Genomic DNA, 144179 nt, shown 5'->3' on the forward strand with positions numbered 1-144179 from the left:
GTCCTTCGGGTATTTGTAACTCAGTAACAAGTGCCACTAGGCAATAATGCTAAGAAGTAAGTCACTGCCAGCCTCACTAAGACTGAATATGTTGCTAATAAACAAAAAATGCATATATAGGATTTAGATTTACAGTAATATTGATAACTAGGTTTGGAGTAATGCTTTATAAGTGTATATAGGTCCAATCGGATTAAGGCCACGTTCACACCTTCAGTAGTTGATCAGTATTTTACACGAGTATTTGGAAGTGAAATCCAGGATTAAGTGAAAAAGACAGAAGTGGTGCATATGTTTCTATTATACTTTTCCTCTGATTGTTCCACTCCTGGTTTTGGCTTACAAATACTGATGTAAAATACTGACTGAATACTGAATGTGTGAACGTGGCCTTACAGGTCATTTAAAATTTGCTCTTGATACTAATTTCGATTCCAGGCCGCCAGGAAGCACTGTGGTCCATCCACAGAATGAGAAAGTTAACATTACACAATTATCAGAATTGTTCATAAAAACGCTTGTTTCCCAATAATTGGGCAGTATAACCAGGCTGCCAATCACCTGACAAATGAGCAAACACTTAATTGTCTGGTGAAATTATTTTTAAGCTTTCTTTACAATCTTTATTTCTGGTAGTGCGCTGTCTTGTGTGCAGAGTTGAGCAGAGAAGGAAAGTCCCACTCTGACTGCTTGAATATAATGTAGGGATCAGCAGCAGATGAAAGCAGCTTCTAAAGTATCTTGAACTGAGATTGAAGCAGCACAGTTTTTGGGAGAGGAGAAGGCAAAATAAGGGAATTAAGTATATTACAAATGTTATATACATACATTTGCAAATAATGATCAATAATTGTATAAAAAGCCTTTAGTTACTCTTTAATGAACATTACTTTTAGTAATACATTGGATTTTACTTGCCCGGTGTTATCGAACATGTGCGGTCACTCTAAGAATACAGCAGATGGCGCTTTCATATACAGAGGACCACTGTGGTTTACATTTCTTTACAATGGGTCTCTAGGGTGGACAGATGCCATGCTATCCATCCTGACTGTGGTCACTTTCGGGCACATGTCTCCTGAGTGCCTGAGCCCAACTTTGGACACAATAGTAATGTGCACCTAGAATAACCAATATCTAGTGGTAAAACTCTGTAGCATCAGCTCATCGTAACCTATGCTTCTGAGACCACCTAGTTGACATCTAAGTGTGCCCTCTACCCTCTCTTTATGGTATCTGTTTTCTTTCACATACATTCATGTACAGTAAGTATAAAAAGAACTTTGTTACATCAGAGATTTCTTCCTTATTAACAAATAGAAATGAGATTACAGCAAAACAAGAAATACACTTCTTCCGTGGCTCTACGCTCCTTTAACTTGCAAATTGCTGAGCTTGAAAAGCTTGAAAGTCCTCGGGGATTGTGTCTGGAAATAAAGAGGAAAAACACATTATCTCGGAGCCTGCGTGTTGTTCCTCTTCTGGCAGGAGGAAACAATAGCAATTATATTTCTGAAAAGTTAAATATTTAGTATCATTAGATATGCGTCTGAAATGACATGCTTTTTGTGGTTTGTGAAAATTTGCCAAATAATGAGCCAGATCCACATACAAATTCATTAATTAATGTAATGGGTCTATGGTCTTGGACAGGAAGATTTATACCTCTGCTATCTTACACATTAGTGCATCTAATGTAGGCCATCATTTACTATTAGTGAGATCATAGATTTGGTGAATATCAGCACCATCTTTCCTTTTCAACAAGTGTTTATGATCTTAGTGGGGGGTTTTGTGGTAGGCTGTGTTCTCTGAAGCATATACAATATTGTCTATTTTTCATCCAGAAAACAGACCATTTTTCACCCACCTGCCACCCGTAGATCTATTTTTTACATTATGTGCATCTCTAACGCAGCTTCTACCACTTATAACAGCATCAACAATTCAGGCACAACGTCAAATTAGTTGTACAGAAAATATTAAAGATTGAGAATTGATTTTTTAATTAGCTAAAATTCAGTGATTCCCCAGGCGTCCACCTATAATAACTAACCTCATACATGGCCCAGCTATGACTCCTATTATTTAGGTAAGGACATTTATAGTAGAGCTCCTGCTCTCGCAGTAGTTTGCTCCTTTTGCAGAATCCCATATAACTACACTTTCCAACTTCTCTCTAAAGCCATAGTCCCTATTTCACATCATGCCACCATTCTCCACATCTTGGCATCAAGCACAATGACCCTTTCAGAAGGGCTGTTTTACGGGAAGATATAGGTGTCTTCAGTGGTGCCCAAGAAATTTGCCAATTATTTGACGTAACGTGAATTATTTTTCAGATGTTTTGGGAAGAGTAGACATGTATGAACTTTACCATACTATTACATTTTTGAAATACATGACCATATTTACCATTACAACGATATTTCAGATTAGACCAGATGATATTTTCCTGTGAGAAGCAGAATACTCCAAGTCTTCCTCCACGCATCGTGGTGTCCACGGTGACTCCCGAATCTGCTACCAGCTCCGTGCCTTCATAAAACCTTGCCCTGAAATTGTATCATAATTTCACTTCATTATATATATAAATTGATGCATACAGACAGGCGGTAAATCCATCTTATATGGTTTTTGTAGTACGGACAGCTCTCGGACCAAAAATACAGTTCATCCTGCTGGATAGAGCAGGGGGTTGGATATGGTGACCCGGTTGGATATGGTGACCTGCTTGGATATGGTGACCCTTGAAGTCCCTTCCAATTCTAACATTCTATGATATACTGACCTGATATATCCGACTTGAGGTCTGTGTTGTAGGAACCAGCGATAAGATACCTTGTCTTTCCAGCCGACATTTCTGGGGTCTTTCCACAGCAGCCTCACTTGGTCATTGGTGTCGCCAGTGTGCCACAGTGAGTTCCGAAGATGTTCTCCAGGCCCGGTCTTTGATTTGACTGCCTAACAGGGGAAAGATTGCAGAACTAGTCAGCGAGAGTCTGTCATCCTAGCACAATCTAAGCTTCAACACAAGATTGTCAAATAACAATTCTCAATTTATTTTTCAAAACGTGTGGAAATAAACAGGAAGTTTGTGAAAAGTTTTCTCTGGCCTGATTTGCTTATTATTTTCATCAATGTACAGTTTAATTTTCCCGGAAGTTAAAGCTGAGCGGCTGTCATAGCTAACAAGGATGGATTGTCTGTTAGGATACTTTAACAATAGAGAATTAAAAAAAAGTGTTCAGTTTCATCCAGAAAAGTGGGACCATTTTTTTCTCACTTGTCATCCATGGGCTGTCCATTTTTTTTTTATAGCAGCTATTAATCTCTTAGAGGACCACTTACATTTTCCTGTGTGGTAGACTTGCAATGCATCTGTAAAAATGGGATTCTATACTGTGGCACTGTATGACATCCATTTTTTTTTTCTCACACCCATAAACTAATGGGCAAGTCTCATCCTATTTACAGAAGAAATTAGAGCATGCGAGATTTTTAGCACACGCAGATTCTGTCAGGGAAATGATAGCTCATTTGCCCTGTGTCACTGAATAACATTGGTCCGAGCGCTGTGCAGCACTCAGACAAATAGTACGGTCGTGTGAACAAAACCTTAGAGGGAGTTGAAGACATCCAGTGTGAGATATATATAACACAGCTATTTTGAACCTTAAGAACATAGATTTTTTGTTAGTTTTCTCTTTTCATCATGATGTTCGAAGGGACAAAACTTTTCAATGTTTCCACTGATGTAGCCGTATAACAGATGTATAGTTATGTAGGATGTGCTGGATTCAAAATCTTGCTGCAATTTTGATTATGCATATTCTCTTTTCATTATATATATATATATATATATATATATATATATATATATATATATACTGTATATATATATATATATATATATATCTACTATATAATTGTCTGAGGGTCACTTCTGTCTTTCTGTCCTTCTGTCTGTCTGTCACGGATATTCATTGGTCGCGGCCTCTGTCATGGAAATCCAAGTCGCTGATAAGTTGTGGCAAAACGCCCATGACCATTGCCACGACAAATCAGCGACGGCCATAGTCTGGCAGCGAAATGGTTGCTGCTTTACTGCCCTGCAATCAGCACTGAGCGCTCACTCAGGGTTAATGCCAGCGTTAATGGACCGCGGTGTAACGCACTCCGTTAACGCAGTTATTAACCCTGTGTAACCAACTTTTTACTATTGATGCTGCGTATGCAGCATCAATAGTAAAAAGATCTAATGTTACAAATAATAATAATAATAAAAAAAAAAAGGTTATTCTCACCTTCCGACGTCGCGCACTGTCCTCGGCAGTGCAAGCGGCAGGTTCCGGTGCGAAGGATGCTATGCGAGAAGGACCTGACATGACGTCACGGTCATGTGACCGCAACATCATCACAGGTCCTGCGCTCATACCAACCCTGGGACCAGAAGCTGCCGCGTGCACCACACACAGGCGCCAGGACTTCAAGGGGCCTTCGGAAGGTGAGTATATGTTTATTTTTTATTTTAAGTCTTTTTTAACCACGCATATGCAGCGCCCCAGAGTCCTGGTCGTTGCAGTACTGTCGCTCCGCCACTAAGGGGAGTGATGGTACGTCTGATTGCACTAAAAGAGTTCACCTTGCAGGTATCACAGACACACATGACACTTCACACTCCGGCCGCCAGGGGGAGCAAAAGGTCCTATCTACTAGGCCACTCCTCACACATGGGTAAAACTGGGGGTTGGATAGGAAGTCAGAAAGAAAGTAGCTGGGGAGAGCTTGAGAGAAGACCTGTCAGGGGTGGGATCCTGACAGAAGCCTAGAAAAGGAGAGATCGTTACGGAGCCGTGCCTGTGCCTTATAGCGGCAGACTCCTAAGAAAGAACACGAAGCGAAGTATATTGTGGAGAAGTGAGAAACGGGATCACAGCACAAAGGAGATAGAACCAGAAGGAGTCGTGCCTCAAGATCAGCAACATCCTTCTGAGGTGCGTAGCCGGCGGCCGGAACGCTGAGGAAGTAATAGACTCTACGCATTACCTTGAACTACGGCAGGGCAGTTAACTCTAGGTTGGCTGTCTCACCTTAATCACCTAATGAAGACAACGGAGGCAATTGTGGGAGAGGGTCGTCTCTAGGGTCCCTATAAACTAACTCCAGGCCTACCCCGTCATACGGGTGCGTCCTATCCATATCATCTGGGGGACAGAGAGAAAGAACAGAAACATACACGACAGTTGTGAGGACTATCCCGTGGTGCTCAGCAGGGAAGTACTACAACACCCAGGCGCTAGTAGGTAGGCACTGATTTCCACCTGCCAAGGAAACTCTGGATGTGCCTTTGGACTGGCCGGTCTCAGCCAGCCCTGTTAGCAGTGCTCTGGATTGTGGATGCCGAAGCCTTCAGTAAAGATGTAAAGAGACTGCAACCCTGTGTCCTCGTTATTCACTGCGACCTACACCACCACCTACACCTTTTATTGGGCGCCCCTTAGCAGGACCACGGACCGGGTCGGGACACCGTGACATCCTCAGAACCGAGAGACCCGGTACCGAGTACCCCGCTGCCCTGCGTTTGGGGGCCGCTCCAACTTGGCGTCACGAACAGGATCTACTTAAGCCTGAAGAATCAGGTCATGTGTGCCTTGGAACTGTGACTGAATTGTGCTTGAATCGTGATTTATTGCAAAGACTGTGTATTGCTATTTGCCGCCAAAATCCGCCATTGCCGCTCCGTGTGGAGCATGAGGGGAGGAGCTATAGCTTCGTGGGCGGAGCTGGCCAAAAAAAGCGCGGAGCAAGAAGACGCGGTGAGGTGCCGATCCCGGAAGAGGAACCCCGACTTCCACCAGGTTAGCAGAGGGGAGGAGCGGCCATGTCTGATCCAGGAGGAGCGGAGGCGGCGGTCGCAGCCGCAGACTCAGAGGCACCTCCGGGCCCCGCAGTAGGCGTAGCCGCAGGCCTTGTACCACCGCCGGGTTCCGCAGAGCTTGCCACCCCCAGCAGCCAGCCAGATACTGCCGCGGCTACAGCAGCCATAATGCCCTTCTCCATGCCGTACCTACCCGGAGCAGCCTGGCTCCCACGATACTCTGTAGAATCACATACATTAACTGACTTTAATGAGGGGATCTGCAGCCTGCTTGAGTTTTATCCCCTGACAGAGCCTCAGAAAGTTCATATGATAACAGGCCAACTCTTTGGAGCGGCTCTGAGGGAAGTGAAGTCCTGGCCCGCCGCGGATAAGAGAACTGCGCAGCAGGTCTTTGCAAAGCTTGAAACCACCTTTGACACCCGCACCGCTACAGAAATTAAATTGACGTTCTATGGGTGCAAGCAGAGGGCGCAGGATAGCTTACGGGACTATGCCCTTAATCTCCAGAAGGCACTGCGGGCCATCAAGCAGAGCGACCCAAACAGCCTGCAAGATGAGGATAAACTCCTGAAAGAGCGGTTCATCGAGGGGCTCCTGTGCAGTCATCAAAGGGCCCAACTGCACTTCCTGGCCATGCAGAATCCAGACCTGACTTTCGTGCAATCCAAGGATAAAGCCATCCAGGCGCTACAGGAGCGACAGCCCAGCCGTGCAGTACTTCCCAGGCGTCAAGCTCTCACGTACCACCAGGAGGTGGCGCCAGATGCTCCAGTTTCCGCTGAGGCCGATGCCCAGATCCTGGAAGACGATTCCCCTGCAGGACTACGCCTCCAGATGCAGGAGCTGACCAAGAGCGTCGCTGCCCTAGCCCGGACCGTACAGTCCCTACAGGAGGCCCCCAAGGAGAAGATCCAGCTGGCTTCCAGACCGGAGGATGTCCCCTGGCAGCGACAGAGGAGGATTCCGCCGACCAGAGGCAGGGACGACGATCGCTTTCATCGGGACGGACGACCTATCTGTCGCCGCTGCCACCAGGTGGGCCACCTTGCAAGGTACTGTCATTTAAAACGAGCAACCCCTGGGGCAGGGGGCCAACCACCAGGAGTAGGACGATCAGGCCCGCAAAATTGGAGAGCCAAATACATTGGAGGGAGACCAGTTCTTCCCATCGTGATCGACGGTATCCCCATGAACGCATTGCTGGACACCGGTTCTCAGGTGACGACTATGCCTTACATCCTTTATAAACGTTATTGGGAGGACACCAACCTTACTCGTGGCCCCGATGATGATTTCACCATAATAGCCAGTAATGGTCAGCCATTGCCACAAGTGGGGTATAAAGAGGTCACCATTAAAGTGGGGCGGGTAGAATTGGAGGCCCAAGGGATTGTAATTGTTGATATTGACCGACGTGAATGTAATCCCATGATGACCATTGGTACTAATGTCATAGAAAATTGTCTTGCAGAAGTTATTGTCTTGTTACAGCAGGTAGCAGAAACAGCTGGTTACAGTGAACAACATGCCCTGCAGAAAGAAATCAGGGCTCTGATGCAGAGACAGCAGGTGGAGCTGACTGGTGGTGAAATTGGTCGTGTCACTGTGAGTGATTCAAACCCCATTGCGATACCCCCCAGGAGTGAAATGTTAATATGGTGTCGGGCAGCCATAAGCCTCAGGGGTAAAGACTATCAAGCCCTGGTAGAGCATGTATATTCAGATAATAGGCCTACCCTCCTGACAGCCAGAGGGGTGGTTGACGTCTGCAAGGGGAGGGTGCCAGTACGTGTTCTTAACTGTGGGGAGGAAGAAGTCCACCTCATCAAATATGCCACACTTGCCAAACTGTTTACTGTTAATAATAGTGTGATACAGGCACCCGGGCCCTTGGTCCCGTCCAATCCGGCGGAGGACAACGGCTCTGCAGGGCAACCGAAAGATTGGTGTCGGGAATTACACATGGGCACTGACTCTACCCCATCTCACCAGAAACAGGGAGCCTACAGGGTGGTTCATGAGTATGAGCGGGTATTCAGCAAGCACCCCCTAGATTTTGAGCAGGTAAAAGGGATTCAACATCATATCCCCACAGGAGATCATCCACCCATAAAAGAGAAATACCGTCCTGTACCCCCAGCTCATTATCAGTGTGCTAAGGACATGTTGCGAGAGATGAAGGAGGCTGGGGTAGTGAGAGACAGTTGTAGCCCCTGGGCAGCTCCATTGGTCCTCGTTAGGAAGAAAGATGGCACCATGAGGATGTGTGTTGATTATAGGCAGCTAAATCGCATTACACATAAGGATGCATACCCACTGCCCAGGATAGAGGAGTCCTTGGCTGCTTTGAAATCTGCTAACTACTTCTCTACCTTGGATCTCACCAGTGGGTACTGGCAGGTTCCCGTGGCAGAGGCGGACAAGGAAAAGACGGCCTTCCCGACGCCGATGGGTCTCTGCGAATTCAACTACATGCCCTTCGGACTGTGCAACGCCCCGAGAACGTTCCAGAGGATGATGGAGTGCTGTCTGGGACACAAGAACTTTGAAACCATGCTGCTATATTTGGACGATGTCATTGTCTTCTCCAAGACCTATGAAGACCATTTGAAGCACCTGGCCGAGGTGTTTGAAGCCCTGTCCAACTTTGGCTTAAAGGTAAAACCGTCCAAATGCCATCTGCTAAAACCCAAAGTGCAGTACCTGGGTCATGTGGTGAGTGCTGAAGGAGTGGCCCCAGACCCCGACAAGGTTACTGTGATCAAGGGCTGGCCGAAGCCCGGTAACCTCCATGAAGTCCGGCAGTTCCTCGGGTTGGTAGGCTACTACAGGAGGTTTATCAAGGACTTCACCAAAAAGGCCGCGCCATTGCAAGACCTGTTGGTGGGCCAATCCAAGAAGACCAAGGGTAAGAATACCCCATTTGATTGGAACGAGGGACTGGAAGAATCATTCACTTGCTTAAAGTTGGCGCTGACGGGAGAAGAGGTACAGGCCTACCCTGAATATGATCAACCGTTTGTGCTGTATACGGATGCCAGCAACGTGGGACTGGGAGCCAAGTTGTCCCAGGTCCAGAAAGGCAAGGAGAGGGTAATCGCTTACGCCAGCAGAAAACTTCGTCCCACTGAAAGGAACCCGGACAACTACAGTTCCTTTAAGCTGGAATTCCTCGCCATCGTTTGGGCAGTGACGGAGAGGTTCAAGCACTACCTGGCCTCAGCAAAATTCACCGTCTTCACGGATAACAATCCACTAACGCATCTGGACACAGCAAAACTCAGTGCCTTGGAGCAGCGGTGGATGGCCCGGTTGTCCAATTACGACTTCACCATCAAGTACCGGGCAGGGCACAAGAATGCGAATGCCGATGCATTGTCCCGGATGCCCAACTTGCCAGAAACGGGAGAAGACCCTGAGGCACTTGAAGAGGTAGAGCTGCCCGCTTTCCATCGCCCCAAGGCCACCCAGTGTTCCCATCAGGTGGAGAACAGGCGCAAGAATAAGCAGGGCGCCACGCTGAATCCCCTGCCCCATCACGGGTGGGCAGAGACCCAGGATGGTGACCCCGCGGTCCGTCGGGTGAAAGAGCTTCTGACGCAGGCAGGTTTGCATCCCGGCCCAGATGATCCACAAGAGACACAACAGTTGTGGAAGGGGAGAGGCAAATTGTTTATTCACGATGGTAAGCTGTGCCGGAGAAGCATCGACCCACGCACTCATGAATTGGTATGGCAGATCGTGGTCCCAAGACAAGATGTGCCAATGGTTCTGGGAGCATACCACGATGGGGCAGGACACTTTGGATAGAGGAAGCTGGAGAGGCTACTCCGTGGGATGTTCTACTGGATTGGCATGAAGAAAGCCATCGAGAAGTGGTGTCGAGAGTGTGGCCCATGTAGCCTACGCAGGAAGGACCGTGACAGCCAACGGGCTCCCCTGCAGCCCATCATCACCAAACGGCCGCTCGAACTGGTCGCACTAGATCATGTGAAGCTAACACCTAGCCGGTCAGGCTATATCTACGCTCTCACCATCGTGGATCACTACTCTAGATTCCTGGTAGTCATGTGGAGCGCCCCCACTGCCGCAGGGCCGAGGGGTACCCAGTATCGGGCCTCTGAGACTCTACTCTGGGGTTGTCGCGGTGGCTAGGCCCGATCCGTGACCCTGCCGAGGGGCGCACAGTGAATGATGTGACGGATGTAGATGGTGCAGTGCAGTAAATAACGAGGACACCAAGTTGCAGTCTCTTTACCTCTTTACTGAAGGTTTTAGAGTCCTCAGTCCAGAGCGCTGTTACCAGGGCTGTCAGAGACCGGCCGGTCTAAAGACACATCAGGAGTTCTCTTTACAGGTGGGAATCAGTGTCTACCTTCTAGCGCTGGGTGTTGTATTTCTTCCCTGCTGAGCTCCCGGGATAGTCCTCACAACTGGTTCTGTCTATCTCTGATGTTCGTTCTCTCCGTCCTCCAGGTGATATGGTAGGACGCACCCGTATGACGGGGTAGGCCTGGAGTTCTTCCGGGACCCTAGAGTCGCCCCTCTCCCACAGCTGCCTCCGTTGTCTGCTTAGGTGTTAAGTGAGACAGCCAACCTATAATTGGCTGCCCTGCCGTGGTTTGCAGTAGTACTTAAAGTCTCTTACTTGCTCGGCGTTCCGGCCACCGACTGTTGGCGCCTCAGAAGGATGTTGCCTCGGTCTAACAGCACGACTCCTTCTGGTCCCAATTCCTCTTTACTGTATTCCCGTTGTGCACTGGTTAGTTCTGCTCTGAGGAGTCTGCCAGGATCCCATCCCTGACAGGTCCTCTCCCTAGCTCTTCCCAGCTACTTCTCTCTGTCTTCCTGTCCAACCCCCAGTTTTACCAGAGTGTGAGGAGTGGCCTACTAGATAGGACCACCCCCCCTGGTGGCCGGAGTGTGAAGTGTAGTGAGGTGTTACCTGATCAGAGAAACTCCTTTAGTGCAATCAGACGTACCATAGCTCCCCATAGTGGCGGAGCCACAGTACTGCAACGACCAGGACTCTGGGGCGCTGCACTCCCCCCCGGTTAAATCCAGTACTCCGGGACTGGGAAAACAAGAACAACAATACATGTTAACAGGGAACACACAAAATTTTGAAATAGCATAAACAATTAAACATAACAGTGCTTCCCTTTATGGGAGGTGAGAACTCTTGAACGTTGCGAAAATTAGGTCATGCACAGTTTATGACTCTCAGTTCAGTGGTTGAAACAGCGGGGACCCCGGGTAAACAAAGGGGTCCCCCTTTTTGAAAGTTTTTGAGCAATTCACCGTCCATTACTCTATTGTCCATTTTAAAACCTGTAACAAAAGATATGCACACAAACAATTTCAACTGAATAGCAGCCCTTATTAATACCTCCAAGTTTTGTAGCGGAGGGGAGTTTGATTTTGAGTGCTGCGTGTGGACCTTCGCAGCGCAGGGGTTGCTATTGGCCTAACAGGGCCCGCTATGCTTGCTACCACTGGTGTAGTGCACTGTCTTCTAGCTACACTTCTAGTGAGTCTGGGTAGCACTTGCAGGTTGGGGCTCTCAGAGCTGCTGCTATCAACAGTGGGTACAGCAGGTTCACTGACAGCAGAGGGAGGATTTGCCGGTTCAACGGTCGGCATGGCATCTTCAGGTAAGGCTTGTTGAGGTTGCGGGACCGGATGATCTGGTACCACCATTGTTTCTGGTGGGTCCGGCTGTTGAAACATTAGAACAGGTACCACGATGGCTTGATTTATCTGAGTCCAGGACTGGGGAAAGTCACCAAGGACGGTATGGATCATCTTCTCCTTTTCCACTGGCGGGGAGATTTCCGGGGCCATGTCCCTCTCTCTCAACTTATCGGGGCAGACCTTAAGGTGATCCCTGGATACCGCTGTCGAAGTCTCCCCTCTGTCCTTGCTGATGAGACAGACCTTCGTGTTATCGAAGTCGGATGGCAGGATGGTATACGGTTCCGCTTCCCATTGGTCATCGAGCTTGTGTAATCTCCTCTTTCGTTTAAGTACTTGTTCACCAGGGGACAGGGGAATCGCAGGAGCGTGTTGGTTGTAGTCCCTTTCTTGTTTTTGCCTAGCCTGGGCGAGACTTCTTTCTACACACTCTTGTACCTCGCGGTACCTTCGCTGCCTTTCTGCATCCCAGTCGGCATCCGGCGAGGTATCTTCGGGTACTAGGACCCCCATGTCCAAATCAACGGGTAACCGACTAGATCTTCCTCGCATCAGGTACGCTGGGGTACAGTTGGTGGAACTTACTGGGATGTTATTGTACATATCCACCAAGTCAGGCAACTTTATTGGCCACAGGTTCCGTTCCTCCACAGGCAAGGTCTTCAATAAATCGATTACCACTTGGTTCATCTTCTCACACATCCCGTTGGTTTGAGGATGGTACGGTGTGGTTCTGATCTTCTTACACCCGTACAGTTGACAGAATTCTTGGAACACTTCCGCTTCGAATGCAGGTCCCTGATCAGTCAGTACCTTCTCTGGGTAGCCATGGGGCCTACAAAAGTGCTGCTGGAAGGCCCTGGCTGCAGTCCTGGCCGTTAGATCCTTGACAGGTACAACCACCAAAAACCTGGAGTAGTGGTCCACGATGGTAAGGGCGTAGATATAGCCCGACCGGCTAGGTGTCAGCTTCACATGATCCAGCGCGACCAGTTCGAGCGGCCGTTTGGTGATGATAGGCCGCAGGGGAGCCCGTTGACTGTCACGGTCCTTCCTGCGCAGACTACATGGACCACACTCCCGACACCACTTCTCAATGGTTCTCTTCATGCCAATCCAATAGAACCTCCCTCGGAGTAGCCTTTCTAGCTTCCTCCATCCGAAGTGTCCGGCTCCATCATGGTAGGCTCCCAGAACCATGAGCGCATCTCGCCTTTGCACCACTATCTGCCACACCAATTCATGAGTACGTGGGTCGATGCTCCTCCTGCACAACTTGCCATCATGGACAAACAGTTTGCTTCTCCCCTTCCACAGCTGTTCGGTCTCTTGTGGGTCATCTGGGCCAGGGTGCGACCCTGCCTGCGTCAAGAGCTCTTTCACCCGACGGACCGCGGGGTCACCATCCTGGGTTTCCGCCCACCCGTGATGGGGCAGGGGATTCAGCGTGTCATCCGGTTGGTTCTTGTGCCTGTTCTTCACACGATGAGAGCTCTGAGTGGCTTTGGGGCGATGGAATGCAGGCAGCTCCACCTCTTCAAGTGCCTCCGGGTCTTCTCCCGCTTCTGGCAAATTGGGCATTCGGGACAAGGCATCGGCATTGGCATTCTCGTGTCCTGCCCGGTACTTGATGGTGTAATCGTAGTTGGACAGCCGGGCCATCCATCGCTGTTCCAAAGCCCCGAGTTTGGCAGTATCCAGATGCGTTAGCGGATTGTTGTCCGTGAAGATGGTGAATTTCGCGGAGGCCAGGTAGTGTTTGAACCTCTCTGTCACTGCCCAGACAATGGCAAGGAATTCCAGCTTAAAGGAACTGTAGTTGTCAGGGTTCCTTTCCGTGGGACGGAGTTTCCTGCTGGCGTAAGCGATCACCCTTTCTTTGCCTTTCTGGACCTGAGACAGCACGGCTCCTAATCCCACATTGCTGGCATCTGTGTACAGCACAAACGGTTGGTCGTATTCGGGGTAAGCCAGTACCTCTTCTCCCGTCAGTGCCGACTTCAAACAGGTGAAGGATTCCTCCAGCTCCTTGTTCCAATCAAAGGGGGTGTTCCTCCCCTTGGTCTTCTTTGGTTGGCCCACCAACAGGTTTTGCAAGGGTGCGGCCTTCTTGGTGAAGTCCTTAATGAACCTTCGGTAATAGCCTACCAGCCCGAGGAACTGCCGGACTTCGTGGAGGTCACTGGGCTTTGGCCAGTCTTTGATCACTGTGACCTTGTCGGGGTCTGGGGCCACTCCTTCAGCGCTCACCACATGGCCCAGGTACTGCACTTTAGGTTTCAGCAGATGACACTTGGACGGTTTCACCTTTAAGCCGAAGTTGGACAGGGCTTCAAACACCTCGGCCAGGTGCTTCAGATGGTCTTCGTAGGTCTTAGAGAAGACAATGACATCATCCAAATACAGCAGCACAGTTTCAAAGTTCATGTGTCCTAGGCAGCATTCCATCATCCTCTGGAACGTCCCGGGGGCATTGCACAATCCGAAGGGCATGTAGTTGAACTCGCAGAGACCCATTGGTGTCGTGAAGGCCGTCTTCTCTTTGTCCGCCTCCGCTACAGGAACCTGCCAGTACCCACTGGTGAGATCTAAGGTAGAGAAGTAGTTAGCAGATTTTAAGGCAGCCAGAGACTCCTCTATCCTGGGCAGTGGGTATGCGTCCTTATGTGTAATGTGATTCAACTGCCTGTAATCAACACACATCCTCATGGTACCATCTTTCTTTTTAACAAGGACTAACGGAGCTGCCCAGGGGCTACAGCTGTCTCTCACCACCCCAGCCTCCTTCATTTCCCGCAGCATGTCCTTGGCACACTGGTAATGAGCTGGGGGTACAGGGCGATATCTCTCTTTTATGGGTCGGTGATCTCCCGTGGGGATGTGATGTTGGATCCCTTTCACCTGCCCAAAATCTAAGGGGTGTTTGCTGAATACCTGCTCGTACTCGTGTACCACCCTGTAGGCCCCCTGTTTTTGATGGGATGGGGTAGAGTCAGTGCCCACATGCAATTCCCGACACCAGTCTTTCAAGTGCTCTGCAGAACCTTTGTTCTCCGCCACGTTTGACGGGACCAAGGGTTCAGGTGTCTGTATCACACTATTATTGACAGTGAACAGTTTGGCGAGCGTGGTATACTTGGTGAGGTGAACCTCTTCCTCCAAACAATTGAGGAGACGTACGGGCACTCTCCCCTGGCGGACATCGACCACCCCCCGGGCTGTCAGAACAGTAGGCCTATTGTCTGAATATACGGGTTCTACCAAGGCCTGGTAGTCCTTACCCCTGAGGCCTATGGCTGCCCGACACCATATTAACATCTCACTCCTGGGGGGTATCGCGATGGGGTTTGAATCACTCACAGTGACACGACCAATCTCACCACCAGTCAGCTCTACCTGCTGTCTCTGCATCAGAGCTCTGATTTCCTTCTGCAGGGCACGTTGCTCGCTGTGGCCAGCGGTTTCTGCCACCTGTTGCAACAAAACAATAACTTCTGCAAGACAATTTTCTATAACATTAGTACCAAGAGTCATCATGGGATTACATTCTCGACGATCAATATCAACAATCACAATCCCTTGGGCTTTCAATTCCACCTGCCCCACCTTGATGGTGACCTCCTTATACCCCACTTGTGGCAACGGCTGACCATTACTGGCTATTATGGTGAAATCGTCGTCAGGGCCACGAGTAATATCAGCGTCCTCCCAATACCGTTTATAAAGCACGTAAGGTATAGTCGTCACCTGAGAACCGGTGTCCAGCAAAGCGTTCAAGGGGATTCCATCAACCACTACAGGGAGAACTGGTCGTCCTCCAATATACTTGGTTCTCCAATGCTGCGGGCCTGACCGTCCTACTCCTGGGGGTTGGCCCTTTGCCCCAGGGGTTGCTCGTTTAAAGGACAGTACCTTGCAAGGTGGCCCACCTGGTGACATCGGCGGCAGATGGGTCGTCCGTCCTGATGGAAGCGATCGCTGTCCCGGCCTCTGGTCGGTGGGGTCCTCTTCTGTCGCGTCCAGGGGACATCTTCTGGTCCGGAGGCTAGCTGGATCTTTTCCTTGGGGGCCTCCTGTAGGGACTGCACCGTCCGGGCTAGGGCAGCAACGCTCTTGGTTAGCTCTTGCATCTGGAGGCGAAGTCCTGCAGGGGAGTCGTCCTCGAAGCTCTGGGCGTCGGCCTCCGCGGCAACTGGGGTATCCGATGCCACCTCCTGGTGGTACGTGAGAGCGGGGCGCCTGGGTGGTATTGCGCGGCTGTGCTGTCGCTCCTGCAATGCCTGGATAGCCTTATCTTTGAATTGCGCAAAAGTCAAGTCTGGATTTTGCATGGCCAGGAAGTGCAATTGGCCCCGCTGGTGACTGCACAGGAGCCCCTCAATGAACCGCTCCTTCAGAAGTTTATCCTCATCTTGCATGCTGCCGGGGTCACTCTGCTTAATGGCCCGCATCGCCTCCTGGAGATTAAGGGCATAGTCCCGTAAGCTATCCTGCGGTCTCTGTTTGCATCCATAGAAAGTCAGTTTAATTTCTGTAGCAGTGCGAGTATCGAAGGTGGCTTTAAGCTTTGCAAAAATCTGCTGTGCAGTTCCCTTATCCTCGGCGGGCCAGGACTTCACTTCTCTCAGAGCTGCCCCAAAGAGTTGGCCGGTTATCATATGAACCTTCTGAGGCTCTGTCAGGGGATAGAACTCGAGCAGGCTGCAGAGCCCTTCTTTAAAGTCAGTGAATGTATGCGACTCCCCAGAGTATCGTGGGAGCCAGGCCACTCCGGGCAGGTACGGCATGGAGAAGGGCATTATGGCTTTTGTGTTAGCGGCAGTGTCCGACTGGCTGAGGGGGACAGCGGGTTCTGCGGCAACCGGTGGTGGTATTAGGGCCGCGGCTTCACTCGCTGCGGGGACCGGAGCTGCCCCTGCGTCCGCGGCTGCGGCCGCCACCTCCTCTCCTCCCGACTCGGACATGGCTGTCCCTTCCTCCCACTAACCTGCTGGAGGTCGGAGTTCCTCTTCCGGGATTGGCGCCTTACTGCGCTTTCCGTTCCGCGCTTCTTTTGGCTGGTTCCGCCCACGAAACTAAGGCTCCTCCCTCCGTGTGCGGCAATGGCGAATTTTGGCGGTAAATGGCAATACACAGTCCAAGCACAATAAATCACAGTTCCAAGGCACACATGACCTGATTCTTCAGGCTTAAGTAGATCCTGTTCGTGACGCCAAGTTGGAGCGCCCCCACTGCCGCAGGGCCGAGGGGTACCCGGTACCGGGCCTCTGAGTCTCTACTCTGGGGTTGTCGCGGTGGCTAGGCCCGATCCGTGACCCTGCCGAGGGGCGCACAGTGAATGATGTGACGGATGTAGATGGTGCAGTGCAGTAAATAACGAGGACACCAAGTTGCAGTCTCTTTACCTCTTTACTGAAGGTTTTAGAGTCCCCTCAGTCCAGAGCGCTGTTACCAGGGCTGTCAGAGACCGGCCGGTCTAAAGACACATCAGGAGTTCTCTTTACAGGTGGGAATCAGTGTCTACCTTCTAGCGCTGGGTGTTGTATTTCTTCCCTGCTGAGCTCCCGGGATAGTCCTCACAACTGGTTCTGTCTATCTCTGATGTTCGTTCTCTCCGTCCTCCAGGTGATATGGTAGGACGCACCCGTATGACGGGGTAGGCCTGGAGTTCTTCCGGGACCCTAGAGTCGCCCCTCTCCTACAGCTGCCTCCGTTGTCTGCTTAGGTGTTAAGTGAGACAGCCAACCTATAATTGGCTGCCCTGCCGTGGTTTGCAGTAGTACTTAAAGTCTCTTACTTGCTCGGCGTTCCGGCCACCGACTGTTGGCGCCTCAGAAGGATGTTGCCTCGGTCTAACAGCACGACTCCTTCTGGTCCCAATTCCTCTTTACTGTATTCCCGTTGTGCACTGGTTAGTTCTGCTCTGAGGAGTCTGCCAGGATCTCATCCCTGACAGGTCCTCTCACTAGCTCTTCCCAGCTACTTCTCTCTGTCTTCCTGTCCAACCCCCAGTTTTACCAGAGTGTGAGGAGTGGCCTACTAGATAGGACCACCCCCCCTGGTGGCCGGAGTGTGAAGTGTAGTGAGGTGTTACCTGATCAGAGAAACTCCTTTAGTGCAATCAGACGTACCATAGCTCCCCATAGTGGCGGAGCCACAGTACTGCAACGACCAGGACTCTGGGGCGCTGCACATGCGTGTCAAAGATCTAACGGCCAGGACGGCCGCCAAAACCTTCCAGCAGTACTTCTGTAGACCCCATGGGTACCCGGAAAAGGTACTGACCGATCAGGGGCCAGCATTTGAAGCGGAGGTGTTCCAGGAGTTCTGCAATCTGTATGGGTGTAAGAAGATCAGAACCACACCATACCATCCACAAACCAACGGGATGTGTGAGAAGATGAACCAAGTGGTAATCGACTTACTGAAGACCTTACCTATGGAGGAACGGAACTTGTGGCCAACAAAGTTGCCTGACTTGGTAGACATGTACAACCACATCCCAGTGAATTCCACCAACTGCACTCCAGCGTACCTGATGCGAGGAAGATCTAGCAAGTTACCTGTTGATATGGACATGGGGGTCCTAACCCCCGAAGATACCTCGCCAGATGCGGATTGGGATACAGAAAGGCAGCAAAGGTACCGCAAAATACAGGAATGCGTGGAAAGAAGTCTCGCCCAAGCCAGACAAAAACAAGAAAGGGACTACAACCAGCATGCTCCTGTGATTCCCTTGTCACCCGGTGAGCAAGTACTCAAACGGAAGAGGAGACTACACAAGCTTGACGACCAATGGGAAGCGGAACCATATACCATCCTGCCATCCGATTTCGACAATACGAAGGTCTGTCTCATCAGCAAAGATGAAGGGGAAACCTCAACGGCAATATCCAGAGACCACCTTAAAATATGCCCTGATAAGTTGAGAGAGAGGGGAACAGATCCAGGAACCTCTCCACCTGTAGAAGGGGAGAAGATGATACACACTGTTCTTGGCGATTTTCCCCAGTCGTGGACCCAAATAAATCAGGCCATCGTGGTACCTGTCCTAACGTTTTATCAATTGAAACCGCCAGAACTAGATGTGGTGCCAGATCATCCGGACGTGCAATCACAGCAGACCCCACCAGAGGATGCCATGCCAACCATTGAACCGGCAAGTCCTCCCTCTGCTATCGGTGAATCTGCCATGCCCACCATTAGTAGCAGCAGCCCTGAGAGCTCCAGCATGCCAGTGCTACCCAGACTCACTAGAAGTGTAGCTAGAAGACAGTGCACTACACCAGCGATAGCAAGCATAGCGGGCCCTGTTAGGCCAATAGCAACCCCTGCACTGCGGAGGTCTACATGTAGCACCAAGAATCAAACTCCACTTCGCTACAAAACTTGGAGATATTAACGATAGTTGCTATTTGGTTGAAAATGTTTGTGTAAATATCTTTGTTACAAGTTTAAAAATGGACAATGGAGTAATGGACAGTGAATTGCTCCAAAACTTTCACAGGGACCCCTTTGTTTACCCGGGGTCCCTGCTGTTTCAAGGTTGCACCCACTGAACTGGGAGTCATGAACTGTGCATGACCAAACTTTCGCAACGTTCAAGTGTCCTCACCTCCCATAAAGGGAAGCACTGTTATATTTACTTGTTCCTAGCATTTACTTGTTCATAGCATTTCAAAATTTTGTATGTCTTTTGCTAACATGTATTGTTGTTCTTCTTTTCCCAGTCCGGGAGTACTGGATTTAACCAGGGGGGAGTGCAGCGCCCCAGAGTCCTGGTCGTTGCAGTACTGTCGCTCCGCCACTAAGGGGAGTGATGGTACATCTGATTGCACTAAAAGAGTTCACCTTGCAGGTATCACAGACACACATGACACTTCACACTCCGGCCGCCAGGGGGAGCAAAAGGTCCTATCTACTAGGCCACTCCTCACACATGGGTAAAACTGGGGGTTGGATAGGAAGTCAGAAAGAAAGTAGCTGGGGAGAGCTTGAGAGAGGACCTGTCAGGGGTGGGATCCTGACAGAGGCCTAGAAAAGGAGAGATCGTTACGGAGCCGTGCCTGTGCCTTATAGTGGCAGACTCCTAAGAAAGGACACGAAGCGAAGTATATTGTGGAGAAGTGAGAAACGGGATCACAGCACAAAGGAGATAGAACCAGAAGGAGTCGTGCCTCAAGATCAGCAACATCCTTCTGAGGTGCGTAGCCGGCGGTCGGAACACCGAGGAAGTAATAGACTCTACGCATTACTTTGAACTACGGCAGGGCAGCTAACTCTAGGTTGGCTGTCTCACCTTAATCACCTAATGAAGACAACGGAGGCAATTGTGGGAGAGGGTCGTCTCTAGGGTCCCTATAAACTAACTCCAGGCCTACCCCGTCATACGGGTGCGTCCTATCCATATCATCTGGGGGACGGAGAGAAAGAACAGAAACATACACGACAGTTGTGAGGACTATCCCGTGGTGCTCAGCAGGGAAGTACTACAACACCCAGGCGCTAGTAGGTAGGCACTGATTTCCACCTGCCAAGGGAACTCTGGATGTGCCTTTGGACCGGCCAGTCTCAGCCAGCCCTGTTAGCAGTGCTCTGGATTGCGGATGCCGAAGCCTTCAGTAAAGAGGTAAAGAGACTGCAACCCTGTGTCCTCGTTATTTACTGCGACCTACACCACCACCTACACCTTTTATTGGACGCCCCTTAGCAGGACCACGGACCGGGTCGGGCCACCGTGACATCCTCAAAACCGAGAGACCCGGTACCGAGTACTCCGCTGCCCTGCGTTTGGGGGCCCCTCCAAATATAGTACCCATATTGCTATATACTACGTGAGCTGTGTTACATACAGCGTGGGCTCTGCTATATACTACATCTCTGTGCTATATACTATGTAGCTGGGCAATATACAATGTGACTGTGCAATATACAACGTGACTGTCCAATATACTACATGCTCTGTGTTATATACTGCGTAGCTCTGCAATATACTATGTGGCTGTGTCGGTTCTGTTATATACTACGTCGACTGTGCAATATACTATGTGGCTCTGTTATATACTATGTGGCTGTGCAATATACTACGTAGCTATGCAATATACTATGTGCCTCTACAATATACTGTGTGGCTATGTTATATACTACGTGGCTCTGCTATATACTACATCGCTGACCAATATACTACATAGCTGTGCAATACACTACGTGACTGTGTTATATACTATGTGACTGTGTTATATACTACGTGGCTGTGCAATATACTTCGTCGCTGACCAATATACTACATAGCTGTGCAATACACTACGTGACTGTGTTATATACTACGTGGCTGTGCAATATACTACGTGCCTGTGCAATATACTACGTGCCTCTACAATATACTACGTGGCTATGTTATATACTACGTAGCTGTGCAATACACTATGTGGCTATGTTATATACTATGTGGCTGGGTTACATACTACATAGCTCTGTTGTATACTACGTAGCTGTGTTATATACTACGTCAATTGTGTTATATACTACGTCGCTGTGCAATATAGTACGTAGCCTGTGCTATATACTACCTACATATTCTAGAATACCGATACGTTAGAATCGGGCCACCATCTAGTATATATACAGTATATATATATATATATATATATATATATATATATATATATATATATATATATGAAAATATACAGATAATGAGACAGTCTGTAAACTGAAAAAAAGTTTGCATTTTGTTTTATACTTTATGTATTTTTTTTTTACTTTTCTCCATTTTTTTCAAGTTTCACTAGGGCTATGTTCTCAAAATGAGCATTGAAGATAATCAGCAACAAAAAAAATCATCAAAAGCTCATTGTGTGAACTTAACCTCAAGATGTATACAGTCATGGCTGAAAGTTTTAGCACTCTTGAAATTGTTCAAGAAAATTATTGCAATCACACATGTTTTGTTATATTCTTGTTTATTTCCTTTGTGTGCATTGGAACAACACAAAAACACAGAAATAAAGACAAATTGGACATCATTGCATACAAAACCCCACAAGTGAGCTGGACAAAATTGTTGGCACCCTCATCTTAATATTTGGTTGCACAATCTTTGGAAGGAATAACTTCGATCAATCGCTTTCTATAACCATCAACAACTTATTACAACTGTCAGTTGGAATTTTGAACCACTCTTCTTTTGCAAACTGTTCCAAGGCTCTCATATTTGAAGGGGGCCTTCCCCCCAAAGCAATTTTAATATTTCTCCATAGGTGTCCAATGGGATTGATATCCAGATTCATTGCTGGCCACTTCAGAAGTCTCCAGCACTTTGTTTCCATTCATTTCTGAGTGCTTCTTGAAATATGTTTGGGGTCATTGTACTGCTGGAAGACACATGACACATGACACAACCAAACTTTCTGACACTGGGCACTACATTGCGACCCTAAATCCTTTGGTAATCTTCAGATATCAAGATGACTTCTACCACAGTCAATGCAATCAGTGCCAGAGGCAGCAAAACAACCCCAAAACATCTTTGAACCTCCACCATATTTGACTGTAGTTACTGTGTTCTTTTCTTTGTAGGCCTCGTTTAATTTTCTGTAAACAGTAGAATGGTGTGCTTTGCTAAAAAGCTCTATCTTAGTCTCATCTGTCGCAGGTGGCTTTCACAAGGAAAATATTTACGGTTTTTAATTAATTTGTGGCAATTTCCCCCTTATTACTCTTTTATGTATCTTCATATTCAATAAAGATTATTTGTAAGATATTGATTAAAACAGTTTTTGTCATGTATTTTTTTGCAGCTCATAGAGTCTGACTTTATGTCCCAATTTGTTGAAGTTGCTTTCAGAAAGCAGCAAAAACAGACCATCGTTTTTATCCATATTTATCATCTAAAGGAAGGAAGTAGCCTCATTTTAGTGACAGAGACCTTCTCCACTAGGTAATCATCTCTGTCCCCAGATTCATGGGACCGTAACTGCACCCCCCCCCCCAGCCCATGATAAAATAATGCACAAAGCAGAGTTTGGCAGTAAAAGGTTGCGGTGCTTATTTTGGGTTGACCATTAAAATAAACATTACTTTAAGACCTTCAATTCCTCTCAATCCCAATAAATAACATATTAAAATCACATTAAGAGCAATGTCCACCTAGCGTTAGCTAGACGACCACACACAATTCGACTCCAGTTTCAAATGGAGAGGCCCCCCAACAACACCGTCTTCACAACCAAATTCTGCAGGCCAACATTAAAAATATCAAGCCCTATGCCCGACTAATGCACATTATCCAATCTGTATAATCCTGATGAAAAACCCTCTAAATCCACATGCCTATATGACAAACCTCCAACAAAACTGACGATTTTCACCATAACCCTGTTTAAAGGTTTTCTGATCTTTTCCATAAAGCAAAGCGGACGTGACGACCACCCAAGCACGGGACCATTTCTGAAAAACCCAAAACACAACAGGGAAACAACCATCTTATATTAAAGATCATAAATTTCATTTGAGACAGCAATACTAAAGTGTTAAACCTCATACATCTCAACACTCCAAACCAGAACAACGACACTTAATCCTTATCAAATGACAAATTGACAGAATACAAACTAGAGGCAGCTCTAAAATGAGCCCAGGGAATGAACAAATGGCCCACTATCCACACTATGGTCCTCCGAACCTCTAAAAAACATACAATTAGTACAGAATTAGGTTAGGCCTTCCATAAATCTTAAATCTATCTGATGTCCATCTATCCAATCCCTCTATGACTGGATCATCTAAACCTAAGACAGCGGCCTCCATTGCTGCCCCAATCTGAAAAGAATGGGAAAAGAACTTAAAACCATCCAAGCCTATAAAACCAAGACAACGCTGTAAAACTGTCGAAAACTGAAACCTCGTTAACTGGGATAAATTTTTGTAAATAAAAACCCTGAAACCAATAGTCTGAGCCTATTTTACTCCTTCAAAAAAAAGACAGGACAACACTTACTATACTGAAGGCTATTTACTCTGATGCAAGAACCTCTTGCAAATTGGTCAGTCTTAGACCTTCTAATAGTAACAAAAACTCACTTATAACAAAACCTCAAAACCAAAAATAACAAGCTAGTAAACCCTCCCAAAGTAAGAGGTGCAAAAAAGGCTATAGCAAAAACAGCCAGAAACAGGTAACCCTCATATAGTGATGAACAAACAGTCATGCATGATGCAATCAATTTCTGAAGCAGGCTAAAACTGATCGGCCTCCTGTCGTCCAGAGCAGCCCTATCCTTTCTAAAACCCTTCAAAGCTTGTTTAACTGAAACCAGCTAAGAATTGGTTAAACGATAAACCATTTTTGAAGAAATGCAACTCCAGCTAGCAACTAACTGATACATTTTTCCTAAAAAGATTACCTAGAAATGCCAAAGCAACATTCAGCTCATCATTATTCCTCTACTTGCAAAACTGGCACCAGCAAACCCACACACTACATTAACTTTCCCATGTCTTGCTGGATACCGAATGCAGAAAATGTTGAGCTGTTAACTTCATATTAACCTCCATAGATGAATGGGACAGTCTATGCCAGTGTTTCCCAACTCCAATCCTCAAGAGCCACCAACAGGTAATGTTTTCAAAATTTCCTTAGTATTTCACAGGTGATGGAATTCCTGCCTGTGCAGGTGATGCTATTATCACCTGGGCAATACTAAGGAAATCCTGAAAACATGATCTGTTGGTGGCTCTTGAGGACTGGAGTTGGCGAACACTGGTCTATACCTTCTTCGTTCTCGGTCAGAACCAACCTCCAGAATCTCTCCATCTGACAACTGGAAAGAGAGTCGGCAATTACATTCTTGAACGAGCTAAATACCTATCCTTTATCCAGATGTTTGCTTTAAGACAACAAAAGAACTAGATATCTTAAAAGGCTTACCACTACGAATCATTTTGAAGATAGACAATTACGGTAACTGCATAAACAACCCCATTGTTGTCAGTATTTTAAATAATTCTCCTATCCATAAATGACTCACCCCAAATCACCAAAGCCACGACAATTGGGAACAATTACAACAAAACTAAACTTTTTGTTAACCCTGCAAAGATCCAGTACTGATCCCAGCACTCTGCACGCCAATGGCCGTTCCAAAAGGCTCCAAACCCCCTACCACAGGCTGAATCAGTAAACAAATCCAGGGCAACTGCTTCAATAAACTCTAACTGTCAAAGAGATTGACCATTAAATTTGCTAAGAACTCACGCCATATCCTCAAATCCTCCTTCAGAGGCTGAGAAAGACGAATGTGAGACTAAGGAGAAACCAGACCTTTTGTAGCAAAGTAGTGTCTCCTACCAAAAATTCAACCCATGGGAATTACTCGAGCTGCAAAAACTAACATCCGCAGTAACGACTGTAGCTCCTTTAATAAAATGTTCCTCACTTAAAGAAATTTATCAAGCAAACCAAGTATCCTAATCAATTTTTCTTCTGGTAAATGAAACTCCATTAAATGGTGTTAATCGTAATGCCTAAAAAATCCAACCGATCGCATGGCTGTACTGTTTTCTTCATAACCAAATGGACACCAAATTAATTCATTAGCCTGGAAAACGTATCCAATAACCTAGAACAATTGTCAGAGCCCTTCCTACCAACAAACAAAAAATGATCAAGGTAATGCAATATACCACCATGTCCATTGGACTACTTAGCAACAACCCATTTCAGAAAAGTCGAAAACGACTCAAAATAAAAACACAACAACGTGAAACCCATAGGTAATGACTTAACAAAATAAAAACTTTTGTTAAACTAAAATCCTAACTAATTACATCCAATGGCCAAAACTGGTAACAATCTAAGCCGATTTAATACCTGCCTTTGCTAACAAAGCCCCATGACCAAATTTTCTCAACAAAATAAGTGCTATATCAATTGAAGAATAACACAGTGATGCCTTTGACTTATCCACTGAGTCATTTAATGCCATCTTCAATGAATAAGACAAATTATGTATTAATCTATAATTGTATGGTTCCAAACCAAAGGGAGATAACTGAAAATTTTTAAATGGTGGTGAAGAAAATTCACCTTCCACCCTACTCTCCTCCACCTCCTTGCAAACACCTCTTCATTCAAGTTGACAGATTTTACATTATCAACCCATGAGCAACCAACACCATCAAATTCTGATGCAAAAAATGCATTGGTAAACCTGTTATCTAGTAGCTCAGTCTTCATGCAGTCTGGGTAAACCTGTAATTACAGAAGAATTTTTTTCAATATCATCGGTGTAGGTGCCTTTCACCACTGCCTCCTGTGAGCTAAGCTGCTACTGTGAAGACTGATTAGCCTTTTTTGAAGCAATAGACCATGTCGTTTGCTCCTCCGCAAAATAAGCACTTGTGCTTGTAGTGGCAGTTTGACAGCCACTTACAATGTGCCTCATTAAAGGCAAAGCATATTCCCCTCCGAAAATTAGATGTGTTAGGCTACTTTCACACTTGCGTTTTTATCTGCATGCGTTTTTTAAAAAACGCATGTGTGAAAAAACGCATGTAAACGCGGTAAAACGCATGCGTTTTTTAGACGCATGCGTTTTTATAGAAAAACACAAGAAAACAAGAAAAAAACAAAAAACCCTAACCCTAACCCTACCCCTAACCCTACCCCTAACCCTAACCCTAATCTGTGGCCACGCATTTAAGTGCCACGTATTTACGTGCCACGATATTTCAGTGCCATGTATAACCACGTAGTTATAGTAATTTTAATACGTGGCAATGAAATACGTGGCACTTAAATACGTGGCACGTGGCATAAGTGGCACTGAAATACGTGGCACGTGGCACTTAAATACGTGGCACGTGGCATAAGTGGCACTGAAATACGTGGCACGTGGCACTGAAATACGTGGCACGTGGCACTGAAATACGTGGCACGTGGCATAAGTGGCACTGAAATACGTGGCACGTGGCACTTAAATACGTGGCACGTGGCACTGAAATACGTGGCACGTGGCACTTTAATACGTGGCACGTGGCACTGAAATACGTGGCACGTGGCACTTAAATACGTGGCACGTGGCACTGAAATACGTGGCACGTGGCACTTAAATACGTGGCACGTGGCATAAGTGGCACTTAAATACGTGGCACGTGGCATAAGTGGCACTTAAATACGTGGCACGTGGCATAAGTGGCACTGAAATACGTGATACGTGGCACTTAAATACATGGCAATATGACTGTCAGAAAATGTTTATTAAATGGCTAGGGGTGAGGTTAGGGGTAGAGTTAGGGTTAGGGTTTGGATCCCGTTATCACCTTGATGGTGGTGGGTGGCTTTTTAGTGTGTTTTCTGTGTTTTTTCTATAAAAACGCATGCGTTTTTAGCGCAAACAAACGCATGTGCTTAAAAACGCATGCGTTTACATAGACAGCAATGCATTTTTTTGCCGCGAAAAAACGCATGCGTTTTTTCGCGGCAAAAAAACGCGCAAGAAAATACTACAGGTAGCATTTTTGAAAATGAACGCATGCAGACAAAAAACGCATGCGTTTGAAAACGCGAACAAACGCATGTGCAAAAAAACGCATGCGTTTTCAATGTTAAATATAGGAAAAAAAAACGCATGCGTTTTTTGTGCAAAAAACGCTGCAGACAAAAACGCAAGTGTGAAACCACCCTTAGTCTCCGAGGCCGATCTGCCAGACCTTTGCGGTAGCATTTAGGTAAGTTAATCCAAAGATCGGCATCCTTTTGACCCCATTTTATTGAAGGGTGCACAGCCAACTTTTGCTTACACATGTCATCATATAATAAGCAGGCACTCCCACCAAAATTCCTCTATGCTTCCACTATAATGTCAATATATTGGAAAAGACCTGGACACCAGAGTCAACACTTCTAGCTGGCACATTCACGTCACCAACATTAAGTTAATTAAATTCAACAACATCCCTACCACAGTTAATGGCAGGATTAACCTATGCAGCTGCAGCCGTGCTGCCCACACCACCTATGTTATCATTGTTAGGTTTTGTGGCAGGGCTACCTTGCGCAGATTTAACTATGTCGGCATGGCTTTCGAAAAACATGTTATTTAGCAGAGCCGCAGACGGCCCATTACGAGTGATGAGCGAGTGTGCTCGTTACTCGGATGTTCTCCGAGTATTTTGGGTGTGCTCGTAGATCATTTTGTGTCTCCGCAGCTGCATGATTTGCGGCTGTTAGAAAACCTGAACACATGTAGGGATTGCCTGTTTGTTAGGGAAGCCTCACATGTATTCAGGCTGGCTAGTAGCATGCTGGGAAAACTCGAGTAACGAGCACACTCGCACATCACTACTCATTACTAGCCCCACTATTAATAAGACTACTACCCCCAGCTGCGCTGATAAAGAAAAAACTTCAGCATGCTGTGCTCCCGACATCTCACCCGCTGGTGGGTCCTGCTCCACTCTCTGCAACTCCTGGACCCTTTGCGTCACGACCTCGTACCTCAGGTGATGAATTGGATCTTCAGTGGCCTTCTCTGCTTTTCCGGTGCTTAAATAGCAATTGTGCTGCTTCTGGGTCCACTTCATTAACTTCTGACCCGCAGCAGCCGCGTCATCATCTCCTCACGCCGCCTCTTCTGTTCTTCTTTGTGATGTTGCAGTGACAACTTCCCCATGCGACGCACTGGGATCGGAGCACTGGGCTTCATATTCCTGCAAGCATCTTCGGAGCCACTCCTCGTCCCCATTCTCTGGCGCTTTCCTCAACAGCTGATTCAAAAGGTCTTCCATCAGGATGATGATGTTCTTCTTTCAGGACCTGCCCTGAAAAAAGTCTTAATCTCCTAATTTTTCCTGAAGTTATATAAAACTCAGATCGTTTGTAGAGTTAAAAAAGTGAAGTGGTTATCTAGTTTCTGCTTTGAGGTGAATGGTACAGTAGATAGTGTAATGCATACTTATACTATCCAGGTGAGTAATAAGGTTTTGTTCATTTCAGCATGTGCTGCATATTCTCTATATCTCATGTTTATGACGCCCTATTAGAGCGGGGGAAGATGCCATCTTGCTCTCATGAGCTATGCTAGAAGACTGACTTGAGTATGACTTAATTCCTGTGTTTTGCAGGGAGAGTTGCCATATAAGACTCATGGCTCTGGAATGAGTACTGTACACACCTTCCATCCGCTGATCACGTTATATGGAAGCTTACCAAGAGCTGACCTCACACTTCCCACTGCAACGGGAATATTTACCAGGCTGGAGCCAAGAAATATTCCAGCAGTCTAATGGTAAAAGAGGTCTGTGCTGATCTCTTATGGAAACTAGCCATAGGGAAGATCATAGAAAACCTGATTTTGTTTTATTTTAGATTACAGATATACTGTATATTAGTGCTGTATACTGTATGTAATATAAAAATATCAATATAAAGGTAGAAATATACTGTAGGTATGTTCATAGATAGTTAGTGAGATTACCTTGAGTTGAATTCCAGGTTCGGCAACAGCTCGGAAAGGAGTGGCCTGCCAATATGTCTGCTCCGTTTGCTTCCACATAACCACATAGAAACTAGAACTATCCTGGTAGCCAAATATGAAACCGGCGTAGTCGTCGTCTGTGACTGTGTTCACATGGAAAGTGCCTTCAAAGTCAACGCCATTAAAAGCTGTATAGCCTGAGGAAAACAAAAAGAAGACATCAATGAATCCCATACTCCACTGACCTGATGGTACAATCTGTTAGTACAGCAGTGGTGGTTGAAGACATGCTGGATTTACAGATCTTCTGGATGGCTTAGGTGTAATAAAGGGAGTCTGTCAGACCCAAAATTCAATTCTAACTACTTATACATTTCTATAGGGAACTTAGCTCCTATAAAACTCATATGTTCAGAATAGATTTTATTATCTTATTACATATGCAATTGAGGATTCCTCAGTGCACTTGTGGTTTGGCCAAGAGCTCGGTGCATCATTCCACCTGCTCAAGAAACATGTTGCACCCTTTCCCTTGGCTGGATTGATGGCCCTTGCTTGCCCAGAACAAGCGATGCCTCAGAAAAATCCCAAGCCCTACACATTCGCAATGTCTGAAACACACATAAGCATAAAAACAAGTATGGTCCACATCCCTGTATTGGAATATTTTGACAGTGGTAAAAATTTTAGTAACAATAGCACAATTATATTCTAACACAAACCATATAGCCGGGCCTTATGACCAAAGTTACAAAACAGTATAGTATACTTAGAGATGAGCTAGCGTAGTGCATATTAGATATAGAAAATACAAAGGAACAACCTCACCAATTTCTTGTGGAAATTTGTAGTTCTCAAGAAAAGGTGCAGTGTTCAGATAGTTACTTTTGCCAGTACAAGAGTACTCCTGGTTTAAACCCTATCAGTCATTGATTAGACAGACTGACCCTGGTAACCCCAGACTCCTGCCCTAACAAGGGCTGTCCACAGCTAACCCTCACAGAATGAGTAGCACTTGACTGTCCCTGTGTGCCTCCAATTCCTCTGCCTTGCCTGCAGCGCCTGCTCACTACACACAGGATCACAGAGTAACAAGCAGCCACTGTGTGATCCTATGTGCAGCAAGCAGGTGATACACATAGGAAAGAGGGATCAGAGCACGCTCGCACATTGACACTTTTTGTGAGTATAGGTGCGCTCCTGTTTGGCTCTTGCAGTGTTATGTAGGGGGTCAGCCCCTTCCAAGAACTGAATTACACTGTGACTATAAGATACGATGCTCTCCTGATTTGTGTGCACTTTGACTAGTCATATTCCCCCTGCAGCTTGCGGTGTGTTGGTTTGTGCAAGAAGCAGGAAGTTTCAGTTCATGAAAAAAAGGTAAAGACAAGGGCCCGTGGAAAAAAAGACAGGACAATAAGTGTGTCCAAACACTGATAGACTGGAAAATTAACTATTGGCTTCAAGGGAGAAGATAGTGCCCGGTTACCGCAGGATCGATCACCAGGACCTTATCAGAAGGAAAAAGTCGCATTACATAGCAAAGCTAGTTTTTCCTGGGCACCTGTAACCTGAGAGAGAAAATAAGGCCGTGGTACCAGTTGGTCTTATTTTACGGCATATAACTCTCAGTCTTTCAATAAAGTCAGTGTTTTGTTTCTGCCTCCTCGTCTACTGTACCGTATTTGAGTCCTGCCTGGCAGTGTCATTCAGGCACCGTTGCACAGTGTCAGTGTGAACATGCAGGGCTCTCTCCTTAAGTCTCATGTGCACAGTATGAATATTGCATAGCGGCACATGAAGCCTTGAACAGCTTCTTACTTTGTATCTGTACTCAACTCCATGTGCCCGGTGTACAGAGCTGTTCTTCCCTAGGAGATATATATATATATATATAGTCATTTACATCAGGCCTTATAGATCTGATATGTCATTTTAGTCTATAGTTCCTAGTAATGACAAATGCAAGACAGCACTAGTGATAACGCACCGACAGCAAGTCCTGGGTCACTGTTCATTGTTTGCACGATCTCCATTCCCTGTAAATAGAAGAAAAAAGGAAAAATAATAATTATTAATGCAAAAGTTATATTAATCATCTGCACCGCCATGATGTACCAGTACGAAGAAGAGCGCAACGTGACATGGCCAGTCTACAGAGCGGTGGCATCCCAGAGAAGAACGGGGCAGGACACCGGAGAGAGCAGCGGTAGATGAGTGTATTAATACACTCACACTTTACTACATGCACATATACACATTTAATGAATACAAAAGTTAGTGATTGCTTCTGGCACGGTCAAGTGGTGACAGCGGCATTTACATGATTCCAATAAGGGCTTTGCTCTGGCGCCCATCACTCCGACTGGGTTTCCAAGGCAGTTGGGGACCTGCTGAAGGACTCTGTCACCACCATCTTGGTACTTATGTGGTACACCATATTACCTTGTTTGTAAAAGTAGGATCTATCAAAATATAAAATTATTAAACCAGTCTATAAACAGCCTAGAGAGAAAAAACACCACAACTGCAATGTTCAGTTGCTGCAACCCTCCAAAATGTGCATGAATGTACTGTACCATTAAAAATTTTGTCTCAGCATGCAAAAGAACAAGCCCTAACACAGCTTCATAGTCATGGGTCTTGGATAATGGTGACAACACCAAACTTTTTTTTTTTAAGAAAATTCAGAATTTTTTAAGTCACTAAAATCATAATAATAAAAAAATGGACACACTTGGCATCACTGCAATGATACTAATCAGGAGAATCATGTTTCCAGGTCTTTTTTACTGCACAATTAAAACCATAAAACGAAAGACAAAAAAAATGCTGGAACTGAGTTCTATTTTTCACCTTTCACCAGAATTGTTTCTTATTTTCAGTACATTAAAGTGAATGGTGTCATTCAAAACTAAAACTCATCCTGTAAGAAACAAGTCCTCATATATTTATGTCAATAGAGAAAAATAAAAAATCTTGGAAAAATTGGGGGACAAAATTAAAGCACAAAAATGAAATTTGTCCACGTCCTTAAGGGGGTTAAAGATGAGATTTTCCTATTACAAAACACTTTTCTATATGGCCCTTTGTTTTAATACTAAATTAATACATAATATAAAGTATTAATTGTTGGATGCGGGGTTCATATGTTGCCAAAAGAATCGTTAAAACTCTTTCATTCTGAGATCGGACAGCAGTGCACAGACTGGTCGCGTCCCTCCTGAACCGAGCGTGACAGCCTCATAGAAATACATGACGTTGTCACTCTTGGGTTGGGAGACCCGCGGTCAGTTCATTAGTGGTCTGTGCTTGGACAGATTTACACGAACGTTTCATTAAGCCCTTATGCAAGGCCCATGTGACGCATCCCACTCTAATACCCCGATATCAGTTTTGCCTGGAGTGGTCCTATAAAAACACAATAGTGCTGTGTGACTATAAAGAATGTAAAGGTACAGTATTTCATGGGATTCCCTAAAAACAAATGTGCAAATAATCTATCGATGAGCTGTGCCACTCAGCGCCATCCAGCTGATCCTCAATGCCTCGTATCTCACCTGGTTCAGAACAATCCAGTTGGGATCTATTTGGGCATCACCCTCAGGGTCAAGAACCACAGTTTGATAGGCTCTAAAGTCAGTCAGAGTGATCTCAGCATTTTCTGGGCAGACATCAATGCGGTCAATAATTGTGTCCTGGTCAAAGTCAGACTCGCAGATGTCTCCAACTCCATCATCTAGGCAAAGCACATGACATGTCAAACATTAGGTTTAAGTCTGTCTGATTACGAAAATCCATTTTCAATTACTCTAATAGGAATTCTGAATTAATAAAGAAGTGCCAAAAATTCAAGATCTCATATATCAGAGTGTAGAGTAGATAAAAAAATCGTAAATAACTCTGGAGGACCAGGGTCAATCTTACATTATACAAACAGGTCATTAAAGTGGTTGTCCACTTCAGAACTATGGTTAGATATGTTCCTAATATAAATACAACTCAGTATTTTTTTTAGATTCACAAAGATCCCCCGATCTCCGGGATCAGCAATGGCCTCAGGTCCAGTTAGCTCTACTTCCTATTTGTGCTCGGTACTCGCTTCTTCCGTCATTGGGCTAAGTAGCTGGTTTCCATATATGATGACCTCTATATATATTTATGTACATTTTTAGTTAATTACCATTTTCTACTAATCTTTTGCCTAATGTTGGATCTCCCAATTGAATAGCAGTACATTCCTGGGGGGCCCATACTGGGCACCCTGTTTCTACATTTTATCTATTCGTTTTTATCTATTTCCTAATAAAGCAGTTATGGGTTTTACTGTAATTATATGAATCTCTTTTTTTCTCTGGATCTTTATGATTTGGGCAGAGTATGTGTTTGTTGTGTTTCAACTGACTGAAAATACTGCTTTTTCTTCGACATTTTATGATGATTTCATAGGGTGAACATCATGAAGGGTTCTGTTTCATCCAACAGAAAATCAGAATGAGAAATGTCCATTACTGATATTAGAGACATCACTGGCTAACGAGCTACTATCATAAAGCTTTCATACCGTTGTCATCTTCTTGCCCTGGGTTGGGGACTAGTCTGCAATTGTCTGGGCCTGGAGGGATGGTATCTGGTATTCCATCATTATCATCGTCATCATCACACTCATCTCCCAGGCCGTCCTTGTCTGTGTCCAACTGGGAACTATTAATGACTGTGGGGCAATTGTCTGAGCTGTCCTGGTGACCATCTCCATCACTGTGGAGAAGAAATGAAGAGACATGATGTAGCATGTAGGCAGCAGACAGGGCATAAAATGGAAATAAAACCTGACATGTAAACGTACCCGAAATGTATTTTATGTCGGTTCCACTGAAACCCAATGATTGAAAGCAAATAATGACAGTAAATGTAATGATTAATCCCTTCCAAACCAGGTAAATTTCAATTTTTGCGCGTTCATTTTTTTTTGTTCCCCAAGTTTCAAGAGTGATAACCTACTATTTTTCTGCCTGCTTGTTTTTTGGGGGGCTGAGTTGTAGTTTTCAATGGCACCATATATGGTGAAATTGAGCATAAAACGCAATTTTGTAATTTTTTTTAGTTTTGTTTTGCATTACGTTCATTGTGCTGTAAAAATTACCTGACAATATGATTCTACAGGTCATATATATTTTATTTAAGTGGTGTCACCATTTTTGAGATCCGCAACCTCTTCATTTTTCCGCCAATGGAGCTGCGTGAGGGCTTGTTTTTGGCATGGCAAGGTGATGTTTGTATTCATACCGTATTGGGTTAGATACGATAAATTGATTGCTTCTTATTGCAGTTTTTTTTGCAATTCCAGCATTTCGATTCTTTTTCTCATTATGCCGTTGCGTGACAATACCAAAATGTTTATTTTTTGCAATTTCTTTATTTTTAACAGGTGAAATGGTGATGATTTGAAATGTTATATTTTGAAAATATTTCAACTTTTTTTTTATATTTATACAAAAAAATATTATTTTTACATTGTTTCAATCCCTTAATCCCAACTGACCCTGAGAACATTCAGTCACTTGCATTATATATTGCAATACTACATTATTGCAGAATATAGTATAAAATACATTCACCTATAAAGTCCGCTCAATTGATGGGCTTTACAGGAGGACAAAATGGTGGTTACGGGAACCTTCAGCAGGCCAACGGCTGCCATGAAAACCCATTAGTTTCCCACATGTTGTGGGGAGCCATTGTAAGCCGTGACTGTTCACATCGGCCATTGCACCATCTAATTACAACTATGGAAGACTGACATTGGCATCTGAAAGGGGATCAGCAGTTAATAATCAAGCTGGAGCCATTTAGGATATAAATGTGAGCAAACAAGGTGAAATAACCTGTGACTGCCGTACCATCAAGTTGATTGTGAGTGGAGAGGGGCTGTAGTAATTGGCCGATCTTGTTTTTTTTCCACTTTAGCTTGGAGATTTGGCAGAATGGCTGTGAATGCAATCCTTAAAAACCATCTATAAACTTTGGTCAATCTTCATCACTATATAAAGGGAGTTTTTTACTGATCACTTTACTCCATCTACTGGCCATTGCAAGATAAACATTTTTTAGAGATTTCTATGATTAATTCTTATTCTTATTATGCTTGCTTATATAACAAGAATAATTTCACAGCGTTTTACACGCATCATTATCACTGCCCCTACTGGGGCTCACAATCTAAGTTCCCTATCAGTACGTCATGTGACATACACCAATGTATTTTAGCATTTCTTAATGATGGGAGAGTCCTATATTCCCAATGCTTCAGACACACATGGAGAATACAAAAGTGTCATGTATGTGTGTTACAAGACACACATAGAGTAAAGATTCTCCTTCTACAGAGTTACCACTTGGATCCCGGTCATAAACCTGTCAGTTAGCCAAATCAGATCTCACACTTTGCACTGATGACAGGCAGCACCCTGAAACACCGTGTCTGCAAAATGAGATTCTGGTATGGCTTTTATATTAAGTCATGTAGCAAGGGTCAATATTATCTTTTAGGATTGCTTCTTCCAATAGGTAGCACTAGAGTTCTAGTCCTCTTCTTCCATGAAGAGACAATTTGCATATTTAATTTCCAAGAGAAGTACTGCAAGGCTTAAAAGCCTGCTCACATTGGCATGCCAGTCATGGCATGTCACTCTCCACAAGGAGAAATGTTACCCATTGGATCAAGGTCCGAAGACTCTCACCTTGCTAAACCAGATTTCTTACTTTGCACTGATGAGGGGCAGCATCTACTAACATCGTGTCTACAAATTTAGATTCTGATATGGCAAGGCTCATTAAAGGGTGGATATTGACTTTAAGGATTGCTACTTCCAATAAGTGGCCCTAAAGTTCTAGTCTTTTTCCTCTCTGAAGAGGCAATTTGCATATTTAAGACATACATAGTAACACCGATGATAAATATACTATACCTGTCTTGGTTAGTGTCACAGGAATCTCCCACCAGGTCATTATCAATGTCGGACTATTAAGACAAGAGGAGATATGTGAATATCATATACTGGCATTGTGATAGTCATGTAGGCTGGATAATGATTATATGGCCATTGGGCAGCATGCTGACATCATCTGTGTCCATGCTGTAGACTGTGCCATTAGGTGCTCCTCCGCTCTCTGATCACTGTATGTTCTGAGTTGTAATGGTTGCGGGGTACACAGTGTCGCCACATGCCCTGCCAGAGTTACTGGGCTGCACCAAAGTGAATTTCCCTTGCTGTCAGCTTTAATGAGGCGGTGCGAGCATCGAGATAGGCCAATGAAGAGGACATAGATCGGAGAGTGGTGGCGCTGAAACGCCGGCAGGAGTTTGTGATTTATACATATGCACACTCACTACTGGAGGTGATTGACATTGTGATCATACGAAAACCCAGAGACACTTGGCAGAACAATAAGAAGTTTGTGGTGCCACCCCACAAATACCATCTTATATGGACAGGTTGAGAGTTGGAGGCAGCACTGCTGAAGGACAAGTAAAAGTCAGAAGTCAATCCGGGTACAAACCGACCCACGGTGTACCAGTGTCCACAACCTCCACGAAGAACTGCTCCAAAAGAGAACCGTTAAGGTAAAGGGGTTAATTCATAAACAGAACTAATCATGAAAATATATGTCCTGTGTGCCCATTGTGATTGTATCGGAACTTCCTATGCTTGACCACTGTTCTATTCAGTTGTATGGGGCTATGGAAGCGCTAATGTGTGGCCATCAATCTCATAGCAACCTTGAAGCTTAGTGTGCCTCTCTGTAGTGTCTCCAACCATCATGCATGTGTGCCTCATTGTGAAAAAAGGCTACTCTTAATTAGAGATGGGGGAATCAATTCGCAAGACTGGTTTATTGGCCAGGTCAGTACTCTATGACCACTGGTCCTCCTGCGAATCTCCTTACCACACCACCTAACATTCCCAGTATTTCTTTTGATTTGCCGGGATGCTGAATTTTTTGTGTGGCTGGCTAATCAAACTAAGAGATGGAAATCCCAAGAGGCAAGGAGATTTGCAGGCCTCCCCTCCAGCGGTCACAGATTACTGACTTGGCCGATGGACATGAGTCCTGCGAATTAATTCTCTTATATCTACTGTTGATCTTCACATTCAGCAACCAATCAATAAGGAGAACTGTGTAAGAACATCTTACAAATGAACACCAAGGGGGAAAAATATAACCCAGTAGGCACACGTTGAACCTGAATGGGCACTTACCACTGTTCATGGGTACTAGGACATAAAAGTACTTGATGCATCTCTAGGAGCTGCAGGTCAAAAGACAAATTTGCAAGCCATTATCCTCCCGCTCAAGCCCACCACCACTAACCTGATTTGGATTAATGATATCAGGGCAGCTGTCACAGGCATCACCAACGCCATCTCCATCCTTGTCCTTCTGGTCTATGTTAGGGACACGCTGACAGTTGTCCAAGAAGTTCTTGATACCTTTTTATAAAAATGAATCAGATTAATGGGGTAATTTTCCATTTTCACCATAGCAAAGTGTGTTCACGTGATTGGAAATACAAGTTTTAGTAAGAGAAATGTCATCATCTATTTACCATCGCCATCCATATCATCATCGCAGGCGTCACCTTCGCCGTCATTGTCTGTGTCTCTCTGGTCATTGTTCAGTTTAAATCGGCAATTATCACAAGCGTCCCCAAATATGTCTTGATCACTATTTTTTTGATTAATATTAGCTACAAGCACACAGTTATCCTTTAAAAAAAGAAAAATTAGTTATCTCAGTGCCAATATTAATAAGACAAGGAGCAAAAAAAAGAACAGATTTCGAAGTTTCGCAAATACATTGGTTGTAAATGTATGTGTGATATTTGGATATGGCACAAATGAGTACGATCTATCAATGAAAGATGTGTTTGACAGAGACTGCTGCCCTGGTGCAGCATTAGGCCTCATTCACACATCAGTTTTTCACGTAAGTGTTCTTTCCATGTTTTTCACAAATAAAACAGATAACTATTATCTATCTCTATTAACTATTGTCTGTGTTTTTTGAGGAACAACTGTGCACAAAAAATCTGACAAGGTCCAGTTTTGATCCGATTTGTGGATCAAACTCATGAATGGAAATCAACAACACGCTGATGAAAACTGATGAATTCCCAAAAAAATGGAAAAAAATGGTTGTCTGAATTATGCCTTAGTCTGTGATCACATCTGCATCAAAGGCTCATCAAATTTGATGGAAAAAATAATGCTACAGCATGCATATATTTTCAGGTCCAAAGTGGGCCTCAGTGGTGGAATCCAAAGGAGCCCATCACTTATCAGTGGGGTTTGTTGGAAGCCAATGTGTGGTGGATCCATCTGCTTTGATTCTGCTTTTATGCAGAACAGAAAAAACAGAGTTCACAACACAGATGTGATCTCAGCCTTACCTTGACAAAGCGGGGCAAATTTACTATCACTTTCCCAAATTAAGACAGGGTAAAACTACACCAGATAGACACAAATTGCCCAAATGTTTACAACCATTGATGACATATTTGGTGCATCTTGCTTGACATGAGGGAAACGTTTCTCCATCTGACACCACATCTCGGCTATCATACGTGTTGCAGTAAAAAAATTAGAGCCCACGATTAGCAGGTAAGCATAAAAACACGGAGCAAATACAACCCTTTATAGGAAAATATCAAAGTATTCAACACATAATAAATCTGGTCCACAATATGTATTCTACTATTTTTGGTGCCATTTGTGCCAAAACTTTGACTCACTTTGCTTAGTAAATCTCCTCCACTATCTAATCCTAAAGTATTAAAGGGGTATTATAATGTACTAACTTCTGGAGCGCATCGCTCCTCTGCCTCCTGCTTGCTGAGGGCAACATGCTACTGAAGACTGACAGTTCATACCTGTTGCATGATTGTGCTGCTCAGCAGAACTCTGCGCTTTCTCATGTTTCATGGGATAAGCGTTGGGAGGACTGAATCTGGTCGGATCCAGTGATCTGGTCAGCTTCAGATTGCCGCTAGGAGGCTCTAATATGCGTAGAGTCGGCAAGTGCTGCACACTCCTAACCAGCCTCTCAGAGATTGCAGGCTGGCCGATAACCTAGACAATAAACTGCACACTAGGGAATGAAATATCCCTCTATTCTTGAGAACAGAGCGATTTTTAAAGGGAGGTAAATTTTTTTAATTTATGTAATTTCTGGTTATCCATTTGTCTTCTCGCCCATTAAAGACTTTTTTATGGACAGTATGTTTTTTATACCTGTGTCCAGCTATCAACTTTTTTGGTACTATGTATTTGGATGTAGATGCCAACTTTTTTCTGTACACATTTAAATAAACTTTGTTATATTGGATTGCGGACTATATTGCTCCATGTCATTTGTGGATGAAGATCCCCTTTACCACACTAGGATTAGGATATGGAAACACATTTTTCTTTCCCCACAGCATTCAATAAGGCTTAAAAGTACAAATGACCTGCTCGTTCAGAATACCGTCTCCATCTGCATCATCATCACAGGCATTTCCCATACCGTCCTTGTCAGTGTCTTCCTGGCCAGAGTTGGGAACATACATACAATTGTCCTGAGAGAGCAAAGCACATAACACACATTATATACTGTATATACTGTGTATGTATATATACAATATATATACATATATATATATACACACACATCTATCAGATGCACAACAATAATCCATGGTGACAGTTTTAGGCTTAGTCCAGATGAACGCTGATTTCTGCGGACCATTCACGTCTGCATTCTGAAGACAAGGGCCGACTACTTATATGCACTAATATGGTCTGTAATTCTTGAGATTTTTTTCCTCTAAGGCCCGTGTGGAAATTCGCCCATGGGCACTGCCATGTATACAAATATTGGTCCATGCGCTGTCTGTGAGTGATCAGCACTCAGACCGATAATACGCTTGTGTGAACCTAACTTCATTCTGGGCTCTCGTTTATTTTTTAATTTATTTAGCAACAGATTAAAAATATAAATTTTACCTTCTTGCACTTTATATCACTGCACAAAAGAGCTGCATCAGGATATCCATCAATATCAGTGTCTTTACCACAGATGTAGCCATTGCCTGCCCAGCCAACTGCACACTGTAAGACAAAAAGGAGACCATTCTGGTGTTTTTCATGTACAATTACAGTTTTCACCACCAGGTGGCAGAAGATTAATTCATAAGCCATATGAATATTTCACACATTTTCCCAAGGTTCTAATGTTAGGAATGAGACCGCTGTCATCAGATTGTGATCTATGGGCAGTGTACACTTCCCTTTTCTAGTCATTCAGAAATTCTTGTCCTTTTGAACCATGGCTGATGTTGTGCGCTTTGGGGTATATTTTGCTGCTACATACGGTATATTAAAGTTATTATTGACATGCATATTATCTTTGGGAGTAAAATATTATCAGGGGAATTTTAAGTGCTCTTTTTTTATATACAGGTCCTTCTCAAAAAATTAGCATATAGTGTTAAATTTCATTATTTACCATAATGTAATGATTACAATTAAACTTTCATATATTATAGATTCATTATCCACCAACTGAAATTTGTCAGGTCTTTTATTGTTTTAATACTGATGATTTTGGCATACAACTCCTGATAACCCAAAAAACCTGTCTCAATAAATTAGCATATCAAGAAAAGGTTCTCTAAATGACCTATTACCCTAATCTTCTGAATCAACTAATTAACTCTAAACACATGCAAAAGATACCTGAGGCTTTTAAAAACTCCCTGCCTGGTTCATTACTCAAAACCCCCATCATGGGTAAGACTAGCGACCTGACAGATGTCAAGAAGGCCATCATTGACACCCTCAAGCAAGAGGGTAAGACCCAGAAAGAAATTTCTCAACAAATAGGCTGTTCCCAGAGTGCTGTATCCAGGCACCTCAATGGTAAGTCTGTTGGAAGGAAACAATGTGGCAGAAAACGCTGTACAACGAGAAGAGGTGACCGGACCCTGAGGAAGATTGTGGAGAAGGACCGATTCCAGACCTTGGGGAACCTGAGGAAGCAGTGGACTGAGTCTGGTGTGGAAACATCCAGAGCCACCGTGCACAGGCGTGTGCAGGAAATGGGCTACAGGTGCCGCATTCCCCAGGTAAAGCCACTTTTGAACCATAAACAGCGGCAGAAGCGCCTGACCTGGGCTACAGAGAAGCAGCACTGGACTGTTGCTAAGTGGTCCCAAGTACTTTTTTCTGATGAAAGCAAATTTTGCATGTCATTCGGAAATCAAGGTGCCAGAGTCTGGAGGAAGACTGGGGAGAAGGAAATGCCAAAATGCCTGAAGTCCAGTGTCAAGTACCCACAGTCAGTGATGGTGTGGGGTGCCATGTCAGCTGCTGGTGTTGGTCCACTGTGTTTCATCAAGGGCAGGGTCAATGCAGCTAGCTATCAGGAGATTTTGGAGCACTTCATGCTTCCCTCGGCTGAAATGCTTTATGGAGATGAAGATTTCATTTTTCAGCACGACCTGGCACCTGCTCACAGTGCCAAAACCACTGGTAAATGGTTTACTGACCATGGTATTACTGTGCTCAATTGGCCTGCCAACTCTCCTGACCTGAACCCCATAGAGAATCTGTGGGATATTGTGAAGAGAAAGTTGAGAGACGCAAGACCCAACACTCTGGATGAGCTTAAGGCCGCTATTGAAGCATCCTGGGCCTCCATAACATCTCAGCAGTGTCACAGGCTGATTGCCTCCATGCCACGCCGCATTGAAGCAGTCATTTCTGCCAAAGGATTCCCGACCAAGTATTGAGTGCATAACTGAACATTATTATTTGATGGTTTTTTTGTTTGGTATTAAAAAACACTTTTATTTGATTGGTCGGGTGAAATATGCTAATTTATTGAGACAGGTTTTTTGGGTTATCAGGAGTTGTATGCCAAAATCATCAGTATTAAAACAATAAAAGACCTGACAAATTTCAGTTGGTGGATAATGAATCTATAATATATGAAAGTTTAATTGTAATCATTACATTATGGTAAATAATGAAATTTAACACTATATGCTAATTTTTTGAGAAGGACCTGTATGTCAACAGACACTGTGCCAAATTTAGCAAAATGTCACACATTTGCAAATTCCCCAAAAATGTTTTTAAGGATATAGAGAAAAAAATAAAATGTGCACAAAAGTAAACAAAACTCTTGAACAAAAATCTGATGAGATCTTTTCAATATCAAATTTCATAAAAGTATAAAAGAATGTCTTTTATCAGACCTGAGACACCAAAGCATCTGTGTGTTAATCACGTGATCTATCAAAGGAGATCATGTCACGTCACAAGATACATCAGGTGCCGGGGGTCCACGCCTTCTAAACTGCCTGGGGCCCTGGCTACTCTTAATCCACCCCTGATGCAGTGGATTTACCATTGTAGATTTGCAGGCATAAAATACATTGTGTTTAACAGAACCAGGATTGTAGACGAGATTTTACGAATTATTAACCACATGATACAGACAAAATCTGTGGCAAAATTTGCCTTGGGTTGCAGATTTGAAATGCCATGTCAATTTTATGGTGCAACTAAATCTGTAGAGACTTTTGCTGCCTCGTGATTTATCCCTGCAGCAAGTCTAAAGTACCATTACAGATCTTTTCTGTAATTCAGTGTCGGTATTTCCCATTACTCACAACGCAGGTTATGTCTCCACCCTTCTCCTCAATACACTGCGCGTTGGCATGGCAGGGGTACTGCCCTCTGTTCCAGCAGGTCTTCCTCTCTGCATTGCAGCCATTGCTCTGGTCACCGACAAAGCCTTCTTTACAAGGTCCACAGCGGAAAGAACCCTGTGTAACAAAATATTGCTTCTATTATCCTGGTTTATAGCTACATGTTCACACAACGACAGGGCAGAGACCTAATCACACATCATATTTGGTAGTGATATGCGCACACGTGAGCGTGGTCAGTATGGGCATGTTACTGGGGGTAGCAAAGCTGGTAAGTGAACCACTGCCCATCTGTCAACCATCAAGGACCGGGGATGGAAGCCCTGGGGAATTCTAGAACAGCAGCAGCCGGTATAGTCCACCTGTCCACATCTTACATACTTGTAAACTACAGAACACATGGCATCACTATGAGTGAAGGTTGGGTGGCAGCTGTGGACACTGACCCCATGACATCTACGTAACCAGACACCCTGAAGGCTCAACCTCATGCACCAGCTGTGTTTTGTACTGCACATTTAGGATGACTACATGTGTCTTCATGCCAGGGTGTAGAAGGAGTAGGTCAAGCAAATGGCTAAAAACATTAGGGGTGAACATATCAAAGTTGGTGCAAGTGGAGCAGATGCCTATGGCCACCGATTCATGCACTTGAGAAATGAGAGATGGGATGTATTTGGTTGCCATGGTCAACTGGTCTACATTTGCTACAAACTATGGGTGATTAATATACCACATACCACATGCAGCATACCATTTTTTTCAGCGTTTTTGTAGAGTTTTTTTCACCCATAAAACAATTTCACCCATTTTTCACTTATTTTTCACCAATGAAAATGTGCGAAAGATGAAACAAACGTTTTGGTGGCATTTTTGGCGAAAAAAAACGCAGGTACAGCAGGATGTGAAACCCATTTATTTTCGTGATGTTCCCAAGTATGAATGTCCGGGGCTCCTCAGATGAGCATGGATGTATTTTTTTTTATAGTAATGTAATTTGCACTTTATTTTTGTAAAGCAATCATTTTATATCTCCTGAGTCCAAGTACAATTTAATTGAATTAGTAATGATTACATTAATGATATGTGTTAAGTAGACAATGCCCGATCAATTCAATTTCCCCGTTTTTTTATATTTACATTTGTTTATTTTTTCATTAACTCATATAACCTTAGTTCATATATGATCCAGCTTTTTTCTTCAGAACAGTCACTATTTTTTCAGACATTCAAATGTTTTTCCTCTAAATAATTTGATCAAATTGACCTTTTTTCCCCAAAAATGTTTTATGGTTTCACACACGTCTTTCATTAGTGGCCTAACCCCGTGTATTGTTCATGTTTGCAAGGTGGAAGCAAAGCTGAATTTTGAGATCCTGAAAAATGCAGCAAAAAAAAAAAAAAAACAGCAGAAAAAGTAGCAAAAAAGGCAGAAAAACCTGCATTTTGGCTGCAGCTTTTTTTTTTTTTTTACTGCCAAGAGATAATGTTTTGGCTGCATAAAAAAGCAGCAAAAAAGCAATGTAAGGACGTAGCCTAATGCTTTCCCAATGTGGCGTAAAACGCATTAGGTTGTAATTTTTGGACAAGTTCTCCTGAAAAAATATATAATCGACTTAGCTACCCTGATTGTTCCTATGGGCAAAACCCAGACTTTTTCTTTTAGAGAGTTTTCATAAATCTCCCCATCATCTATAAGTGCAGATATCGATCACGGTGAGGAGGTGACTTACCATGGTATTTGTGCAAATGGAGTTAGCAACACATCCGCCATTTCTTCCTCCATTTTCGCATTCATTGATATCAAGGCAGATCTTTATGGAAGCATGAAAAATTTCACATCAACTCAGAGGAATTAAATATGTTGTAATATGCTAAAATGATAAAGCTACAGAAGGAAAACAAGTGAACCAAATGGAAGATTTTTTTTTTTATCATGGCAGCTTTTTCCATCAGATTTCACAGTGTTGTACACACATTGTCATCACTGTCCCCATTGGGGCTCACAATCTAAATCCCCTATCAGTATGTACAGGGGTGAACCTAGCCTCCTAGCCTCTCTGCTGCTTGAGGCGAACCTCAAAATGGCGCCCCTCCCTCCCCCCAAACACACATCGCCATCACACACACATACAAGAACCACACAGAAGAATCCAGAACAAGGATCATTAACGGCAATGGCAGGCCTGGCACAAGCATACAGATACACAGTGATGGCTGGCAGAGCTGTGGTCCTGTAGGCATACACAGTCCTGCATCCTTAGAGCACAGGAGGCAGCACTGATTGCCAACCTATTATCTCTGGCACACACCTACAAAACTCTGGACAGCTCCAATGTGGCCGCTGCCTGGCAATGACCAGTCAGACATGTCCACCATGCAGCATCATCCACACACCACACGGAACAACCTGCAGTCTGAGCATCAACAAGCCGCCACTGCACTAACCTGGTAAAATGGCGCGTCTTCCCCAACAGACCACTCCTCCTTCTCCCAAAACGCTTAGCCAATCACAAGCGCCACACACAGGGCTGTCCGGAGCTAAGAGCAGGGGCCTTCCAATGGGGTTTACCAAGGGATGTGGGAGCGGGAAGAGGGACGAGCTCCATCGACCAACCGCCACTCAGGAGGAACACGGCTGGAATGACTGTATGTACCAAGGGGCAGCATTGGACGTGGTGTGTAAGTTATAGGCAATCAGTCCTGCAGGAGAGGTGCATGTGAAAGGGACAATGCATCCTGCATCAGGGGCGTACATAGAAATTATGGGGTCCCATAGCAGAAATTCTAATTGGGCCCCCCCCATAAAAAGAATATTTGGCTGGGTCACATAATATCTCATGTCTTTGCTGTCGTTACAAAGCAATTTTCCTCCTATTGAAGCCCTAAGATTCCTCTTTCATTCTTTCATTGCCCCCATAAAGTGTGATGCCAACAAAAGTGTCCCAAAAGCACTGTGATCCCCCCACAGAGAATTGCTCCACAGGACCCTCCACACACTCAGCATGATGACCCTACTGTACTCCCCGTCAACTACTCCGGCACAGTATGATTCCTAACTGTGACCCCCACACAGCCCTCCATGTAGTATAATGGACCCACATATAGTATAATGGCCCCTACATCTCTTCACACTGTATAATGGCCCCCAACACAGCCCTCAAAATGCCCTCGGTAAAGTATAAAGGTTTCCTCATAGCTCTTATTATTAAACCACAGAAAAAAATCAAAAACCAACTTACCATGGCCATCTAATAATGGAGATGCAAGCAGTGCCCTCATAGCCCTCCAAGTATTATCATGCCCCCACAGAGCCCTACAAATATAATGGTTTCCATGTAGTATAATTGGCTCCATATACTATAACTAGATTGTGGCCCGATCCTAACGCATCGGGTATTCTAGAATATGCATGTCCCCGTAGTATATGGACAATGATGATTCCAGAATTCGCGGCAGACTGTGCCCGTCGCTGATTGGTCGAGGCAACCTTTATGACATCATCGTCGCCATGGCAACCATTATGACATCTACGTCGATACTGTGCCTGGCGGCCTTGACCAATCAGAGAGGCGGGATTCTAAAGCATCGGGTATTCTAGAATATGCATGTCCCCGTAGTATATGGACAATGATGATTCCAGAATTCGTGGCAGACTGTGCCCGTCGCTGATTGGTCGAGGCAACCTTTAGGACATCATCGTCGCCATGGCAACCATTATGACATCTACGTCGATACTGTGCCCGTCGCTGATTGGTCGAGGCCTCGACCAATCAGAGAGGCGGGATTTCCATTATGACATCATCGTCGCCATGCTGTGCCCGTCGCTGATTGGTCGAGGCCTGGCGGCCTCGACCAATCAGAGACGCGGGATTTCCAGGACAGACAGACAGACAGACAGACAGACAGACGGAAAAACCCTTAGACAATTATATATATAGATGCACCCCCATAGCCCTCCATATAGTATAATGCACCCCCATAGAAAATGCACCCTATAATTCTCCATATATTATAATGCACCCCCATAGTCCTCCATATATTACAATGCACCCCATAATCCTCCATATATTATAAGGCAACCCCAGAGTCCTCCATATATTTTAATGCACCATAAATAGCCCTCCAAATACTATAATGCATCCCCCATAGCTCTCCATATACTATAATGAATCCCCCATAGCCCTCCATATACTATACAGCACCCCCATGTACGATACAGCACCACCCCATATACAGCACACCACCCCTATATACAATACAGCACAGCACCCCTATATGCAGCACAGCACCCCCATTTACAACACAGCACCCCTATATACAGCACAGCACCCCCATATACAGCACAGCATTCCCATATACAGCACCTCTGTATACAATACAGCACAGAACCCCCACATACAGGACAGCACCCCCATATACAATACAGCACATTATCACCATATACAGCACCCCGATATACAGCACAGCACCGCCATATACAGCACAGCACAACCATATACAGCACAGCACTGCCATACACAGCATGACAGCACCCCTATATACAGCACAGCAGCCCCATATACAATACAGCACCGCCATATACAGCACAGCACCATCAAATACAGAACCCCCTATATACAGCACCCCTATATACAATACAGCACAGCACGGCCATATACAACACCACCATATACAGCACCCCACATATACAGCACCCCCCATATACAGCACAGAACCCCTATATACAGCACATAACCTATATACAGCACAGTGCCCCTTATATACAGCACAGCACCCCCCATATGCAGCACAGCATCCCATATACAGCACAGCACCCTCCATATACAGTACAGCACCCCTATATACAATACAGCACACCACCGCCATATACAGCACAGCACCCCCCATATACAGCACAGCACCCCCATATATAGCACAGCACCCCCATATACAGCACAACATCCCCATATACAATACAGCAGAGCACCGCCATATACAGCACAGCACACCTATATACAATACAGCACCCCCATATACAGCACAGCACCCAAATATACAGCGCAGCACCCCCAAACACAGCACAGCACCCCAATTTACAGCTTAGCACCCCCATTTACAATACAATACCCCCCATTAACAGCATCCCCCATTTACAGCACCCCCATATACAGCACAGCACCCCACATATACAGCACGGCACCCCCCATATACAGCACAGCACCCCCATATACAGCATCCCTATATACAATACAGCACAGCACACCTATATACAATACAGCACCCCCATATACAGCACAGCACCCAAATATACAGCGCAGCACCCCCAAACACAGCACAGCACCCCCATTTACAGCTTAGCACCCCCATTTACAATACAGTACCCCCCATTAACAGCATCCCCCATTTACAGCACCCCCATATACAGCACAGCACCCCACATATACAGCACAGCACCCCCACATACAGCACAGCACCACCCACATACAGAAACCACCCATAGTGAAAGTGCAACCAGGCAGTCTCCTCCCTCCCAAGTCCCAACCGCAGCTTGCTGTTCTGACTCACCGACAACACAGGACTGCACGCAGGAGCAGGGCACCAAGTTATCTGACTGCAGGGGGTGGTACTGCGCTTGCACCCCATTTTCACAGACTTTACTGCCGCCTGAGGCAAAGTGCTCAACTGGCCTCATTATAGGTGTGCCCCTGAGTATGTATTTGGAGTGTGGGAGGAAACCGGAGAACCTGGAGGAAACCCACTCAAACACGGGGAGAAGATACAAACTCCTTGCAAATGTTGTCCTTGGTGGGGCTGCAAAGCAACAGTGCTAACCACTGAGCCACCATACTCCCCATGCTGGATATGTCACCTTTTACTTCATATAGATGGGATAGTTAACAGGATAAAAGGGAACCTGACAGGTCCCCCCATGCCCCTAAATCGACGGTATGTCCTCGACTTCACTGCGCACTGACATGAAATGCTGGATGTCAACGGGCATGTACGAGACCTGCAGAGAGCCAACGGAGGCACCAACTCTAGCAAATCATGTTATCACACCCACAGGGGTGCGATAACCTGATTACTGGACCTATTAGTCTGGGAAAACAAATGCCCCCTTGGCTAGTTGGAAACGAATTAGCATATTGGAAACAGATTTTTTACATTATATTTTGCCATACACTTATACTGTAGAGACAGCATGTTAGGCAGGATGTTAATATAAGAATAAACACATGGTGGCCGTCTGGGGGAAAAGGGGGATCTGACAAGTTCCCTTTAAGGCTTCCTTGGGAGCAACAATGAGATGCAGATTTATTAGGGCAGTCTTATATTATTTTACAATATACACTAATATACAGTCAGCCAGGTTTACGTAAGTGGTAGTTTTTTTATGTAACTTTATCCCAACACAGGTGAAAAGAGGATTTGATTTGCCACTTTTATCTGGGAAATCCAGACACAATAAAACAACTCATAGTAAAGCTGGGCTTACACTGGCACATTTCTGCCCATACAAAGACCCAGTGACACAAGTCAATTGGTGCTTTTCTAAGGTCCTTTTATATGGATCAATAAAAAAAAGTATTTTATTGATCCTGGCCATCCAGTCTAAATATTGACTGGGCCAGTGGCCTACTGGCCGGGTGACAACCTTATACACAGGAGGCATATTATGCTGGCACCTATTACTACAAGTTCATGGGATGCAAGGACATAAAATGCAACCAGGGATCAGTCTGCAGAACCAGAAGAAGCCAAATGGCCCTTGTCAGTCTCCAGTTCTCATCTTTCAATCATACAAATGAACCCTTGCTTCCTCCTAAGTATGGCAGACAATTCTTCCTCAGTCTAGTCATTTTCAATTCAGGAAGCCAGCCTCAAGTAATGCAATCATATGATCGGCGTGTGTCATGTCTGCTTGCTTTCCTGCAAAGTTCTCAATGTGGCAACCACAAGTTCAGCTCCATGTCGTCAATGTATTAGTTTCCCCTCACAAATATTATAATATACTTTGGTTTTCCCATCAATTTAAAAATAATCGTTCACATTGTGTATTTTTCCTGTAGGAAGTCAAATATTTTTCAGTATGTATGTCTGCTACATTATAGATGGCAAAATGCTCATATACACTGACAGGCCTTGGTAGTGAGAAAAATAAGCTAAGCTTTATAAAATATAGATAATTTGTGAAATTTGTTCCACTGATAAAAAAATAAAATCTATCCATAATTTGGTTTTCCAGTCCTTATTCCTATTCCATTCTCTACAACTTCTAAGTCCTACTGAATTCCTGACTGTTTTGGGCTGTGTTCACATTACATTTTTACCACAAGTACACATATACTAGGATTCCATACACCTCTAGGGGGTATTGTTAAGTTTGGAATTTATTCCCTATTAATTGGATAAGGGATAGCTTCCCAATTACTAAAGGTATGACTGCCAGGGGCCCGGTGTAAATGAAGCAGAGGTCAATCATGCAAACTGCCCCTCCAATCATTCATAAGAGAAGACCAGTCAAGCACAGCGATAACTTCTAAACTTGAGAATACCCCTTTAAGAATGCAAATGGAGTGCCCTTTTGGGTTTTGTTAGTGCCGAAACCTTGACTCCTTACCTGTTTATGCCCCAGTATGTCACTTTGCCCCACAAGTTAGGCTATGTTCTCAGATGTCAGATTGGCATGTGTATGTGACCTAATACAGGGCAGGACCTACATTCCCAGTTTCCAAAGTTTGGCCGAGGGTTCACAATTTTTAGAAGAAGTTGTAGAGGAGTCACATACCAATAGTCTATACAGATACAAACGGAGTCACTTTGGCTTCTTACAGAACCATAATTACTCCAACCATTAAGACGCCTCCAAAAGGGGCCATAATACTGAACCCTCCCAAATTCATCTCCTCTGTTTGACAGTGATGGCTGATGCCACATCCATCACACAAAGTAGAGGAGGGGTTGAGGAGTGTTCAGCGCAGAGATTTCAGGACACCATTTATGAAGGACCCGCACACTAGGCCCTTACAACGGCAGCCTGAGGAGGAGTGAAAATTGGGGGCCTCGGTCATGCAAACTACACAACCATGCACACTACACAACCATGCACATACTGCAGCTATGCTTCATCCTCTGTCCCCATCACTGATATAGTCAGCAGGTATAAAGGGCAATAGTGAATACAGGCTCTCTATAAACTGGTGTCTACCTTACGTGTGTTGGGCGATGACTTACCTGTTTATTCTGCTTGGCATAAGCAACTCCAACACCTTGTATCACTGGCCCTTTGTACCCAGGGGGGCAGGCCTCACACCTAAAACCTGGCACAGTGTTTATGCATCGAACGCCAGGGAAGCAAGGGTTTTGTCGACACTGGAACAATAAGGGAAATAAATTAATCACAAGGGGCAATTACACAAAACACTGAAAGTTCACAAAAAAAAAATATGTCAGCAATTCCTCTTTAGTTTTCTTGTTTCTTCATTGCTTTGATCCTATTTTGTCTCATTTTACAAAATGATCAAATAATGGTAAGCCAAACCCTCGTGACCAAGGGGCAGAACCATTGTCTAATGAAATGTTCTAGACCTTTGTAATATATGGTGAAACCTCTTTGAGACAAGCATCAAACTTTTAATTAAAAACATAGAGAGGTGGTCTTCTCAATGGAGAGAGCCAGGAGACATAATATATGCTAGCACTGTATATTTGGTCTACACAAAAGCAGGGGTCTTCTCAAAATTTTTCAGTACCTTTATATTACAAGATCTCAGTTGGCTACCAGATGAACAAAATATTAAATTATATTAAATATTAAAAGGCTGAAAACGATAAATTCTGTATCAATATGTGAATTACTCAAGAAATATGGGTTTATTTTAGCAACAAGTTGTGTACCTGTGACAGCAGGACACAATCAGGACAGATGCTCTGCCCTTGAAGATAAGTAATATTGTTTTAATTTATTGGGAGCAGGCAAAAGTCTTGAAAATGATAAGCAATGTACATGCAACCATTTTTCTCTGTACAACAATTAAAGATTAAAGGGGTTGTCTGGGACTTTTACATTGATAGCCTAACGTTAGGATAGGTCATCAATGTCTGATCGGTGGGAATGCTACACCCGCACCAGACGGAAGAACTTATCTATGGAACGGTACAGCACAGCTCCATCAACAGTATAGAGGCCGCGGCCGGGTACTGCACATCCGCCACCTCTGTTGATTTTGAATAAAGCGTGACTATGCAGTACCTGGCCATGGCCACTATGCTGCTGACAGAGCTACGCAGTGTGTAACACCCCAGGGTCCTGGTTGTTACAGTGGCATTGCTTTCCTCACAGGGAGAGTGATGTCACGCTTGGAAGCAAAGGAAGATCTCTTTTACCAGGTAATCACAATGCACGCAACATGTTCACACTCCAGGCCAGAAGGGGGAGCTCGAAACCTGGTTTAGGGGGAACTGCCCTTTTGATACATTCTGGTCTGGAGGGAAAGGAAGTCAGTCAGGCTGTCAGAGGACAAAGGAGAGAGCAGTCAGACATTGAGTGTCGGAAGGACTGAAGGGGCTGTGCAGCCAGAGTGGCTGCAGCTCCTGGAGAAAGAGAGAGAATACGAAAGGAAGAATATTGTTTAGTGAGCGTGCAGGAGAAGGAAGCACAGGAGAGTGACACCAGGGGAGCATAGCAGCTATTTTGGCTACCTCCCTGGTCGAGTGCAGATTCCGAGGCTGTGTCAGACTCTAAGAGGCATAGCAGAAACCAGCAGGACGGCTGGATTATTACAAGTAACCTGTCCACTCTAATACCCAGGAGACACAGTGACATATAGAGCCCGGGTCGTGATAAAGACCCTGTAAAAAGGCTTGAGCCACCTGTCATATAGGTTTGTGTCCTAACCTTTATGGAGGACAGAGAGAACTGTGAGGACCTTGCCAGAAGCCATAGGCAGTAAGGGACTACAACATCACTGCGCCAATAGGAAGGCTTCTAACTCCACCTGGTAAAGAGGACTCTGAATTCGCTTCCAAGCCGGCCGGACCCTGCCTGTACCTGTGATCTGGTGCCCTGGACTGCAGTTGCCTGAAGTCATCAGTAAACCAGGTAAAGAGACTGCAAACCTCCGTTCTTTTCTGCACCACTCACCATCCTCATCTATACACCAGGAGCCCTGGGAACGAACCCAACTTCACCTGTGGGAAGTTATACCATATAGCTGCCATAACATCAATCACCCCAGAGGACCCCTTTAAGCAGCGTCGGTCCCCACTGACGAAACACCACAGGTGGCGTCACGAACACAAACTTTATTCATAAAACTCCTTAAAGACTTTCCCTTTAATTGGGGGCCCAGGGCCACGGATCGGGTCGCAGCCACCATGATATCCCCTTTAAGTACCGGACCTGGTACCGAGTACCCCACGGCCCTGGCTGGCATTCCACACTGCAGCTCCAAGACTGAGCACCGGGAACAGCTGATCGGTGAAGGTGCGGTGTGTTGCACCCCCACCAATCAGATAATCAGTGTAAAGGTTTTGGACAATCCCTTTTAGAAATCATTGCAGGACTTATCGCAGATTTCATACCTCATCTATATCAGTACAAATGACACCATTGCCAGTGTAACCTTCAGGACACGGTCCGCACTGAAACCCGCTTCCTGTCTCTGTGCATTTCACACCCCGAAAACAGGATGTTGCATCACATCGTGGCTTTGGAGGTACAGTAGGTTGAGGAGGTTTCGGAGCTGGTGTTGGATATGCATAGTCTGGAGATAAACCTTTATTGCAAGAAAAAAAACATAGTATAAAAAATAATAAAACTAGAAAAGACCACAAAAGTTTAAAAAAAATGTTTGTAGTGATAAATTAGAAAATCCCTCAGGGTGTGTGCACACAACGACTTTTTCAGACGGCCAAAAACATCCCTTTTCAAAGCACAAGGTCTCAGGAATCACCACTTTTCTCAGGAGTTTTGTAAACCTGAAGTATTTTTTTTTAGCATTTCCCAAGTGTTTTTACAACATTTTATTCCAATGACATTTTCTATTAATGGGCATCGTTTTCTGTGCTTTTTTTATTTCATGAAACAATGAAGAAGATGTCACAGTTTTTTTTTTTTAAAGTAAAAACACTTAGAAACCGCTCAAAAGAACACCTGGGAGTTTTTTGAGCATCTTATGAGCCTTCCCATTGGCCTCTGTTGTAAATTACTGAGTGTCTTACAAGAAGAAAATGCCTGAAGAATGGCCGGCTCTCTTTTTTCAAACCGCTTGAAGTGGTTAAAAGATACTGAAAAGTCTAAATATGCGCAAAGCAAGTTGTTTTCACGTAGCAATGATTCTCATGAGCGTTTTTCTGAGCGCTTTTTCAGACAGTTTAGGTAGAAGACCTACTCCAAACCTGCCTAAAAAATGTTGTGTGATCATATGCTACGGGCCTGTGCACGGGTTGCAGATTTGTCGCTTTTTTCTTCTGCGCACATTTGTCACAAAGCCTGAAGGGTTTCCTGATTCCAACATAATGAGTGAGAAGTCTGAACTCTGATGCACGCTGCTTATTTTTGACTTGCAGATTTGGTGCAGAAGAATATTCTTTCAGCGTTTTTTGCTGCAGATTTCACCCATAATAATGAGTGGGGAAAAATCTGCACCAAAAACGCGTGTCAAAAATGGCATGAAAAACACGGCAAAATCACACATTTTTGCCGCGGCGTTTTTTTCCACCAAGAGATGCAGAAATGGTGCAGAAATTTGGGCAACAAATACTTACTGTGTGTACATACCCTTAAGGTGAGCTTTTATGTTTTATTACTTCAAATGTACTTACCACAAGCCTGACATTCTGAGACTGTGTTCCTCAAAAACATGGTCTCTTTCACCTTTAAAATATAAAGAAAACATCTACAGTTTCCATTTTGCCAGTTCTATTCATATAGTACTATATAGGATTTATGTTATGTATGATATGCTTTTATAATTTCAGAATATCATCTTTATCACAGTTTTCATATTATCTTTAAAGGGGTTGCTCAGGTTTGGCACGAAAATCTGCAGTCACTCTATGTGACTGCAGACTTGTGAATTCTCACAGCGTGTATAAGTGGATTGACATATTGCCCAACATTCCCCCTTATTTACTTATTTTACTCACTTATATAGCGCCATAAATTACACAGCGCTTTACAGACATTATCATCACTGTCCCCATTGTGGCTCCAATTCTAGATTCCCTATCAGTATGTCTTTGGAGTGTGGGAGGAAACCGGAGAACCCGAAAGAAACCCACACAAACACGGGGAGAACATACAAACTCCTTGCAGATGTTGTCCTTGGTGGGATTTGAACCCAGGACCCCAGTGCTGCAAAGTAACAGTGCTAATCACTGAGCCACCGTGCTTCCCCCTTGAAGAACAAGTATGTTGTGATGTTGTGTAGTGTGAATGATGACTTGCATTAATGTTGTGTGCTGCCTGACAGTAGAGAAAGCGAGAGTTAATGGTTGGGATTAGCCCAGAGTGGGAGAGGCTAAGCTGAAGGCACAGAGGCAGTTCCTGTCAGGAAGTAAGACAGGGCCCAGTGTGCATAGAGAAAAGACCTAAGGCCTAATGTGAGAAGTGCCGCATGACGTGGGTGTCCCTGACGAGCGAGGAGACAGAGCCTCAGGAAAGAAAGATCCTAGCAGAGAACAAGACAGAGAAGTGACCAAAAGAACAGAGTGATCTATCGGAAACGGGTACTGGGTCAGGACACCTAGCAGTACAGCCCAGAGTTTATAACTCGCAGAGATAATGGGCCTGAGTCCGTGAGATAAAGAGAGTGCCCTGTGTGGCAGTCCCAGAGTGTCAGAGGCAGAGAAGATAAGTACCAGCCATACTGGCAATATATTTCCCTAGAGGGGAGAGAAGACGCGGAACCGCAGGTTGAGAATAGGACTCTCACTAACCGGACTGTAGTACTGAGCTGGGCTGTGGTGAAGTGTAAGGGAACACTGAAGATAGAGGATAAGATAGAAAAGAGGAATAAATTGATATTGTATGTGGAAAAATGCTCCGCAATTTAAAGAAAAAACGTTCATGAAGATATGTTCCCCCTATCTACTGTATATAATCTCTACCAAGTTATCGTTGAGTAAAACGTTTATTTTTGAGTGGTGATCTCACTTACTGAACTGTCAAACACCTGGTCTTGGCCAACCTAGTCATCGGTTACATGTTACATAGTTACATAGTTACATAGTTATTAAGGTTGAAGGAAGACTTTAAGTCCATCTAGTTCAACCCATAGCCTAACCTAACATGCCCTAACATGTTGATCCAGAGGAAGGCAAAAAAAACCCATGTGGTAAGAGTAAGCTCCATCATGGGGAAAAAAATTCCTTCCCGACTCCACATACGGCAATCAGACTAGTTCCCTGGATCAACGCCTTATCAAGGAATCTAATATATATACCCTGTAACATTATACTTTTCCAGAAAGGTATCCAGTCCCCTCTTAAATTGAAGCAATGAATCACTCATTACAACATCATACGGCAGAGAGTTCCATAGTCTCACTGCTCTTACAGTAAAGAATCCGCGTCTGTTATTATGCTTAAACCTTCTTTCCTCCAGACGTAGAGGATGCCCCCTTGTCCCTGTCTTAGGTCTATGATTAAAAAGATCATCAGAAAGGTCTTTGTACTGTCCCCTCATATATTTATACATTAACATAAGATCTCCCCTTAGTCTTCTTTTTTCCAAACTAAATAGCCCCAAGTGTAATAACCTATCTTGGTATTGCAGACCCCCCAGTCCTCTAATAACCTTGGTCGCTCTTCTCTGCACCCGCTCCAGTTCAGCTATGTCTTTCTTATACACCGGAGACCAGAACTGTGCACAGTATTCTAAGTGTGGTCGCACTAGTGACTTGTATAGAGGTAAAATTATGTTCTCCTCATGAGCATCTATGCCTCTTTTAATGCATCCCATTATTTTATTTGCCTTTGTAGCAGCTGCCTGACACTGGCCACTGAATATTAGTTTGTCATCCACCCATACACCCAGGTCTTTTTCATTGACGGTTTTGCCCAGAGTTTTAGAATTAAGCACATAGTTATATATCTTATTACTTCTACCCAAGTGCATGACCTTACATTTATCCCCATTAAAGCTCAATTGCCATTTATCAGCCTACAAGGGCGTAGCGCCCCCACACCACAAGTCCACACACCCAGCCATGACCCCCACTTAATGTAACGTGCGGGGGTGCAAGAGTTGAGTCATTCGCCCATGGCTACTGCGCCGCTCTACATTAGACATGCACACACAGCACACACTGTTCGGGGTCTCCGGCACCAGCTGCAAGACTAGGCGGTCATGCGGCTACAAGTATGTGGTATTCATGCTTCCGGACACATTCCGACTAGACGTGTCAAGCCTTGCCCAATTCACTTTCAATGAGCAAGGCTGCGCACGTCTAGTCGGAATGTGGCTGGGAGTATGCATATTACATAGTTCACATGACCTACTGCTCCCGGGGCCAACACTGGAGAATCCTGACACTGCACGTTGTGAGTATTCACAAGTCTGCAGTCACATAGAATGACTGCAGACTTTCTTGCCAAACCTAGTCAACCCATTTAAACATTACTAAATCATCAGATTTACCTGTTGTCTCACAACATCCCTGAGTTCTCCAAGTAGTTGGTTGAGCTGAGAGATTTGACCCAAGAGCTGCCTGCTGACATCCCCTAGACAAAATATATCTATATGTTACAGGTATATTATAGGATTAAAGAGCAACAATCAGAATTTTTTCCTATTAATTAATAGTATAAGGGAAAATAATAAATAGCTTTTAAAGGTGTTTTACAATTTCTACAGGAACATTTCTTATAGAAGGGATATCCCTAAGGGCTTCTAAATCAAGCATTAAATAGAACAAAGAAATGTTCAGTCACCTTGTTTTGGGTCTTGAACTACAATACAAGATATAAAAATGATGAACAAGTCTATGAAAAGGAAAAATTGTTTAAAATTGCAAGTTATAAGTCATATAATGACCAGAAATAGGGTTATTCCTCACATGTACACACAAATGAACGACAGAATATTCCAAAAAGTCACCTGAACTGATAAGTACAATGTAAAGGAAAACAGACAGGCATTGTGCTGACTTTGGAAAAACTGCCATGTAGGGATGAGTAGAGTAACTACTCCAAATACTAAACGTCCTCAAACACGTTAGATCAAAATTGTCTGGACCCACCTACAGTATGCTAGCGGGATCAATCGTCAGTCTAATATGTATGCAAGCCTCCTGACTCTGTCATGACACATGATGTCGGGAAGAGAAGGATCCTGCACATTGGATTTCCAATAGCCGATCCTTGTCTGGGAAATAAGATGATGCCAGAAGAGTCTCATAGAGAACATCGGAGCACTTGACTGAGCCAAGCACTCTTATATATGGCAAAGTCAGGGAAGATAGCTGTCAGCTGAACAATCATTTGGCCAATAGCTGGCTAGTGAATATCGGGGGCTTAAGAATCTTGTTAGGGCTCATGCAGACATCTGTGGAACTCAGGCCGATCTCAGACTCCAATGCACAGTCTGAGCGCAGATCTCCTAACTCCAGCGTGACAGCGTCGTAGAAATATATGAATCGGTCACACTCTGAATGGAAGACCTGTGACCAATCAGTGCACTGCGGTCCGTGAGGGGCCCGATATTCTGCATGATCCCTTCCAAAGAGCAAATAGTTCATTAAAGACATATTTCTCCTATGTTCCGTTATAACTATTGTTCTAATAGTGAAGAATACAGACAGCGTACGGCCAAAGGCACAATGCCATGTGTGATACCTTAGTGTATACTATGATATTCAATTAGTACAAATAAACATAAAGAGCGCCAAAAAATATTGTGTGACACTAGGACATTAATAATGAGGCCATAATGGCCAGTGATGCAAATCTAACTTGTGAAAGAGGATGGGCGACCAATGTTTTAATAATGCCACCTTAATTAGGTGACTCCAACCTGATTACTTAACTCATCGCTTAATCAGAGGATCACGCCACTAATTCTTCATCACAATTCTCTTCTCCACGTCTGGGGATTCGTCTGCTTCGATTACAATGTGAATACATGTGTTGTATATTTGCTCTTATCAGTATCTTTGCGCTGTACATTCCAATTTTTACTGCTCCAATACATATGAAATAAATAAATAAAGCTACTTTGCAATTATCATGGATTTTAGCTTCTACATCTCTACGGTTACAGACTACAAACATGCTCGTGTGTAGTCTGATCCTGTAGTTATATGTTACTATTACATCCACCACTCTTCATCAGTCTTTAGGTTTCGGGCCAGACTACAGTATATTTAATCAGGATGCCTGGGCATATAATATGGTTACCAATAACAAATTAAGTTTTTTGTATCTTAATTGATGGGGATAGCACCAATGTGTATTTATAAAAACCCACCTGCATATTGTCCAGGTTCACTCTGCTGCATGAAGCACTCTTGTATTGATGCTACTTGAGTGAGAGAACCACCCAGGACCAACTTCAGTTCATCCATGGAATCCTGCAGACACAACCACAGATGGGTGTTATATATTAGTTATTAATGTAGGAAGATCTGTAACTGGTAAAAAAATCTCCAAAGACAATAAAAATATAAAATACTGTATATGTATAAGATTCAACAGCGTTCAATTCAATGTAATCATTATCTCACTTTACAGAGCAAGTGAACCTCTAAAATGTACAGATATTGGAAGATAATTGCTTTTTTCATGGTGGAATACACAGATTTCCAGATGAAATTTATAGAAAATAGGACTGAAAATCTTTGAATCTCTTGAATCTACTGTCTGGATTCTACAAACACAAAAAGGGTCCTTCAAGAGTAGTGTATATATAAGAATACTTAAAGAGATTCTCCACCAGAATGCTTCCATCTGCTGATAAGATAGTCTTCGTTGGGCTCGGAATTGATGACGCCCCAACAACCAGTCATCTGCCCACTTAGTCCACTGATCGACTGTAGCTGTCAGGAGACTGATGAATGAGAAGTCATCACACCAGAAGTGATGATGATCGCCTGATTGCTGTTGCCACTAATTAGCTGAAAATCAGACAACAGGTGGTCGGGATGTCATCACTAGGGTTGAGCGAAACGGGTCGATCATTTTCAAAAGTCGCCGACTTTTGGCTAAGTCGGCGTCTCATGAAACCCGATCCGACCCCTGTGCTTGTCGGCCATGCGGTACGCGACTTTCGCGCCAAAGTCGCGTTTCAATGACGCGAAAAGCGCCATTTCTCAGCCAATGAAGGTGAACGCAGAGTGTGGGCAGCGTGATGACATAGATCCTGGTCCCCACCATCTTAGAGAAGGGCATTGCAGTGATTGGCTTGCTGTCTGCGGCGTCACAGGGGCTATAAAGGGGCGTTCCCGCCGACCGCCATCTTACTGCTGCTGATCTGAGCTTAGGGACAGGTTGCTGCCGCTTCATCAGAAGCAGGGAGAGCGTTAGGCAGGGTCCACTAACCACCAAACCGCTTGTGCTGCAGCGATTTCCACTGTCCAACACCACCTTCGGTGTGCAGGAACAGTGGAAGCTATTTTTTTTTTTTTTTCCCCTCAGCGCTGTAGCTCATTGGGCTGCCCTAGAAGGCTCCGTGATAGCTGTATTGCTGTGTGTACGCCACTGTGGAAACCAACTGCTTTTTTCAAAGCACATATCCTCTTGTTCCTTCCTTTCTGCACAGCTATCTTTTTTGTTTGTCCACACTTTTTATTTAATTTGTGCATCAGTCCACTCCTATTGCTGCCTGCCATACCTGGCTTACATTACTGCAGGGAGATAGTAATTGTAGGACAGTTTTTTTTTTTTTTTTGTTTTTTTTTTGTGGGAGATTAAGATTGGCATTTCTGCTACAGTGCCATCCCTGTGTGTGCCATCTCTCACTGAGTGGGCCATAGAAAGCCTATTTATTTTTTCCGTGATTTGTGTTCTAAAATCTACCTCAACACAGAAACACTACATCAATCAGTGGGAGAAAAATATTGGCCTCAGTCAGGGCTTGTGTGCCACTGCTGTGTGTGCGCTATCTCTCATTCAGTGGGCTATAGCAAGCCTATATTTTTTTTTTTTTTTTTTTTTTAATATTATTTGGTTTCAAAAGTCTCCCTGAAAAAAAAAAAAAACCTAAAAAAACAGTGGGAGAGTAATATTGCCCTTTCAGCTTGTGTGCCAGTCTTGACTCCTGGGTGTGCCACCTCTCTCCCTCTCATTCAGTGGGCCATAGAAAGCCTATTTATTTTTTTTTTTAAATATTATTGGGTTTCTAAAGTCTCCCTGAAAAAAACAAAAAATACATAAAAAAACAGTGGGAGAGTAATATTGCCCTTTCAGCTTGTGTGCCAGTCTTGACTCCTGGGTGTGCCACCTCTCTCCCTTTCATTCAGTGGGCCATAGAAAGCCTATTTATTTTTTTTTTTAAATATTATTGGGTTTCTAAAGTCTCCCTGAAAAAACAAAAAAAACCTAAAAAAACAGTGGGAGAGTAATATTGCCCTTTCAGCTTGTGTGCCAGTCTTGACTCCTGGGTGTGCCACCTCTCTCCCTCTCATTCAGTGGGCCATAGAAAGCCTATTTATTTTTTTTTTTAAATATTATTGGGTTTCTAAAGTCTCCCTGAAAAAAACAAAAAATACATAAAAAAACAGTGGGAGAGTAATATTGCCCTTTCAGCTTGTGTGCCAGTCTTGACTCCTGGGTGTGCCACCTCTCTCCCTCTCATTCAGTGGGCCATAGAAAGCCTTTTTTTTTTTTGGTTTTTTTAATATTATTTGGTTTCTAAAGTCTCCCTGAAAAAAACAAAAAAAACATAAAAAACAGTGGGAGAGTAATATTGCCCTTTCAGCTTGTGCGCCAGTCTTGACTCCTGGTTGTGCCACCTCTCTCTCTCTAATTGTGGGCCATAGAAAGCCTTTTTTTTTTTTTAAAATATTATTGGGTTTCTAAAGTCTCCCTGAAAAAACAAAAAATACATAAAAAAACAGTGGGAGAGTAATATTGCCCTTTCAGCTTGTGTGCCAGTCTTGACTCCTGGGTGTGCCACCTCTCTCCCTTTCATTCAGTGGGCCATAGAAAGCCTATTTATTTTTTCCGTGATTTGTGTTCTAAATTCTACCTCAACACAAAAACACTACATCAATCAGTGGGAGAAAAATATTGGCCTCAGTCAGGGCTTGTGTGCCACTGCTGTGTGTGCTATCTCTCATTCAGTGGGCTATAGCAAGCCTATTTTTTTTTTTTTTTTTTTTTTTTTAATATTATTTGGTTTCTAAAGTCTCCCTGAAAAAAAAAAAAAACCTAAAAAAACAGTGGGAGAGTAATATTGCCCTTTCAGCTTGTGTGCCAGTCTTGACTCCTGGGTGTGCCACCTCTCTCCCTCTCATTCAGTGGGCCATAGAAAGCCTATTTATTTTTTTTTTTAAATATTATTGGGTTTCTAAAGTCTCCCTGAAAAAACAAAAAATACATAAAAAAACAGTGGGAGAGTAATATTGCCCTTTCAGCTTGTGTGCCAGTCTTGACTCCTGGGTGTGCCACCTCTCTCCCTTTCATTCAGTGGGCCATAGAAAGCCTATTTTTTTTTTTTTTTTAATATTATTTGGTTTCTAATTCTCCCTGAAAAAAAAAAAAAAACCTAAAAAAACAGTGGGAGAGTAATATTGCCCTTTCAGCTTGTGTGCCAGTCTTGACTCCTGGGTGTGTCACCTCTCTCCCTCTCATTCAGTGGGCCATAGAAAGCCTATTTATTTTTTTTTTTAAATATTATTGGGTTTCTAAAGTCTCCCTGAAAAAACAAAAAATACATAAAAAAACAGTGGGAGAGTAATATTGCCCTTTCAGCTTGTGTGCCAGTCTTGACTCCTGGGTGTGCCACCTCTCTCCCTCTCATTCAGTGGGCCATAGAAAGCCTTTTTTTTTTTTGGTTTTTTTAATATTATTTGGTTTCTAAAGTCTCCCTGAAAAAAACAAAAAAAACATAAAAAACAGTGGGAGAGTAATATTGCCCTTTCAGCTTGTGCGCCAGTCTTGACTCCTGGTTGTGCCACCTCTCTCTCTCTAATTGTGGGCCATAGAAAGCCTTTTTTTTTTTTTTTTTTAATATTATTTGGTTTCTAAAGTCTCCCTGAGAAAAAAAAATAAATAAATTAGGTGGGAGATTAATATTGACATTAGTGCTTGAGTGACAGTCCTGCGTGTGTGTCATCTCTGTGATTTTGTGCCACAGAAAACAGAGTGTGTAACATTGTGCCTGATTTTCCTTGTGGTCTCACCAACCTGTTAAGGGATATTGAAATCATACTGAAGTTATAGCTCACCGTGTAAGTTGTTTGATAGCAACAAATAAAGTTACTTTGGTTAAGATTTTAAAACAATGAGGAAGTCTGGTGCAAGAGGTCGTCGTGGGCGTTCATTGTCAGCTGGTAATGATGGTAGTGGTAGTGGAGCATCAGGTGGTCGTGGGGATAAAAATATTCCACCTAAGTCTGGAGCTGTGGAGCCAGTTTCGTCGTCAGGCTACACAAGGCCTCGAACGCTCTCTTTTCTGGGAGTAGGAAAACCGCTTTTAAAGGCGGAGCAGCAACAGCAAGTTTTGGCTTACATTGCAGACTCAGCCTCTAGCTCTTTTGCCTCCTCTTCCGAAACTGGTAAATGTAAAAGCAGCGCGTCGCTTGTGGATGTTCACGGTCAGGGACAAGTCGCTTCCTTGTCCTCCTCAGCAAAAACTACAACAAGAGAGAAGGATGCAGCAGGCGACACAACGGGTCACTCCATGGAGCTCTTTACACATACCGTCCCTGGCTTAGAAAGTGAAACATTTAACAGGCCATGCCCATTACAAGTATATTCTGACATGGAGTGCACTGATGCACAGCCACAGCCAGAGTACTATGCTGCTCCTTTGACTCAGACCACCACATTGCCCTCTCAGGGTACAGATCCACAATCAGACCCTGATGAGACTATGTTGCCCCGCCACGAACGCTATACCACCGACCGACACAGTGACACAGACGAAGTTGCACACGAGCTCGAAGAGGAGGTAATAGATGACCCAGTTATTGACCCCGATTGGCAGCCATTGGGGGAACAGGGTGCAGGCGGCAGTAGTTCAGAAGCGGAGGTGGAGGAGGGGCCGCAGCAGGCATCAACATCGCAACAGGTTCCATCTGCCGGGCCCGTATCTGGACCAAAACGCGTGTCAAAGCCAAAACCTGTTGGAGCACAGCGTTGCCATCCGGTTAAAGCTCAGTCTGCAATCCCTGAAAAGGGATCAGAGTCTAGGAAGAGTGCAGTCTGGCATTTTTTTAAACAACATCCAACTGATCAGCGCAAAGTCATCTGTCAAAAATGTTCAACTAGCTTAAGCAGAGGTCAGAATCTGAAAAGTCTAAATACTAGTTGCATGCATAGACACTTAACCACCATGCATTCTCAAGCCTGGACTAACTACCAAACGTCCCTCAAGGTTGTAGCACCCTCGGCCAATGAAGCTAGTCAGCAACGCAACATCCCTTCCGTCACTGTAAGGCCACCATTTTCCGCACCACCGGCAGTATCTGTGCAGGTTTCTTTGCCAGCCAAAAGCAGTCAGGGTCAGGGAATCACCAGTTTTGTAGGAGGAAATATTGCATGTAGGGCACCGGCGGAAACAATACCGTCTCCAACCGTCTCTCAGTCTGCCATGTCCACCGGCACACCCGAAAGTTCCACGATCTACAGCTCTCCAGTCCAGCTCACCCTACATGAGACTCTGGTTAGAAAAAGGAAGTACTTATCCTCGCATCCGCGTACACAGGGTTTTAACGCCCACATAGCTAGACTAATCTCGTTAGAGATGATGCCCTACCGGTTAGTTGAAAGCGAAGCTTTCAAAGCCCTGATGGAGTACGCTGAACCACGATACGAGCTACCCAGTCGACACTTTTTTTCCAGAAAAGCCATCCCAGCCCTGCACCAGCATGTTAAACAGCGCATCGTCCATGCACTCAGGCAATCTGTGAGTACAAAGGTGCACCTGACTACAGATGCATGGACCAGTAGGCATGGCCAGGGACGTTATGTGTCCATCACGGCACACTGGGTGAATGTGGTGGATGCAGGGTCCACAGGCGACATCAATTTAGGGACAGTTGTGCCTAGCCCACGGTCTAGGAAACAGTTGGCTGTAGGCGTTCGCACCCCCTCCTCCTCCTCCTCGTCCTCCTGCAGAAGCTACAGCTCTTCCACAGAACGCAGTCGGCCAACCACTCCATCGGCAGATGACACTGTTGCACACCAGTTGTCCCATTATGGGCCAGCTACTGCCAAGCGTCAGCAGGCTGTATTGGCTATGAAGTGTTTGGGCGACAACAGACACACCGCGGAAGTTCTGTCCGAGTTCTTGCAACAAGAAACGCAGTCGTGGCTGGGCACAGTAGATCTTGAGGCAGGCAAGGTAGTGAGTGATAACGGAAGGAATTTCATGGCTGCCATCTCCCTTTCCCAACTGAAACACATTCCTTGCCTGGCTCACACCTTAAACCTGGTGGTGCAGTGCTTATTGAAAACTTATCCTGGGTTCTCCGACCTGCTCCTCAAAGTGCGTGCACTTTGCTCACATATCCGACGTTCGCCTGTACACGCCAGCCGTATGCAGACCTATCAGCGGTCTTTGAACCTTCCCCAGCATCGCCTAATCATAGACGTTGCAACAAGGTGGAACTCAACACTGCACATGCTTCAGAGACTGTGCGAACAGAGGCGTGCTGTTATTTATTTGTGGGAGGATACACGGGCAGGCAGTAGGATGGCAGACATGGAGTTGTCAGGTGTGCAGTGGTCGAAGATACAAGACATGTGTCAAGTCCTTCAGTGTTTTGAGGAATGCACACGGCTGGTTAGTGCAGACAACGCCGTAATAAGCATGAGCATCCCCCTAATGCGTCTGCTGATGCAAAGTTTGACGCACATAAAGGAGCAGGCGTCTGCACCAGAGGAAGAGGGAAGCCTTGATGACAGTCAGCCATTGTCTGGTCAGGGCAGTGTACAGGACGAGGTAGCGGGCGAAGAGGAGGTGGAGGACGAGGAGGATGATGGGGATGAGTATATTTTTAATGCGGAAACTTTCACGGGGGCACAGGAAATTGGTTGCGTGTCACGGCCGGGTTCTGGTTTTTTGAGGGACACAAGTGACGTAGATTTGCCTGCAACTGCCCCTCAACCAATCACAACCGGAGATTTGACAAGTGGAACTTTGGCCCACATGGCGGATTATGCCTTACGTATCCTACAAAGGGACACACGCATTACGAAAATGATGAACGATGACGATTACTGGTTGGCCTGCCTCCTTGATCCACGCTATAAAGGCAAATTGCAAAATATTATGCCACATGAGAACTTGGAACTAATATTAGCAACCAAACAATCAACTCTTGTTGACCGTTTGCTTCAGGCATTCCCAGCACACAGCGCACGTGATCGTTCTCACACGAGCTCCAGGGGGCAGCAGACTAGGAGTGTTAGGGGTGCACACATCAGAAGTGGCGTTGGACAGAGGGGTTTTCTGACCAGGTTGTGGAGTGATTTTGCTATGACCGCAGACAGGACAGGTACTGCTGCATCAATTGAAAGTGACAGGAGACAACATTTGTCCAGTATGGTTACTAACTATTTTTCATCCCTTATCGATGTTCTCCCTCAACCGTCATTCCCATTTGATTACTGGGCCTCCAAATTAGACACCTGGCCAGAATTGGCAGAATATGCATTGCAGGAGCTTGCTTGCCCGGCAGCAAGTGTCCTATCAGAAAGAGTATTCAGTGCTGCAGGGTCAATATTAACCGAAAAAAGGACTCGTCTGGCTACCCAAAATGTTGACGATCTAACATTCATTAAAATGAACCACAACTGGATTTCAAAATCTTTTGCCCCACCTTGCCCGGCCGACACCTAGCTTTCCTATGAAAAGCTCTTGCCTGTGAATTACTTTTCTAATGTCTAATTTGCTGCTGCAGATTGTACAGCATACGACATGTTTACACCTCCCTAAATGGCCAAACTCCCCACACGGGGCCGTGGTATCGCGACTTGGCGCAAGCACCCGTGAGACTGCTGTTTGTCTGAAGAGGTGGGTGTGCTCGCTTTTGGTTGACGGCATTGCTACTGGGTCCCTCATAGTACAATGTAGTGTCTCTGGCGGTGGTGGTGCGCACCCAACGTCAGACACACCGTTGTAACATGAGTGGCCCTGGGGCGGTCCCGCCGGCCTCAAGAGAGTTCCCCCCTACCCCAGCTCAAACTGGGCTCTACTACGTGCAAAATTATGTCGCACAGCTCCACCAATCTTTAGTCTATTCGCTGACATCATTCAATGTCTGGCACTGACAATACAAATTTGTAGACATCTATGATGCAACTTAAAGTAGTCTGTGTCTGTGTCCTATATTGGCACCATTAAATAGTTACTGCCAAATTACTATGTCAGAAACACAGCAGATGAGCCCACCCCTGTACCTAAGTATGCCATCTTTTTTTTTGTTTTGGTTGTTTTGCGAGACATTAACATCTATTTATATTTTGGGAGTACTGGGACAGACACTCCTTGCACTACTCCTCCACTCAGCACCAAGCTGCCTGCCCGTGTATCCATGTAACCGCTGTAAAACTGCCATGAGCCTATTGTTTGTTATTTTAGGCCTTTGATAGCCTGTCTGCGGTCCCTACTCCTCCACTGACCACCAAGCTGCCTGCCCGTGTATCCATGTAACCGCTGTAAAACTGCCATGAGCCTATTGTTTGTTATTTTAGGCCTTTGAAGCCTTTCTGCGCTCCCTCCTTCCACTAGTCCTCCACTGACCAGACCACTGCTGCCCGTGTACCCCTGGAACCAATTTTAAAGTGCCTACAGCCAGCCCATTTTATTGTGTTAGGCCTTCGAAGCCTGTCTGCGGTCCATACTTTAAATACTCCTCCACTCAGCACCAAGCTGCCTGCCCGTGTATCCATGTAACCGCTGTAAAACTGCCATGAGCCTATTGTTTGTTATGTTAGGCCTTTGATAGCCTGTCTGCGGTCCCTACTTTAAATACTCCTCCACTCACCACCACCAAGCTGCCTGCCCGTGTATCCATGTAACCGCTGTGAAACTGCCATGAGCCTATTGTTTTTTTATGTTAGGCCTTTGATAGCCTGTCTGCGGTCCCTACTTTAAATACTCCTCCACTCACCACCACCAAGCTGCCTGCCCGTGTATCCATGTAACCGCTGTAAAACTGCCATGAGCCTATTGTTTGTTATGTTAGGCCTTTGAAGCCTTTCTGCGCTCCCTCCTTCCACTAGTCCTCCACTGACCAGACCACTGCTGCCCGTGTACCCCTGGAACCAATTTTAAAGTGCCTACAGCCAGCCCATTTTATTGTGTTAGGCCTTCGAAGCCTGTCTGCGGTCCATACTTCCACTAGTCCTCCACTGACCAGACCACTGCTGCCCGTGTACCCCTGGAACCAATTTTAAAGTGCCTACAGTCAGCCCATTTTATTGTGTTAGGCCTTCGAAGCCTGTCTGCGGTCCATACTTCCACTAGGCCTCCACTGACCAGACCACTGCTGCCCGTGTACCCCTGGAACCAATTTTAAAGTGCCTACAGCCAGCCCATTTTATTGTGTTAGGCCTTCGAAGCCTGTCTGCGGTCCATACTTCCACTAGTCCTCCACTGACCAGACCACTGCTGCCCGTGTACCCCTGGAACCAATTTTAAAGTGCCTACAGCCAGCCCATTTTATTGTGTTAGGCCTTCGAAGCCTGTCTGCGGTCCATACTTCCACTAGGCCTCCACTGACCAGACCACTGCTGCCCGTGTACCCCTGGAACCAATTTTAAAGTGCCTACAGCCAGCCCATTTTATTGTGTTAGGCCTTCGAAGCCTGTCTGCGGTCCATACTTCCACTAGGCCTCCACTGACCAGACCACTGCTGCCCGTGTACCCCTGGAACCAATTTTAAAGTGCCTACAGCCAGCCCATTTTATTGTGTTAGGCCTTCGAAGCCTGTCTGCGGTCCATACTTTAAATACTCCTCCACTCACCACCAAGCTGCCTGCCCGTGTATCCATGTAACCGCTGTAAAACTGCCATGAGCCTATTGTTTGTTATGTTAGGCCTTTGATAGCCTGTCTGCGGTCCTTACTTTAAATACTCCTCCACTCACCACCTAGCTGCCTGTGTATCCATGTAACCGATGTAAAACTGCCATGACTGCCTACTGTTTGTTATTTTAGGCCTTTGATAGCCTGTCTGCGGCCCCTACTTGCAATACTCCTCCACTGACCACAATGCTGCCTGGAGTGCCTGCCTGTGTATCCATGTAACCGATGTAAAACTGCCATGACTGCCTACTGTTTGTTATTTTAGGCCTTTGATAGCCTGTCTGCGGCCCCTACTTGCAATACTCCTCCACTGAGCACAATGCTGCCTGGAGTGCCTGCCTGTGTATCCATGTAACCGATGTAAAACTGCCATGACTGCCTACTGTTTGTTATTTTAGGCCTTTGATAGCCTGTCTGCAGCCCCTACTTGCAATACTCCTCCACTGACCACACCAATGCTGCCCGTGTACCCCTGGAACCTATTTAAAAGTTCATAGAGCCTAGTTATATATTTTATTTACTATTAATAAGGCCATGATGGACTACGCTGTACCACGCTACAAGCTAACCAGTCGACACTTCTTTTGCGAGAAAAGCCATCCCAACCCTCCACCAGCATGTAGAAGACCGCATTGTCCATGCACTCTGGCAATCTGTGAGTACAAAGGTGCACCTGACAACAGACGCATGGACCTGTAGGCATGGCCACGGAAGATTACGTGTCCATTACGGCGCAATGGGTTAATGTGGTGGATGCATGGTCCACAGGGGACAGCCTACTAAGTCTGTCTGCAGTCCCTAATTCAAATTGTCCTCCACTGTCTAAATCGGAACTTCCACCTTCTGGCTTTCGGCCTATAGTATCAGAAATTAAACTGCATTTGGCCTTCAACTTTGGTTAGGGCCTACTAACGGCTTCTGCCCCTCCCTGGTGTTGCCCTCAACTAAATAAAGCTGAGCTTCAACCTTCCGGCTCTCATTATGTGGTTTTAAAAAAAAAAATGGTGGTTAGGGCCTACTAACGGCTTCTGCCCCTCCCTGGTGTTGTCCTCAACTAAATAAAGCTGAGCTTCAACCTTCCGGCTCTCATTAAGTGGTTTTTAAAAAAAAATGGTGGTTAGGGCCTACTAACGGCTTCTGCCCCTCCCTGGTGTTGTCCTCAACTAAATAAAGCTGAGCTTCAACCTTCCGGCTCTCATTAAGTGGTTTTAAAAAAAAAAAAATTGGTGGTTAGGGCCTACTAACGGCTTCTGCCCCTCCCTGGTGTTGTCCTCAACTAAATAAAGCTGAGCTTCAACCTTCCGGCTCTCATTATGTGGTTTTAAAAAAAAAAATGGTGGTTAGGGCCTACTAACGGCTTCTGCCCCTCCCTGGTGTTGTCCTCAACTAAATAAAGCTGAGCTTCAACCTTCCGGCTCTCATTATGTGGTTTTAAAAAAAAAAAAGGTGGTTAGGGCCTACTAACGGCTTCTGCCCCTCCCTGGTGTTGTCCTCAACTAAATAAAGCTGAGCTTCAACCTTCCGGCTCTCATTATGTGGTTTAAAAAAAAAAAATGGTGGTTAGGGCCTACTAACGGCTTCTGCCCCTCCCTGGTGTTGTCCTCAACTAAATAAAGCTGAGCTTCAACCTTCCGGCTCTCATTAAGTGGTTTTAAAAAAAAAATGGTGGTTAGGGCCTACTAACGGCTTCTGCCCCTCCCTGGTGTTGTCCTCAACTAAATAAAGCTGAGCTTCAACCTTCCGGCTCTCATTAAGTGGTTTTTAAAAAAAAATGGTGGTTAGGGCCTACTAACGGCTTCTGCCCCTCCCTGGTGTTGTCCTCAACTAAATAAAGCTGAGCTTCAACCTTCCGGCTCTCATTAAGTGGTTTAAAAAAAAAAAAAATTGGTGGTTAGGGCCTACTAACGGCTTCTGCCCCTCCCTGGTGTTGTCCTCAACTAAATAAAGCTGAGCTTCAACCTTCCGGCTCTCATTATGTGGTTTTAAAAAAAAAAATGGTGGTTAGGGCCTACTAACGGCTTCTGCCCCTCCCTGGTGTTGTCCTCAACTAAATAAAGCTGAGCTTCAACCTTCCGGCTCTCATTATGTGGTTTTAAAAAAAAAAAAGGTGGTTAGGGCCTACTAACGGCTTCTGCCCCTCCCTGGTGTTGTCCTCAACTAAATAAAGCTGAGCTTCAACCTTCCGGCTCTCATTATGTGGTTTAAAAAAAAAAAATGGTGGTTAGGGCCTACTAACGGCTTCTGCCCCTCCCTGGTGTTGTCCTCAACTAAATAAAGCTGAGCTTCAACCTTCCGGCTCTCATTAAGTGGTTTTAAAAAAAAAATGGTGGTTAGGGCCTACTAACGGCTTCTGCCCCTCCCTGGTGTTGTCCTCAACTAAATAAAGCTGAGCTTCAACCTTCCGGCTCTCATTAAGTGGTTTTAAAAAAAAAATGGTGGTTAGGGCCTACTAACGGCTTCTGCCCCTCCCTGGTGTTGTCCTCAACTAAATAAAGCTGAGCTTCAACCTTCCGGCTCTCATTAAGTGGTTTTAAAAAAAAAAAAAATGGTGGTTAGGGCCTACTAACGGCTTCTGCCCCTCCCTGGTGTTGTCCTCAACTAAATAAAGCTGAGCTTCAACCTTCCGGCTCTCATTAAGTGGTTTTAAAAAAAAAATGGTGGTTAGGGCCTACTAACGGCTTCTGCCCCTCCCTGGTGTTGTCCTCAACTAAATAAAGCTGAGCTTCAACCTTCCGGCTCTCATTAAGTGGTTTTAAAAAAAAAATGGTGGTTAGGGCCTACTAACGGCTTCTGCCCCTCCCTGGTGTTGTCCTCAACTAAATAAAGCTGAGCTTCAACCTTCCGGCTCTCATTATGTGGTTTTAAAAAAAAAAATGGTGGTTAGGGCCTACTAACGGCTTCTGCCCCTCCCTGGTGTTGTCCTCAACTAAATAAAGCTGAGCTTCAACCTTCCGGCTCTCATTATGTGGTTTTAAAAAAAAAAATGGTGGTTAGGGCCTACTAACGGCTTCTGCCCCTCCCTGGTGTTGTCCTCAACTAAATAAAGCTGAGCTTCAACCTTCCGGCTCTCATTATGTGGTTTTAAAAAAAAAAAAAATGGTGGTTAGGGCCTACTAACGGCTTCTGCCCCTCCCTGGTGTTGTCCTCAACTAAATAAAGCTGAGCTTCAACCTTCCGGCTCTCATTAAGTGGTTTTAAAAAAAAAATGGTGGTTAGGGCCTACTAACGGCTTCTGCCCCTCCCTGGTGTTGTCCTCAACTAAATAAAGCTGAGCTTCAACCTTCCGGCTCTCATTATGTGGTTTTAAAAAAAAAATGGTGGTTAGGGCCTACTAACGGCTTCTGCCCCTCCCTGGTGTTGCCCTCAACTAAATAAAGCTGAGCTTCAACCTTCTGCTCCAAATTACCATTTTAAAAAATGCAATAGGCTTTTCCGGCCTACTAAAGGTGTCTGCCCCTCCCTGGTGTTGTCCTCAACTGAACAAAGCTGAGCTTCCACATTCTGGCTTTCGCCCTATACTATCAGATATTAAACTGCATTTGGCCTACTAGTGTGGTTAGGCCCTTGAAACAGTGTCTGCTGCTCTTGGGTTTGCTACTCCACTGAACAAAGCAATGCCGCCTGTTTAGTCCTGTTACCAATTTTGAACTGCATGTAGCCTACTTTATTCTTTGGCCCTATATCTGTTTCCTCCTCATCCTGCCCATTGCCCAGCCACTGCTAAATGAGTCTGCTGGTACATTGACCTAGACCACTACATTCCCCTTGTACTCTACACAGCCAGAATCTGTCCCTGCTGAAAGTAAGGTTCCCCTTCCCGCATGTTATACCACCTTACACAGGGACAAAGAGGAAGGTGCAGATGAAAGTGCAGGTTCCTTCATCAGGTGGGGGGGCATACTCGTTGGCGACGTCACTGGCACAGGGCCCCTCAGAGTACGCAAAAGTGTCGCTGCTGGTGGGAGGCGCCCCCGCCATGCAAACACACCGCCGTACTTTGAGGGGCCCTGTGCCAGTGGCAATGCGAACGAGTGGGCCCCCCCTGCTTGCTCAGGATCACAGCACTTGCAACTTTTAAATACTTACCTTTCCCTGCAACACCGCCGTGACGTAGTCCGCATTTCCTGGGCCCACGAAAAACTTGAGCCAGCCCTACTCCCCCCACAACTTTCCCCCAATTCCCTATGCCCAACTATTATTATACAGTTAATTAAGATTGGCAAGCTTCAGAAACAAGAATGGATGTTTTTGGCATTAAAATGGGCACTGTAGGTGTTTTCCTGGCCTCCACTCACTGCCGACTATGCTTCCCCATTGACTTGCATTGGGTTTCGTGTTTCGGTCGATCCCCGACTTTTAGCGATAATCGGCCGACTGCACTCGACTCGACTCTGGACAAAATCGGGTTTCCCAAAACCCTACTCGATCTTAAAAAAATGAAAGTCGCTCAACCCTAGTCATCACTTTCGACAGAGAAGCAAAGCTGGAGCTTTGGTTCCATTCCAGTGGTAAGCAGTACTCCGTTCCTCTTGTTTTCCTTCCTGCCTTCTCCTTTCCTTCTGTAAACTTTACAATAATGAAGGAAAAGCCTTTTAGAGGAGAATGGGGAAGGTGGTGGTGGGGGGAATGGCCAAGATAATAAAATTGTTAAAAGGGATTATCTGCTTTGTATAAACCCTACTTTTTAAAAACTTGTTATTCACCCTTTAAAAAAAAAACAAAAAACCCATCCAGAATGCTGTAAGATAATAAAAGAATATCCTGGCCGGTGGGCATGTTAATAGCTGCGGCCATTCATTGCTGTGGCCTGTGGTTGGCTATAGCAGGTATATGTCCATCTCGGCCAAGCTAGGAGTATAGAGCTAGTTGCTGGTGGCAAGCTGTAGTAACATCATTATGGTCGACAGGTCAGTGCAGCAGGCTGATGGGATGCATAACAGTGAGAGCGGCAGTAGACTCAACATTGAAATTGCAATACCCAGAAGGAAAAGTAGCGGAAATATAAAAATCACAGCATTGATAGACATGATTGTGATATGCAAATGGTGAAAAAAGGGAGCCAACATTTTCAAAACATCTCGGTTTATTCAATGTTAAGTATAAGAGACACAGACCTAAATTCTCGCACTTACACGACTTGGTTGAGTTTATTACTGGCTGTCTAAATGTTCTGCCATGCTAAACCACTTTTCAACACAACAAAGCCAGGCCACACGTTGCTCATGCTACTGTGAGCAGCCTGAGTGGCCTAAATGTGCTACCATGACCTGCAGCGTCTCCGGACTTCCATCGTACAAATATGGGACATCACTGGTTGACAATTGTCAAGGGAGCTGCCAGCAGCAGATCTTGATGATTTGCCCAAGCATATTAGCGCAACAGAACATTCCTCAGGAAACCATAAAAAACCTCATTAATTGCAGTCAAGCTGTAATTGTGTGTATTTGGTGCTCATAGTTGATACCGTATAAATTAAAAAAAAATTAAATGTTGTTTCCATTTTTTAATCATTTGCATAATAGTAACATTTTCATCCGTCTTGTGATTTCCATAAGTCCATGGCTTTTCCTTCTTGGTGTTGCAATTTCAATGTTGAGGAGTGTATTTTAACATCTTTGTCAATATTGTTAGAAAACGGGCAAAATACAAAATACAAATAAATCTTTTTTTGTGTGGGGCTTTACATTTTTAATTTTTTTAATTTTATAAATAGAAAAATAGAATTTAATCCATCAACGAATCATGATACGATGGTCACCGATAGACCTCATTGACTATAATGGAGTCCGCTAGGCTTCTCTTAAGGCATTTATAATTTTTTCTGCCCACTATGGTGAACCTGTGACACAGGCTCCTAATGAAGCCTACTGATGTGCAAGTGTGAATAGAGCATAAAAGATGTCTAAATACAGGTATATAAATAGGCTACAGACCATTTGTGCTTTACGTTTTCCTTACCTGTGCTTTTTTCTGCAGCGTCCTTATTTGCACAGATCCCATGTTTAGGGTGACTCCTGACAGTGGCCGGGGCAGGTCTTTGACAGCATCCACTTGGTCACAGTCTAAGTAGAGCTCAGCGGTGCTGGGTCCTCGATGTAGCCCACTGAGATGTAGAAGGATGGAGTGCTGCTTCCCATCAGCTAGATCTATGTTGCTGAAGATGACAGAGTTCATTTTGCCATCACTCTTGAGGTATCGAAGGGAGGCTGAGCCAGAAAAATGATAAAGCCAGTATGAAATCAGAAAAGTAAGATTTATAAATCTATTGCATCTAAATGTATCCAAGACAATTCTGATATACTGTATGTGTTCACCTTAACCTTCATAGTTGACATCAATGTATCTGTCCACCCCAATTTTAACCTGAGATACTCTGGATTGATTTGTGCACTCTGTTCTGTGTATTACTCTGTGTGCAGAATTATTAGGCAATTTGATGCAGATTTTCCAAGCTGTATAAACCTGAATGCTTATCGAATGAAGCAGATCAGGTGATGTGTGTGTATTTGTGTAATGAGGAGGGTGAGGCCTGAGGATACATCACCCTTTATCAAGGTGTGCAGAATTATTAGGCAGATTGTTTTACTCAGACATGATGGGCCAAAAAAAGAGATTTAAGTGATTCTGAAAAGTAAAAAAAGTTTCAAGTTTTAAGGAAGGCAGTACTCTTGTCATTGCTAAGATGCTGGGGCAGGATACCTGAACCATCAAAAGTTTTGGTGCAAATAGTTAACATGGTTGCAAAAATGTGTTGATAAAAAAGACGCACATTAACGACCAAAAGATTATTATTATTATTATAGCGCCATTTATTCCATGGCGCTTTACATGTGAGATTGAGAAGAATCAAACGTGAAGCGACAAGGAAGCCATTATCCTCCAGTGCTGTCATATTCCAGAACTACAACCTCGCTGGAGGCCCAGAAGTACAAGGTGTTCAGTGCTCAGAGACACAGCTGAGGTGAGGAGGTGGATACCCAATCACTGCTGAACAAGACACAGAAGTAGAAACATCAAGACGGGGCCAAGAAATATCTGAAGACAGATTTTTCAAAGATTTTATGGACTGATGAGATGTGATCGACTCTTGACGGGACCAGATGGATGGGCCCGTGGCTGGATCAGTAAGGGGCTCAAACCTCCACTTCTACTCAGATGCCAGAAAGGTGGAGGTGGGGTACTGATATGAACTAGTATTAAAGATGAGCTAGCTGATCCTTTTCAGGTTGAAGATAGACTCCAAGTCAACTCCCAAACCTACTGCTAGTTTTTAGTAGACACTTTCGTCAAGCAGTGTTACAGGAATAAGTCTGTAGCTTTCAAGAAACCCGTCATTTTTATGTAGGACAATGCTCCATCACAGCATCAAAGTCTCCACTGCTTGGCTGCCAGTAATGGCCTTATAGAAGAAAGAATAATGATATGGTCCCTTCCTCATCGGACCTAAACCCTATTGAGAACATGTGGGCCATCTTACTGTACATGACAGATTTACAGTGAAGAAAAACAGTCCTCTCTGAACCACGTCTGGAAGGCTGTGGTTAGTGCTGCCCAAAAAGTTGATCGTTAACATGGATGAAAGGATTATGACTGTTATGGAAAAGAAGGGTGGCAATATTGATCATTAAAATGAAAGGTATTAGTATAATTTAGACATCACACATTAGCACTTGCAACTTGTAAATTTTTCAAAGGAAAAAACTGTTGATCTTAACTTTTTGTTAAAAAGAACTTGTCAGCACGATTTTGTAATTTAAATTAAAACAATGGCTGTAATGGCACTGGAATACAGATTAAATTGATACCTTTGGTGAACCAATACGCTTTGTGGTACTGTAAGGAGGTAAAACACAAGAAGAGTCTGGGGGCGGTTACCTTCTCGGCTCTGTGCCTGGAACCATTGAGCTGTGCTGCAGGTTCCCCAAGGGGCAGACTTAGAGACTGGGACAGGAAGGAAGCGGGCAGAGAGCGGGAAAGGCATGCGCACAGGGGACAGAGCAGCGTGAGCAGCGGTCAGAGCGGGGTGCAGCTGCGCTCCGGGAGAGAGAGAGCTCCCGGTCTGAGGACAAATAGAGGGAGACTGCCCAGAAAGATTGCATCTTGTGAGTACATGAAAGCGGACTCTGCTGTGACTGGAGAGGGGCGCTTTGAGACCCGTGTAGAGACATTGTCCCGTGCAGAGACTTCGACCCCCTGGTCCCCGCGGTATCAGTACAGAGACTGTGATTCCTGGTACAGTGACTTAACAGTGCAGAGTACCTGATTCCTGGTACAGAGACTTAACAGTGCAGAGCCCCTGATTCCTGGTACAGAGACTTAACAGTGCAGAGCCCCTGATTCCTGGCTGTGCTGTAAAAGCTAAAGACTCAGAGCCTGTGCATACCACATTAACTCCCGAAACCCCAGGCAGCAGGCTCCTAGAGACTACTCAGCCCACGGACAACAGAGGGATGACAAGTGCCGCTGTTTCTCGGTGCCTACGTTGGAGAAGACGACCCTTCAAGCAAGTCCTCATTAGACTGATAAGTGTTCTTTTCTCAAGAAATCTTGCTTACTTTGGTTACATTGTTTCACTCCCATATTTTTGCACTGTTTTATTGCTAGTTATTTCCCATTGCTTCCTCCCTGCGAGGAGAACCTGATTCCTGTTATTAAACCCCTCAACTGTTTGGTCTGTCTGTTCCGGGGTGACAAACTCAGTACCTGCATACTATTACAGTATTTATTTAATAATAATAATAATAATAATAATTTTTATTTATATAGCGCCAACATATTCCGCAGCACTTTACAATTACGCGGGGACATGTACAGACAATAAATTCAATACAAGTTAAGACAATTTAAACAGTGACATTAGGAGTGATGTCCCTGCTCGCAAGCTTACAATCTACAAGGAAATGGGGGACACAATCTTTAAACCTTTCACGACATATGACATACATTTATGACATAGGTTATCTCTCTGACTGTGACGCACGCTCGCACGCCAGAGTGTTGATCTAACAGCTGCGGCTGCACTCTGTCCACGGACGTTATTATTATTATTTATTTATATCGCACCATTAATTCCATGGTGCTGTACATGAGAAGGGGTTACATACAAAGTTAAACTGTTAAATGCCACGGTAAGCATTCAACATGTACCGGCAGGGGGACACGTCATTCCACACGCCCAGAAGAGCTCCCGTACTGTGAACGCTTGGGGGGCTGATGGGTTGCCATGACAGCGGAAGGTTTGCTGATGACCCCCATGCTTGTCATAACAATTCTCCTATGAAGGCAAGTGTTTAGCTGGCGTTCATAAGAGATTGGGATTTTCCGTATACATTGAAGTGCTGATGCATTGTTGTGTATAGCTCAAGCGATCAGGCAATTGCAGCTTCAAGTCCCCTAAGGGGGCTTACAAGCACAGTGAAAAGCAAAAAAAAATTTTTAAAAAGATGAAAAAAGTTACAAAACTACAATTAAACATAAAACAATAAAAAAAATAAAAATACACATATTTGACATCTCTGCGATCGTAAAAGTGCAATCTATCAAAATATAAAAGAAATGTATCCGATCGGTAAACAGCGTAAGAAGAAAGGAAATTGAAACTCCAGAATTATATTTTTTTTGGCCACTGCAAAATTGCAATAAAATGCAATAAGAGGTGATCAAATCATCATATCTACACCAAAATGGTATAAGTTAAAACGTGTGTTCAGGGTGCAATAAATAAGCCCTCACACAGCCCCAGAACCTGAAAAGTGAAAACATTACTGGTCTTGGAAAATTGCGACATAAGTAAATTTCTTTTTACAAATTTCAGGGTTTTTTTCACTACTTAAATAAAAAAAAGATACATATATGGAGAATCATATTGCCAGGTCAGTTTTACCGTATGGTGAACAAATGAACCCACCCCAACCCCCTAAAGAAATGTAAAATTTCACTATTTTTGTCATTTCAACACACTTGGAATTTTTTCCTGGTTTTTAGTATATCACATGATAAAATTATATCATTCAAAAGTTAACCTCCTCCTGCAAAAAAATAAGCCCTGATACGGTTGTATGGATGGAGAAAAAAAAGTTGTGGCTCTTGGAAGAAAGGAAAGAGAAAATTAAAACTGAAAAAAGGGAAATTGCTTTGGGGGTGAAGAGGTTAAAGAAGAACAGGTTCTCTTTAGGATCAACAGGAGCTCATGACACATGCTAAAGTTGCATTCAGTGTTTTTCAGGATGCCGCAATAGTTTGACAAATGACAAGAAAGTAGTGCTTACATTTGGAGCCACTGGTGATGAGGGAGTGTACTCGTTGCTTGGGTTTTCCCAGCTCAGGTGATCTCCGAGTATTTGTTAGTGTTCGGAGATTTAGTTTTCGTTGCCTCAGCTGCATGATTTACAGCTACTAGACAGCTTGACTACATGTGGGGATTCCCTAGCAACCAGGCAACCCCCACATGTATTCAGGCTGTCTAGCAGCCGTAAATCATGCAGCTGCCTCAACAAAAGCTAAATATCCGAGCAGTTACAAATACTTGGAGATCACCCGAGCTAGGAAAACCCGAGCAACGAGTATACTCTCTCCTCACTAGTAGCCACTAATGATCCATCAGTACTAGTGATGAGCGAACGTGTTGGGATATGGCGTATCCGTGTATGCTAGGGTGCTAACTGAGTGATTTTGGCGTGCTTGAATAATACATTCGAGTCCCCATGGCTCCATGTATTGCGGATGTTCGACATCCGCTTCACATGCAGGGATTTCCTGTTTGTTAGGCTATTCCTGTATGTGTTGCAGCTGTCGAACAGCCGTGAGCCATGGAGCCGTGGGACGCAAACATATTTTCTGAGCACGCCGAAGACACTCAGCACCCGAGCATGCTCTGATAACTGTTAAGAGTTGCGCCAATTGCAATTATTCCTCATGTCCTCCATGGCTATACACTGATCAGCCAGAACCATTAAACCACTGATGGGTCATTTTCCACCATTGATTATCTCATTATCGCGTACATAAATTACCTTTGTTTATTCGTCCCATCACTGTGAATTCAAAGAAGCGGCTGTTGTCTTTTGTAGAGTAAAGACCAAACAGGGTGGCTGTAGATTTAGGCTGCAGCTTAAAGGTGGACAATATATACACTTCATTCATGGAGGGATTGTTGAGCGTCTGCTGAAGGTAATGTGTGATCTGTCTCTGGACTGAAGGCGACAGGAGATCAAGGGCTGCAATAGCAATGCAAATAAATCAAAATCCAAGAAATCTTAAAAAACGAAATCATATTTGTCAATTAATCCATTCTCCAAACAACGCATATATTTAATGGATTTCCCATCATTCATTATTATGCTAGCTTCATAACATTAGGAACAAGTCCTGTTTATGACCTACGAGATAGTGAACCTTGCAATTAAAGAGTATTTCCATTTGATGTAAATAATGCTTAAGGTATTATTCCCACTTCATTCATAAGATGTGCCATAAAGGTCTTATAGATGGGGGTCCCACCTCTGACATAAGGAAGAAGAATATTGGATAAACATCAATTAAACTATGGACAATTTAAAATTCATCTAGGCTGGTTGAATTTGCATTTGTTGTGTCCATGTTTTTTAAGAGGCAACCAAAATTAATTTTACAAAATGACATAAAAAGTGACAGATATATTATGAAAAATTGCATGTTTTTATCTCATCTTCTTTTTGCCTAAAAGAAATGAAACCTTATTGTAAAAGAATAAGGCTTCATACACATATATGGGGTTCTGATCTTGCCGGCATCTAGAGATAAAGCAGAAAATGTCAGGTCAGTACAAGTAGAAACGTATCTACAGAATGTGACATTTCCATTATTCCGTAACATGGCTAATATCGGTGCTCTGTAGCTGTCATTGGCATTATGTATAGAAGCGTGTCTGCACATGTTGCTACATAGAAAACGTCTTGCGTGGCATTAGACAAGGAAAGCTTATTAAAATACTGACTGGGCAATGGAAAGTATGCATGAGTCCATTCTTAGAACCAGAAGAATAAAAACAGATGTTGGCACAGTCCAGATAGACTGCTATTATCATCATAGGTTTTACAGAACAGCCTATTGTGCACCGGGACCATAAATATCACCGAGGTATGCCAACGTAACGCTAATGAGAGAACACTCATCTCTAAGACAAGTGCAGACGTACAGTGTTCTGTATACATACCGTCTATGCGGACCAGGTACATCGTCATTGAGTATATCGTCCTACTGATAATGTACATCCAAGTCACAAACAGCTTTTAGTATTTAATTTATTCTACTATTCTACCCTCCACTTAACACATAGAGTTCCAGTCAATGACATCAGTCTAGCTACAAAAAAAAACTGACTAGCACCTTGGACCAGAATAACGCAAGTGTGAACAGGTGGAACCTGCCATGACTGCATAATATACAAAAATAAGAATACAGCAGCCTCTGCAAACGCCAAGATGTTTGCAAACATTGAATGTATATAATATGAACTTTATTACTGCTAATTAGAATATACTTATAAAATGAAGGTACTTAGTACATAAAGCACACCAGCTTAGTACACCAGCTACGGCAAGTTGTAAAAGTTTTGAATTGGACCCTAGCCTAACATTTATCAAAAATGGCTACAAATTTAAACAGCAGGTAGGATTCAGCCCTTGGCTGATGGGAAGAGTTCACGCTTCATACACCTTGTTACGGCTGATGAGCTCTCAGGAATTGGCCAATTTATGAGCTAAGTATCTTCATCTTTATAAGTATATTCTGTGTGTATGCATATGTTTATTTAAACAACTAGGATATTGTAGTATTGCAGTATATTTATTTCCCTGATTATTTTTCTACAGGGGTCTGCTCTTACTTGTTTACCATCTGTTTGCACACATGCCGTTTTGGACAAGATAGGATCCATGATATATCTTCTCCTGATATTAGGCTGGAGTACATGTTATTTGTCATAGTACTCAGGGGGTCAGTTGGCAGCAAACAATAGGATTTATATTTGACTAAGGGTACCGTCTCACAGTGGCACTTTTGTCGCTACGACGGTACGATCCGTGACGTTCCAGCGATATCCATACGATATCGCTGTGTCTGACACGCAGCAGCGATCAGGGACCCCGCTGAGAATCGTACGTCATAGCAGATCGTTTGGAACTTTCTTTCGTCGCTGGATCTCCCGCTGTCATCGCTGGATCGTTGTGTGTGACACCGATCCAGCGATGCGTTCGCTTGTAACCAGGGTAAACATCGGGTTACTAAGCGCAGGGCCGCGCTTAGTAACCCGATGTTTACCCTGGTTACCATCGTAAATGTAAAAAAAAAAAAAAGTACATACTCACATTCCGGTGTCCGTCAGGTCCCTAGCCGTATGCTTCCCGCACTGACTGACTGCCGGCCGGAGCAGAGCACAGCGGTGACGTCACCGCTGTGCTCTGCTTTCACTTTACGGCTGGCACTCAGTCAGTGCGGGAAGCAGACGGCAAGGGACCTGACGGACACCGGAATGTGAGTATGTATATTTTTTTTTTTTACATTTACGATGGTAACCAGGGTAAACATCGGGTTACTAAACGCGGCCCTGCGCTTAGTAACCCGATGTTTACCCTGGTTACCCGGGGCCTTCGGCATTGTTGGTCGCTGGAGAGCGGTCTGTGTGACAGCTCTCCAGCGACCACACAATGACTTACCAACGATCACGGCCAGGTCGTATCGCTGGTCGTGATCGTTGGTAAATCGTTTTGTGTAACGGTACCCTTAGATTGGTGTATTCGCATACTTAGCACTTTCTGGTAATCTTTCCTGTTCTACATATGTTGTGAAGTATTAAGGCTGAGTCACACATAACGATATCGTTAACGATATCGTTGCAACGTCACGCTTTTGGTGACGTAAGCAACGATCCCGCTAACGATCTCATTATGTGTGACAGCGACCAACGATCAGGCCCCTGCTGGGAGATCGTTGGTCGATGGGAATGATCAGGACCTTTTTTTGGTCGCTGATCACCCGCTGTCATCGCTGGATCGGCGTGTGTGACGCCGATCCAGCGATGTGTTCACTTGTAACCAGGGTAAATATCGGCAGCGCCACGCTTAGTAACCCGATATTTACCCTAGTTACCATTGTAAAAGTTAAAAAAAAAACATTACATACTCACATTCTGATGTCTGTCACGTCCCCCGGCGTCCACAGGGTTGACTGTGTCAGCGCCGGCCGTAAAGCAGAGCACAGCGGTGACGTCACCGCTGTTACTGCCGATGCTGACACATTCAGTGCAGGGAAGCTCTCGGCAGCAGCGCGTGCATTACCAGCGCTCCTGCCAAAAGCAGTTTTAACCCTGTGGACGCCGGGGGACGTGACAGACATCAGAATGTGAGTATGTAGTGTTTTTTTTTTTTAACTTTTACAATGGTAACCAGGGTAAATATCGGGTTACTAAGCGCGGCCCTGCACTTAGTAACCCGATGTTTACCCTGGTTACCCGGGTGCTGCAGGGGGACTTCGGCATCGTTGAAGACAGTTTCAACGATGCCGAAGTCGTTCCCCTGATCGTTGGTCGCTGGAGAGAGCTGTCTGTGTGACAGCTCCCCAGCGACCACACAACGACTTACCAACGATCATGGCCAGGTCGTATCGCTGGTCGTGATCGTTGGTAAGTCGTTTAGTGTAATGGTACCTTTAGCTTCCTTTTTCCCCTCTGGTTAAATTCTTTATGGTCTATTTTGCTATATCATTGTTTTAAATGTTTTTAAATGTATGTCTTGCCTGGCTCTGTTTTTGGATTATGACATTTGTACAATAAAATTGATTATTTAAGGTTGATCCCATTGGTTTGCATATCTTCTCTCTCTGTTCAGTAATTATTTATATGCAATGGTTGATCCCTAATTTTTGTATTGGAGTGGTGCCCGCTTCTCTTTCTCTCTATATAAACAAGGCAACAATGATAGACGTTGTATTCAGCACCCGCTGTGTGCATTCTGTGTAAAATTAAGAATTAATAAAAAAACAGCTTGGACTCCCTCGTAGTTTTCATAACCAGCAGAGGGAAAGCCAACGACCGGGGTGTGATATTAATCTGGCAAAAGGGACAATATCTCAAAAGGTTCCCAGGCTATTAATAACAGTGTTGTGAACTCTATTTTTAGGCTCCCTCTAGTGGTCACAAGCGGTACTGTGTAGTGTTGTCTTTCTGCAGGTTGGCTGCATCAGCTGGTTCATTATCCTTGGTTGGTTTCCTATTTAGCTCACCTGGATACTCAGTTCCTTGCCTGCTATCAATGTATTCAGTGCTCTTCAGATTCCTTGTGACTACCTTGCTCCCAGTCTCTCCAAGACAAGCTAAGTTTTTGCTTGTTCATTTTTTGATTATCAGCATTCATCATGTTTCTTGTCCAGCTTGCTAAAATGTGATCTCCTCGCTTGCTGGTTGCTCTAGGGGACTGAGTTTCTCCCCCCACACCGTTAGTTGGTGCGGGGGTTCCTGAAATCTCAGTGTGAATATTTTGTAAGGGTTTTTTACTGACCGCACAGACCCCTTTTCTATTTTCTGCTATCTAGTATTAGTGGGCCTCATTTGCTGAATCTGTTTTCACCCCTGTGTATGTGCCTTCCTCTTACCTCACCGTTATTACATGTTGGGGGCTTCTAAATCTTTGGGGATTATTTCTCTGGAGGCAAGAGAGGTCTTTCTTTCTCTCTAGGGGTAGTTAGTTCCTCAGGCTGGCTCGAGACGTCTAGGATTTTTAGGCACGATCACCGGCTACCTTTAGTGTGCTTGGATAGGTTCAGTTTTGGGGTCAGTCCAGTTTACCACCTCCCTGTCCTATGTTTGTTACTTAGCTGGAGTAATTTGTGATCCTCAACCACTAAGGATCATAACAGTATAGCAGGCCGCAGTGTGTTTAATGCATCGCAGAAGTGGGATAAAAAGAAGACCTGAGTACATTTTTTTTTTTTCCTCCCGCTTTTCCTTTGCTGCAGTCTGTTTAGCTTCTTTCGTCCCCTTGAACTCTGGGTGGTTTTGAGCTCAGCTGCAGACATGAATATTCAGACTCTGACTTCTAGTATGGATCATCTTACTGCACGGGTGCAAAGTATTCAGGATTTTGTTATTCATAGCCCTATGTCAGAACCAAAGATACCCATTCCTGAGTTGTTTTCTGGAGATAGATCTAGGTTTATGAATTTTAAGAATAATTGTAAGTTATTTCTATCTCTGAGACCTCGTTCCTCTGGTGATTCCGCTCAGCAAGTTAAAATTGTTATCTCCTTGTTGCGTGGCGACCCTCAAGATTGGGCCTTCTCTCTGGCGCCAGGAGATCCTGCATTGCTTAATGTAGATGCATTTTTTCTGGCTCTTGGACTGCTTTATGAGGAGCCTAATCTTGAGAATCAGGCAGAAAAAGCGTTGCTGGCTATCTCTCAAGGTCAGGATGAAGCAGAGGTGTATTGTCAAAAATTTCGGAAATGGTCGGTGCTTACTCAATGGAATGAGTGTGCCCTGGCTGCAAATTTCAGAGAAGGTCTTTCTGAAGCCATTAAGAATGTTATGGTGGGGTTTCCCACCCCTACAAGTCTGAGTGATTCTATGGCTTTAGCCATTCAGGTTGATCGGCGTTTGCAGGGAGCGCAAATCTGCTCATCCTTTGGCGGTATTTTCTGAACAGAGACCTGAGTCTATGCAATGTGACCGAACTCTGACCAGAATTGAGCGACAAAGTCATAGACGTCAAAATGGGTTGTGCTTTTACTGTGGTGATTCTACTCATGTTATCTCAGCATGCTCTAAACGCTTAAAGAAAATCGCTAAACCTGTCACCATTGGTACTATACAGCCTAAATTTATTTTGTCTGTTACTTTGATTTGTTCTTTGTCGTCTTACCCGGTTATGGCTTTTGTGGATTCGGGTGCTGCCCTGAATCTGATGGATTTGTCGTTTGCCAGGCGCTGTGGTTTTGTCCTGGAGCCTTTGGAATTTCCTATTCCTCTGAGGGGAATTGATGCTACGCCATTGGCTGAGAATAAGCCTCAGTATTGGACGCAAATGACCATGTGCATGACTCCCGTACATCAGGAGGTGATTCGCTTTCTAGTTTTGCATAATTTGCATGATGTTGTCGTTTTGGGTCTGCCATGGCTGCAGGCTCATAATCCAGTTTTAGATTGGAAAGCTATGTCTGTGTCAAGTTGGGGTTGTCAGGGAATTTATGGCGATACTCCGTTGGTGTCTATTGCTTCTTCCACTCCTTCTGAGGTCCCTAAGTTTTTGTCTGACTACCAGGACGTATTTGATGAGCCCAGGTCCAGTGCCCTGCCCCCTCATAGGGATTGTGACTGTGCTATAAATTTAATTCCTGGTAGTAAATTCCCTAAGGGACGACTTTTTAATTTGTCTATACCAGAGCATGCCGCGATGCGGAGTTATATAAAGGAGTCTTTGGAGAAGGGACATATTCACCCATCCTCTTCCCCTCTTGGTGCAGGATTTTTTTTTGTGGCCAAGAAGGACGGTTCTTTGAGACCTTGTATAGATTATTGTCTTCTGAATAAAATCACAGTCAAATTTCAGTATCCTCTGCCATTATTGTCTGATTTGTTTGCTCGGATTAAGGGTTCCAGTTGGTTCACCAAGATAGATCTCCGTGGTGCGTATAACCTTGTGCGCATTAAGCAGGGAGATGAATGGAAAACAGCATTTAATACGCCCGAAGGCCATTTTGAGTACTTGGTGATGCCTTTTGGACTCTCTAATGCTCCTTCTGTGTTTCAGTCCTTCATGCATGACATCTTCCGAGAATATCTGGATAAATTTATGATTGTTTATCTGGATGACATTTTGGTCTTTTCTGATGATTGGGAGTCCCATGTGAAGCATGTCAGGATGGTGTTTCAGGTCCTGCGTGCTAATGCTTTATTTGTGAAGGGCTCAAAATGCCTCTTCGGAGTACAGAAGGTCTCCTTTTTGGGTTTTATTTTTTCCCCTTCTACTGTGGAGATGGACCCAGTCAAGGTCCAGGCTATTCATGACTGGACTCAGCCTACATCTGTTAAGAGTCTTCAGAAGTTCTTGGGTTTTGCTAATTTTTACCGTCGTTTCATCGCTAATTTTTCTAGCGTGGTTAAACCTTTGACGGATTTGACCAAGAAGGGTTCTGATGTGACTAATTGGTCTCCTGCGGCCGTGGAGGCCTTTCGGGAGCTGAAGCACCGGTTTTCTTCAGCTCCAGTCTTATGTCAGCCAGATGTCTCTCTCCCCTTCCAGGTCGAGATTGATGCTTCTGAGATTGGAGCAGGGGCTGTTTTGTCGCAGAGAAGCTCTGATGGCTCTGTGATGAAGCCATGTGCTTTCTTTTCAAGAAAATTTTCGCCTGCCGAGCGGAATTATGATGTTGGTAATCGGGAGTTGTTGGCTATGAAGTGGGCATTTGAGGAGTGGCGACATTGGCTCGAAGGAGCTAAACATCGTGTGGTGGTCTTGACTGATCACAAAAATCTGATTTACCTCGAGTCTGCCAAGCGCCTGAATCCTAGACAGGCTCGTTGGTCGTTGTTTTTCTCCCGTTTCAACTTCGTGGTCTCATACCTGCCTGGTTCGAAGAATGTGAAGGCTGATGCACTTTCTAGGAGTTTTGTGCCTGACTCTCCGGGAGTTTCTGAGCCGGCTGGTATTCTCAGAGAGGGAGTGATTTTGTCTGCCATTTCCCCAGATTTGCGACGAGTGCTGCAGAAATTTCAGGCGGATAGACCTGACCGTTGTCCACCAGAGAGATTGTTTGTCCCGGAGAGATGGACCAGCAGAGTTATTTCCGAGGTTCATTCTTCGGTGTTGGCGGGTCATCCTGGGATTTTTGGTACCAGAGATTTGGTGGCTAGGTCCTTCTGGTGGCCTTCCTTGTCGCGGGATGTGCGTTCCTTTGTGCAGTCTTGTGGGATTTGTGCTCGGGCTAAGCCTTGCTGTTCTCGTGCCAGCGGTTTGCTTTTGCCTTTGCCTGTCCTGAAAAGGCCTTGGACGCACATTTCCATGGATTTTATTTCGGATCTTCCAGTATCTCAGAAAATGTCTGTCATCTGGGTGGTGTGTGATCGTTTTTCCAAGATGGTCCATTTGGTGCCCTTGCCTAAGTTGCCTTCCTCCTCCGACTTGGTTCCTCTATTTTTTCAGAATGTGGTTCGCTTGCACGGCATTCCTGAAAATATTGTGTCTGATAGAGGATCCCAGTTTGTGTCCAGGTTTTGGCGGACTTTTTGTGCTAAGATGGGCATTTGTTATGACCCCAGTGGACAGGGTCTCAGAGGAACGTGTAAGTCTGCAAGATACAAAAATCCAGCTCATAGGGCTGTGGTAACTGGGTTGACCAAATAGCTACTCCTAACGCCAACACTAGAAGTAGCCGGGGATCATGCCTAAGGTGATCGCTAGATGACTCGCGCCAGCCGGAGAATCTAACTACCCCTAGGAGAAGAAAACAAAGACCTCTCTTGCCTCCAGAGAAAGGGACCCCAAAGCAAGATACAAGCCCCCCACAAATAATAACGGTGAGGTAAGAGGAAATGACAAACACAGAAATGAACCAGGTTCAGCAAAGAGAGGCCAGCTTACTAATAGCAGAATAAAGCAAGATAACTTATCTGGTCAACAAAAACCCTATAAAAATCCACGCTGGAGATTCAAGAACCCCCGAACCGTCTAACGGTCCGGGGGGAGAACACCAGCCCCCTAGAGCTTCCAGCAAAGGTCAGGATACAGATAGGAACAAGCTGGACAAAAATACCAAACAAAACAAAAGCAAAAAGCAAAGAAGCAGACTTAGCTTGAAAAACAGGAACCAAGATCAGAGGACAAGAGCACAACAGATTAGCTCTGATTTCAACGATGCCAGGCATTGAACTGAAGGTCCAGGGAGCTTATATAGCAACGCCCCTGAACTAACAGCCCAGGTGAGGATATAGGAAAAGACAGACGCTCCAGAGTCAAATCACTAATGACCACTAGAGGGAGCAAAAAGCAAAATCACAACAGTACCCCCCCCTTAGTGAGGGGTCACCGAACCCTCACCACGACCACCAGGGCAATCAGGATGAGCGGCGTGAAAGGCACGAACTAAATCGGCCGCATGAACATCAGAGGCGACCACCCAGGAATTATCTTCCTGACCATAGCCCTTCCACTTGACCAGGTACTGAAGCCTCCGCCTGGAGAGACGAGAATCCAAGATCTTCTCCACCACGTACTCCAACTCGCCCTCAACCAACACCGGAGCAGGAGGCTCAGCAGAAGGAACCACAGGCACAACGTACCGCCGCAACAAGGACCTATGAAACACGTTGTGGATAGCAAACGACACAGGAAGATCCAGGCGAAAGGACACAGGATTAAGAATTTCCAATATCTTGTAAGGACCAATAAAACGAGGTTTAAATTTGGGAGAGGAAACCTTCATAGGAACAAAGCGGGAAGAAAGCCACACCAAATCCCCAACACGTAGTCGGGGACCCACACCGCGGCGGCGGTTGGCAAAGCGCTGAGCCCTCTCCTGTGACAACTTCAAGTTGTCCACCACAAGATTCCAGATCCGCTGCAACCTATCCACCACAGAATCCACCCCAGGGCAGTCAGAAGGTTCCACATGACCCGAAGAAAAACGAGGGTGGAAACCAGAGTTGCAGAAAAACGGCGAAACCAAGGTGGCGGAACTAGCCCGATTATTAAGGGCAAACTCAGCTAACGGCAAGAAGGTCACCCAATCGTCCTGATCAGCAGAGACAAAACACCTCAAAAAAGCCTCCAAAGTCTGATTAGTTCGCTCCGTCTGTCCATTAGTCTGAGGATGGAAAGCAGACGAAAACGACAAGTCAATGCCCATCCTACTACAAAAGGATCGCCAGAATCTGGAAACGAACTGGGATCCTCTGTCTGACACAATATTCTCAGGGATGCCGTGCAAACGAACCACGTTCTGGAAAAACACAGGAACCAGATCGGAAGAGGAAGGCAGTTTAGGCAAAGGAACCAAATGGACCATCTTGGAGAAGCGATCACATATCACCCAGATAACAGACATGCCCTGAGACACCGGGAGATCAGAAATGAAATCCATGGAGATATGTGTCCAAGGTCTCTTAGGGACAGGCAAGGGCAAGAGCAACCCGCTGGCACGAGAACAGCAAGGCTTAGCTCGAGCACAAGTCCCACAGGACTGTACAAATGACCGCACATCCCTAGACAAGGAAGGCCACCAAAAAGATCTGGCCACCAGATCTCTGGTGCCAAAAATTCCTGGGTGACCTGCCAACACCGAGGAATGAACCTCGGAAATGACTCTGCTGGTCCACTTATCAGGCACAAACAGTCTGTCAGGTGGACAAGAATCAGGCCTATCAGCCTGAAATCTCTGCAACACACGTCGCAGATCTGGAGAAATAGCTGACAAGATAATACCATCCTTAAGAATACCAACAGGTTCAGCGACTCCAGGAGCATCAGGCACAAAGCTCCTGGAAAGAGCATCGGCCTTCACATTCTTTGAACCTGGTAAATACGAGACAACAAAGTCAAAACGGGAGAAAAACAATGACCAGCGGGCCTGTCTAGGATTCAGGCGTTTAGCAGACTCGAGATACATCAGATTTTTGTGATCAGTCAAGACCACCACACGATGCTTAGCACCCTCGAGCCAATGACGCCACTCCTCAAATGCCCATTTCATGGCCAACAACTCCCGATTGCCCACATCATAATTTCGCTCCGCAGGCGAAAACTTCCTAGAGAAAAAGGCGCAAGGTCTCATAACAGAGCAACCAGGGCCTCTCTGCGACAAAACGGCCCCTGCTCCAATCTCTGAAGCATCCACCTCAACTTGAAAGGGAAGCGAGACATCAGGCTGGCACAAAACAGGCGCCGAAGTAAACCGACGTTTCAACTCCTGGAAAGCCTCCACGGCAGCAGGAGCCCAATTAACCACATCGGAGCCCTTCTTGGTCATATCCGTCAAAGGTTTCACAATGCTAGAAAAGTTAGCGATAAAACGACGGTAAAAGTTAGCGAAACCCAAGAACTTCTGAAGACTCTTAACTGATGAGGGCTGAGTCCAATCAAGAATAGCTCGGACCTTGACTGGGTCCATCTCCACAGCAGAAGGGGAAAAAATGAACCCCAAAAAGGGAACCTTCTGTACACCAAAAAGACACTTTGAGCCCTTGACAAACAAAGAATTTTCACGCAAAATTTTAAAGACCATCCTGACCTGCTCCACATGCGAGTCCCAATTATCAGAAAAAAACAGAATATCATCCAGATAAACGATCAGAAATTTATCCAGATAGTTCCGGAAAATGTCATGCATAAAGGACTGAAAAACTGAAGGGGCATTAGAGAGCCCAAAAGGCATCACCAAGTACTCAAAATGACCTTCGGGCGTATTGAATGCGGTTTTCCATTCATCCCCTTGCTTAATGCGCACAAGGTTGTACGCACCACGAAGGTCTATCTTGGTAAACCACTTGGCACCTTTAATCCGGGCAAACAAGTCAGACAACAGCGGCAAAGGATACTGAAATTTGACAGTGATCTTATTTAAAAGCCGATAGTCAATACAAGGCCTCAAAGATCCGTCCTTTTTAGCCACAAAAAAGAATCCCGCACCAAGAGGGGAAGAAGACGGACGGATGTGTCCTTTCTCCAGAGACTCCTTGATATATGAACGCATAGCGGTATGTTCAGGTATCGACAGATTAAACAGTCTTCCCTTAGGAAACTTACTGCCTGGAATCAAATCTATTGCACAGTCACATTCCCTATGAGGAGGCAATGCACTGGACCTGGACTCGCTAAAGACATCCTGATAATCAGACAAGTACTCCGGAACTTCCGAAGGCGTAGAAGAAGCAATAGACACAGGCAGGGAATCCTCATGAATACCACGACAGCCCCAACTAGACACTGACATAGCCTTCCAGTCAAGGACTGGATTATGGGTCTGTAACCATGGCAGCCCCAAAACAACCAAATCATGCATTTTATGTAGAACGAGAAAACGTATCACCTCGCGGTGTTCAGGAGTCATGCACATGGTAACCTGTGTCCAATACTGCGGCTTATTTTCTGCCAATGGCGTAGCATCAATACCCCTAAGAGGGATAGGATTTTCTAATGGTTCAAGAATAAAACCACAGCGCTTAGCAAATGAGAGATCCATAAGACTCAGGGCAGCACCTGAATCTACAAACGCCATGACAGGATAAGATGACAGTGAGCAAATCAAAGTTACAGACAGAATAAACTTAGGATGCAAATTACCAACGGTGACAGGACTAACAACCTTAGATATACGTTTAGAGCATGCTGAGATAACATGTGTAGAATCACCACAGTAGTAGCATAAGCCATTCCGGCGTCTATGAATTTTCCTCTCATTTCTAGTCAGGATTCTATCACATTGCATCAAATCAGGTGTCCGTTCAGACAACACCATGAGGGAATTTGCGGTTTTTCTATCACATTGCATCACATCAGGTGTCTGTTCAGACAACAACATGAGGGAATTTGCGGTTTTGCGCTCCCGCAACCGCCGGTCAATTTGAATAGCCAGGGACATGGTATCATTCAGACCTGTGGGAATGGGAAAACCCACCATAACATTCTTAATGGCCTCAGAAAGGCCATTTCTAAAATTAACGGCCAGTGCACACTCGTTCCAATGTGTCAGCACGGACCATTTCCGAAATTTTTGGCAATACACCTCTGCCTCGTCCTGGTCCTGAGACATAGCCAGCAAGGCTTTCTCTGCCTGAATCTCAAGATTGGGTTCCTCATAAAGTAAACCGAGCGCCAGAAAAAACGCATCAATATCAGCCAATGCCGGATCTCCTGGCGCCAACGAAAAAGCCCAATCCTGAGGGTCACCCCGTAAGAATGAAATAACAATTTTTACTTGTTGAGCAGAGTCTCCAGACGAACAAGGTTTCAGGGACAAAAATAATTTACAATTATTCCTGAAATTCCTAAACTTAAATTGGTCTCCTGAAAACAGTTCAGGAATCGGAATCTTGGGTTCAGACCTAGGATTTCTGGTAACATAATCTTGTATACCCTGCACACGAGCGGCAAGCTGGTCCACACTTGTAATCAAGGTCTGGACATTCATGTCTGCAGCAAGCTTAAGCCACTCTGAGGTAAAGGGGAAAAGAAAAAAAAAAAATGAGAGGGAAAAAAAAACTCAAAATTTTCTTTCTTATAATCCCACTTCTGCAATGCATTAAACATTTAATACTGGCCTGGCATACTGTTATGACCCCAGTGGACAGGGTCTCAGAGGAACGTGTAAGTCTGCAAGATACAAAAATCCAGCTCATAGGGCTGTGGTAACTGGGTTGACCAAATAGCTACTCCTAACGCCAACACTAGAAGTAGCCGGGGATCATGCCTAAGGTGATCGCTAGATGACTCGCGCCAGCCGGAGAATCTAACTACCCCTAGGAGAAGAAAACAAAGACCTCTCTTGCCTCCAGAGAAAGGGACCCCAAAGCAAGATACAAGCCCCCCACAAATAATAACGGTGAGGTAAGAGGAAATGACAAACACAGAAATGAACCAGGTTCAGCAAAGAGAGGCCAGCTTACTAATAGCAGAATAAAGCAAGATAACTTATCTGGTCAACAAAAACCCTATAAAAATCCACGCTGGAGATTCAAGAACCCCCGAACCGTCTAACGGTCCGGGGGGAGAACACCAGCCCCCTAGAGCTTCCAGCAAAGGTCAGGATACAGATAGGAACAAGCTGGACAAAAATACCAAACAAAACAAAAGCAAAAAGCAAAGAAGCAGACTTAGCTTGAAAAACAGGAACCAAGATCAGAGGACAAGAGCACAACAGATTAGCTCTGATTTCAACGATGCCAGGCATTGAACTGAAGGTCCAGGGAGCTTATATAGCAACGCCCCTGAACTAACGGCCCAGGTGAGGATATAGGAAAAGACAGACGCTCCAGAGTCAAATCACTAATGACCACTAGAGGGAGCAAAAAGCAAAATCACAACAGGCATTGATTTGTCTTTTTCGTCGGCCTTCCATCCTCAGACTAATGGCCAAACCGAGCGAACTAATCAGACGTTGGAAACTTATTTGAGATGTTTTGTTTCTGCTGATCAGGATGATTGGGTGACTTTTTTGCCATTGGCCGAGTTTGCCCTTAATAATCGGGCTAGTTCTGCTACTTTGGTTTCGCCTTTTTTCTGCAATTCTGGTTTCCATCCTCGTTTTTCCTCGGGTCAGGTTGAGTCTTCCGACTGTCCTGGGGTGGATTCTGTGGTGGATAGGTTGCAGCAGATTTGGAACCATGTGGTGGACAATTTGAGGTTGTCACAGGAGAAGGCTCAGCGCTTTGCCAACCGCCGCCGCGGTGTGGGTCCCCGACTTCGTGTTGGGGATTTGGTGTGGCTGTCTTCTCGGTATGTTCCTATGAAGGTCTCCTCTCCTAAATTCAAGCCTCGCTTCATCGGTCCTTATAAGATCTTGGAAATCCTTAACCCGGTGTCTTTTCGTTTGGATCTCCCAGCATCGTTTGCCATTCATAATGTGTTCCATAGGTCTTTGTTGCGGAGGTATGTGGTACCTGTGGTTCCTTCTGTTGAGTCTCCTGCTCCGGTGCTGGTCGAGGGCGAATTGGAGTACGTGGTGGAGAAGATTTTGGATTCTCGTATCTCTAGACGGAGGCTTCAGTATTTGGTTAAGTGGAAGGGCTATGGTCAGGAGGATAATTCCTGGGTTGTCGCCTCTGATGTTCATGCGGCCGATTTGGTTCGTGCCTTCCACGCGGCTCATCCTGATCGCCCTGGGGGTCTTGATGAGGGTTCGGTGACCCCTCCTTAAGGGGGGGGTACTGTTGTGAACTCTATTTTTAGGCTCCCTCTAGTGGTCACAAGCGGTACTGTGTAGTGTTCTCTTTCTGCAGGTTGGCTGCATCAGCTGGTTCGTTATCCTTGGTTGGTTTCCTATTTAGCTCACCTGGATACTCAGTTCCTTGCCTGCTATCAATGTATTCAGTGCTCTTCAGATTCCTTGTGACTACCTTGCTCCCAGTCTCTCCAAGACAAGCTAAGTTTTTGCTTGTTCATTTTTTGATTATCAGCATTCATCATGTTTCTTGTCCAGCTTGCTAAAATGTGATCTCCTCGCTTGCTGGTTGCTCTAGGGGACTGAGTTTCTCCCCCCACACCGTTAGTTGGTGCGGGGGTTCTTGAAATCTCAGTGTGGATATTTTGTAAGGGTTTTTTACTGACCGCACAGACCCCTTTTCTATTTTCTGCTATCTAGTATTAGTGGGCCTCATTTGCTGAATCTGTTTTCACCCCTGTGTATGTGCCTTCCTCTTACCTCACCGTTATTACATGTTGGGGGCTTCTATATCTTTGGGGATTATTTCTCTGGAGGCAAGAGAGGTCTTTCTTTCTCTCTAGGGGTAGTTAGTTCCTCAGGCTGGCTCGAGACGTCTAGGATTTTTAGGCACGCTCACTGGCTACCTTTAGTGTGTTTGGATAGGTTCAGTTTTGCAGTCAGTCCAGTTTACCACCTCCCTAGAGCTTGTCCTATGTTTGTTACTTAGCTGGAGTAATTTGTGATCCTCAACCACTAAGGATCATAACATAACAGCTCACAGCTCTTTGTTAGCCTTTCCTGGTTAGTTTACGGGGGACCCCAGAAAAAAAATAATGTAGGGTCCCCCTTTATAAATTCAAAAACGCAAAATCTAAACAGAAAGCTGTGTGCTCATATTAATAGCCTGGAAAGGGGCTAGAGATCTTGCCCCCCCAGGCTGTCAACATCATCCCTCACCCGATCTAGAAATGGCACCAAATCTTGCGCTTAGCCTCTCTTTTCCCACTTGCCCTGTGGTGGTGACAAGTGGGGTAATAGGTTTGGGGTTGATGTCATCTTTGTATTGTCAGCTGACATCAAGCCCTCATTAATAACCCCATAGTAAATTTTAAAACGAACACACAGCAAGTATAAAATCCTTTATTTTAAATAAAACTCAACAACCTTTTTTACATATTTATTTAACAACCATATCCCTCATCCTGCCTCATGCCACAGTTCAGTTTGAAATCTAGATGTCACAGAGATGGATTATGATGTGGGACAGTATGGGATTATCTTCACGTCGGACAGGTGAGTTATATAGTTGTTTATTATTATTGTTTTTTTTACAGGGGACATGGGCATTGGAGCATAATCTTCACCTCGGACATGTGAGGAATATGGTTATTACTCTTCATTTTTGTAGAGGGCACATATGCTTCAATGGATTTTAGGCAATAAGGTGGGTATTACTTTGCTTTTTATTTTTTAATAACTGTGAGAAAGAGGGCATTGAGTTTTTTCAAATAATGAATTTTATTCTTGCTGTGCATTTATTTCAAAACTTACTATGGAGTTAGTAATGTGGGCATCTAATAGATACCTCTCCATTACTAACCTGTGGGCTTAATATCATCTGACAGACAATACAAAGATGAAATCAATTACTAACTTATTACCCCACTTGCAACAGCCACAGGGCAAGTGTGAGACTAAGTGCCAGATTTGGAGCATCTCATGGATGCGCCATTCCTGGGGTGTCTGAGGGCTGATGTTCATAGCCTGGGACAATATCTCTGGCCCCTTCCCAGGCTATTAATATCAACTCACAGTTGTCTGCTTAGCCTTGGCCTGGGATCAGTGTGAATTGTACTGTACTGTACTTCGTCCACAGAGAAGAAAAAAATGTATACCCGCACTGCCGCCTACACGATCACCTATCTGCGTGCTGTGAAATGCTGTACCAGTGCCTTTACCTCCTACTCAATTGCATGGGCACTAAGGGGTGCATAACCAAAAAAGTGCATGACATCCAAAAAAAAGAAAAAAAGTAGTTAGCACTCACCAAGCCCGATCGGGATCTGTGGAAGCGCATGAAGCGCGAAACAGCTGTCATCCTATAGACATCATGTTCTCCCTGTCCATGTCCTAATAAAGACTTTTACAGCAACGGGCTTGGTGAGTGCTAACTACTTTTTTTCATTTTTTTCTTTTTTTTTCTTTTTTTCTTTTTTTTGGATGTACTGTACTGTACTGCTTGTTTCCAGGCTTCGGTACGCATCATGCTGACAAACGGATGTCATCCGTGTGTCATCAGTGCGCATGTGTGCGGCACGCATTCTGTCCATGCTGCGCATAAAAAACTGACATGTCTGCTGGTTTTTAACACATGCGCACCACCATTCAATACAATGAGTGTGCCTGTGTCCGTATTTGTGGTCTTTAAAAAACAGACCACATACGGACACAAAAAATGGATGTGTCAAGTAGACCTGAGGCTGTTTTAAATTAGTGCTGGCTATAAATTTGTAGAGTTTTGTCTGAGAGAGGCATGTCTGATAAGTATTAAGCTAGAGTTCCAAAGAAGAAGGTGACGTAATTAACGTTACTGCTGTCACACGCAGCCGCGTTCTGACGCTCAGCTCAGTGCGTCCTGGCTGTCGTGGTGAGAGGTCACATGACTGATGTGACTGCTCACCAAACCACTTAGATTGTCGTGGGACATGGGCATTAATGGATTATCGGCGGAAAGGCGAGAATAACTTTGCTTTTTGATTTTTGGTTAATTTATGGGTATAAAAGAGGGTCGGGGAATGTTTATTTCAATTAAAGGACTTTACTCTGTGTTTGTCTTTATTACGTTTAACTGGTGGATTAGTAATGGGGTATCTTTTAGACGCTTCTCCATTACTAACCCCAGGGCTTGTTGCCAGTGGCCATAAAACAGCTGACACCTCACAATTATTACCCCACTTGCCACCGCACCAGGGCAAGTGGTAAGAGCGGAGTATAAGCTCTAGATTTGGCACTTCTTATGGATGCGCCATTTCTGGGGCAGCTGAGTGCTGATGGTCTTAGTCTGAGAGGAGGCCAATATCCATGGCCCCTTCCTAGGCTATTAATAGCAGCCCACAGTTGTCTGTTTAGCCTTTGCTGGGTAGTAAATATAGGAGGGACCCCACATCATTTTTTGGGGGGTCTTCCTATAATAAACAGTAAAGCCTAAGTAAACAGCTGTGAACTGATATTAATAGCCTGAGAATCTTTAAGTCTATTGGCTCCTTCCCAGTATATTAACATCAGCCTCCAGCAGTAGCTTTTATCTCAGCTGGTTAAACAAATGAAGGCTGGACCTCATGCTGCTTTTTTATTATTATTTATTTATTTAATACAAGCTATACACAAACAACAGGTGCTGACTCCAATTCCCATCAGCATTGCCTGGTCTCACTGACTGCAGGGAGACCAGGCGACAATGATAAGAGCTGCATTCAGCACCAGGCGACTGGGTACTTTTTTTCCACGCACTGGTACGTGACACATTGATGATACGTATGTACGAATCCGTGTGTCATTAGTGTGCACATATTCACTACACATTTTATCTGCGCTGCATGAAAAAAAGGACATGTCTATGGGTTTTTCACATGGACACACGATCTGTGTGAAAAACTTGACATGTGCACACCACCATTGAATACAATAGGTGTGCATGTGTCCCTATTTGCGGTCCTTAAAAACGGACATCATATGGACATAAAAAGCGGATTGTGAAGTAGGCCTTAGCGCTTACAAAGGCCGCTGTATTATTTTCTATCTATCTATCTATCTATCTATCTATCTATCTATCTATCTATCTATCTATCTATCTATCTATCATCTTAGCTATCTACTCTATGTTTGTTCTTGCACATGATTTTAGCAGTCAGACTGTGGCATGCCTGACCGCAAGAGGTAGTAATGGCAGATACTATGTAAACAGGTTACTGGATGCAACATGCAAACAGGGACAAGGCGGAAGTAACCAACTTAAATGTTTATTTCCTAACACAGGTGTAAGAAGGGGAAGTGTTGACAGTGTTGTACACAATATACAATACATGACATACAGTACAATGTGTTCTCAAACACATTATATGTCTTGCAGCAGATTCTCTAAGTTATCTGGCAAATTCCTAATGAAGGCAACAGTCACAGTACTAAGAGTGTCAATATAATGATTCCTTTTAGATTACAGGCCCTAGCGGGGGCCTCTGCTTCTTCCCGCTAGGCCTCATATCCTTCTGCCGGCCCCTGCCCCATCTGCTGTACCTCCCCAGACTGTAAACTGTACTGTATGTCAGTGCTGTAAGTAATGGCTCGGCTCACTTGCCCCTCCCGTTCACTGCTGCAGATGTCCACGTCTGCATAGGGGTCCTCGCCAGTTCTTTGGTGCTTGACCTGCGACGGTTGTTTATTGGGCCTGGTCAAATGAGGGCTGGGTCTCGGGTTTTGCCCCACGTGGTCTGGTTCGTGGACCTTCACTGCACCGGGTCTGGGCCTCAGGTCTTGACCAGCGTGGTCTGGTCCAGGGATCTTGATTAGGGTGGGTCTGGGCCTCAGCTCTTGACTGGCATGGTTTGGTCCTCGGATATTGACTGGCTTCATTGTACAACAACCCCCTGGTTCGGACTTCCTAGCACACCCCAGTGTCTCGGCCTCAGTGCCCCACTTAGCATCCTGCTGATCTCTCTGGTTGGCACAAAATCTCTTCCCACCTTGTCACTCCGGTCTCTTATATTGAGGAACTGCGTCATGAAGGTCACCTGACCCGGTGCTTCTGTAAGAGGGTGAACTGTAGTCCCACTGAGAGGGCACTAGGACCCTCTGGTTTTTGTCTGCTGCAGCAAAGGACAGACACTGCCAGGCCCCCGGAGACTATGTGTGCTGGTGGGTGGGGTCTGGTGTCGTGTGTGTAAAGTGTCATATAAGGAAGTGGGGGCTGAGAAGAAAAGGCGGGAAGAGAGGAGGAAGCAGCAGTGTGATAGAAAGAGACTGTGTGAATTTGCTGCCAGTGTGTTGGAGAAAAGCTTCGAGAGGAAACAACTCTGTGAGAGACTTGTTTTTGTTGCTAACGTTTTTCTGGAAACAGTTAACCTTTATTTTGTAAGACTGAGACTTTACTGAAAACCCAGTACGTATTTGAGAGTCTGTGGAGTCCCTGTGCATTGAGTTGAGAAACAAGTTTGGACAGACTGCTGATATAAAGACGGACGGATTGTTGTAAGAGCATTTCTAGGAACTACAGGAGGAGAGACAACTTCTTTAGGCCACTAAACTAAGTCCCCGGCGTTTGGGCTCGGCATCGGCCAACAAGACGGAGAAGCGTGCTGTAACTTATTGGCGCCGAAGACTTGGACTGGCTGCAGCCTGTGTGGAATCCTGCCTGAGAGAAGACTAATCTTAGGTTAACGGTACCATAGTCATAGATACCCGGGTATCCCTTTGCAGAGTGTTTAATCGTTACTTTAAGAGGTGTATCGCATATTAGATGTGTGTAAGTTATACTCAGTGTGTCATTCCAGGGGCTCCTCTTGATAACACTACATTCAATTTACGCTTGTTCTTGTATTGAGTTGTTCTGTGAGGTAAATTGATTACTAGCCTGTTGGAGTATACAGTTCTCAGGAGACCTTGGAGTGGCACAGTGATTTCAGCTGCTGCTGAATTAGTGTATCTTTTGGGTGCTTCTGCCTGAGTATTCCTCATATTACCTTACTTATTCTGCCTTTTAGTAAACCACTGTTGGAGATTTCTGCCTTAGTCTTGGTTTGTGACTCACTGGATCTTATTCGGACCTCTGGTCATTACATTTTATCTAAGCTCATCCTTCTCGAAACTCTTCCCATTCCTGTAGGTTTCACAGGGTTCTGCTTGGGCAGTAGGAGGCAGTCTTCCAACACAAATGCCGCACAGCGCTGGGGAATCTCATCATCTACAGCACTCCCTCTTACAACTATATCAGCATTTTAAAAAGGGTTTAAAGCTTTTATCTATCTCACTATCCATCTATCTGTCTTCTACCTAGCTGTCTCTCAAGTTCTTTAACATGGTGCCCCGATTTGCATTAGCTGAATGGTGAAACAAATGCCTAAATTCAGCCATACATAGAACAGGAGTCTTCTCGATATAACCAGCTGGTGATACAACTTAGTACATTATATGCAACATTCAGTATCTTCCCCATGCACAACTAGATTCTCAGTATGTACAAAGCTGATGTGTCATGTATATTTGCAGCTAAATAAAAGATATCACGCTTCAGAGCTTACCAAGAAAATGAAGTCATTCTTCTAAATATTACCAAATGGTTTATGAAATGTTCCGACTATAACATAGCCATATACCATCATCAATGGTAACTGAAAACCTGAAACCAGACCTCTATTAGCCAAATAACATGCGCCATTGTCTAGAAGCTGCTGTTGTTCTTGTTGGTAGTGGTGATTTTGTACTTAGTCAAGTGTCAATTCTCTCCATTATAAAAACAAGCAATAGGGCCTGGTTTCTGCTATTGTTATTCACTCTATGCCCCAATATATAGAAATCAAGATATTTGTAGTAAAATTTTGTTACACCAGAGAAAATTCTAGGTATAACAACACCCACCCATAAGAACATTCCCATCACTTGCTGGCACCTATAGCTAAGAGCCATTCACATCTATAATTACACTAAGTTCTTTGCCAAAACAGGTGTAATATACAGGCAGTGAAATGCTCAGCATTGGTCATTTTTAAAATCCTTGAAATGTTAATATATTCTAAAAGTCATAAATAAACAGGAAAATCCAGACCCTAGGGCTCTTGTTCTGCATAGGGAACATCAGGGGCAGATACTATCTATAGATTTAGGTCCCATCTGTAAAAAGCTTTAATAGTTAGTAGTTGTGGCACATTTATGTAGCAAAGCCTGCAAAATTACACTAACAAGAGATGTCTGATTTGGCTGTTTGTATTTGGCTGCTACTGTCTCCTATTTACTTGAATAGGATAGAGCTGCAGTACCATTCACAGCCACTACACAAAATATGGAGCTGTGCCAGCACTTGGAGACTCTATTGCCAGCCAATCAATGGCAGTGTCGGGGCCAGGCCCCAAATAATCCTAAAAATAAGTCACCAATAGAAGTCCCAGAAAACCTCCTAAGCAAATCTCCCTAATAATGAGTCTGGGGGTGTAAAACAGCAAAACTAGGCAGACTTGGTATTTTGAAATCTGAAGAGAGCAATCAGTGGAGAAAGACATAATGGTTTGAAGAATAGAGGGAACAGAACAGGCGAAGAGAATGACCAGCAATCCTATGGCTTGATACAATCAAAATAACGGCGGAGAAGACCCTGGTGGACCCATCTAGGGTTGAACAAGATCAATCTTGTCAATCAAACACATCACCATGACTCGAGATCAAGCCGAAGGCTGTTAAATAAATACTGTGAAGTCTAAGGATACCTGTAATGTCAGCCATAGTTCTTTTTATCTAGTTTACAAAACTCTTGAACTGAGAAAAGTGATGCAGCTTATTACTATTGTCTGCAGTTTTCTGGATAAAGAAATGTCATTAAGCATTCAACAAGGACATGTTCCTCTACAATGTTTAAATGCGATTCATGAATAATCTGAGAGATTTCAATGATCCAGATCTATTCCTTAGTGATCGTACGGGAAAACTCAATTATTTCTCCAACTCAAAAATATTTCACGGATCCGTACATTCCTAAACCAAGAATCTGCAAAAACCCTAGTCCATGCCCTCATCATCTCCCGCCTCGACTACTGTAACCTCCTGCTCTGTGGCCTCCCCTCTAACACTCTCGCACCCCTCCAATATATTCTAAACTCTGCTGCCCGACTAATCCACCTGTCCCCCCGCTATTCCCCGGCCTTTCCCCTCTGTCAATCCCTTCACTGGCTCCCCATTACCCAGAGACTCCAGTACAAAAGCCTAACCATGACATACAAAGCCATCCACACCCTGTCTCCTCCATACATCTGTGACCTCGTCTCCCGGTACTTTCCTGCACGCAACCTCCGATCCTCACAAGATCTCCTTCTCTACTCCCCTCTTATCTCTTCTTCCCACAATCGCATACAAGATTTCTCTCGTGCATCCCCCCTACTCTGGAACTCTCTACCACAACATATCAGACTCTCGCCTACCATCGAAACCTTCAAAAAGAACCTGAAGACCCACCTCTTCCGACAAGCCTACAACCTGCAGTAACCACCAATCGACCAAACCGCTGCACGACCAGCTCTATCCTCACCTACTGTATCCTCACCCATCCCTTGTAGATTGTGAGCCCTCGCGGGCAGGGTCCTCTCTCCTCCTGATCCAGTTATGACTTGTATTGTTCAAGATTATTGTACTTGTTTTTATTATGTATACCCCTCCTCACATGTAAAGCGCCATGGAATAAATGGCGCTATAATAATAAATAATAATAATAATAATAATAATAATTTCAAAGTGAAAAGTTTTCACGTGATTAAAAAGATATTTATTAAAGGGAACCTGTCACCCCGTTTTTTCCGTATGAGATAAAAATACTGTTAAATAGGGCCTGAGCTGTGCATTACAATAGTGTATTTTGTGGACCCCGATTCCCCACCTATGCTGCCGAAATACGTTACCAAAGTAGCCGTTTTCGCCTGTCAATCAGGCTGGTCTGGTCAGCTGGGCGTGGTGTCTTCCCCCAGATCTTACTTAGTTTTCCGTTGGTGGTGTGCGCGTGCCCAAGTCCAGAATCCACTGCACAGGGGAGGGAAAATAGCACGATCTGCGCTATTCCCCTGGTGATCGGTGGGGGCCACCGCGATCTCCATCTGCGCACGCGCGGCATCCCGCGGCCATTTTCCTGAAGCCCGGGCAGCAGAGCGCTCGATCTGCGCACGCGCGGCCACAGGAAGATGGCCGCCCCCACCGATCACCAGGGGAATAGTGCAGGTCGCGCTCTTTTCCCTCCCCTGTGCAGTGGATTCTGGACTTGGGCAGGCGCAAACCACTACGCCACCAACGGAAAACTAAGCAAGATCTGGGGGAAGACACCACGCCCATCTGACCGGACCAGCCTGATTGACAGGCGAAAACGATTACTTTGGTAAGGTATTTCGGCAGCATAGGTGGGGAATCGGGGTCCACAAAATACACTATTGTAATGCACAGCTCAGGCCCTATTTAACAGTATTTTTATCTCATACGAAAAAAACGGGGTGACAGGTTCCCTTTAACTATCCTTGAAATAATTTCTGTGTGCCAGTCACTGGCTTGGTCCGATATCCCAATACATTTTATAATGTCACTGGGGTAAAAATCATTGGTGGAAGCATTATCCTACAGTGTTGGTCCGGAGAAAGCCAATCCAATGAGGGAGAAATACATTTTTTTTGTAATCGTAAGCATAAACATCCCGACTTCAAGTATGGCAATCAGAATAAATGCTTGGATGGAAGTCTATGGAGCTGTTCATGTTTTACATTTTTTCCTTGGACCGAGTGGTTCATGCAAAATTGCGGAGACATGTCCAATATTGATTCAAGTGTCTGATCTAAATCTGCAATACAAGTCTATGGGTCCGTGATAAAGCCTGACAGCATACAGATGCCATCCAAGTGCTGTCCATTTTTCACTAACTGATAGGAGAAGGTGGAGATTTTTTTTTATTTCTCTTAAGTGAAAAAACTCTGACCAAACTCTGATGCAAGTCTGATGAAACTCGGTCCAATTTTCTTAAACGTTTAAAAACCCCTAACGTCTAAATGAGTCCTTGTCATACTACTACACTTATGAAAGGTATCCACACCTGATTTAAACTCTTAGAATGAATTCACAACTTCCTCTGGCAGAAAATTCCATAGTTTATCTGTTCATACAGTAAAGAATCCTTATGTATGATGATATATAAACTTTCCTACCTAAAGATAAAGAGGATGCCCCTTGTTATAGTTACAGTCCAGGGAACAAAAAGATCAATAGATCAAATAGTTATTAGAAGACCCCCATCCATCTGATCTCTTATATTTTTAATTAAACACATTTTTGATCCATTTGAACAACACTTTGATTGCTCAGCCGTTTACCAACTTCAGTTCAGCAATGACTTTGCCGTAAACTGGTGCCCAAGTACACAATATTCCATGTTCTGGCAAGTTATTTTCAGTGTCCTTATTATGGGCATTCATGCCTCTCGCCTATGCCTGATGACGAGACCTGAGTTGCCATTTGTCAGTTAGCCATTAAAAGCTATCAAATACTGAGCAATCTCAAATTTTTATATTTTGCGTCTTTTGATGCACCTGATGATCTTATTTGCCTTGGCAGCAGCTGCCTGATACTGGTTGCTTAACCTATTTATCCATAGAGACATATAATATCTTTAAAGAGCGTAACCTTATGTTTACAACTATTAAACCTCATTTGCCAGTTTTCTGCCCAAGCCTCCAACTAATCCAAATCCACCTGTAACAGAATACTGTCCTTTTCTTTGTGATGATGATTATTATTATTTTTATCACTAAAGATACATGAAAAAGACGTAAATACTTGGCCACAATGAGAAAATAATTATAATTTCCTTTTTCTACACATATCGGGAAGAGCAGATACAGAGAAATAGGTTTCCCATTGAAAATTGCTTATGTCTACTAAATATTGTGCATGGCCAGTGCCCCACATGTATAAGGAACTAGAAATTATTATTAAGCATTTACAATTAATAACGATCTTTAAAATTGGAAGTGATTACACCAATGTATCATATTTCTAAAAGCTTTATATCCATAGACTACGATTGGATCTGTAATTTTAATTACTTGTGACTATCTAAACTAAACTAATTATAACTAAAAAATAATAAATACATGCATTCAATATTTCTTTACAGAACCATGTAAATTTTGCAAATTGCAGAATATATATGTATATATATACATATATATATATATATATATATATATATATATATATATACATATATATATATATATATATATATATATATAACATTTTAATTTTTTTTCAGAGAGGTATATATAAAGAGGTTACCTTGATAGTTTGTCTGCCCCTCACATCCCCAGTTTAATCCCAGCAGCACCTGCAATACAAGCAGCAAGATTTTCCTTTTTGGCATTTTCATCTCCACTGTGTGATGCTATCCTGGATCTTCAGAATGCCCTGACTTCAGAGAGGCAGTGTTGAGCTCCCCAGCAGAGGGCAGGTCTTCAGAGAGCCTGGGAGCAGAGGAAGGACTTGATCTCCTCTATTAAACATGCATGGGAAGAGGCTACAGCTGGCCAGCAGAACTCTTCTTGGGGACACTGAAGATCTGCTCTCACTCCTTCAATGTTTATTTGGCAGTCCGAAAAGAGGTGGGATCTTGGGGGAAACTCCAGCTAGACTTTAAATCCCAGGGTGTTTATTACCTCAGCCTTCAAAGAAAGCATAAAAGTACTAGAAGGATGCAAAACACTTATTGCCTGGCACAGTGAGGTTATACCAGAGAGTTAAGGTTTCATGCTGTAAAAACATTCGCAAGCCCATGAGGAGATCAGCCAATGAAAGCTATGTAAAATAGGTCATTGTGTTCAGGATACCTTAATTTTACAGCTCTGGGCCCCAATAGAAAATGATGTCCTTACTCTTGGGTCCCACCAGCCAACACTCTAGGACCCTGGTGCAATTGTTATATCAGCACCCTCTTTAGTTACACCACTGTTTCAAATAGTATGTGTGCGATTAACTCAAGATTTACTTTTTTTTTGTCATTTTTGGATATAGATATATTGTAGTACAACTTAAGTTAACTTTTTTTTCCTTTTAATTTAACTTTTAATAAGTTTTACATGTGAAAACAAGGTCCTGGTAGATAAACATCTATTCAGCTTTACGTTAACGTCCTTTGATTGAAGTTTGGTGGTTAGAAATTGGAAGATGTCCAATCCAACGAGGGACACTATTGATATAGCGGTTCATATATAAAACCAGAGTGGTGATGTTGGTAAACCATGTTTATCTAGTTCACCACATACATGTAAATTATTCAATAAAGTATATTGAAGTTGCAGCCAAAGGACTTAAAGTCTCCAGTCTTTTACTGCAGGCCTTTAATGTTAGGACCTACTGATGTACAGTTAGGTCCTGAAATATTTTGGACAGTGACTCAAATTTTGGCATTTTAGCTTTTTACCAAAACACAGTCCAGATAAAGTTATATAATCAATATGGGTTTTAAGTGCAGGCTCTCAGCGGGTTTCCAGGTTCTTATTGAAGTAAGGGTTTAGGAATTACAGGTCTTTAATATGAAATCCCCAAAAAATGTACTCAAGAACAAAAATATAAAAAGATATAATTTTTATTAAGTAGAAAACCCACATACAAATCACATAAAAAAGACAAGGTTTAAAAGAGTGGGAAACCACAAATTGGCACCATTTACACACTATAAAGCCATAAGTAGGCTGCACATGATAAATCCATCTAATAATGGCTCTCTATCCCCAATGAGTGGAGGCACCATGCGGTCATGGTGTCCCTCCAGAGAGTACAACAATAAGCTCTACAAACTAAGCAAAAAAGTGCAAAAAATATTACCTCCTAGTGGGTGATGGTGCCAGCCCCAACGCACGTTTCGGCATCCGCCTTCATCCGGAGCTCTTTAATATGTAGCTGCCTCTTTTTAAAAGGGCCAAAAGTAATTGGACAATTATCTCAAAAGTTCTTTATTGGGCTGCATGGGTTAGTCCCTCATTAATCCATCATTAGATAAGCAGGTAAAAGGTCTGGAGCTGATTCCAGGTGTGGCAATTGCAATTGCTATGAGCCAACAACATATGGTCAAAGGAGCTCTTAATGGAAGGGAAATAAACCATCATTAGGCTGAAAAAAAGAAGAAATCCTTCAGAGAAATAGCAGAACTATTAGGAGTGGCCAAATCAATAGTAAATTCTGAAAAAAAGAGCTCACTGGTGAACTTGGGAACTCAAAAAGGCCTGGACGTCCGCGAAAGACAACAGTGGTGGATGAGTGCAGAATTCTTTCCATGGTGAAGAAAAATCCCTTTACAACATCCACCGAAGTGAAGAACACTCTCCAGGAAGTAGGGGTTTCCGTATCTAAGTCTACCATAAAGAGAAGACTTCATTAGAGCAAATACAGAGGGTTCACCACAAGGTGCAAACCATTAATCAGCCTTAAAAATAGAAAGGATAGATTAAACATCTAAAAAAACATCTAAAGAAGCCACCCAGTGCTGGAAAACCGTTTTTGCACAGATGAAACTAAGATCAACCTGTAACAAAATGGTGGGAAGAAGAAAGTATGGAGAAGGTTTAGAACGGCTCATGATTCAAATCTTATCACATCCTCTGTAAAACATGAAGGAGGCAGCGTGATGGCAGGGGCATGCATGGCTTCTGATGGCACTGGGTCACTGGTGTTTATTGATGATGTGACTGAAGAGAGAAGCAGCCGGATTAATTCTGAAGTGTACAGGGCTATACTTTCTGCTCAGTTTCACCCAAATGCAGCAAGGTTGATTGAACGGTGCTTCACAGTACAGATGGACAATGACCCAAAACATACTGCGGAAGAAACCCAGGAGCTTAAGGCAAAGAAGTGGAATATTCTGCAATAACCCAGTCAATCACCAGATCTCAACCCCATGGAGCATGCATTTCACAATGTTTAAGAGAAAACTTAAGGCAGAAAGACCCACAAACAACAACTGAAGTCAGCTGCAGTAAAGGCCTGACAAAGGATTGTAAAGGTGGTGGTTTCCTACCCCTGAAGACACCAATTACATTAAGTGTATGCGGCTTTGTATATATTGTGTGATGTGAGTTGTATTGCATTGTGGTGCTTGCCTGTGTAGTGTATAGAGTGTGATAAGTATTGTTAGTATAATATGCATAGAGTGTATCAGTGTTATAGGCAATGTATAGTGTAATATAAAGGCCCCGTCTCACATAGCGAGATCGCTAGCGAGATCGCTGCTGAGTCACTAGTTTTGTGACGCAACAGCGACCTCAGTAGCGATCTCGCTATGTGTGACACGTACCAGCGATCAGGCCCCTGCTGCGAGATCGCTGGTCGTGTCGGAATGGCCTGGACCGTTTTTTGGTCGTTGAGGTCCCGCTGACATCGCTGAATCGGTGTGTGTGACACCGATCCAGCGATGTCTTCACTGGTAACCAGGGTAAACATCGGGTTACTAAGCGCAGGGCCACGCTTAGTAACCCGATGTTTACCCTGGTTACCAAAAAAAACAAACAGTACATACTCGCCTTCTGATGTCCGTCAGGTCCCTTGCCGTCCGCTTCCTGCTCTGAGTGCCGCCGTACAGTGAGAGCGCAGCACAGCAGTGACGTCACCGCTGCGCTCTGCTCTCACTGTACGGCGGCTCAGTCAGAGCAGGAAGCAGACGGCAAGGGACCTGACGGACACCGAAAGGCGAGTATGTACTGTTTGTTTTTTTTGGCAACCAGGGTAAACATCGGGTTACTAAGCGCGGCCCTGCACTTAGTAACCCGATGTTTACCCTGGTTACCCGGGTGCTGCAGGGGGACTTCGGCATCGTTGAAGAAATTTTCAACGATGCCGAAGTCGTTCCCCTGATCGTTGGTCGCTGGAGAGAGCTGTCTGTGTGACAGCTCCCCAGCGACCACACAACGACTTACCAACGATCACGGCCAGGTCGTATCGCTGGTCGTGATCGTTGGTAAATCGCTATGTGAGACGGGGCCTTAAGTAATGTAGTGTGTGGAGACACTGCATTGTATCTTAATTAACCAGAGGACTATGTTTAGCAAGCCAGGAAGAATAGACTGTTATCTACATGCTGGCTTTTGAATTTAAGTGTTGATTTCTGGTTGGTCAAGAAAACAGACTTTTGTTTGTGTAAGCCAGGAATATTGACTTGTAAGCTGATATTTGATTTAACATACTGTGCCATTATCCCTGATGACTAGTGAAGTTTACTGATATGCTAATTATACATTGATTAGCCCAGATGGTTTGTTGATTTTTAAAACAGAGGAGGAAAATCTATGCAAATAGATTACATAATCAAGCAAGGCGACTTGGTCATCATCATTCTTCCCTTTTATCTGTGAGGCTGGACTGAAGGGCACTTGTTTAAACATAAAAAGAGGTGATATGCATCGGTATACTCTGACAGAGAGTGAGACAGAGATTCTGCCAAGACATCCAAACATCCAGGGCATCCTACAGGACTGCTGCCAATTCATCATGGCTCCATCACGAGTGACACGGATCTATAATTTTACTGGAAACAACCTAGTGGACCTCAGCCTCGGTTGGAAGAATACAGATCTGCTCCATTGACCATCACTGAACCATGGATTCATTTGGAGAAAGCCAGGATTGGGACCCGCCAGTCACCTGGCTCCATGGAGATGTTCAGAGAAACCAGGTTGTGACCTTCAGGGTAGCTGACCCTGGGAGCTCTGAAGTAACAGCTGCCATTATCCCGGCGAGACAGCGGATTGGTGAGACTCTATAATGTACACCATCTTGGGGTACTTTGCTGGGACTGTTCCATGTGTTATCTGCCTGTTTTGTGGTTCAATAAAGTATTGCCACACTCTTTTACCCTCACCCTGTATTGTCTGAGTAGCGTTATGCCTACATTAAAGGGAGAGCAGGTGTTTTGCATGATGATCCCTGGCCCATGGGGTTCTGGCTAGTGGACCTGAGTGCCCGTCAACCCACCATGTCTCCACATTATGGTGGCAGCAGTGGGATACTACTCAGCCCGGTGGAATCGGGGGAGCTGCAGGGGACTGGTGTTCCCGCACACTGTCCAGAGCTCCAGAACCAGGGAGGCATACAGACAGACCCAGCAGATCATTGATGAGGCATGTGCAGCGCCCCAGAGTCCTGGTCGTTGCAGTACTGTTGCTCCGCCACTAAGGGGGGCTATGGTACGTCTGATGGCACTGAAGGAGTTCATCTGACCAGGTATCACAGACACCAATACATTTCACAGTCTGGCCTCCAGGGGGAGCTATAAGGGTTCTATTTATTAGGCAACTCCTCACAATCTGGTAAAACTGGGGGTTAGGCAGGAAGTTAGAGAGAAAGCTGACTGGGTTGGAACCAGGCAACACCTTGTGGCAGAGGGTGTTGTAGGGGAACATTCAGAGGGGTCCCTGTCAGGGGTGGGATCCTGACAGAGGCCTAGCAACCAGAGAGAACGTTACGGGACCGCGCCTGCACGATATAGCGGCGGTACCCTAAGAAAGGACAAGAAGCGAGGTATATTGTGCTGAGTGAGAAACGAGATCAACGCAACAAGGAGAATACCAGTAGGAGTCGTGCTGTAAGACGAGGCAACATCCTATTGAGGCGCATCACCGGTGGCCGGAACGCTGAGGAAGTATAGAGCTCCAGGCCAAACTTCAAACCTACGGCAGGACAGTCAGTTATAGGCGGGCTGTCTCACCCAATTGACCTAGGAAAACACAGGGGGGTAACAACAGGAGTGGGGCGACGCTAGAGTCCCGGAAGAGCTCCGAGCCTACCCGTCATACGGGTGCGTCCTAACCATAAGATCTGGGGGACGTGGAAGAACATCAGAATCGAGTTGTGAGGGAACACGAGAAACAGACACAACACTTGTGAGGACTATCCCGTGGTGCTCAGCAGGGAAGGACTACAACACACTAGCGCTAGCAGGTAGGCACAGATTTCCACCTGCAAAGGGAACTCTGGATGTGCCATCGGACCGACCAGGCTTGCGCAGCCCGGTTAACCGTATTCCGGATTGAGGACCCTGAAGCCTTCAGTAAAGAGGTAAAGAGACTGCAACCTGGTGTCCTCGTTATTTACCGCACCGCACTACCACCACCATCCACACCTATTATTGGGCGTCCCTCAGCAAGGTCACGGACCGGGTCTAGCCACCGTGACAACCCCAGAACAGAGACTCAGAGGCCCGGTACCGGGTACCCCTCAGCCCTGCGACAGTGGGGGCGCTGCAAACTTGGCGTCACGAACAGGATCTACTTAAGCCTGAAGAATCAGGTCATGTGTGCCTTGGAACTGTGATTTATTATACTTGGAACTGTGACTTATTGCAAAGACTGTGCATTGCCATTTGCCGCCAAAACTGCCGCCATTACAGTGCTGAGGAGAGCGCAGGAGAAGAAGAGGGGTGTGGAGTAGGCGTGGACCAGCTGAAGAGCGCGAAAGACAATGGCCGCCCAGTCTAAATATTTCTGCACTGTGAGGACGTGTCCGTCAGCAGACGAGATCCGCCTCCTGATTCTCAATGGTGGGCGGAGACAGAGAAAACGAAACCGCCCACGAAGGAGAGAGTGGGAAAAGGATCAGGAAGCGACCCACGTGGAGGACGCCATGGCCAGCAGCTCGGAACCCGAATGTGGGGTTGAAACAGAAGTCTCCCCCAACTACCCGGACGAGCACCGCAGCCAATTCTCCACGGACAGCGCTGATCTCTTGCAGGCTGAGATGGGGGACTTGATCCACCAGCTCCTTCAGCTGAACGTGAAGGCCCAGGCTCCGCACCAGGTAGCGCCGGAAGGAAGTCCTCTGGCATCGGATCTTGTACCGCTACCGGAGTTGCTGCTGAGGCCCTCGCCGACACCGCCAGCGGAACCCGCCGCGGAGGAGGAGCCTGCATTGGCCGGTGAGTTCGCCGACCCCGTCCCGCTGGCAGAGGGTTTGCTAGTAGGCCCCGTTGCGGCACCCCCTCCCCCCGGGACCCATAGACTGCAGCGCCTGTTACCATGGGAGGAGACAACGGGTATGGAGCACCTCCTGAAAGCCCCGATTCTGCCAACTACCCTGCTGTGTGAAGCCCATGCAGAGCGCACGGTATGCCGCTGGGTGCACCCAGGATCCAACCTCATGGGGTTCCCCGGGGTGAAGACACGGGAAGGGGAGATGGTGCAGGCTCTGAGCTGGGAGGAATACCAGACCCAGCTGGAACAGCAGTGGGAGGAAAAGGAGTACCAGGCCGGGCTGGAGGCCCACCATCAAAAAGACCTGGCGGTCAAGGACCGGGCCCGCAAGGACCCCGCCGCTCACCAGGCCCCTCGCAGGCAGGGCACCATTACCACCTTCAAGCTCCACGGAGGCTGGGGCTTCATTAAAGAGCCAGGCCTGTATGCGGAGGTGTTTGTCAACCGAAGGGATGTGGAGTCTCATCTCAGAGAGGGCCACCCAGACCGGGATCTCTACCCGGGGGACGAAGTTAGTTACACCAGGCACTTTGGGGAAAAGGGGTGGTTTGCCCTGAATGTCCGCAAGAGGCAGAACCCTGTGACATTCCCGATTAAGGTGCCAGTGAAGCTGACCCCTGTAGCAAAGGTGCCCCCTTGTGGTCAGCCCATGGTCATCACCAGGACCACCGAGGTCACTCCAACGTGCACTATGGTCAAGACCACGACATGCAGCATCGTCACCTCAACCACCCTCGTGGCCAAGGAGGAACCTCTTCAGGTGGGTGGTGCTCCTGCTGCTCCAGAACTGAAGACAGTGGGTACGCAGACCCCCAGATGGGACAACACTTCCCCTTACGCAGTACCAGGCGGTGCGCAATACCCTAGGGGGTTGCCTCCACCGGTGCTGCCTCCTGAGTGGTTCAAGTAACTATACTCACACTCTGCATTGTAAATAGTTCATTGTTTTCCTGCGTTTTGCTGCTAAAACCCGTCCAGGGTTAACTCTTAAAGGGATCCCTTTGTTGACCCGGGATCCCTATTGCCTTTTGTTTGTTTTCTACTTGTTGCCTCAGTTATCAAGAGACTGCCGAATCATGGACGGTGAATGATTCAAAAACTGCTGTTGTAAATAGTTTGCACCTTCTTAAAGGTGCTCTCTACTGGTTTTACATAAAGAAAGGACTCTTTGCGAAGACACTGGTCGCAGAACCAGCACCGGAGTCCTTACTGAGAACAGACTTGCAGCTTGAGAAGTTGCACTACCTCATAGAGACTTGGTTCCCTCTTAAAGGGAATATTCACATATTGCACTTATGAACAGTGTTGCCTTGAGATGGTTAAATGGCAATAATATCTTGAAAGAAGAAGTTAAATGTAACTAGTTGATTGTAAGAAATGTTGGTAATGTGCTCTGAAATAAAGTCCTGTAAAGGTGAAAGCTAGAAGAAAGATGCAGCAGACCCGTAGGGGTAGACATAGCGTCCTGCATACATGTCAGTAAGAAAGTAATGAAGGAAGTTTAATGTTTTATTTAATAGAAAATGTTTAATAATGTGCTAGAAAATGGGGACAGGAAGTGAACCCGTAGGGGTTAGTGGTGAGTCCTCTTAGGAGCCATACAGAGATGGCTCAGTAATCCTGAACTGAAAGACGGATGATATGTTCTATACTGTGTATAGTAGTAGAAAGACAGTAGGCCCGGGCAGAAAGGGGCGTTCCTGTGACAGAAAGGAGAGGCAGTAGGTCTGGAGCAGTTAGGACAGGCGGTCCTGCCAATGTAAAGAAGGAGAATGCATAAAAGTTGATTAGCCTTATAATGTTTTATAAGAAGGTCTTTAGTGGATCCAGCGAGTACGTCCTTAAAGGCAATGTTAAATTATTGTTCAAAGATTTTGCACTTAGTAGAATACCCGGTTGGGTAAGAAAAGTTATTTAAAATATTTAACCATGTTTGTAACGTTCAAGTGTCCTCACCTCCCATAAAGGGAAGCTCTGTTAAAAAGTTTACTTGTACTTGCATTTTCAAAATTGTATGTCTTTTTGCTGACATGTATTGTTGTTTTCTTCCCAGTCCAGGAGTACTGGATTTAACCGGGGGGGAGTGCAGCGCCCCAGAGTCCTGGTCGTTGCAGTACTGTTGCTCCGCCACTAAGGGGGGCTATGGTACGTCTGATGGCACTGAAGGAGTTCATCTGACCAGGTATCACAGACACCAATACATTTCACAGTCTGGCCTCCAGGGGGAGCTAAGGGTTCTATTTATTAGGCCACTCCTCACAATCTGGTAAAACTGGGGGTTAGGCAGGAAGTTAGAGAGAAAGCTGACTGGGTTGGAACCAGGCAACACCTTGTGGCAGAGGGTGTTGTAGGGGAACATTCAGAGGGGTCCCTGTCAGGGGTGGGATCCTGACAGAGGCCTAGCAACCAGAGAGAACGTTACGGGACTGCGCCTGCACGATATAGCGGCGGTACCCTAAGAAAGGACAAGAAGCGAGGTATATTGTGCTGAGTGAGAAACGAGATCAACGCAACAAGGAGAATACCAGTAGGACTCGTGCTGTAAGACGAGGCAACATCCTATTGAGGCGCATCACCGGTGGCCGGAACGCCGAGGAAGTATAGAGCTCCAGGCCAAACTTCAAACCTACGGCAGGACAGTCAGTTATAGGCGGGCTGTCTCACCCAATTGACCTAGGAAGACACAGGGGTTAACAACAGGAGTGGGGCGACGCTAGAGTCCCGGAAGAGCTCCGAGCCTCCCCGTCATACGGGTGCGTCCTAACCATAAGATCTGGGGGACGTGGAAGAACATCAGAATCGAGTTGTGAGGGAACACGAGAAACAGACACAACACTTGTGAGGACTATCCCGTGGTGCTCAGCAGGGAAGGACTACAACACACTAGCGCTAGCAGGTAGGCACAGATTTCCACCTGCAAAGGGAACTCTGGATGTGCCATCGGACCGACCAGGCTTGCGCAGCCCGGTTAACCGTATTCCGGATTGAGGACCCTGAAGCCTTCAGTAAAGAGGTAAAGAGACTGCAACCTGGTGTCTTCGTTATTTACCGCACCGCACTACCACCACCATCCACACCTATTATTGGGCGCCCCTCAGCAGGGTCACGGACCGGGTCTAGCCACCGTGACAACCCCAGAACAGAGACTCAGAGGCCCGGTACCGGGTACCCATCGGCCCTGCGACAGTGGGGGCGCTGCACATGCACAGCAGGTTTCGGATGTCACTATGTCCAACCCCACCAACTCGGCCTTGGGAAGAAAACCAGAGTTGATATATGACTTCAACAAGAAATGGAAACTACAGGAGCTGTGCCAGCTTTGATAGATTGAATGGGATTTAATCCAGGAACTACAGGTTGTGGACGAAGCCATGTATGGACCCAATGGATATCAGTTGTTTCTCCTTTATTACGTGTGGAGTTTATTTTCGCAAGGAGGACATGGAATATCCTCTGAGGAAACTGGATGATAGAAAGTTTTATTGTCATAAAGGTGAAAGCTCTTACATTTGCAACTGTGCTTAACGACATGTTGTGGACTGTCTCCAATAAGTGAAGAGGGATGATAGGAAGCCTATTAAGTCTGGCTAATTAAGATGGGGAAGCGATGTGGAAACACAGCATTGTATCTTAATTAACCAGGCGACTATTTTTAGCAAGAAGAATAGACTGTTATCTAGATGTTGGCTTTTGAATTTAAGTGTTGATTTCTGGTTGGTCATGAATCAGACTTTTGTTTGCGTAAGCCTGGAATATTGACATGTAAGCTGATATTTTATATAACATAGTGTGCCCTTTTCCTTGATGTCTAGTGGTATTTACTGATATGCTAATTATACATTGTCTAGCCCAGATAGTTTGTTGATTTTTAAAACAGAGAAGGAAAATCTATGAAAATAGATTACATAATCAAACAAGGCGACTTTGTCATCATCATTCTTCCCCTTATCTGTGAGACTGGACTGAAAGACACTTGTTTAAGCATAAAAAGAGGTGATATGCCTCGGTATACTGTGACACAGAGACAGAGAGAGACAGCCAGAGATTCTGCCAAGACATCCAAACATCTAGGGAATCCTACAGGACCGCTGCCAATTCATCATGGCTCCATCATGACGGACACAGATCTACAATTCTACAGGAAACAACCTAGTGGACCTTGGCCCTGGTTGAAAGAATACAGATCTGCTCCATTGACCAACGCTAAACCATGGATACGTTTGGAGAAAGCTAGGATTGGGACCCGCCGGTTGCCTGGCTCCATGGAGATTTTCGGAGAAGCCAGATTGTGACCCTCGGGTCAGTTGGCCTTGTACCTGAATGGACTGTCATCTCCCTACGCTTGTCGTTACTTCCTCTCTGTTTAGTGCCACAGGTGGGATAGCCGACCCTGGGAGCTCTGAAGTAACAGCTGCCATTATTCCAGCGAGTCAGTGGAAGAGTGAGACTCTGTAATGTGCACAATCTTGTTTTTTTTGCTGGGACTGTTCTATGTGTTATCTGCCCATTTTGTGGTTCAATAAAGCATTGCCACACTGTTTTACCCTCACCCTGTGTTGTCTGAGTAGCGTTATGACCACGTTAAAGGGAGAGCGGGCGTCCCTGGTCCATGCGGTTACAGCTAGTGGACCTGGGAGCCAGCCGACCCCCCGTGTCTCCACATAGTGCATAGTGTGTTGTGTAAGGAAGTTCTGCCCAGCAACAGACAGCAGGGTAAGAAGTAGTTAAGTATTGGGACTAGCCTACAGGGGGAGGGCTTAGTGATAGTGACAGGACTGTGCTTCCTGGATAGAGTTAGTTAGAAATTAGAGATCAACAAGTGTGCAGTGCTGTCAAGGGGTGATCCACATCTAGAAGAGACTGGAGCGAGGAATAGTGAGATCCTAAAGAGAGTTACTGATGAGACTGAGAGATCTTCCAGAAGGCATTATCGGATAAGATGCTCATTCATTAGAAACCTGAGAGCTTGTGGAGCACCCGCTAGAGCAGTGGGATACACGATTCAGGGTCGGTTCTTAAAGGGATGTGTCATGGCAGCAGTAACCCGGTCCGTGGCCCTGGGCGTCCAATAAAAGGGGGGATCAAGTGTGGTGGGAAATAAAGTCTAATGTAGTAATGTTTGTCATGCCACTTGTGGTACTCGGCCAGAGATGGCCGAAGCTGCTTAAGGGGATCCCCTTGGGCTGATGGTAATACAGTTTACATGGTTTTGCTCCCCACAGGCGGAGCGGAGGCCCGAGGGCTACCAGGACAGTCTTTGAGGGGTTGTAGATGTTGGGGTGCAGGAAATAATTGGAGGACACATGATTTGCAGTCTCTTTACCTTTTACTGGTGAAATTGCAGTCCAGGGCACATGTTACAGGTGATCTTTGAAATCCGGGCAGCCTGGAAGCAGTTCGGAATCCCCCTAGCCAGGTGGGGTTGGAAGCCTTCCTTTCTGCGCTGAATTCTAGGTTCTTGATGCTTTAGCTTTCCTCAAGTCCCTCGATCTGTCCCTCAGGTGGAACACTACCCGCATGGCAGGCAGCTCGAGCCTTTTTACAGGTGTCCCTCTCTCGTGGTGACTCCGAGCTCTAATCTGCTGCTGTGCCTTTGAGTGTCAGTTGTGGCCTGGAGACCTGCAATCTTCTGCCCTCTGGTTTTAGCTGTGGGGCACACAGTTCCCACACAACCTCGGACCCCTGTGTCCGGTTTCTTGCCCTTAATCCTGGGGGTGAACTCAATCGTAGCTCCACTCCCAGTTTCTCTCTCCTTTGCTTCTACTCCTTTCACTGTCTCACACAGACTGACTTAACTCCTCCTCCAGACCAGAACTTATAGGGAAGCTACCCTGAATCCGGGACTAGAGCTCCCCCTTTTGGCCAGGAGTCAGGAAAGTGTTGTATGCAGTGTTGTATGCTACTGTTATCTGCTAAGGGGACACTAAGTATTAAAAAGTAACATTTTATTTATGATAAAGTTTATTTGTCCAATTCCTTTTGAGCCCCTGATATGAGGAGGCTTTCTAATGGTTGCAGTTCCTAAACATTTGACAGCATATTTTTAATCAACTCCTTTAATTAAACCTCAAAGTCTACACTTCAATTGCATCTCAGTTGTTTCATTTAAAACAAAGAAAAAGCCCAAATCACAGAGATTCGGTCACTGTCCAAATATTTCTGGAAATAAATACCCTCGATGGAAGGCTGCAGTGGATCCCACTGCACAGGCATATAGATGTGTATGCCACTGATAGTTTTCCATTACATTGTTTCCATTTTTTTTCTTCTACCAAATACTTTTTTTTAGATAAATTACGGTAAGTCTACTACACTACTCCATAGTACATAAAAAATGGCCTATAGTATGGCAAAAGGGGTCTGCAGACACACTGGGAGCTTCCCAAGTGTATATGCTGAAGGTAAGACCAAAAAAACTTGAATAAAAAAAGTTAACATATTTGGCATTGTCCATTGTGTAACTTCACAAAAGAATAAAATATCAGAATATTTATCCTATACAGGGAACGTTAATATGGAAAAAAAAATCAAAGTGGCATAACTGCTTTTTTGGTCACTTTGCCTCTCAAAAAATTTAATAAAAAGAGATCAGAAGGTTGTGTGGACTCCAAAATTTTACTAATACAACCTATCATTTCTATTGACTAAATAAATACATAATCTATAGTTCCTGTAAGATGACTAGGAAAAAAACAAAAGTGAAGAGAGGCTCACTGGCACTCTGCTGCCAATGGCCCCTCATAAATAATAATAATAATCTTTATTTTTATATAGCGCTAACATATTCCGCAGCGCTTTACAGTTTTGCACACATTATGATCGCTGTCCCCAATGGGGCCCACAATCTAAATTCCCTATCAATATGTCTTTGGAATGTGGGAGGAAACCGGAGTGCCCGGAGGAAACCCACGCAAACACGGAGAGAACATACAAACTCTTTGCAGATGTCCTTGGTGGGGTTTGAACCCAGGACTTCAGTGCTGCAAGGCTGCAGTGCTATCCACTGAGCCACCATGTTGCCATCATAACCCTGGTTAGCAACTACTTGCCTGTGCTGTGCGACGGCGGCACAGCGCCGCTTCTACTGGCAACTCAGCTACTCCACGTCAACAGAGCGGGGCTGCTCTGTTGATAGGGAGTGACTACCGATGTCATGCAGATTGACAGCCAGCTCCCTGCAGTTATGAAGCAGGGAGTCAGTCGTCAATCAACATGCCCTTAGCAGTTATGCACCATCAACAGAGCAGAGCGGAAGAGAAACCGCTGCTCTGTCAACATTACATCATGGGAAGCCGCAAAGTCCCTGGAGGAGTGGTCTGCGCTGGGCAACTACCTGCCTGTTATTTCTTAGACCCATCGTAAAAAATTAATATAGTTCCCTTTAACTTCCACATTCCAATGTAAAGGTTCTTCAAAGCAGGCAACCACTTTAATATAAAATGTCTGGAAATCCCTCTTGATTCACGGCACAGTAGTCTTTTGGAATTTAACACATTCTTCAGTCACTGTAGAGTTATATCGTATGTAACCTATAAAATGTAATTAAGGAGTTTTCCATACATGCTGCTGTATAGTTTATGGGTTATGTCATGTCTCCTTGTGATCAAACACATACATGGTTAATGACTTATGAAAGAAACGGCTTAAAGAAAATACTAAACATATTCCAACCAACGTATATGTTCGTCAATAAGATAGCGGCTTATGTTGGGTCGGCTCCTGTAAGATCTGTAATCAGGGCACTTGGCTTTTCCAATTCAGTTGAGACTCTGTCTCACTCCTGTAAGTAGCTGCCTTTATGTTGTCCGTATAAGTATAAAGATCTGTCCTTCTTGTGTAATTACGAATGATACCGAACTGTTCAGATCTCCTCTTCTGCAGCTGTCATTTGTAAGATCATGGGCAGGGCCGGTTTTGGACAAAGTGGGGCCCTGGACGAAAAATAAAAATTGGGCTTCAAATTCTGCACTCAAATAATGATATTACCTGTACGTCCATTAACCCATAGCCTATATAACCCCTTCATGACCTTGCCGTTTTTTGCAATTCTGACCAGTGTCCCTTTATGAGGTAATAACTCAGGAACGCTTCAACGGATCCTAGCGATTCTGAGATTGTTTTTTTCGTGACATATTGGGCTTCATGTTAGTGGTAAATTTAGGTCGATAATTTCTGAGTTTATTTGTGAAAAAAATGGAAATTTGGCAAAAATTTTGAAAATTTTGCAATTTTCAGATTTTGAATTTTTATTCTGTTAAACTAGAGAGTTATGTGACACAAAATAGTTAATAAATAACATTTCCCACATGTCTACTTTACATCAGCACAATTTTGGAAACAATTTTTTTTTTTGCTAGGAAGTTATAAGGGTTAAAATTTGACCAGTGATTTCTCATTTTTACAACAAAATTTACAAAACCATTTTTTTTAGGGACCACCTCACATTTGAAGTCAGTTTGAGGGTTCTATATGGCTGAAAATACCCCAAAGTGACACCATTCTAAAAACTGCACCCCTCAAGGTGCTCAAAACCACATTCAAGAAGTTTATTAACCCTTCAGGTGTTTCACAGCAGCAGAAGCAACATGGAAGTAAAAAATGAACATTTAACTTTTTAGTCACAAAAATGATCTTTTAGCGAAATTTTTTTTATTTTCCCAAGGGTAAAAGGAGAAACTGGACCACGAACGTTGTTGTCCAATTTGTTCTGAGTACGCTGATACCTCATATGTGGGGGTAAACCACTGTTTGGGCGCACGGCAGGGCTCGGAAGGGAAGGAGCACCATTTGACTTTTTCAATGGAAAATTATCTCCATCGCTAGCAGACACCATGTCACGTTTGGAGAGCCCCTGTGCCTAAACATTGGAGCTCCCCCACAAGTGACCCCATTTTGGAAACTAGACCCCCCAAGGAACTTATCTAGAAGCATAGTGAGCACTTTAAACTCTCAGGTGCTTCACAAATTGATCCGTAAAAATGAAAAAGTACTTTTTTTTCACACAAAATTTCTTTTAGCCTCAATTTTTTCATTTTCACATGGGCAACAGGATAAAATGGATCCTAAAATTTGTTGGGCAATTTCTCCTGAGTACGCCGATACCTCATATGTGGGGGTAAACCACTGTTTGGGTGCACGGCAAGGCTCGGAAGGGGAGGCGTGCCATTTGACTTTTTGAATGGAAAATTAGCTCCAATCATTAGCGGACACCATGTCGCGTTTGGAGAGCCCCTGTGTGCCTAAACATTGGAGCTCCCCTACAAGTGACCCCATTTTGGAAACTAGACCCCCCAAGGAACTTATCTAGATGCATAGTGAGCACTTATAACCCCCAGGTGCTTTACAGAAGTTTATAACGCAGAGCCGTGAAAATAAAAAATAATTTTTCTTTCCTCAAAAATGATTTTTAGCCCAGAATTTTTTATTTTCCCAAGGGTAATAGGAGAAATTGGACCCCAAATGTTGTTGTCCAGTTTGTCCTGAGTACGATGATACCCCATATGTGGGGGTAAACCACTGTTTGGGCGCACCGCAGGGCTCGGAAGGGAAGGCACGCCATTTGGCTTTTTGAATGGAAAATTAGCTCCAATCATTAGCGGACACCATGTCGCGTTTGGAGAGCCCCTGTGTGCCTAAACATTGGAGCTCCCGCACAAGTGACCCCATTTTGGAAACTAGACCTCCGAAGGAACTAATCTAGATGTGTGGTGAGCACTTTGAACCCCCAAGTGCTTCACAGAAGTTTATAACGCAGAGCCATGAAAATAAAAAATAATTTTTCTTTTCTCAAAAATGATTTTTTAGCCCACATGTTTTTATTTTCCCAAGGGTAACAGGAGAAATTGGACCCCAAAAGTTGTTGTCCAGTTTCTCCTGAGTACGCTGATACCCCATATGTGGGGGTAAACCACTGTTTTGGCACACGTCAGGGTTTGGAAGGGAAGTAGTGATGTTTTAAAATGCAGACTTTGATGGAATGCTCTGCGGGCGTCAGGTTGCGTTTGCAGAGCCCCTGATGTGCTTAAACAGTAGGAACTCCCCACAAGTGACTCCATTTTGGAAACTAGACCCCCAAGGGAACTTATCTAGATGTGTGGTGAGCACTTTGAACCCCCAAGTGCTTCACAGAAGTTTATAACGCAGAGCCGTGAAATTAATAAATGTGTTTCCTTTCCTCAAAAATATTTTTTTAGCCCACATGTTTTTATTTTCCCAAGGGTAACAGGAGAAATTGGACCCCAAAAGTTGTTGTCCAGTTTCTCCTGAGTACGCTGATAACCCATATGTGGGGGTAAACCACTGTTTGGGCACATGCCGGGGCTCGGAAGGGAAGTAGTGACGTTTTGAAATGCAGACTTTGATGGAATGGTCTGCGGGCATCATGTTACGTTTGCAGAGCCCCTGATATGCCTAAACAGTAGAAACCCCCCACAAGTGACCCCATTTTTGAAACTAGACCACCCAAGGAACTTATCTAGATGTGTGGTGAGCATGTTCAACCCCCAAGTGCTTCACAGACGTTTACAATGCAGAGCCGTGAAAATAAAAAATCATTTTTCTTTCCTCAGAAAAGATGTTTTAGCAAGCAATTTTTTATTTTCACAAGGGTAACAGGAGAAATTGGACCCCAATATTTGTTGCCCAGTTTGTTGTGAGTACGCTGATACCCCATATGTGGGGGTAAACCACTGTTTGGGCACACGACAGGGCTCGGAAGGGAAGTAGTGACATTTGAAATGCAGACTGATGGAATGGTCTGCGGGTGTCACATTGCATTTGCAGAGCCCCTGATGTGCCTAAACAGTAGAAACACCCCACAAGTGACCCCATTTTGGAAACTAGACCCCCCAAGGAACTTATCTAGATGTGTGGTGAGCACGTTCAACCCCCAAGTGCTTCTCAGAAGTTTATAACGCAGAGCCGTGAAAATAAAAAATAATTGTTCTTTCCTCAAAAATTATGTTTTAGCAAGTAATTTTTTATTTTTGCAAGGGTATCAGGAGAAATTGGACCCCAACAGTTGTTGCCCAGTTTGTCCTGAGTACGCTGGTACCCCAAATGTGGGGGTAAACCACTGTTTGGGCGCACGTCGGGGCTTGGAAGGGAGGGAGCACCATTTGACTTTTTGAACGCAAGATTGGCTGGAATCAATGGTGCGTTTGGAGACCCCTGATGTGCCTAAACAGTGGAAACCCTCAATTCTAACTTCAACACTAACCCCAACACACCCCTAATCCTAATCCCAACTGTAGCCATAACCCTAATCACAACCCTAACCCCAACACACCTCTAACCACAACCCTAACCCCAACACACCCGTAACCCTAATTCCAATCCTAATTCTAACCCTAATCCCAACCCTAACCCTAATCCCAACCCTAACCACAACTGTAACCCCAACACACCCCTAACCCTATCCGTAACCCTAACCACAAGCCTAATCTTAACCCTATTTCTAACCCTAGCCCTAATTCCAACCCTAACTCTAATTCCAACCCTAACCCTAAGGCTATGTGCCCACGTTGCGGATTCGTGTGAGATTTTTCCGCACGATTTTTGAAAAATCTGCAGGTAAAAGGCACTGCGTTTTACCTGCGGATTTACAGCAGATTTCCAGTGTTTTTTTTGTGCGGATTTCACCTGCGGATTCCTATTGAGGAACAGGTGTAAAACGCTGCGGAATCTGGACAAAGAATTGACATGCTGCGGAAAATACAACGCAGCGTTTCTGCACGGAATTTTCCGCACCATGGGCACAGCAGATTTGGTTTTCCATAGGTGTACATGGTACTGTAAACCTGATGTAAAACTTGCAAGAATTCGCAGCGGCTAATCCGCTGCGGATCCGCGGCCAATCCGCTGCGGATCCGCGGCCAATCCGCTGCGGATCCGCGGCCAATCCGCTGCGGTTCCGCGGCCAATCCGCTGCGGATCCGCAGCCAAATCCGCACTGTGTGCACATGCCATAACCCTAACCCTACCCCTAACCCTACCCCTAACCCTAACCCTACCCCTAGTTCTAACCCTAGTTCTAACCCTAACCCTAGTGGAAAAAGAAAAAAAAATATTTTCTTTATTTTATTATTGTCCCTACCTATGGGGGTGATAAAGGGGGGGTTTATTTATTATTTTTTTTATTTTGATCGCTGTGATAGAACCTACCACAGCGATCAAAATGTACTTGTAACGAATCTGCCAGCCGGCAGATTCGGCGGGCGCACTGAGCATGCGCCCGCCATCTTGGAAGATGGCGGCGCCCAGGGAGAAGACGGACCGACTTCGGGAGGCTCGGTAAGTATGAGGGGGTGGTGGGGGGGTGGATCGGAGCACAGGGGGGGGGATCGGAGGATGGGGGGAGCGGACAGGAGCACGGGGGAGCGGACAGGAGCACGGGGGAGCGAACAGGGGGACGGAGGGGGGTACCGGACAGAACGGAGGACTGAGGAGGAGATCGGGGGCGGTGGGGGGGGCCAGAACATGATTTCCAGCCATGGCCGATGCTATTGCAGCATCGGCCATGGCTGGATTGCAATATTTCACCATTTTCATAGGTGAAATATTGCAAATTGCTCTGATTGGCTGTTGCACTTTCAACAGCCAATCAGAGCGATCGTAGCCACGTGGGGGCAAAGCCACCCCCCCCCTAGGCTGAAGTACAACTCCCCCTCTCCCTGCAGATCGGGTAAAATAGGAGTTAACCCTTTCACCCGATCTGCAGGGATGCGATCATTCCATGATGCCACATAGGCGTCATGGGTCGGGAAGGGCTGATTCCTGGCATGATGCGTCCCACCAGGTATCTGTAGATGAAACATCATCAGCTAATGTCACCCACCGATGGATCAATGAATGATACCGGGCAAGTCAAAAGATCTCCAAAGAGGAGTTGTCTGGTGAAAACAAATTATCATGAGTCCACAGGATAGGTGATATGTTCTTGATCAGTGTATGTACTTCTATCTCCATTACAATGAAGCAGCAATGCACATATGCGACCTACGCGCCATTCATTTCTTACAGTGCTGCTGACCTATGTACTTGGCTTTTTCTGGCAGTCTCATCAAGAATTGATAGAATGGCAAACATTCCTCGCTCTGATGATTTGTGTGGGTTCCAGGAGACACGCACTGATCATTAAGGCTAGGGTCACATTGCGTTATGTGACCGCGTTTAACGGACTACGTTACACCGCGGCATAACGCGGTGTTAACGTAGTCCGTTAACGCCGCCATAGCCTGTAATGGTGAACGCGTCGCTAGCGCCTGCCCACATTGGGCATGCGCTAGCAATGTGCCGTCATTTGAGTGACGGCCCGCGAACGCTGCTTGCAGCGTTCGCGGTCCGTTCCTCGCTAGCGCAGATCGGGGATCTGCGCTAGCGGGATCGGCTAACGCGATCCCTTTTGGGACATTGCGTTAGCGCAGTCCGTAGCGCTATGCGCTAAACGGACTGCCTTAACGCAATGTGACCCTAGCCTAACTTATTGTCTTTCCTGTGCATAGACATCCAGGTGGGTGACAGCAGGTGTTTAATTTTTTTATCAATTTAAGTTTATACTCTTTTTTTCTCGTTTTTTACAGTATTTATTTATTTTACTTTTACTACATTAGAGGTTGAGGTGCTGAATAAATCTCACCAGTGACCACTCCAGTGCTGCTGGCTAAGGGCTTATACAGACGTCTGATTTTCACGTGCGAGTCCTATCCATGGTTTTCACAGGTAGCACTTGTACCTGTGATAGTCTATGAGGCCATTTTCATTCATATGAAAATCGCAGAGACATGTCCGGTTTTGATCTGAGGGTTGGATGAAGCTTTACTGTTTTGTTCCAGACCTGCTATATAACATACTACCACCGGCATTGAGAACAGCTGATCAGCAGGAGTGGTAGGGACGCAGGGATCTGATAACTGATGTGTGCATTTTACCTAATAAGGTTTACCGCTCTACCAGAAATATAAGTTCAGGTACGGGCAGCCGGATATTTATGGTGTAATTTACACTTTCTTAGAGGCGTTAATTGTGATGATGAACCTGCTCAGTGAACTTCTCCACGCTCGCTCACCTCACACTGCAAACATACCACTCATACAAAGGCCATATACCGCACACAGCCCTCACACACTGGCTGTGCAGCGCCCCAGAGTCCTGGTTGTTGCAGTACTGTGGCTCCGCCACTATGGGGAGCCATGGTGCGTCCGATGGCACTGAAGGAGTTCATCTGATCAGGTATCACAGACACCAATACATTTCACAGCCGGGCCTCCGGGGGGAGCTAAGGGTGCTATTCATTAGGCCACTCCTCACATACTGGTAAAACTGGGGGTCAGGCAGGAAGTTAGAAGAGAAGCTGACTGGGTCGGAACCAGGCAACACCTTGTGGCAGAGGGTGTTGTAGGGGAAGAGACAGTAGGGTCTCTGTCAGGGGTGGGATCCTGACAGAGGCTTGGCATTGAAGAGAACGTAACGGGTCCGCGCCAGCTCCGGGAAGCGGCGGGACCCAAGAAAGGACTAGAAGCGAGATAGATTGTGCTGAGTGAGAAACGAGATCAAGCAATAGGAGAATTCCAGTAGGGGTCGTGCTGTAAGACCGGGGCAACACCCTACTGAGGCGCACTACCGGTGGCCGGAACGCTGAGGGAGTATTATAACATTCAGCTTCAAGCAATACTCTAAACAGCGGCAGGACAGTCAGTTTAAGGCGGGCTGTCTAACACATATCACCTATGAAGTCTTGGGAGGCAATTGCGGGAGAGGGGCGTCTCTAGGGTCCCGGAAGAACTCCAGGCCTATCCGACAAACGGGTGCCGTTCTAACTGTAACATCAGGAAGGGACGGAAGATTAGAAGAACATCATTTAATCGAGTTGTGAGGGAACTTAAGAAACAGACACAACGGTTGTGGGGTACTTTCCGTAAGCACAGCAGGGGAGGACTACAACACATAGCGCTAAGAAGGAAGGCACCGATTTCCACCTGTGAAGTGAACTCTGGAGGTGCCATTGGACCGGCCGGACTTGCGCAGCCTGGAGAACCGTATTCTGGACTGAGGACTCAGAGATCTCCAGTAAAGAGGTAAAGAGACTGCAACCTGGTGTCCTCGTTATTTACCGCGACCTGCACCCCACAACTGCACCGTTACAACACCACTTACTGCACCGGACGTCCCCCACTGACAGACAGGGCCACGGACCGGGTCTAGCCACCGTGATAACCCCAGGACTGAGACCCAGAGGCCCGGCTCCGGGTACCCCTTGGCCCTGCGGCGGTGTGGGGGCGCTCCAAACGTATACCGCACACAGCACTCACACACTGGTTGTATACTGCGCACAGCACTCACACACTGGCTGTATACTGCACACAACACTCACACACCTGCTATATACCACCCACAGCACTCACACACTGGCTGTATACCGCCCACAGCACTCACACACTGGCTGTATACCGCACACAGCCCTCACACACTGGCTGTATACCGCACACAGCCCTCACACACTGGCTGTATACTGCACACAGCACTCACACACTGGCTGTATACTGCCCACAGCACTCACACACTGGCCTCACACACAGGCTGCATACCGCACACAGCCCTTACACAGTGGCTATACACTGCACACAGGCCTCACACACTGGCTGTATACCGCACACAGCCCTCACACACTGGCTGTATACCGCACACAGCCCTCACACACTGGCTGTATACCGCACACAGCACTCACACACTGGCTGTATACTGCACACAGCACTCACACACTGGCTGTATACCGCACACAGCCCTCACACACTGGCTGTATACCGAACACAGCACTCACACACTGGCTGTATACCGCACTCAGCACTCACACACTGACTGTATAGCGCACACAGCACTCACACACTGGCTGTATACTGCACACAGCACTCACACACTGGCTGTATACTGCACACAGCACTCACACACTGGCTGTATACCGCACACAGCACTCACACACTGGCTGTAAATCGCACACAGCACTCACACACTGGCTGTATCCACACTGCCGAATCCACAGGTGAGGAAAAAGAGTGCGATCTGCGCTATTCCCCTGGTGATCGGTGGCGGCGGCCATCATCCTGAGGCCGCGCATGCGCAGATGGAGCGCTCTGCTGCCCGGGGCTTCAGGAAAATGGCTGCGGGATGCCGCGTGTGTGCAGATGGAGATCGCGGCGGCCATTTTCCTGAAGCCCGAACTCGGCTTCAGGAAAATGGCCGCCGCGATCTCCATCTGCGCACGCGCGGCATCCACAGCCATTTTCCTGAAGCCCCGGGCAGCAGAGCGCTCCATCTGCGCATGCACGGTCTCAGGAAGATGACCGCCCCCACCGATCACCAGGGGAATAGCGCAGATCGCACTCTTTTTCCTCACCTGTGCAGTGGATTTGGCAGTTGGGCATGCGCAAACCACTACGCCACCAACGGAAAAATAAGCAAGATCTGGGGGAAGAAACAGCGATGTCACCACGCCCATTTGACCAGACCAGCCTGATTGACAGGCGAAAACGGCGACTTTGGTAACGTATTTCGGCAGCATAGGTGGGGAATCAGGGTAAACAAAATACACTATTGTAACGCACAGCTCAGGCCCTATTTAACGGTATTTTTATCTCATACGGAAAAAACGGGGTGACAGGTTCCCTTTAAGTTTTAGAAATCTAGCTGAGAAGAAGGATGAAATAGCAGACATTGTGGGATTCTGGTTAGTAAGGTGGTGATATCTGGTCCAGAGATGTAGATCTGTGTGTCGGCGGCATAGAGATGATACTGAAAACCATGGGACTCTATGAGCTGTCCAAGGCCAAAGGTATAAATGGAGAAGAGCAGAGGCCCTAGGACTGAACCTTGCGGGACTCTGACAGATGGGGGGCGAGGGGAGGAGGTGGTGTGCGAGTGGAAGATGCTGAATGTCCGGTCTGTTAGGTACCACGAAATCCAAAGATAGGGCCAAGTCAGTGATGCCAAGAGATGAGAGGGTCTGTAATAGTAGGGAACGGTCCACTGCGTCAAAGGTCTAGGAGGACGAGGACAGAGTAGTGCCACTTGGCTTTGGCAGTTAATAGGTCATTGGTGACTTTAGTTAGGGCAGTTTCAGTGGAGTGATGTGGCCGGAAGCCAGATTGAAGGCGGTCGAAGAGGGAGCAGGAAGTGAGGTGGGTGGACAGTTCAAGATGGATGAGTTGTTCCAGTAGTTTTGAGGCATAGGGGAGAAGTGATATGGGGCGATAGCTAGATGCAGAGGATGAGTCAAGAGAGGGCTTTTTGAGGATAGGTGTTATTGAGGCATGTTTAAAGGTCGGAAAACACCAGTTGTTAGTGATAGGTTGAAGAGTTGGGTTAGGGTTGGAATGAAGACTGTGGTGAGGTTTGGGATGAAGTGGGATGGGATCAGGTCAAGTGCACAGATGGTGAGATGTGATCTTGAGAGAAGAGTGGAGAGTCGATCTTTTGTAATAGTAGAGAAGTTTGTTTTGGAGGAGGAGGGCTGGGCAGTTAGGAGGAAGGGTTCTGGTGGTTGTCGACCAAAGTTTTCTGATGTTATCAATCTTCTGCTTGAAAAATGAGGCAAAGTCTTCCGCCGAGATGAGTGGAGAGGGAGGGGGTGCTGGGGGAAGGAGGAGATATTTGAAAATGTTGAATAACTGTTTAGGGTTGTGAGACAGGGAGGATATGAGAGATGAGAAGTAAATTTGTTTTGCTGCAACGAGTGTGGCCTGGAAAGTAGCAAGGGACTGTTTGAATGCGATGAAGTGCTCATTGGAGTGGGGTCTTTTCCATCTCCGCTCAGCAACCCTGGTAGCCCGTGTCAGTTCTTTGGTCAGGCTGGTGTGCCCGTGTCAGTTCTTTGGTCAGGCTGGTGTGCCAGGGCTGTCTGTTGATTTTGCGAGCTTTGGTATGTGTGAGAGGGGTGACCGATTCCAGAGCTGCGGCTATTGTGGTTTTATATAGAGTGGCAGCGGCATCCGCATTTTGTAAGGAACTTACGTCTGTAAGAGAGAGAAGGGATTCAGACAGTGAGTGTAGATCAAGGTTTTTAAGATTTCTGCGAGGGTGTGCGAGTTTGGGGATTGTGGACCTGGATAGGAGAAAGAAGAGAATGTGAGTAGGTTGTGGTCAAAAAGAGGGAGATGTGAGTTAGAGAGGTTAGATAGGGAACAGAGGCGGGTGAAGATGAGGTCCAATGTGTGGCCATCTTTGTGAATGGCTGCAGAAGACCATTGAGCGAGGCCGAAGGAGGAAATGAGAGATAGATGTTTAGTGGCAGATGAGAGGGAAGTGTCAATGGGGATGTTGAAGTCACCCATGATGATAGTGGGGATGTCCGCAGAAAGGAAATGAGGTAGCCGGGTGGTGAAGTGATCAAAAAAGGTGGCGGCTGGCCCTGGGGGTGGTAAATGACAGCCTTAAAGGAAGGGAGGGTAACAGAGGGTGGCGGTGGGATTGGGGTGAAGGAGCAGTTATCTGACAGAAGAAAACCAACTCCTCCACCATGCTTGCTGCTGGGGTGGGGTGTGTGGGAAAGGTGGAATCCACCATATGAGAGTGCAGCAGGAGAGGCTTTGTGAGAGGGGGTGAGCCAGGTTTTGGTGATGGCGAGGAAGGAAGGTTGGAAGGAAAGTTTATGAGTAATGAAAAGATCATGGATGTAGGAAAGTTTGTTGCAGACAGAGCGAGCGTTCCATAGTGCTCCTGTTAGTGGGACTGGGGAAGCAAGGGCTGGGCGAATGGGTATAAGGTTAGAGAGGCTACAGAAAGTTGTGATAGAGCGTGGATGGGAGGTAGAAATGACTGTGGGAATGTGGTGAGGAGGACCAGGATTTGGAGCAATATCACCGGCAGTGTGGAGGAGCAGAGAAAGTGTTAGCAGGTGGGAGCAGGAGAGAGCATGAGGAGACTGTCTGTGTTTGGAGACAGAGGATTGTATGTTGAGGAACAGTTCAGGGCAGGAGGTGAGATGGATAGGGAAGATTGAAGAAGAGATTACCAGTTCCTTACTAGGTGTAGGGATTAGGGGGGTTAGCAGAAAGTGAAGGATTATAGGGGTGAGAGTGAAAACAAGCAGAAACATTGTTTACAGTGACTGTATCCAGTTACCTTTAGTTCCCTTCTGGTTCAATTCTGGAATTAATTCTGAGCATCACACTTCTATGATACACTTATGTGATACATGGAGCAGACTGACGTCTTGGCAGACTTATGCTGTACAATATATGTGCAACAAAGTGCATTCAGGTGTGAAGCAGAAGGGATTGGTCTGTGCTCATCTTGGGCAGATAATTAAGAGAGCCAGATGTATATGATCAAGGAGGAGTAAACAAGGTCATAAATAACATTGGGGATATTGCAGAGGTCAGATATGAACACAAGTACCCGCTGTATAGTCGCCCCTGTAACATCAGGTGCTGCACAAGTTTCTGACTGAGGCTCTTCCTCATGTGAGTAGATGCAGCGTCTAAGCTCCAGCCTGGCACTGACTGTTTCATGTTTGGCCAATCAGCGCCGGCTTCATTCACATCTCCTGTCTCCTTTGCGCTGCTGAAGTTGAACAGCTGTGCACATGTAGCTCGGAGCGGTGTTAGTGCAGTGAGCGCTTTGCGCCCATGCAGGCGGCCTGTTGCCGGTGGTGTTGGCTGGCCAGGACCATAGGTTTCAGTGTTCAATAAAGGAGACTTCTGTTATAAAACACAGTCTTTACTTAATGGTAACTTGATAAGGGTTACAAGGCGCAGCTATTAAAGAGTCTTATGGACGTTTGTTTTCACACACACAGTATCCTACCTCTGTAGTCTACTCCATGGCCGGTGAGGCACACTGTTTCACCCTACTTCACCACGACCCAGCAATTATGCCACAGTCCTGATTAGCAGGTCTCGCTACTCACTCAGTGGTTCCGTGTCCTATTTTGTCCACTACTGGCACCCTGTATCTACTGCTCGGGACCCCCACTAGTACCACAAATTCAGTCCTGTTTAGGTCCATTACCTTCTGCGTTTGCAAGCTTAAGGTACCTTCACACTAAACAACTTTCCAACGAGAACGACAACGATCCGTGACGTTGCAGCGTCCTGGATAGCGATCTCATTGTGTTTGACACGCAGCAGCGATCTGGATCCCGCTGTGATATCGCTGGTCGGAGCTAGAAGTCCAGAACTGTTGTGAATTCCGTTCTGGAGCTCCCTCCTGTGGTTGCTAATGGTATTTTTGTGAGTTCTGCCCTTGGGCTCCCTCTGGTGGTTTCGAGTGGAACTGCTGCTCCTTTGGGTAGCTCTGGCAGCTGCCTTCACTAATCGCCTTGCCTGGGTTTGTTATTTAAACCTGCTCTGGGCTTTAGTTCATGCCAGCTGTCAATGTCCTTGGCTTGGATTTGTTCTCTCCTTGGATTTCTCATATGGCCTTTCCTTGTCAGCAAAAGATAAGTTTTTGCTAGTCCTTGTTTGTCCATTTGCTTGGACTCTATTGCTCTGCAAATATGTCTCTTTTTGTCCAGCTTGTCACTATGTCATATTCAGGCTAGCTGGAAGCTCTGGGAAAGCAGATTTGCCCCTCCACACCGTGAGTCGGTGTAGAGTTCATTTTTGTAAACTGTGTAGTTTTTAATACTGACCGCACAGTATCCTTTTCTCTCTGTCTATCAAGTTTAGTATTGGCCTCCTTTGCTGAAATCTGATTTCATTTCTGTGTACGTCATTTCCCTCTTCACTCACAGCCAATATTTGTGGGGGGCTATCTTTCCTTTTGGGGTTTTCTCTGAGGCAAGATAGCTCTCTATTTCCTTCTTTAGGGGTAGTTAGCTCTTAGGCTGTGAAGAGGTGTCTAGGGAGAGTTAGGAACATCCCACGGCTATTACTAGTGTTGTTGTTAGGATTAGGGACTGCGGTCAGTAGAGATACCACCTTCTCAGAGCTCGTCCCATGTTGCGTTTTAGCCACCAGGTCATATCAGTGTGGCCTCTTAACCACCAGGTCATAGTGCAGCGCCCCAGAGTCCTGGTCGTTGCAGTAATGTCGCTCTGCCGCTAAGGGGGGCGATGTTGCATCTGATTGCACTAAAGGAGTTCACCTGATCAGGTAACACTCACACTACACTTCACACTCCGGCCACCAGGGGGAGTGGTTCTATGTAGTAGGCCACTCCTCACACTCTGGTAAAACTGGGGGTTGGACAGGAAGACAGGGAGAAGTAACTGGGAAGAGCTAGAGAGAGGACCTGTCAGGGATGGGATCCTGACAGATTCCTAAGAAAGGACAAGAAGCGAGGTTTATTGTGCTGAGTGAGAAAACGGGAATACAGCAAAGAGGCGATAGGGCCAGAAGGAGTCGTGCTGTAAGATCGAGGCAACATCCTTCTGAGGCGCAAACAGTCGGTGGCCGGAACGCCGAGAAAGTAAGAGACTTTAAGCAATACTTCAAACCACGGCAGGACAGCCAATTATAGGTTGGCTGTCTCACCCAAATCACCTAAGCAGACAACGGAGGCAGCTGTGGGAGAGGGGCGACTCTAGGGTCCCGGAAGAACTCCAGGCCTACCCCGTCATACGGGTGCGTCCTAACCATATCATCTGGGGGACGGAGAGAACGAACATCAGAGACAGACAGAATCAGTTGTGAGGACTATCCTGGGGAGCTCAGCAAGGAAGGACTACAACACACAGGCGCTAGAAGGTAGACACTGATTCCCACCTGCAAAGGGGAACTCCGGATGTGCCGTTGGACCGGCCGGTCTCAGCCAGCCCTGTTAACAGTGCTCTGGATTGGGTACCTCCAAACCTTCAGTAAAAAGGTACAGAGACTGCAACCTGGTGTCCTTGTTATTTACTGCGACCTGCACCGCACCACCACAACATCATCACCATCACGCACACCTATTATTGGGCGCCCCTCAGCAGGGTCACGGACCGGGTCTAGCCACCGTGACAACCCCAGAACAGAGACTCAGAGGCCCGGTACCGGGTACCCCTCGGCCCTGCGGCAGTGGGGGCGCTACAATAACACAGAACTTTATTTGGTCGCTAGATCGGCGTGTATCGTCATGTTTGACAGCAAAAGCAACGATGTCAGCAATGTTTTTACATGGAGCGTGAACGATAAGTGAGTCGCCGTTACGTCACTGGATCGCTCCTGCATCGTTCTGGAGTTGCTGTGTTTGACGTCTCTACAGCGACCTAACAGCGACGCTCCAGCGATCTAGTTTAGGTCGGATCATTGTCTATATCGCCGCAGCGTCGCTTAGTGTAACGGTACCTTTAGGGTTTCTAGTGTCCTATCCAAGGACCCCTTAAATGGAATGCCACTGTCTTGGCGGTCATTCAGGATCTCGCTAATCCATTGTCCCCATGTCTCATTTTTCTCGGTAATTCACTGAAAACGGCAGCACTGCTCGTAGACACTTCCCACTCGAACTTGAACTTGTCCCTATCTATAGGAAGCACTCCGCCCTTCAACATGTGGTGGTTTTAATTACGGCAGGATCCTACCTACCCATAAATATAGGCTTTTGAGAGAGGTATCCACATTTACCCAGGAATTCAGACATCAGCCTGAGGTATTCACACTAGACACATTGGTTACTGGGCATACATAAATTGACCAAATTATGTGCTAAGTGTCTCAATTTTTTCTTATTATACAGAGCAGAATTGCTATTCATATTTCAAATATTCCATGTCTACATACTTTAGCATGACCAAGAGAAACTCTTTTTTTATATTGTATATGGAGGTGGCTGCTCCTAGTATGCACCTGTTCACATTAGCTTGGAAGTGCCAGTCAGTCTTTTGTTATTTATCTACAGGAAGAAGTCACTTGTTCTAGCACTAAGCTTCTCCCACTATTGGCTAGTCCCAAATGTTAACTCTATCCTTACCCTAACATCACTATCTAACTACAGTCACCATCTTGTCCAACGTATCTTGTGTCATAAGTTCTAAATTATATCTTACCCTATGCTATCCTATATTGTACACTATGTCCTACACTATACGTTACCAACATTACCCATCTTATATTAGTACACATAACCACATGACAATATATACATATACAAAAGACGCAAGATACAATACACACGACTATATCTTCAGGGGTAGGAACGTGAAAGTCTAGCCCACACCTCTTACACACAGAGCAGGGCCGGACTGGCCATCTGGCAACTCTGACAAATGCCAGAAGGGCCTGTCTGGTCGTGGGCTGCCTTGTCTGCTATGTTGTTAACAGAATCGGTGTTCTCAAGCCACCAACGCTGTTAAGAGTTATGACAGAGCACAAAGTGGCTGACTCCGTCACTTACCCCCAGCAGGCCACGGGTATCATTAGAAATATTGGTCTTGTAGTAAATCTTCCTTTCCTCCATCCAGGGTAATATTAATAATATATCCCATCTGTTCATGGGGACGGGGACAACATGGGCCTGTGTGATTGCAAATGCCAGGGCTGAATTTCAGTCCCATCCCTGACACAGAAGACTCCTGGGGGTGAGAGGCTGTGGACACTTCAGTCTCCTCAGTGCTGTTCAGGCACTGTCCCTTCTCTCTGGTTCTGTGATCTGACATGAGATTGTGTAGGAGCCCAGAGGGAGTGTAGACGTCGGCCTTGCTGCAGTCTGCCGGCTGATGCACAGGTCGCACATTGGTAAGGCCAGCTATAGTCACAGTAGGGGGTCTCTCTCTGGCTAGGGGGCCCTGGGCAAGTGCCCAGTCAAACCCCCAACGCCAGTCATTCCAAACACACATGAAAAGGGCAGACGATTTTTGCCTGTGTCATGTTGTCACTGGTTAGAACACGCAACTGAGGCTGAAATTGGGCCATCCTTATAGATTTTAGAATATAAATATATTATTTTTTCTGAAAAAAGGCCTCCCATGAATATTTTTCTTCATTAACCCCTTTACCCCCAAGGGTGATTTGCACGTTAATGACCGGGCCAATTTTTACAATTCTGACTAGGGTTGAGCGAAACGGATCGTTCATTTTCATAAGTCGCCGACTTTTGGCAAAGTCGGCGTCTCATGAAACCCGACCCGATCCCTGTGTGGGGTCGGCCATGCGGTACGCGATCTTGGCGCCAAAGTCGCGTTCCGTATGACGCGTTTAGCGCCATTTTTTCAGCCAATGAAGGAGTGTGGGCAGAGTGATGACATAGGGGTTAGGGGCGTGCACGGCTATCATCATTTTATCGCTTGTGCGCAGTAGGGATTTGCAATGTGTAACACGAGATTTTCTGTGCTGGGACGGAGGGGAATATGGGACGGAGGGGAGAGAGAGAGAAAAAAAATTAAAAAAAAATCCCCATTGACGTGCATAGGGTTTCGTGTTCCGGCCGATCTCGACTTTTCAAAAAGTCGGGTTTCGCAAAACATGACTCGACCCTAAAAAGGTCAAAGTCGCTCAGCCCTAATTCTGACCACTGTCCCTTTATGAGGTTATAACTCTTAAACGCTTCAATGGATCCCAGTGATTCTGACATTGTTTTCTCGTGACATATTGTACTTCATGATAGTGGTAAAAGTTCTTTGATATTATCTGCGTTTATTTGTGAAAAAAATGGAAATTTGGCAAAAATTTTGAAAATTTTGCAATTTTCCAACTTTGAATTTTTATGCCCTTAAATCACAGAGTTATCTCACACAAAATACGTAATAAGTAACATTTACCACATGTATAATTTACATAAGCACAATCTTGGAACCAAATTTTTTTTTTGTTAGGGAGTTATAAGGGTTAAAAGTTGACCAGCAATTTCTAATTTTTTTTTAAGGACTACATCACATTTGAAGTCACTTTGAGGGGTCTATATGATAGAAAATACCCAAGTGTGACACCATTCTAAAAACTGCACATCTTAAGGTGCTCAAAACCACATTCAAGAAAGTTATTAACCCTTCAGGCATTTCACAGGAATTTTTGGAATGTTTAAAAAAAAATGAACATTTAACGTTTTTTCCACAAAAAATTAACTTTAGCTCCACTTTGTTTTATTTTACCAAGGGTATCAGGAGAAATTGGACCCCAAAAGTTGTTGTACAGTTTGTTCTGAGTATGCTGATACCCCATATGTAGGGGTAAACCACTATTTTGGCGCATGACAGAGCTCAGAAGGGAAGGAGCGCCATTTGACTTTTCAATGCAAAATTGACTGGAATTGAGATAGGACGCCATGTTGCGTTTGGAGAGCCCCTGATGTGCCTAAACATTGAAACCCCCCACAAGTGACACCATTCTGGAAAGTAGACCCCCTAAGGAACTTATCTAGATGTGTGGTGAGCATTTTGAACCCCCAAGTGTTTCACTACAGTTTATAACGCAGAGCCTTGAAAATAAAAATTATTTTTGGTGGAAAAAAATTCTTTTTTTTTCCACCAAAATTATTTTTTAGCCCCCAGTTTTGTATTTTCCCAAGGGTAGCAGTGGAAATTGGACCACAAAATTTGTTGTCCAATTTGTCCTGAGTACGCTGATACCCCATATGTGGGGGGAACCACCGTTTGGGCGCATGGCAGAGCTCGGAAGGGAAGGAGCGCTGTTTGGAATGCAGACAGATGGAATGGTATGCAGGCATCACATTGCATTTGCAGAGCCCCTGATGTACCCAAACAGTAGAAACCCCCACAAATTACCCCATATTGGAAACTAGACCCCCCAAGGAACTTATCTAGATGTGTTGTGAGAACTTTGAACCCCCAAGTGTTTCACTACAGTTTATAACGCAGAGCCGTACAAATAAAAAAAATATTTTTTTTTCCCACAAAAATGATTTTTAGCCCCCCAAATTTTTATTTTCCCAAGGGTAACCAGAGAAATTGTACCCCAAAAGTTGTTGTCCAAGTTCGTTAATCTGACACTTTGCATAGCACTGTGTCAGATCAGCGATCTGACAGGCAGTGCTGCAGGCTTGCAAGCGCCTGCTCCGAGCAGACGCTTGCAAGCCACCTCCCTGCAGGACCCGGAAAGAGCCCCGCGGCCATTTTGGATCCAGGGCCTGCAGGGAGGAGGAGTTAGGAGACCCTCAGAGCAACGCGTTCACATCGCGTTGCTCCGAGGGTCTCAGGGAAGCACGCAGGGAGCCCCCTCCCTGCGCGATGCTTCCCTATGCTGCCGGAACGCAGCGATCATGTTTGATCACAGTGTTCCGGGCGTTAATGTGCGGGGAGCGGTCCGTGACCACTCCTGGCACATAATGCCGGATATCAGCTGTAATAATCCTCCCGTGAGCGCGGCCGATCGCCTATGATGTACTATTCCGTCCATGGGAAGTAGGGCCCACCCCACATGGACAGAATAGTACGTCTAATGGCAGAAAGGGGTTAAATATATGCATATGTGCATGTAGTGTAGTTTAGTGTGAGTGTATTAATATATTCGCGTACTGCCGCGCTCTCCGGTGTGCAGTGCCGTTCTGCTCTTCTCAGTGATGTCACCGCTCTGCAGACTCTGCATCAACTTCCACTGTGCATGACCCTGACGTGGCCTCACAAACCACCTCTACACAGAGAGCCTCTATGGAGCTTCAGAAACAGGCTTCATAGACTAAGACCTCCTTCACACGTCCGTTTTTTGTGTTCATATGCGGTCCGTTGTTTAAGGGCCGCAAATACGGTAACGCACATCCATTGTATTCAATGGTGGTGCGCACATGTGATGGTCTGTGTGAAAAACCCGCAGACGTGTCAGTTTTTTTATCAGCAGCATAGACAAAATGTGTACTGCACATGTGCACACTCATGTCACACGGATGTAAAACACGGACACACATGCAGCAAACGGACACACGAATGTCACATACCTACATATGGTTGGCACACGGACACTGACCACGGCTCTCATCACAAGGATGTGTGCAGGATGCCTAACATTGTAAAACAGACTTCCGGCTCACACGTAGAGTATAGAGTGAGCCAGGTAGTCTCAGAAGAGGAGAGGAATGGCGCAAGATCCTGGAAAAGACAGCGATGGAAATATATTAATACACTAACACTACAGGAAATGTGTGTATATGCACACATTTATTGAAAAAAAATATTCAAGGGAGTGCTTAAGTTTCATTGATTTACATTTACAAACCACTGAAGGACTTTTTGTGTCTTCAGACATCCTTTTCAATCAGCTCAGTTGCATATTTTAAAGCTCTAAGACCTCAATGTAATATCTGTAAAAAGCCCCCGTTTTCTCCTCCAGTATATGGCATTGTGGTTTCTCTTCTAAAAATTTGTGTTGTGCTTATGTTTATGTTTGTATAAGAGTTTATATGCATCTTTCAGGAAAGTTCATAGATAACTCGTCTTCTGGATGGGGCCATGGTGATGTTCCATCCGAGCCAGAAGAGGCAGGAGGCTGCCTCAGAAGGAACATCACTGCAGCAGCCAATTATTGGCCATGCATAATGTTCCCCAAAAGAAGAGGAAGCAAGGAGACGGGCAGGGAGTATGGAATCGGTGGGTGTCTGGTAGGGGAGTACGTTTTTTTGCTATTTAAAAACTACCACCAGTGAAAATGTTTTAGCAAAAACCAAAAAACCAAACCCCAGGGTTGTATACCCCAGTTATAGGATCAGTATCTGGAACCATTTACTCAAGCTTCACGCGTTTTTTTGTGCCTAAAGCACCGATTTAATTGTTACATTATTACTCAGGAAATGTTCTTCTCATATAAAAATGTATCTTTCACAACTGCAGCTTATTGATCTTGTAAAATGACATTTCCATTCTAGGATCCTGTTTGTGAGGATATTATTCCTGCCAAACTTTTTCCAAAGAATTTTAATATGCCTAGTCTTGCCCAGTATGATGATGAATGGCGCGAGGGAATATCTGAAAAGCCATGACATTAAACATGTAAGCGACGCCAATCCCTCATACGAGAATGTGACAATGGCCTTATTTTCAGCATTTCTGCATCAAACAGAGAAGCAGCAGAATATAACCCCAGTGTTCCAGGCCTGTGAAGGATGGCAGGGGACTGGTTTAATTTTCTACAGATGTCACATTGGCTTTTGATCTTAACACTAAGTAGGAATAAAAACTTTTCCAGACGTGCCCTGGGGAAGTTCCACACCGTACTATCAGTCTCTGTAGGAAAGATTATTTTGCCTACTGTAGTCAGCCTAAGATCAGCCATAAATGAAGAAGTGAAGGATGTTTCAGAAGTAATTATGGAATAAACAGTTACAGAACAATTGTCTGATTTTAGAACAATCTGGATAGATCACAGAGGCTACAGTCAGAAGGCGTACACCCTGTCATCTGAGAGAATCAGGTCTGATCAGAGTCTGATCAGAGTGTTAACTCGGATGAATCAGAGTGCACTGTGAATCCACAGAAATCGTATGCCATTGCCCCATTAAATTACATTGGTTCGAGTGCTATCTGGTAAAAAATCGGATAGAACTCGTCCGATGTATACGCTGGGGTGAGAGAGCCCTTAAAGAGGACCTGTCGACAGGATTTTGGATTGTAAAGTAAAGAGATGGTTGTAATGGAACTTTAACGCAGATTAATTTGAGACCCTTTTTTAACAAATCTGTGTTCTCATTCTTCTGCAATCAACCCTTGAAGTTATATGCTAATGAGGCGCAAAAACAGTGGGGCGAACGCTGAACTTGGTCTTCTCCTGCCAGTCTGGGTATTGTTCACCCTCTGCCTGCCTCCGGTCTTTGAATGACAGGTCACAACCATGTTTTTTTTCAGTGACCTGCCACCTCTGGCCAAAATTTCATGCAGGCGTCGTCATTGCCATGGGAGGCGCATTTGCAGTAACTTCGACATGATGTAATTGAACCGAAAAGTCATTCTTGTCAAGCACTGGAATTTTGGCCATTGGAGGCAGGTCACTAACTAACTGGAGGCAAAGCTATAAGAACTAAAAAGTGCAAATAGGGCATTATCCAGACAACAGTGTACAGTGGCTTGCGAAAGCATTCACCCACCCCATTGGCATTTTTCGTGTTTTGCTACCTCACAACCTGGAATTTCACTTTTTTTTAAGGGTTTGCATTAAGTCATGTAAAGATCGTGCCTACAACTGTGAACATTTGATTTTCTTTATATTGTGACAGAAACAACATAATAGCACAAAATTACTCAAAATTTCAGTGTGCATAACTATTTACCCCCTAAAGTCAGCCCATTTTTTTTAAGGCAAAACGGCATCAGCTCCCTCAAGTTAGATGGTTTTCTCTGGTGAATAGCAATCTTCAAGTCTGACCACAGATTCTCAATTGGATTAAAGTGATGAGTGAGTATACTCGTTGCTCGGGTTTTCCCGAACACGCTCAGGTGATGTCCGAGTATTTATGTAAGGATCTAAATTGTGTATCTGTTTTTCCTGGTCTTGCCCTTAGTTCTGCCGGTTCTTGCCCTTATCTAAGATGGAGTTAGTGGCTTCACGGGGGCCATCTTGTTTCCTGTCTGATATTCCTTATTTCCTGTCTGCTGCATATATGAAGGGACTCTGCACACTATAGGTTGCTTGTGTATCCTGTCATAAGATTGTTCTGATATTCTATGGAGACCGGTGACATGGATCAGAGTGAAGACAAAAACACAGTATATCAAGACTCAATAGAGTATATTGTAGGAAAACAGGCTTCAGTTAACAGGTGGAAAGCAAACAGAGGGTCTAAGAATCAAGCAGCAGACATATGCAGACTCAGGAATATAAGGGTGTTGTCAGTGCAGACCGATGATGAGAGTTCAAGCCTGGGAATGCAGGATCCAGAGGTCCGGAGCCCGGACTGGGCTCTTAGCAGGGAGCAGGCCACAGCGGAGGTGGGTGCAGAGCAGATCCGGAGAAGTAAAGTCTTTCAGATGGGAGGCAGACCGGTAGCAAACGGGGTATCCGAATGTACAGAAGAGACAGGCAAGATACAAGTCCTTCTAGCTTGGCAGCAGGTGAAGTACGAGATACACAAGCCAGGTAGGAGACATGGTTTGGCTTTCAACAAAAAACTTGAAGCTCAGGGTTCCAACATCTAAACTGGAGCAAAAATATGTTGGCCAGTACAAAATCAGCAGCATAGTAAGTTCTGTAGCCTGTCGAATCAAGTTGCCTAATTCTTTGAAAATATATCCTGTTTTTCATGTCTCCCTGCTTAAACTGGTAGTATCGAATCCCTTTCCCGGATGCACATCCGTTCTTCCTGATCCAGTTCTCATAGACGGGCAAGAAGAATTAATCATGGAGAAGATCATCGATTCTCGGATCCATAGGAGACGACTTCAGTATTTGGTGAAATGGCTAGGGTACTCGCCTGAGGAGAATTCCTGGGAACCTCAGGAGAATGTCCACGCTCCTCACCTGATCCAACAGTTCCACAGCAGATACCCCAATAAACCAGGTCTGAGATCGTCCAGAGGATATCTTTTAAGAGAACAGTGATGTAAGGATCTTAATTGTGTACCTGTTTTCCCTGGTCTTGCCCTTAGTTCTGCCGGATCTTGCCCTTATCTAAGATGGAGTTAGTGGCTTCACGGGGGCTATCTTGTTTCCTGTCTGATATTCCTTGTTTCCTGTCTGCTGCATATATGAAGGGACTCTGCACACTATACCTTGCTTGTGTATCTCGTACTTCACCTGCTGCTAAGCTAGAAGGATTTGTATCTTGCCTGTCTCTTCTGTTCATCGGAATATCCCGTTTGCTCCAACTTTCTGCCTCCCATCTGAAAGACTTTACTTCTCCGGTACTGCTCTGCACCCACCTCCGCTGTGGCCTGCTCTCCGCTAGGAGCCCAGTCCGGGCTCCGGACCTCTAGATCCTGCATTCCCGTGCTTGAACTCTCATCATCGGTCTGCACTGACAACACCCTTATATTCCTGAGTCTGCATATGTCTGCTGCTTGATTCTTAGAACCTCTGTTTGCTTTCCACCTTTTAACTGAAGCCTGTTTTCCTACAATATACTCTATTGAGTCTTGATATACCGTGTTTTTGTCTTCACTCTGATCCACGTCACCGGTCTCCATAGAAAATCAGAATAATCTTATGACAATTTATTAGTGCTCGGAGATTTCGTTTTCTTCGCCTCAGCTGCATGATTTATAGCTGATAGACAGCTTGAATACATTTTGTGATTCCCTAGCAACCAGGCAACCCCCACATGTATTCACGCTGGCTAGCAGCCATAAATCATCAGTTGTGTCAACAAAAACTAACATCTCCGAGCAGTTACAAATACTCGGAGACCACCCGAGCAACGAGTACATTCGCTCATCACTAATATTTACACATTTCCCCTTAAACCACTTGAGTGTTGCTGTAGCATTATACTTTTGGTCTTTGTCTTATTGGAAATTGAGCCTCCGTACCAGTCTCAAATCACTGACAGACTGAAAGAGGTTTTACTCAACAGTATCCCTATATTTTGCATCTTCCATGTTCTCCTCGACTCGGACCATTTTCTCTGTCCCTACTGCTGAAAAACATCCTGATACTGCTATCACCATATTTCACTGTGGGGCTGGTGTTCTTAGGATGACGAGCTTGGTTGGTTTGGTGCCAGACATTAGTGGCCAGAAAGTTCTATTTTGGTCTCATCTTACCATAGCACCATCTTCC

The 144179-nt window shown here is 45.1% G+C and overlaps 1 protein-coding gene across 1 annotated transcript; it reads right to left on the reverse strand.

Annotated features, from left to right (window-relative positions):
• Nucleotides 1-852: 852 nt before the first annotated feature.
• On the reverse strand, nt 853-106182 carry THBS4 (thrombospondin 4). The gene is made up of 22 exons (XM_077286838.1): nt 105941-106182; nt 80005-80208; nt 74951-75198; nt 59265-59367; nt 57438-57520; nt 54620-54671; nt 53378-53571; nt 51029-51166; nt 44545-44625; nt 42773-42928; nt 40101-40205; nt 39566-39673; nt 37664-37823; nt 37429-37547; nt 36024-36076; nt 33620-33813; nt 32616-32794; nt 31046-31094; nt 29056-29252; nt 2792-2964; nt 2416-2555; nt 853-1427 (listed from the first exon to the last, which is right to left on the reverse strand). Exons 1-22 carry the CDS (start codon nt 106029-106031, stop codon nt 1375-1377), a joined length of 2880 nt encoding a protein of 959 aa, XP_077142953.1. The 5' UTR covers nt 106032-106182; the 3' UTR covers nt 853-1374.
• Nucleotides 106183-144179: the final 37997 nt, after the last annotated feature.

The sequence above is a fragment of the Ranitomeya variabilis genome, chromosome 1 (assembly GCF_051348905.1).
Source record: "Ranitomeya variabilis isolate aRanVar5 chromosome 1, aRanVar5.hap1, whole genome shotgun sequence".
Lineage (NCBI taxonomy): Eukaryota > Metazoa > Chordata > Amphibia > Anura > Dendrobatidae > Ranitomeya > Ranitomeya variabilis.

Excerpts from the sequence above, each read along its gene's own strand:
- THBS4 (XM_077286838.1), bottom strand. The coding sequence starts at position 106,031 with ATGAAAATGCCAAAAAGGAAAATCTTGCTGCTTGTATTGCAGGTGCTG. Across the intron at positions 80,209-105,940 it reads GGGGCAGACAAACTATCAAG|CCCTTGATCTCCTGTCGCCT; the intron begins GTAACCTCTTTA and ends TTGCTATTGCAG. Across the intron at positions 54,672-57,437 it reads GGGATGTTGTGAGACAACAG|GTGAAAGAGACCATGTTTTT; the intron begins GTAAATCTGATG and ends TATATTTTAAAG.